Source organism: Phragmites australis, chromosome 23, assembly GCF_958298935.1.
Source record: "Phragmites australis chromosome 23, lpPhrAust1.1, whole genome shotgun sequence".
Classification (NCBI taxonomy): Eukaryota; Viridiplantae; Streptophyta; class Magnoliopsida; order Poales; family Poaceae; genus Phragmites; species Phragmites australis.
In genome coordinates, this window is record NC_084943.1 from 14,345,695 (window position 1) to 14,489,873 (window position 144,179).

The 144,179-nt window shown below is 43.6% G+C and overlaps 4 protein-coding genes, 1 long non-coding RNA gene and 1 pseudogene across 5 annotated transcripts; 4 read left to right on the forward strand and 2 right to left on the reverse strand.

Annotated features, from left to right (window-relative positions):
* Window positions 1-50,850: 50,850 nt before the first annotated feature.
* On the reverse strand, window positions 50,851-52,022 carry LOC133906419 (uncharacterized). The gene is made up of 4 exons (XR_009907772.1): window positions 51,954-52,022; window positions 51,659-51,724; window positions 51,154-51,222; window positions 50,851-51,054 (listed from the first exon to the last, which is right to left on the reverse strand). It is a non-coding gene; the product is annotated as an uncharacterized LOC133906419 (long non-coding RNA).
* Window positions 52,023-54,995: 2,973 nt separating this feature from the next.
* Window positions 54,996-57,636, forward strand: LOC133906639 (L-type lectin-domain containing receptor kinase IX.1-like). The gene is made up of 3 exons (XM_062348591.1): window positions 54,996-55,939; window positions 56,207-56,738; window positions 56,870-57,636. The coding sequence occupies exons 1-3, from the start codon at window positions 55,126-55,128 to the stop codon at window positions 57,558-57,560; spliced, it is 2,037 nt and encodes a 678-aa protein (XP_062204575.1). The 5' UTR covers window positions 54,996-55,125; the 3' UTR covers window positions 57,561-57,636.
* A 3,970-nt stretch (window positions 57,637-61,606) lies between these two features.
* LOC133905995 (glutathione S-transferase T3-like) lies at window positions 61,607-63,248 on the forward strand. The gene is made up of 2 exons (XM_062347808.1): window positions 61,607-62,490; window positions 62,628-63,248. Exons 1-2 carry the CDS (start codon window positions 62,062-62,064, stop codon window positions 63,246-63,248), a joined length of 1,050 nt encoding a protein of 349 aa, XP_062203792.1. The 5' UTR covers window positions 61,607-62,061.
* A 452-nt stretch (window positions 63,249-63,700) lies between these two features.
* LOC133905996 (uncharacterized) lies at window positions 63,701-65,050 on the reverse strand. Its single transcript, XM_062347809.1, has 3 exons — window positions 64,794-65,050; window positions 64,145-64,722; window positions 63,701-64,074 (listed from the first exon to the last, which is right to left on the reverse strand). Exons 1-3 carry the CDS (start codon window positions 65,048-65,050, stop codon window positions 63,701-63,703), a joined length of 1,209 nt encoding a protein of 402 aa, XP_062203793.1.
* A 12,299-nt stretch (window positions 65,051-77,349) lies between these two features.
* Window positions 77,350-78,100, forward strand: LOC133905997 (predicted GPI-anchored protein 58). Its single transcript, XM_062347810.1, has 2 exons — window positions 77,350-77,786; window positions 77,938-78,100. The coding sequence occupies exons 1-2, from the start codon at window positions 77,350-77,352 to the stop codon at window positions 78,098-78,100; spliced, it is 600 nt and encodes a 199-aa protein (XP_062203794.1).
* A 5,772-nt stretch (window positions 78,101-83,872) lies between these two features.
* Window positions 83,873-96,625, forward strand: LOC133905998 (L-type lectin-domain containing receptor kinase IX.1-like; annotated as a pseudogene).
* Window positions 96,626-144,179: the final 47,554 nt, after the last annotated feature.

A 144,179-nucleotide genomic window follows, 5' to 3' on the forward strand; every position in this document is an offset into this window, starting at 1 on the left:
CACCCATTGCACTCGGAGGAGCGAGACATAACGAGGCTCCTCAACACCTCCTTCCTTATTGGGCCTACTCACGAGACACGCCAGGGGCTCTTGACCTTCACAATATTTTGGCCTTTATCAAAGATTATAGTCTCCAGCCGGACTCAAGCCTCATCCAGAGCACTTGATCTTCTCCTGGTTCCCATTGCTCTTAACCCTCCGAGCAATAATCCCAACTTGGTTGGAAGAGAGGAAGGTCCAAGCCCCTTACCATTATCGGGGATATGTGGTAGTACGAGGGTGGCTTAGCATGATGGCATAATGATTCAGTTCTTAAGTGACCGGGGCAAGCATCTCCAAAACAACAATCCTCCCCAGAGAATTGTTCCCACCCTCCCCAAAGGACTACCACGCTCACCCGTCCCCCTGCCAAAACAAGTTTTTCTTACCATGTTTTCATTAACACCAAACCCATCATTTTTAACCACACGCCATCAAACTCCACACCACACTTCACACATTTGTAAAAGCAAGATTGATAATAAAAAAGTAATTGTGTTGTCTTTGAACCATCCTAAGCATATTAGTATCAAGGTGACATCCAAGCATTATTATAGTTAATGTTGGATTATCCTATGTTTAGCATGGCATGTGGCATTTCAATAATCAAGGTATGGCTTAACAATTAGGAATTAACTACCGCAAGTATTTAAAGTAAAGAATATAGCAGGCAAGCATAATAATCCATTTTTAAGGTTGTCATATTATTTCTTCAAAATCATTGGTTCAACATGATCAATGAGTTAGGACTTGCCTTGTCCAAAGTCTTCATCAAGGTACCCTTCTTGTCGACCTTTTCAATAGTCCAAGTTCTTCCTCGAACAGGTTCCGCCCTTTAGATCCTTTTACTCCAATGGCTTCTTCGAGCTTCTTCTAGATTACACAATCTATAGCTGTCAAACAAAGGAACAACTAAGGAACAAACCAACACAAAGCCAAAAGAAACCAAATAAACGCCAAAACAAAGAAGGAACACCGAGACTAACTAAACAGTTTAGGCATCAAATTCTATAGGGTACACTCTACTACTATCTACTACTATGTGAATCTTAAGTATGAAACTATGTGTTGGTTATCTGGCAAAAACCAGATAAAATTATTTTTTTACTTTATAATGTGAACCTTAAAAGAAAACCTATCAAATCATTATAACTAACTAGATTTGATCCTACTAGGTAAATAGGGTTGCAGGGGATACTAGGGTTCACTATGTGTCAGTATATTATTAAGAAACTAGGGTTAAACTTCCTAATTTGGGTTATCGACCTTAATTATCTAGTAGTTAAGATTAATTACTATGCAATTAAATACTAAACAAATTATTATTAAATCTACTAGGATAACATCTAAAGCCTAAACAAGATTATACAAATTAATTATCTTAAAGGTTATTAGAAAAATCCCTAGGGTTTAATTATGACTTATGACAAAACCAACTAAACAAAACTAATTCAAATGAAACAACAAATGAACTCCAAAAATTACCAAATTAGGACATATGGATAGATGATGATTTTAAATGATTTTAGAATCATTGGAATTGGAGTTGAAACAGAGGAAATATAGCCTTCGGAAGATCAATCAGAAAATCAAATCTAGAAAATAAAAAGGGGATAGAAAATTCTGGGAATATTCTTAGGGTTATTTAAAAGGATTTCTAATAGATTTAATGATTTTTTGGATTGGACAAAGAATAATGAGGTTGACTTGTTGGACTAGGTCCCACGATCAAGGTCAAATGTTAGCTTTGACCGGTCAATGGTCAGCAGGGTGATTGTTCTATGGATTGGGTTCACAGGGGCTATGCACCGAAGTCGATAATGGCTCATGGACTATGTTCATGGGATTATGGACCGAAGAGGGCCTTCCGTGAGTAGTCCATGGTGAACCGGCCACCATGGACCCTTGTTGACATGACTGAGCTTGGGCGGGCGGTAGTGCCACGTCGGATAAGGCAACCTATATGGCTGCCACTTAGGTGACCAGAAGAGGGGGCACAGAAAAAGTGCGTAGGAGCAGCTCTATGAAGGGTCCTTGCTGGAAAGCTTCACTGGTGACGGTGAAGCAAAGGAGAAGCTTTGTGGCGTGTCCTGCGGGTTCCCGAGATGCTTACTTAGGTGCTCGATAGGAGATCAAGATAGATAGAGAGAGAGAGAGAGAGAGAGAGAGAGAGAGAGAGAGGATGTCGGGAGGTAGGAGGTGAGGCCACAATAGCCTAGGCCCTACATGACGGCGAGAGGAGGTGTAACACCTTGATTTTCAATTTCTTAAAATTTTCTTAGAATTAATTAAGGATTCAACAAATAGAATAGGATAAAACCTATTTTCTAAAATAAAATCCCAATTTGACTTAGGATATATTTTGTTTGAATGCATTCATGCTGGAATAGGCATTTTAGGGTTTTATTTGATTCTTGTTGGCTTTTGTTAGAATTGGATTTGCTTAGGTTTGAACCAAAGGTTAGAAATACAAATAGAATAAAAAAAACACCTAAACCCTTCTCTCAGGCTGCCCCTCCCTCCTTTCGGCCCAACCACCTCGAGCCAACCCGTATCCCTAGCCCGGCACCCCTCTCCTCCCTTCCCTCCCCCGCATGGGCCGCACCCCGTCCCGGCCCAACCACGTGCCTGCTTTCCCACGCCAATCATGCCTGGACGCGCCCTGCCCGGTTCCCACCTTCACCCCCGTGCCCGCGCCCGTCTTCCTCCTCTCGGACGCCGCCTCCGCCCACCGTGTCTGAGACAAACTCAAGCCCCACCGCTTAGGAGTCTTGTGCGCTCCCGAGAGCCCCAAACCCACCTATATATATGCCCGCCCACTCCCCGATCAATCTCGAACCTAAGCCATCAAGATCTTGAGCCCTAGCCACCGGAAACCGAGCTCTCCGCCGCTATAGCCACCACCGACGTCTAAGCTCGCCGCCTCACCGCTTCCATGCCGCCTCCCCCTAGAAGCTTTGCCGCTACTTCCCGGAGCCCCTGCCACTGTCGGTTGGACCTCCTGACCGCCAGAGTTGCTGTCCCAATGTGTTCCCACGCTTCCCGAGCCTCTTTGCTGACTCCGCTGTCGCCGGTGCCCCTCTGGTGCCTCTCTGCTGACTCCGCCATCGCCGGCGCCCCTCTGGTGCCTCTCTGCCCTCGGTAAGGCCCAAAATGGAACCCCCTTGCTCTCCTTTTCAAGTTCCACCGCTTGCCATCACGCCCCGTGGCCGGCGATGAGGTCCGGCGACCCCTCCGATCGCCCGCTGCCGTGTCCCGCCTCGGCTCCGCCGTGCGCCCCTCCCTCCGGCTGCCCAATCTCTCCCAAGTCGTCGGATCCGAAGCCAACCACCCAGATTAGATCCCCCGCATACCCCTTCGGTAGTCAATCGCAAGCCACCACGTGTTGCCACTTAACCCAGTCAGCACCCCATGCCACGTCAGCCGCTATGTAGCCCTACCACATCACCCTCTTTGCCTACGTGTCATACCTAGTCAAGCCCAGTCAGCAAATCCATGTTTTCCAATACAAAAATAATTCGGTTAATTCCAGAATTAAGGTAATTTTACAGTTAGGCCCCTTAACTTCTGTATTTTTAGCAAAAATCCCCTATCTTTTTACACTTTAGCCCCTAAACTTTTCCATAATTACATTTAGGTCCCTCTACTTTTACAAATAAGTCCCTAAAACTTTCTGTTAATCTCGAATTAGTCCTTTTCTTTTATAAAATAAACCTTAAACTTGTTTTTAACATAACTTTTGCATCGTGCTCCGTTTTAAGCGATTATCACGCCGTTAGATTCGTTTCTCCGAGCTCTATCTTTCTAGATAGTTTTTGTCTTGTTGTTCCTTTGTTTTGAGCTTTGTTCTTAGTTTGTTTTGTTTGTGTGCTTTGCCGGTAATCGTGCGATTAGACGTCAACGCCCTGGATCAGTTTGAGGAGCATCAAGATCAAGAGCTAGAGTTCACTGAGCAACAACATGGAGAAGGCAAGTGTTCTTAATCATCTTCAACCTATGCTTTTAAATGCTTTTGTTTTACAAAACTGCATGCAATGCCTGTCAACTTGATAGGTAGTCACCTATGTTAGGGTTTACCTAGTTCTTCCTTTACATTCCTTGAAGACTAAGTGGTGGTTAATATGAGTCTTTTGGGTAGAATTGGTTAGCCATACTATCGGGATGTTGGGAAGTGTCATATAATTGATTAATGGACAGATGCAACTATGATGATAAACATGACGTAGCAACATGGAACTTAGGGCTTGGGCAAAGAGATGGCTTTGATAATATTGGTACTTGTGGTGGGCTTGTGGATACGTTCCAAGCATAATGATAGGTTTTGGATGTTCTTAACATTTGTCTAGGTTCTGGATGTCCTTTAACATTTCATGGTTATTACCCTGTTGGATAGTCTTTGCCCAAGTATAAAACAAGTGAAACATGTGAACTTGATTAAGGACCAATTCGTGGAGCGACAACCCAAGAAATATCGTTCAAACATGAGGCCGTTATGGGTAAGGCTTAGTATATTAATTAGACATCTAGCTGGTATTCGTTGGGGTACTAGGACCTAATTGATGGATCATGCTTCATAGTGATCTCCTGGCGGCACACCACTAACATGTGTTAAGTATCTTGCAAACACGACAACACGGATATCACGACTTGTGGCTACAAGTTGAACAACCTCTGCAGAGTGTAAAACTGTTATAACAGCCGTGTTCGCGGTTATGGGAGGTTTGGATCCTCACATGATTAGTTAGTTATGGGTTTGGTTTGGTGATGGTTAGTTGGTTATGGTTTGCAAGGTGGTTGTTCTCGGACAATAATGGTTTGAGTCATATGAGCATATTCACTTAATAACTGCTTAAAGATTTTCAATTACATTACTGTTTTCTTTACTTGCATTTGTGCAAATATACCTTGTGTCAGCCTACTCTTATTATAAGCCTGCATATCATTATTTTTCCCATACTTGCTGAGTACTCCATGTATTCACCCTTGCTATCTCCCGCAATACATATGCTGCTCAGTGGAAGACTTTGATGATTTCCAAGACGACAACCTGGTGTCTAGGAGCGTATCTTTCGGTCGATGACTGTGGAGTTGTGTGGTCGCCAATGCTTCTGTTCCGCTGCCATCGTTTAGTAGCTATAGTTTGGTTAGTAGAGTTTTTTAGGTGGAGTATTTGTGTAAGAGTTAAACGATTGTAAGTTAAAGTATTATTTTTATTACTTCACTTATGATGTCCTTATGTATGTTAAACTTTTCGAACACACATAAGTCGTACATGGTTTTGTTCATTAAAACCGGGCGTGACAGGAGGCGGTGGAGGTGGGCAAGTTGGGCCTCATAGGCTGATACGTGTGGAGAGAGGAAAAGCAGGCCGACCCAGTGGAAAGAAATGAAGGGGAGGAAGGGAAATGGGCCTTAGGGCTGAAAGAGAAGATAGGAAGGAAGGGGAATGCAAAATGAGATGGGCTGGCCCAACTTGGCTTGATTGAGTTGGCCTGATGAAAAAGAAAGGAAAAGGACAAGGAGAAGAGAGGTGGGCCAAAATGAGAAGGCACGGGATTTAGGCCTGAGGAGGATTTAAAAATATATTAGGATTTAGATAGGGTTTGATCAAGGGATTTAGAGGGGATGCTAGATTTAAATTTGAATAGGATTCAAATTTAAATCCAACAAACAAAGAGGAAAGCAAACTCGAATAAAAACCAGACTACAATATGAACCTATTTATGCATGGTTTAATTATGGAAGGTTTTAAATTTAAAGCATGTCAATTCACACAATTCATTTTAATCTAATCCAATTGCAAACTAGTTCTATTTAAATGTTGAAATTTTAGTGAATTTTACTATTATGAAAAGAATCAAAATTCAAGGTGTTACAATTGTCTAAATCAATTTGATATGAAGAGGAAGAGAAATCACTAATAGCATTGATAATCAGCTATGACCTGTAATTATAATATGTTTGGAAAGAAGTGTTTTATTGGGAGGAATTTTGCAGGATTGGATTATTATAGGAATTATTCTTATGAACCTTGTCCTTCACCATTTAGAGAAGTATAACAATTTATCAAACCTCACGTTTACAATTCTGTCCAAGACAACAAATCTCTTTATCTCTCATTTCTCTCAACTCTAATAGGTAAATTAACCATTACTGTGATTGCAAAAAAAATGTGTAATAAATAAATTCCAAGAAATTCCTTTAATAATAAAGAGAAAAATGAGAAATTAAGATGTGCGCTGCTTATTCTAGCAGGGCCTAACTATATTAGTTAGAGATTTACTTATAGTATTATAACAAAAATAAATGTATTCCTATTTGCAAGAAAATATAATGTATTTTAATCACATATATAGAATATCATAGCAAATAAAATTATAATTTCAATAATAGACCAATAATTAAATATCCCCTGCAGTTGCACGGGTTATCTACCTAGTTGGTTACTAATTCTAGTTCCCACACTCCCCAATTCCCAAATCAATGAAATGCAAATAGAGGAACAATACTAGGGAAGTGGAAGGCAATTCGCACCGATGACTTTATCAAAAACTACGGATGTTGTAATTATTGGGCTGGAAGGGAAGAGTAGCTAGAATGGGACCTTGGACTGGCGAACATTGTTTTTAGTCTAAAGCCACAAACACAAAAATGTAAGGATGGGGTCCCACACAATCCTAACTATTACTCTAGTCATCCTGAGGCCCCATTTGAATAGGTCGTGACTTTAGAGCTTCTAGCTAGCTGAAAAAGCGGTTGTAGCTGTTGAATTTTGGTTATTGGTTTTTACAATAAACTTTTAGCTTCTCAGCACATCAAAAGTCAAAAAAAATTCTCTGAGTCTACTTCTCAGCTTCTATTCATTTCAGCCACAACCGCTTCCTAAGTTAGCCAAAAACCATCAGAAATTGAGGCCAAAAGCTAACCCCTTAGATAACTTCTGATTTTTTTCAGAGAAAAGTCATAAAGAAACCTATTTAAATGGAGCCTTAGACGTAAACTAGGCAGAGATGAAAAATGAGGTCATAGACAAGAATACAATAATGCTGGCGGTGGATCAAGCAAATCACCTGGGTGATATCTATTGAAGGACTGAAAAATTTGTTGTCACTAGTACAAAAGTCTAGAACACAAGCTTCAGAATGGGATTGCCAAATACAAAAGTTGTGCTTGTACACCATAATTCCCAGCCTCTTGTATCTGGCAAGAGAAGGAAATCAAAATATTAAGAGAAACACAGTACTCAGTATAATACGATAATGCAATTCTTCTCTAACAACATAAATCTGATTTATTTGCTGCTAATATGGTTTTTCTTTGTCTATTTTTCCTCATCTTGCCCTTCTTACCAAGCCAGGTCCTTCTCCTCCATGTGTTTTGGCATCTCCATGTGTGCTTGTTCTTCTCTTGGAGGTGATCAGGAAAATGAGATCAAGCAAACTAGTACTACAGCGCCAACACTGAACGTCCTTTTTACCTCACGCAACATCTTCCTCTCGCGAAATTTGGGCCGCACATAAGGGACAAGGGACACCCCGTAAATAGCTACCAAGCAAGGTGGCATGAGCAGCGTCCGATACATGGACGGGAAATCAAGAGGGAAATTATGAAAACTGATATGGAAATTTAGAATGGAGTTGGGATATTTTCAATTTTAGGTGGAATTTTTTTAACTGAGGTGGGCATTATTCAAACCAAGGTGTGCATTCTGAATGGACTTGGACATTGGCACATTGCTCAAATCGAGGTGTGAATTTTTAATGGACTTGGACAGTATTCAAATGGAGGTGTATTCGAATGGACTTGGACATTATTCAAATGAAGGTCTTAATTTTAAATGGACTGTTACATTATTCAAATCGAGGTGTGAAATTTGAATGGACTTGGGTTATTATTCAAATTGAGGTGTGAACATTCAAATCGATATGGAATTTTTTAACTGAGGTGGATGTTAAAAAGGTGCTCATGTGCCGATGTGCACTCTATCTCTCTCTGCAAGACTGCAGCAAACCGAAATTTCTATTACGCGGGCGCGCGCTGCAGCGCTCCCTCACGCACCATTTGCTGCCCAAAAGTTTTGTGCCAAAACTTTTTTTGGAAATCTTTTCGTTTGAATTTTATGCGAAAAGTTTTTTTTGCAAAAGTTAAAAAAAAGGTTTGGAAAAAATTATGAAAAAAGTTTCTTACAATTATGTAAAAGACGTGGAAGAAAAAGAGGTGACTGTTGAAAAGGGGCGCGAGTTACTTAGCGCGTCGTATTAGCTGTGGTTTTAGCTGCAGTATGAAACCAATAGTGGACCATCAGACCATGTATCACCGACCGTGTATGTGAGTTGCTAGAACAGCAGGGCCAATTTGTAGATAGCCTAGTCTGATCCGTTGTTGAACCCATCGTGATATGGTCCGTGCCCTTAAATTGAGGCAAGAGCAAATATGTTACCTCTTTTTTCTAATTATAATATAATCAAATGTATATTCATGTGATTCGGGAGAGAGCAAACTTGAACATTTAACAGCAGCTCCGTACATACTTAAAATAATCTCTATCTCTATTTTTTTTACTTAAAATATATAGTAATTCTCGCATCTCAGGACATTCTGCCTCCCCTTTTCCCCTCCCCCTAATTCTATGTTGGCATATGGTCCCTCTACCCCTATCTCCGCGCACCATGCCATACCCTAATCCCACTCCTCTGCACAATCCATGAGTAAAAATTCAAAATTAGATAATATACATGAGCGTATTTGCTGAAATAGAAAACATGTTATCATATTTCAATTTTAGTATTCATATTTGGCACATCATTTACCGAAAATAGAATTTCGGTACACCATACGCCGAAAAACAGTGGGCCCGGTCATATTCGGCACAATGTGTGCAAAATATAGCACTGTAGCCCGTATTCGGCACACGGTATGCCAAATGGTGTGCCGAATGGTGTGCCGAATATGGGCTACAGTGTCATATTCGGCATACAGTGTGCCGAATACAGTCACTAATTCGACACACGGCCATATTCGGCACACAGTGTGCCAAATACAGCACTGTAGCCCGTATTCGGCACACCGTGTGCTGAATACGGTTGATATTCGGCTCATGGTGTGCCGAATATGGGCTACAGTGCCGTATTCGGCACATTTTGTGCCAAATATGGGGTTTTCAGCGTACGGTGTACCGAAAATCTATTTTCGGTAAATGATGCGCCGAATACAGATGCTAAATTTGTAGATACGATAACATGTTGTCTATTTCGATAAATACGCTAATGTATGTTGTCTAATTTTGAATTTTTGCCCAATTCACGCGCTCTGCAACCCTCTTTCGCCCTCCACCTCTCCCTTTGTCCCCTTTCCAATCCCTCGCGCAATCGCCCCAAGCCCGCCATCAGCTTGTGACCGGATGGCTGTCGTGACCAGGATGAGGAGAATAAGCGCACTTCGAGGATCATTAACACCAGGTCATGCCAAGTAGCGGATGGGGGGTGTGGCACCAACGGGGCCTCCACGCACGCCCAGCCGCACCAGCCACCGTGCTGCCCCACTCCACCACCATGCCGCACCAGTCCACCACCCTGCCTTCTGTGTGCCACCACCTCCGTTCGATCCGCCACCATGCCGCACCAGCAGTCGCGTCGCCTTCTGTGCGCTACCACCTCCGTTCGATTCAATGTGGTAAAGACCATGATGTGCAAGGGTTCAGTTTTAGTTTAGTAATCTGCATTTTAGTTTGTTTGCATGACCCAAAATGTTATTTACTTATCTGCCTTTTAGTTTGTGACACTCACACTTGAAGTCAATCCGTATGTTCTCAATCGTCGTCATTTCATCATTGTCAGATAAAAAACTTGAGACTACTTGCAGTAGGGAGCAGTTTTCTGACCCCAAGTCAAACAAAAAGATGGATCGGTGATCTTGAAAAAGATCAATGTTCTCAAATCAAACATAGAAAAGTAAATCAAACCTATGTTCATTGATGTAGAGTTGTTTAGAACGTGTCCTCAGAATCTCATATGCAAAGAACAAAACATGTGCATTTATCAATGTCATTCATATTCCCATATTATATGGTTACTTGAATATCGGAAGTATGAAGAGCCATGTGCCTTAACATTGTCCATAGGAGGAGTAACAAAACTACAATGATCTCGGTTGACCTATAGTACGAGATGCAGACTATATGTTACTTGTTATTTTTTGCCTGAATTTTAAGATGCAGGGATAATTATTTGTGCAACATGAAGAGCAAGAATTTCTGGATATTTTGTATTCTTACTGCAGAAAAAACAAAGCAAATATTTTAAGTTTGGAAGGAAAAGGGGATATCCCAGGTTTTGCTCTTTCTTTTCTTAAATATTTACTAGCACAAACAATGTAATTTACTATTAGCTGATGTTCTTTTATTTTTCATTGGTAGCACTGAGCTCTTTGTTTTTCCTTCAATTTTCCATGGCAATGGTTGGGTGCGGAGCTGCTGAAATTAAATTATGGAATGGTCCGATGATTCAGCACACTAATCCTTCCATGTTGTAAAGTAAGGCATGGATGTAAACTTGCATTTATATTGCTGCATTTAGATTTCAATTTTAGGAGCTTGGTGCATTTGGAAACTGAAGTATTTTTGCTGGTTGCATTTTTTTTTGTTTCAGTTTTTGACAGCCTCGATTTTAGTATAAGGGATGTTAGTTTCAGGACATTGCTCAGAAAATTCTCCAGCCAAATAAGTAACTGGCGTAAGCTAGCTTGCAAGAATTAGGTGTTATTCCCTTTAAGGAGTTTGAGAACCTGCTGTTTAATTTACATGAGAATTAAACTGATGGTTAGATCTGCAATAAGTGTGTACTGCTTTGTTTTTACTTTAAAAATTATTCTTAGCCAAATCTAATCTGACACTGAATATTTGTAGGTGGAGAAAATAGTCCAGCAAGCTACATTGCTTGGAGGATATTAGTACAGCAAATTTTTTGGTTGATTGTCAGGTTGCTTGGAGCACCTGAGAGACAATGTAAGGAGATATATATGCAAGTCCGATTTAAAATATTCATTCTTGTGTGCTTCATTGGGATGGTGAACTCTTGATAATAATGGTCAAGACCCAGATTGTAGTTCTCTTCTTTAGCCGTTTTGTGAATTTTAGTTAGAGATTTTGTTTCAGTGCTAATTGTACGAGATGCAAATTAATCCCAATTCGAAAAGTCTGCAGCGTGAGCTTGCTTGAACTAAAATTATGAAAACTATGGCAATACAAGATTGCATCCTGATCCTTTGCTGGTACTGTCAACATACACAGTAATTTGCATCTATTTTGTGAATTTTAGTTAGAAATTTTGTTTCAGTGCTAATTGTAATATATGCAAGTATAATGCACCTATGAACAATTACGACATTTATAGATTGAATCTATAAATTAATTTCGTATTAAAGGTTGGGTTGCCAGCGAGTTTTGAATGTGTAATTTACCCACGAAAATGGCATGGCAGTTGCTTGTTAGTTTCGTCACAAAGCTGATGGCAATGACAGTTATAGCGTGAAAATATTAGGGCCCCGTCGCAACCCACGGGCATATTACTAAAAAAGTTTGTCATGAGACAACTGAATTAAGGGTGAATAGAAAAGGCTAGAGCTTTGTATTGTACATTAAACGGACAGTAACTTCCTACGCCAGCAATGAGGTGCTCTTTGGTGCACATATCTTTTTTTTTTTTTGCTTTTAGTTCTACCTTGTAGATGTTGTTCCATGCATGAATATGTAAACGACAGTATCTCTAATCTGCTAAAATCCCTAACAAGCTACTTTCATAATTGATTGTTCATGTTAGAAATACCTGCACAATTAATTAAGATAATTAGTTGCTGGATAATTAGTTTGCATGGTCGACTGACCATGGATAATTAGTTTACTAGATAATTATTTTGCTGGCTAATTAGCTCACTCCTTTCATTTTTCTTCTTTTTTTTAGAATTCTGTAAAGTGAAGACGAACGAAATTTGATCAGCATCCACTACGCTAAAGAGGTGAGCCAAATTTTCTTTCTCCTTATTTATTTTATCCTTGCTTCTTGATTGTTTTTTCAATATGTAGCTTCAACTGAACGTTGTTCACTTTTTTGCTTTGATTAATATGAGCTCAAGAGGTGACCTAATTTTAGATGTAACCCTAAATTCAGGGTAGCAACTAACGAAACCCTAATAATAAGGAAATTTTCTAGAGTTCTTGATGTTTGTGATGGCATTTGCAATCCATGGCCCTTCGGGATGGTGTTTAGCAGCATGGATTCGATTGTGAATTTGCAATTGTAAAAGGTAAATTTACTTCTTTTTTTCTCTTGCAGAATTACTTAATTTGTTTTTTTCATTGCCGATAGTTATTTCCTCCTTAAGATGGCAGGAAAATTGTGGTAAGTCCAACCAAATAGTTAACTTGATATATTCTTTTGCCACATCTTATGTAACTTTTTCTTAAATTGCTTCACCAGATGGCTACTATTTTATTGTTGTTCACATTGTCTGCCATGTAAAAACATCAACTTATCTGGTACGTAAAATTCTGTCTTATGAATTAGTCGGTGCAATGGCAACTATATGTCTAACACATCTAAAATTGGCAACTAATATATTTAGCTCAAAAGTAATAACTATTAGTGTTGTTATTGACTTGTGCTTTATCGCCAAAACCAATATTGAATGAATAGCAGCATTGTTTTCAACAGACAACAACTAGGAAATGATTAGTGAATGCTCTTGTTGTTCTTCCTCACCTCCCTAGATTGTGGCCACAAAATCGCCACCGAGCATCTACCACGAAGGCCGAGGAGGAGCACATCGGTAGATGATGACTAGTTTTAGAGGAGTCAACAATGTTATCATGTGTAAATTTTTAGCTCGTGTTGCAATGTACGAACATTCAACTAGTAATGAAAAAAATGAATGGTCATCAAAACAACTATCTTGAAATGTGAGGATGCGCATTAAAAATTTGTTTGATGAATGCCTTTTCCATACCTGTGACAGCAAGTATGTATACGTATAGTGGGTAAAATAGCTCGTAGTAAATTCCCATACACAACTAATCTGGTTACTACTCCCCCAGTAAAAAAAGGGGGACTAGCACAGTCCCAAACAAACAACATTGTGACAACTGATTGTTACAAGAATATATTTTTGAAACTGAGTGAAATCATGTTCAAATAAGTTTCTTTTAGATGAATTGGTACATGACATTTTCATATCCAAGTATAGATACGTTCGACCACACTAATTTAAAGTTAATTGAGGGTATGTTTGTTTTTTATTATGATTCTAATATTTAGATTTTGATTCTCACAATCTAGAATCTAGATTAGAATTTAGATTGTACAATCTAAAAAAATAGCATCACATTATTAGAATCTCTCCTCTCTCTCCTTCCCTATAGACTCACTCTCTCTCTCGAGTGGCGGAGATGGTGTTCGCCCTCGAGCACGTGCACGACCTGATGAGGACATCACTCTTTCGGATACACACACCGAATATTCCTCCAACACTAAGTCCATTGACACGAGCTTGTGCACATCAACTAAATCATGAGGTGAGCTCGTTCCTTAGTGTTCCTTTATACTTTGATGAGGATGGGATGCTACTGAATAATTGTGATGTATTGCTACTTAGGAACACGTGAGAAGAACAACATGGGCGCCCAAGCCAAGGTGGAGGCCCAATCCAGTTCGAGTCCGTTTCGGAGTCCAGGACCAATCCGCACTAAAATCGTCGCCCAGGACGCATACGGACTCCGTTTTTGACGTTCTACACATGGTTGGAAAGCTAAGGAGATAAGATTTCCAACGGTACTGGTCCCATATCCAAATTCTTTCTGAGTCAACAGGAATCATCGAAACAAGGCGACGTCCAGAATCTGTCAGGGTGCTGCGCCACCATCTTTTGGGCCGTTGGGCCGTGTAACATGTTGGAGTCCATTAGGGACACGTCCAGGGATCCTTGGCCGACCCTAGTCTTTTATATACAGTAGCCACCGCCCTAATTAGGGTTGAATTTTGCTTAGATATTGATCTACACACAGTTGTGAGATTTTCGCTCTTGTTCCGGACCGACTAGGCCGCCGCAAGTGTTTGTGGAACCCCGACTTCGAGTGCTTGAATTTAATTCGCAATATTTCAGATTGCATCTTCTACGTTCTTGCTTGTGTTCTCGGTACGCTTGCAGGGATTGAGCCTTCTTGGCGAGGTCAACCGCGCGACACGGTTGATAACCAATCGGAGCTGTGGTATAGTGATTGCAAGGGAGACGATCTGTTCGGGTCGAAGCCTTTGGATCATCAACGTCGAGTTCTCCACCCACCGACTTATCGCTACCTATCGGAAGATCAGGCCAACATTACTCATCAACTGGTATCGGAAGATCAGGCCACCATTGAGAGGGATAGAGCACCAAATAGATTTGATCCCGGGAGCGACATTGCTAAACCGCGCTGCATATAGGACCAATCCGGAGGAGACTAAGGAAATTCAGCGACAAGTCCAAGACCTTTTGGACCGTGGGTACGTACGAGAGAGCCTTAGTCCTTGTGCTGTTCCTGTTCTTTTGGTTCCTAAGAAAGATGGCACATGGCGCTTGTGTGTTGATTGTAGAGCCATTAATAATATCACAATAAGGTATCGTCACCCTATTCCTAGGCTAGATGACATGCTTGATGAGTTGAGTGGTTCTATTATTTTCACGAAGATTGACTTGCGTAGTGGTTATCACCAAATAAGAATGAAATTGGGAGATGAATGGAAAACTGCTTTCAAAACTAAGTTCGGTCTATATGAGTGGTTAGTGATGCCTTTTGGTTTAACTAATGCATCTAGCACTTTCATGAGATTGATAAATGAGGTTTTACATGCTTTCATAGGAAGATTTGTGGTGGTGTACTTTGATGATATTTTGATCTATAGCAAGTCACATGAAGAACACATTGATCATCTACGTGCTATTTTTATTGCTTTGAGAGAGGCACGTTTGTTTGCTAACCTTGACAAGTGCACCTTTTGCACGAATAGAGTTGCTTTTCTTGGCTATGTTGTTACTCCACAGAGAATTGAAGTGGATGAAGCTAAAATTGAAGCCATCAAGAGCTGGCCGACCCCTGGAACTATCACACAGGTGAGAAGCTTTCATGGCCTTGCAGGGTTCTATCGGCGTTTTGTGAGAGATTTCAGCACCATTGCTGCCCCACTCAATGAGTTGACAAAGAAGGGCGTTCCGTTCCAATGGGGGTCAGCACAAGAACAAGCTTTTAATACGCTGAAAGATAAGCTTACGCATGCACCTCTACTCCAACTTCCGGACTTTGGTAAGACTTTTGAGTTAGAATGTGATGCTAGCGGCATTGGAATTGGAGGAGTGCTACTACAAGAAGGTAAACCCGTTGCTTATTTTAGTGAGAAATTGAATGGGCCATCTCTTAATTATTCGACTTATGATAAGGAGTTGTATGCTTTAGTACGAGTTTTAGAAACATGGCAATATTATCTTTGGCTCAAGGAGTTTATTATTCATTCTGATCATGAAGCTTTGAAACATATTAGAAGTCAAGCCAAACTGAACAAACGTCATGCTAAATGGGTTGAATTTATAGAGTCTTTTCCTTATATCATTAAACACAAGAAAGGTAAAGACAATGTCATTGCAGATGCGTTATCTAGACGTTATACCATGTTGTCCCAACTCGATCATAAGATTTTTGGTTTAGAAACAATTAAAGGATTATATACTACTGATTTGGACTTTAAAGATGCTTTCGAACATTGTAAAGAAAGAAGAACTTGGAATAAATATGTGCTGAATGATGGATTACTATACCGTGCTAACAGGCTATGCATCCCAGCTAGCTCTATTCGCCTATTGTTCTTGCAGGAAGCGCATGGAGGTGGTTTGATGGGACATTTTAGAGTGAAGAAGACCGAGGATGTACTGGCTACTCACTTCTTTTGGCCTAAGATGAGGCGCGACGTCGAGCGCTACGTGGCACGCTGCACTACTTGCAATAAAGCTAAGTCTCATTTGAACCCACATGGACTTTATATGCCTCTTCCTGTTCCTAGTGTGCCTTGGGAGGATATTTCTATGGATTTTGTTTTAGGATTGCCTAGGACCAAGAGGGGGAGGGATAGTATATTTGTCATTGTGGATCATTTTTCAAAAATGGCACATTTTATACCTTGTCACAAGAGCGATGATGCTACAAACATAGCTGATTTGTTTTTCAGGAAAATTATTCACTTGCATGGAGTGCCTAACACCATTGTTTCGGATCATGATGCAAATTTTTTGAGCCACTTTTGGAGGACACTTTGGAATAAACTTGGGACAAAGCTGCTGTTTTCGACGACATGTCACCCTCAAACCGACGGACAAACGGAGGTTGTGAACCGTACATTATCCACCATGTTGCGGGTTATTTTGAAGAAAAAATTGAGGATGTGGGAAGAGTGTCTACCCCATACTGAGTTCGCTTACAACAGATCAGTTCACTCCACCACCAAGGTAAGTCGTTTCAGGTAGTGTATGGTTTTAACCCCCGTGCCCCTATTGATTTACTTCCTTTACCAACATCCAAAAAATTGAATTTTGATGCTAAGACACGTGCTGATTTGATTTTGAAAATGCATGAGTTGACTAAGGAAAATATTGAAAAGATGAATGAGAAGTATAGAACTTATGGTAGCTGAGGTCGGAAACATATTACTTTTGAAATTGGTGATCTTGTGTGGTTACATTTGCGCAAAGATAGGTTTCCTGATTTGAGAAAGTCTAAATTGCTGCCTCAAGCTGATGGTCCTTTTACAATTGTGGAAAAGATCAATGATAATGCATATAAGCTTGAGTTGCCTGCAGATTATGGGGTTAGTCCCACATTTAACATTTCAGATTTAAAACCTTACTTGGGAGAAGAAGATGACATTGCATCGAGGACGACTCCAATTCAAGAGGGGGAGGATGATGAGGACATCACTCTTTCGGATACACACACACCGAATATTCCTCCAACACTAAGTCCATTGACACGAGCTCGTGCATGTCAACTAAATCATGAGGTGAGCTCGTTCCTTAGTGTTCCTTTATACTTTGATGAGAATGGGATGCTACTGAATAATTGTGATGTATTGCTACTTAGGAACATGGGAGAAGAACAGCATGGGCGCCCAAGCCAAGGTGGAGGCCCAATCCAGTTCGAGTCCGTTTCGAAGTCCAGGACCAGTCCGCACTAAAATCGTCGCCTAGGACTCATACGTACTCTGTTTTTGACGTTCTACACATGGTTGGAAAGCTAAGGAGATAATCTTTCCAACGGTACTGGTCCCATGTCCAAATTCTTTCTGAGTCAACAGGAATCATCAAAACAAGGTGACGTCCAGAATCTGTCAGGGTGCCGCGCCACCATTTTTTGGGCCGTTGGGTTGTGTAACGTGTTGTAGTCCATTAGGGACACATCCAGGGGTCCTTGGCCGACCCTAGTCTTTTATATACAGTAGCTGCCGCCCTAATTAGGGTTGGGTTTTGCTTAGATATTGATCTACACACAGTTGTGAGATTTTCGCTCTTGTTCCGGACCGATTAGGCCACCGCAAGTGTTTGTGGAACCCCGACTTCGAGTGCTTGAATTTAATTTGCAATATTTCAGATTGCATCTTCTACATTCTTGTGTTCTCGGTACGCTTGCAGGGATTGAGCCTTCTTGGCGAGGTCAACCGCGCGACACGGTTGATAACCAATCGGAGCTGTGGTGTAGTGATTACAAGGGAGACGATCTATTCAGGTCGAAGCCTTTGGATCATCAACGTCGAGTTCTCCACCCACCGACTTATCGCTACCTATCGGAAGATCAGGCCAACATTACTCATCACGACCTCAAGCTAGAGAAAGAGTTGGCAAGCCGACATTTCATCGTGCGTGCTCACCATGCCACCAAACCTGCACGCATGGCATCAAGCGGCACACCATCTTCCACAGCGTCGCTGGTTCAGCCAAAGGTTGTCAAGGAGGTGGGGTGTGAGAGGGAGACGACTGACGGTGAGGGAGCTCGTTGCAGCGATGCTCCGAAGGAGGGGCTAAGCCGACCCCTAAAACGGATCTTGAGCATCGAGGTGGTGCTGTAGATAAGCAGGGAGGAGAAGGGGCTCGCCGAGGAGGGAGATCAACGCGGTGGCGCTCGGAGGCAAAGATCGGGTGCTGCGACGATGGGCTTGATCGTCTGCGGTGGTGGCCATTCCATTGGTAGGCATGACAAGAAAGGGGTGCTGCGGCACCGCACAGACTTGAGGAAGCTATAGCTGGACTTGGCTTCGGCAGAGATGACAAAGAGAGGTGGGATGACAACAAGATGCAGCCGCCGACGAAGATGCTCGTCGTGGCGTTGCTGCGGTGGACAGAGGACGAAGGCGAGATCATGGGCATGTTCCTGGCAGCGGTGCGGTGCTCCAGCCATGAAGTCACGACGTGGGGCTCACCGTGAGTGGAGATCAGCGTGCGCAATGTCACGCCAGAGTTGGGGAAGAAAGGCGCGGGAGCGGCGACTTCGGGTTTGGAGGGACGACAAGAGCGGCGGCACCTTCGACGGAGAAAAAAATGAACCATTTTTTTATAATGACATGGTTGGTAAATATATGTTATAATCTGTTAGAAGCAGCTTTTTCTTGGATTGTAGATTATGGTACAATCTTATCTCAGATTGTGAATTATGGATTATAGAATTGTCATATTTATTTTAGATTCTGATTTTAGAAACTAAAATTTATAATCAGGATAAAAACAAACATGTTCTTTTTAAAGATGTCACTTTTTTGACTGGTTAGGTGGTTAGACTGTTGGTTTTGATCTCGGCTCCACTCTCCCTAACGTCTCCTAACTAACAACCGAAACCCATGGGAGCCGTTTCTCATATGCACCGTGATTGGGGGTGCAGCCAATGATTTTGGTTGTGGTCCAACCTCGTGTAGCACTATATAATAGACGTGAGGGGGTTCGGCTGGGACACGATCTAATTCACGAAGTCAGCCGCCTCTCAACCCTAATCCAATTCTTAGGTGTGCTGTCAACGAGGTGAAGGCCACTGCCGATGTCATCACCGAGCTCAGGTACTCATATCCACGCTTCCGTTTTAAGTTAGTGTTTGATTTAGGGCTAATGTTTCATTTGATTAAGGTTTGCTTAACTTACAATGGCATCAGAGCCATCTTTAGCCCTAATCAGACCCCTATTAGACTTAATTATGTTTATTGATGACCAATTAGTCCTGAATGATCATGTCTAAGTATAATTGATGTCAATTAGGTTCGGCTAATGTTAATTAGGGCCCTTTTTGATTAAGTTTTAGCACTGTTATTCTCAATTAAGCAAGTTTAGGCCTTGATTGCTTCTGTTTAAAGCTTAAATTATATGAATTAGTCCAAATTAGTCTCGGATTATACACTCATTCATGTTTTAAAGTTAAATTCTTCCGATTTGATCATGTTTATGTGCCTGCTTGTGTGTTTTGGAGCTTTGTTTGGGGCAAATAAATAGTTTTTGAGCTCGGGTAGCATTAAGAAGGAGGGGATTAGGAAAACTCTACCACACATCCTAATGAACATCCCCATTCCCCCCCAAATCCGACTCAAAATCTCCCCAAAATCCCGAACCCTAAGCCCATTTCTCAGAACTCAGAGCAATAGAAGGGGGAAGGGGGGGGGGGGAGGACTTACGGCTCCAGCGGTTTTCCGTCGCTGTTCATGCCCATCGGAGTTCTCCTCCGGCGGGATCTTCCTCGTGCGCGCGCGGTTCATCCGGCCGTCCTCACCTCCTCTGTGGGACGAGATCTCCTCTCTCCGCGCGCTCATCTCCCTCTCCTCCCGGGCTCCACCGCAAACCAACCGATGGAGGCGCGTGCGATCTCGGTCGCACGCGCGCTCCGGCAGTTTGGCTTACAGAGGTGCCCTTTGCCCTCTTCTCTCTCGTGCGTCCGGCGGCCGTAGTCGGCGCAATCTCTCTCTCTCTCTCTCTCTCTCTCTCTCTCTCTCTCTCTCTCTCTCTCGGCCGGGCCGGCGTTTTCCGTCGCCGGTAATCTCTCGAATCGGGCGGATTTTTCGGGGAGGAGAATGCTTTTTAGGGTTAGGGTTTCGGCCGACAACCTTATATACTAGGCGTTTTCATCGGCTTGCCGTCGATCGGGATGAACGGCTGAAAAGCTCTGTGTCGGCGCTCGTGCGAAGGCAGATTGGGCCGTTCGCGGTGGCTAGGCTGTGCCCTTGCTCGGGCCGGCGCACGCGCGAAAGCAATAATGGGCTGGGCACGGTGGCTGGGCCGTGCCCTCGGCCGGGCCGGCGCGTGCACGCGATAACTTTTGGGTCGGGCCGTGCTGATGGGCCTTTCGGCCTGGCTTGGCCTTTTGGGCTGCATTCAATAAAGCTTTGGACTTTTCTATTTATTTGGAATTTTCAGTGATTTCTAACGTTTTTTTCCATTTATGCACTGGAATATCTAATAAAAATAGCCCAAAGTTAATGATGATTAATGCATAAAATATTATTGTTAATTCTCTGGTTGAATTGGATCCAACGGGAAGATTTTTTTTTCGGAGAATTTTACGATGAATTTATATAGGTTCATAATTACTTTCTGACCAAAGTTGATTGTAATTATGTGCCATCTTTATGTGTTTATTTAAATTCTTTTCCGTTTTCTGCCCAACGGTGATGCGGATTGGAGTTTTATTTTTGCATGATTTTAATCAAACCAACGTAGGGTTATTTTCATGCAAATTATTTCCTTATAATAAATTTACTAATCTGACCCAATTCTTCTCTCCAGCTCTTAACGCTTCCTCTATTGCCGCCACTATTGACGGCATAGAGCAACTTACGGGCAATAATTTTCCTGCTTGGAAAGCTAAGGTGACTGTTGTCCTTGGTGTTTTGGACCTGGACTATGCACTCAGGGTTGATGCTCCCACAGCTCCCGCCATTGGCATGAAAAATTATGATGAATTAAAGAAAACTTATGATTCACTTTCTGAGAAGTGGGAGCGGTCCAACCGCATGTCTCTTATGATAATGAGGAACTCAATATCAGATGCTATAAGGGGAGCAATCCCAAACTCAGAAAAAGCTAAGACGTACTTGGCATCTGTGGAGGAGCCATTTAAAGGCACCTCCAAGGTTTATACCAGTACACTGATTCAGAAGCTCCTCAACACTAAGTATAATTATGGATCCGGTGGCATAAGAGAACACATCATGATGATGACAGATATGGCTGCCAAACTCAAGGGCATGGATATGGAAATCTCTGAAGGTTTTCTTGTCCATTTCATTATGACCTCTCTCCCTCCTGAGTTTACTCCTTTTAAGATAAATTACAACACACAGAAAGAGAAGTGGAGCATGAGCGACTTGATCGCAATGTGCGTCCAAGAGGAAGAGAGGGTGAGGGCTGAAAATAAAGATTTTGTGAATCAAATAAGCAGCCCCAAGAATAAAAGAAAATTCTAAGGGGATTTCAAGTCTAAGAAGAAGTTTCATTTCGTCGCTAAACACGACAAGGCAGCACAGAGGGCGCCCAAGGCATTTGCTCCTTCTGCTCCTGCCTCTCAAGAATCTAAAGATGACGGATGCCACTTCTGCCACAAGAAGGACCACTACCGAAAGGACTGTGTTGGTTTCCTGAAGTGGCTTGCAAAGAAGGGTAATAATTTCATAACATTCATTGATGAATCACTTTATGCTGATTTTTCCCTTAATTCATGGTGGATTGACTCAGGTGCCACTGTGCACGTTACCAACTCCTTACAGGGATTCCTTACCGCGAAAACATTAAGAAAGGGGGAGCGAAGTCTTAGAGTGGCAAATGGGAAGGAAGCTCAAGTTGAAGCTATCGGATCTCTTCCATTAGTTCTTAATAGTGGCTTCACTCTTAGATTAAATAATGTAGTTTATATCCCTTCTATGAGGAGGAATCTCATTTCAGTTTCGATGTTAGATGATGATGGTTTTCATTGTAATTTCGGAGACAATAAATGCATTCTTAAATTTAATTCAGATGTTATTGGTCTTGCCATTCGACAAGACAAACTTTATATGCTTCCTCTTAATGAATCCTCTGTGACGATGAATGTCTATGATGTAAGCCATAAGAGAAAGAGAAGTACAATTAATGAGACTTCTTCGAAACTGTGGCATTGTCGTCTGGGCCACATTTCGAGGGGGAGAATGGAGCGTCTCATTAAGGAAGAGATTCTCCAACCCTTAGACTTCTCCGACTCTGACCACTGCATAGATTGCATTAAAGGAAAATACGTTAAGCAAATAAAGAAAGGGGCCACTCGGAGCATAGGATTATTAGAATTAATTCACACGGACATATGTGGTCCTTTTCCTGTGACATCAATTGACGGTTTTGATTTTTTCATTACCTTCACTGATGATTTCTCCCGTTACGGCTATATCTACCCCATTAAAGATCGATCTGAATCTCTCGATAAATTTAAGATATTTAAGGCTGAAGTAGAAAATCAGCACAACCTGAAGATTAAAGTAGTGAGATCGGATCGCGGGGGAGAATATTATGAGAGGCATGCCACATATGGGCAAATCCCTAGTCCTTTTGCCAGATTCCTTCAGGAAAATGGTATAGTAGCCTAATATTCTACACCTGGTGAACCTCAGCAAAACGGGGTAGCTGAACGACGCAACCACACGCTTATGGACATGGTGCGAAGTATGCTCAGCTATTCTAGTTTACCAGTTGGATTATGGATGGAGGCACTTAAGACAGCCACACACATTCTTAATCGGGTTCCCAGTAAATCAGTTCCAAAAACACCATATGAATTATGGACTGGAAGAAAACCCTCTTTAAAGTATTTACGTGTGTGGAGCTGTGCAGCTGAAGCTAAAGTCTTTAATCCACATATTGGGAAATTATATCCTAAGATAGTTAGTTGTCACTTTATCGGGTATCCAGAAAGATCAAAGGGATATCGCTTTTACTGTCCAGATAGGATCACTAAGTTCGTAGAAACAAGACACGCTGTGTTTTTTGAGAACGGGGATATGGAGCCAAGGGAAGTTGATCTTGAAGAAAAACGGGTTTATGTTCCTACTCCACTGATACAAGAGTCACACATCCCTGTGACTCAGGTGGTTGCACCTTCAGTAGAAACTAACATCAGTACACCCCTTGTTGAGGTCTTTGAAATTCCTAATGATATACCTAACGATGAGCCTCAGTAGTCCCCTGCAGTACCCAGTCCTTGTTCTGCAGTGCATAATGAACCGATCAGGAGATCACAGCGTGACAGGAGACCTGCCATCTCAAACGATTATATTGTTTATATGAATGAGGATGTTAATGACATAGGGAAGACAGAAGATCCCAACTCATATAAAGAAGCCATGATGAGTAAGCATTCGTCTGAGTGGCTTAATGCCATGAATGACGAATTAAAATCTATGAGCGATAATGATGTGTGGGACCTAATAGAAATTCCTGACGGAGCCAAAACAGTAGGCTGTAAATGGGTCTACAAAACAAAACATGACTCTAACGGGAACATCGAAAGGTTCAAAGCAAGGCTCGTAGCTAAAGGCTTCTCGCAAAGAGAAGGAATCGATTATAATGAAACTTTCTCTCCTGTATCAAGTAAAGATTCTTTCAGAATAATTATGGCGCTCACAGCGTATTATGATTTAGAGCTGCATCAGATGGATGTAAAAACGGCATTCCTTAATGGTGACTTGGAAGAAAATGTTTACATGGCTCAGCCAGAAGGTTTTGTCATGAAAGACAACGAACATTTGGGATGTCGCCTTAAGAAATCAATTTATGGTCTAAAACAAGCGTCTAGACAGTGGTATCTCAAGTTTGACAAAGTCATCAGAAATTTTGGCTTTAAAGAAAATGAAGTTGATAACTGCATTTATATAAAGTTTAAAGGGAGAAAATTCACCATCTTAGTTCTTTATGTGGATGATATCTTATTGGCCAGCAGTGATAAGGATATGTTGTTTGAGACCAAGAGATTTCTTTCCTCTAATTTCGATATGAAGGATCTCGGTGAAGCCTCTTATGTTCTTGGCATTGAAATTCATCGAGATCGGTCCAAAGGAGCATTAGGTTTGTCTCAAAAGGCATACATCGACAGAGTACTAAAGAAATACAATATGCATAAGTGCTCTGCCACGCCTGCTCCTATTGTTAAGGGCGATAAGTTTGGGACATATCAGTGTCCAAGGAACCAATATGAAATTGATCAAATGAAGACGGTTCCTTATGCTTCAGCTGTCGGAAGCATCATATATGCTCAAGTATGTACACGCCCTGACTTAGCTTTTGTGACCGGGATGCTTGGCAGATATCAATCAAATCCAGGATTGGACCACTGGAAAGCCGTTAAGAAAGTCCTTCGCTATTTGCAAGGCACTAAGAACTACATGCTCACATTTAGAGAATCCGATAACCTTGAAGTCATTAGTTATTCAGATGCAGACTTTGCGGGGTGTGTAGACACTAAGACATCCACGTCAAGTTATATCTTCGCCCTCGTTGGAGGAGCTATCTCGTGGAAAAGCTCAAAACAGACACTTACGGCATCTTCAACGATGCAAGCTGATTTAGTGGCATGTATACTGCGATAATCAACCTGCAGTTTTCTATACGAGTAACAACAAGTCGAGTGGTGCTGCCAAGCACATCGATATTAAGTATCACGTTGTGAAAGATAGAATCCAGGATCAAACAATAAGTGTCAAGCATATAAGCACTAAGTCAATGCTTGCGGATCCGCTCACTAAAGGCTTACCACCTCATATTTTTTATGATCATGTTGCCGGCATGGGGATATTGGAAAGTCTATGATTCTGGATTAAGAGGACCATTAAACAAACCAACTCCCATTAAGTATAACGAATTTCCATTTCGAGATGGAATGGTACACTATAGGTATTTGGGTTTCAGTGGCATTTTATTGACCGCTGTAATACTTTGCCTTGGTATGCTGTTTTATTGAGAGTGGGCTTATGATGTTAGCCTTACGATCAAGGGGGAGAATGTTGGTTTTGATCTCGGCTCCACTCTCCCTAACGTCTCCTAACTAACAACCGAAACCCATAGGAGCCGTTTCTCATATGCACTGTGATTGGGGGTGCAGCCAATGATTTTGGTTGTGGTCCCACCTCGTGCAGCACTATATAACAGACGTGAGGGGGTTCAGCTGGGACACGATCTAATTCACGAAGTCAGCCGCCTCTCAACCCTAATCCAATTCTTAGGTGTGCTGTCAATGAGGTGAAGGCCACTGCCGATGTCATCACCGAGCTCAGGTACTCATATCCACGCTTCCGTTTTAAGTTAGTGTTTGATTTAGGGCTAATGTTTCATTTGATTAAGGTTTGCTTAACTTACATAGACTTGTCAGTCGTAACACTCAAATCGTCCTGCAGCTTTTCTACATAAAAGAACGAGTGTCGTGAGTGTTGGCTGACTTGCATGTGGCGAGATATTGCACTGAATCAGAAACCATGGCATTCTCATCGATCTACTTCGGCTGGCTTTGGAAATAAATGGGTGGGAATAATGAACTCATATATTGAAGGCATGAGTTACTTGAAGTGGCATCCATATTTTTTTTTAAAAAAAAAGTTGAGATGTTTTACGACCCATGATAATAACAAAGCCGTCAGTTCATTGCAAAATCAAACGGACCACGGTTAAACATATCTATGAAGAGGCACATAAATTGTAGCGATGAAGGAGTCATTTTGGTGGAGAGATAATCTCAAATTGTTTGATTTACACAAAGTGTTTGCACAATAATGTTCAACTGGGAACAGAAATAATTACTTTCTTTAATTTCAAAGGATATTTGGGACGGAAATCTCTTGTAGCTGCACAAACTGGAGCTTTTCACTGTTCAAGCTTATGAGCAACATCTTAAGCTAATGAACTGGTCAATGAGTGCTCCTTGTCATATTAAGAGGATTATATTTGGCGCTATATCTGGAATAAGCACGCACCTTTTTTCTGTTGGCTTTGGAAGAGTTGTTGGTAGAAAAAGCAAGCAGTTTCCTTCTGACTTCTTCTGTAGGATAGACTAAATACATGGAATCTCCTGCGGAGAAAGGATTGTTTCCATCCAACACATGTGTTTGTGCCAACGAACTAGAAGAAACAATGAATTAACTCATACTGGGGTGCAGGTTTTGCCAAGTCTTGTTGGAAGTTGGAACTTCCTGAGCCCAACAAAATAAGTATCTCTAACTTGTGGCATTTTGATCACTAGGGACAATAGGATTTTCCAAGGAAATGACCCTTATTTTGACTCTTGGTCTAAAGTTTTAAGCATGAGTTTGCTATGGTTGTCCATAACACTAGATAGTGTTCTTTAACTTCAAAAAAACTATTACATTCTATATCTTATTATTTATTTAATACACACAAAAAGGTAGGACCACAAAAAAAGGGAAATCAGAAAGTTAAGCATGCTATAGAGAAATTTGCCGATATAACATGGATGCCCAAAATAACTATTTAATTCACTCAATCTTTCAAAAGTGGTTGAAAGGTGTTTGAATATGCATATATGTTTGCACGTTCGTAGTGTTCATGCAAGTCAATACGTTATATGGCTGTTGGTTAAAATTTTGCATTAGCGCAGCAACACACACAGCACGCAGCACCAGAGCAGTCATGCCCTCCTCCAGTCCCCTTCTCAACAACCAGCAAGCAGCAGCACACGGCATCTGAGCAGCTCAGCGAACAGGACATCCTCTCCTCTCAACGCTCCTCCTACACAGGCTCCTGGGGCAACAGCTGCTCGTGTGTGTGCCCTCTCTGTTTGAACGAATCACAAGTTGAGGCGTAGAGACAAATAGCGCTCGTTCTCTCTCTCTCTCTCTCTGTGTACTGGTGGAGCAAAGCAGAACGTTCCACTGAAGCGGCATGGGATATTTCGCTTCATTGGAACGTCTTAGGAGGAGTTGCCGAGGCTAACTTTTGTACAACTGTGGTTTTAGCTGCAGTTCGAAAACAATATTGACCATGCAACATTTTAATAATAGATACGTATAGAAAAAAATATATTTGACAACTTTGAAAGATTAGCAACCACGCACGTTTGTGCACATATGTAAAATCAATAATATTACGAAGAGGGTCAAAAATTTTCATAGGAAAAAGAATTAAAAAATAAAAGGCTAATGATGCATCTCTAAAATTTTTCGACTTAAGATAGCGAAAACATATCTATTTTTTACACGAAAAAAGAAATGGCGTAGAAAAGAAAGGAAAGTGCTTGAGGTCAAGCTATCCTCTCACACGCGGCATGGTAAAGCAGGCTTAAAGTTGGATGCGATCGTGTAAGATATGGGAGGTGATCGTTGTTCTATCGGGGAGGGTATCAAGGAATTTGATTACGTTCTATAATTAGTGGTATCTAAGTATGAATTTAAGCTGTGTGTTCAAGACTCGTGGATGTAGATATCAAAAACTCATACATAACTTTTGCATCATATATCTAATTATTATAGAATATATAGATTGATTCTAGTTATTAGATACAGATAGAAGGAAATAATGGTGTATTAATACTTTTTAATATTGATAGCGTCTATTAATTACAAGTTTCCAATTGATTTGAAATTTCTATTCAATTGAGAGGGAAGAAGACGAGAACCAACTTTGATCATAGACTATTTGATCATAATATATATGATAAAAGTCGTTCGGATCTATCATAACTTATTTATTTTATATGAGTATAGATAACAAAGCGACATCATATACCTCGTGACAACTTGAAGCTCGCCACTGCACTTTGAGCTCAAGGCCCATTTGCCATTCAAGCCACTTCACTATAATCTCAAACAACACATTCGTGACAAACGTGTGTTCTGGAAAACTTTTGAATGTTCAAAAGTTTTTTTTTAATAGAGGGGGTTTTCCATTGCAAACATATGGTAATAGAGGGATATTTCGGAATATTAATTCACTTGTGGCGAGGATTTGTCACCGACACATTTGTTATCTTTTTTTCCTATCATTTTTGCAGCTGGTTTGCGTCCATCATGTGTGGTGCTTCAATTGAGACTTAGCTCGACTGGATCCCTCACTCTCTCCCTAAAACCAAAACCTTTCGCCTCTGTCTCTGTGGCATGCCGACCACGATATGGCTGGTCACCTCCCCGGCTCGGAAGCCTCTGGTGGCTCGGATCTGGTGGCGTCTGGCGCTGCCATCACCTCCCTAGCTCAGCGGAGCTAGAGACCCCGCTGGTCGATGAGGACCTCATCGCCGAGATCATGCTCCGCCTCCCGCCGCGGCCGTCCTCCTTCCCGCGCGCCTCGCTAGTCTGCAAGAAGTGGCGCCGCGTCATCTCCAAGCCTAGTTTCCTCCATAGCTTCCGCGCCCACCACTGGAAGCCATCCCTCCTCGGTATGTTCCTACACAAGGATGAACTTGCCCATACATCCGCTTCACTTTGGCGCTTCATCCTAGCCTTGCGCTTCTCCTTGCGGCTCGACGACCGCGGCCACTGTGACCTCTTTGCTTGCGGCCATGAGACTAAATATACTTATTTTTTAAAAAAACAAATTGAGCGTACATCTGTACACCCTTACTTGGACCTGCCCCTGTGACCATGTATCACCGAGTATGTGAGTTGCTAGAACAGCAGGGTCAATTTGTTGATAGCCTAGTCTGATCAGTTGTTGAACCCATCATGATATGGTCCGTGCCCTTATATTGAGGCAGGAGCAACTATGTTACTTCTTTTTTCTAACTATAATCAAATGAATATTCATGTAATTCAGGAGAGAACAAACTTAACATTTAACAGCAGCTCCATACATACTCTAAAATAATAATGAAAAAAATGAATGATCATCAGAAACAACTATCACGAAATGTGAGGATGTGCATTAAAATTTTATTTGAGTCGAAGTATACGGTTTACTCATTAATTATTATTAGATGATCATGTTACCATAACAGCGGACATCGATTTGTTAGATTCAGTTATCTGACCATAGTTGTTGTGGAGATTGGTATGTCTGCGTGCAGTAACACAATTTTAGGATTCAACTGCATCCCCAGACGACACATGGTCTTGATGCACTCCTCGATATGCTAAGAAAGCATTAACAAATGAAATCAAAGCTATGTATCCTCTGTCCTATACCATTGTGCAGGGTAGGCATTCCTTATTTGTTAGTCTGTAGAACTGGGAGACATTTGGAAGGCACTTTGGTTGTAGTCTCTGCTTTTAGCCTTTCACGGTGAGAAAGTATTTCACTGATATCTTAATATACGTCAAGTATATTTATTGTAGCTAGCAGTTAAAAAGTTTTGCATGACCAAATATTTCCATGTGTTTCTAGCATTGATACGCTACTTTGGATCCTTGTAGTTCATGTTCTCTGCACCTCCCATTGAAAACAAAATGTCGCAGCAGAGTCCCAGTGAACACCTCCCCATCCCCTCACTTTTGCCACCACGGCCGCCTCATCTCAATCAGATATTGCTGGACTAACTTGTTTAGTGTAATAAACCAATGTGGAGTATATGAGATACGTGTTTCTCCAAGGTCAATGCTTAGTTTGTAGAAAGAACAGTATACACGATATCGTACCTTGTGTAGTTCTGCTTGTTTATTGGGTTTTCCAGAGCTTAGAATTTGCTGCAGTCTGGCGACGATTGTAGCATCCATTACACCTTTGTGCAAAACGAAAGATCAAAGAGGCAAAAAGCAGCAGAATTGAGAGTGTAATAGGGAAGTCAATACATCTGGTTCACATGACCAGCTGCGGTGCATTCGTAATCCAAACACCACAATCCATCCACAACAAACACCGTATGTTCATCCCCTGGTACTTGAGGTCTACCAGAATGTTTTCTTGAGATGTAATATCAAATTACATCATCAGCAAGTGCTGGCAACATGCAGAAGCAGGGACACCTTAGATCATTTTCTTATTAGAGCGGCATCTTTCAAAGTATTGGGGGTATTGTAGTCTTATTCATCCAATTTTCTCGACAAACCAATGTGTCACAGCATCCAAATGCATAATTTTTCTGGTCAGTAATTAAAAAACATGTATATCCTTCTCAATCTGGCCGCTGCCCGCTGACTCTATAGTTAGCTGAGAAGGAACTGCATATTTAAGAAAATGGAGGTACTACTCCAAGCCTCTACACCAACTACGGATGCACAAATCCATAAAAGGCACTGAATATGACTTGGAGTAAGTCTTCTCCCAACTTGTTCAACTCCGTCGGCAGCCTGGGTTCATTTGGAGTTGTGGAAGATGTAAGTGAGAAGACCCACTGTCGCAGTCTTCCCATGAAAATGTTTGACAATATTTGCTCTTTTTTAAAAGGTAGGGAGAGATAATTCTCCTACCACATGTGGCCATGAGACTAAAGGTCTATCCAAACGCTAGAATCTGGCCATGAGACTAAAAGTCTATCCAAACGCTAGAATCTGATCCCATTTTTCTCGATATGAAATCAGAGATAAACTCTAAACGGTCGGACGCTGAGACGAGTGCGGCAGCCAGACGTCGAACGCCCGACGCGTACGCTCGCATCATCGAGCCAACCGCTGAGCCAACCACTCATTCCTATGACTTTTTTGGTCCTTAGTCGTGTCGGATGTGGTGTGAAGCCGACCGAATGACTTGGAGTCGCTAGGAATGCACCAATTCAAGCCTAAGCTTCTTCACGGTTTCTTCCATTGCACATTCATAATCCCTCTTGTCAAACTCTTCCTGGAAGGAATTAGACCAGGTTTGAAACTGTCTTAGTGCGAAAAAATGGGTATCAAACACAACATGAGCCCATAAATCATTGAAGCATACTCATGCTTCCTGGTTATGACATGTGTGCGACTATATTCAAAAGAAACTGAGACTCGATCTCTTCCAGGGTTTGAGAATCACTGGCCTCATGAACAGGTTCATGTATCTTTGTCATCTGCAAATTATGTTTATGAGATTTATCCAAATCGATTTTTCAGATTTACTGCAATTGTTCAATTTGTTTGCAGTTATCAGAAACAAGATGTATGAAATAATAATAATTTTGCGAACGGCTTTAAGTTTTCCTGTTCTGTCTCATTAGGCCATTGCCTGCACATGTCTAAATATGCTCTATCCTCCATCTCATCTCAATAGGCTCTCCAGAATAAACTAAGGGTCTTTTGTTTGTACTTCTGTTTTTACTTTTCTGATAAACTACTTTTAGATTTTAGCTGTTGATTTTTATAATAATTTTTTGATTTCTCAGCACACTACTTTTCAGAAAAACTACTCTCAGCTAGCTTCTCAGTTTCTAGTTTATTCCCTCGGAAATAGACTTCTGGCTTCTTAAAAATCACTTTTAGCAATCTCGTTTGTTTGTGCTTCTGACTTTTCTGATATCAAAAGTCAGAAGTAGAAGTCTAAACAAATAGACCCTAAGATCCCTTCAACATCCCCAAAGGTTCAACGTATCGCTTTCTATCTCATATTTGAACTATTTAGGCCTTGGTCCATATACTTCTAGCTACATGATATGTAAGAAAAGTAAATAAGAGTGCTTCAGAATATCCGATAACATGCTCAAGAAAACATGGCATTATATATATGCCACTATTACATCAGCGCTTGCATCTCTCCATGTTTCACTATATATGTCACTATTGCATTAACACTTGCTTCACACCATGTTTGGTGTGCAAGCATTACAGTGAGAAAAACAATTATAAATGTGCCTCTTGTGTGTTAACCTTGTTCTCTTGTTTCATCATGTTGATAGACATAGGATTGAGAGGCACCGGGAGGTACTTCTGGACAACCGTGTTACAAGGTGCAACAAGAAGTCAATACTGACCATGCAGCAGCACTTATCATGAATCTTCAGAATGACGCAGATGTGATCGTTGAAAGGAAAATAGCGGGGAAACCTCACTGTGATGTATGTATATATATATTAAAAAACACAAAAAGAAAACTATACAAGAGAAGAGAACAAGAGGAAAGAATAAGAGGGAGAAGAGGGGAGGAACCTATACAGGAGAGGGGAGCCAAATACTCGTGAATCCTATTTAACTGTAAAAGAAATTCAGAATTGAAGTAATCCTTAGAGATAGCGACGCTACCATCACCTCCCTAGCTCAGCAGCCCTAGAGACCCCGCTGGTGGATGAGGACCTCATCGCCGAGATCAAGCTCCACCTCTAGCCGCGGCCCGCCTGTGAAAACTTATTTCTACAGACGGTTCCTTAAGTGGACCGCATGTGATAATCGGTCCCCGAATTGATATTTTTTTGCCAAAAAAATATTATTTAGACCGACCAGACACCCCACAGTCGCGATATCGCAAGTCACAAGTCACGCGATTTTTCACGTTAAATACATACGCGTGTGGCTCTTGGAACTCAAACTCGGAACCTCTCGCGTGAACTCTCCTTACCATCCCACCAGAGAACTACTAGTGATACTACTAGCATATGCATTCTTTTTGATATCTTCTATCTGAAACTTCAAACCATTATTTAGGCATCTAAATGACTTCAAATGAAAAAAAAAATTCAACTACAAAATTGTGGATCTTGTCAAGGGTTATAATTTTCATATAAAATTTATCCTCATACGACTTTATATGAGAAAGTTATGATTTTTTAAGATAAATTGTCATCCATTTTCACAGTTGATTCACATAAGAAACTACCTGTGGAAATAACCATCCTCTACCAGAGACAGTTCAATAAGGAATCGCTTCTAGTATTAGATGATAGATTATCTTAAAAAATTATAACTTTTTCATCGAACTTGGATAGGGATAAACTTTATATGAAAATTATAGCACTCGACTAGATCTACAACTTTGTAGTTGATTTTTTTCATTTAAAGTCATTTAGATATCCAAATAATCGTTTGAAGTTTTAGATATAAAAAGGAGTGCATATGTTATTATTATCACTAATACTTCTATAAGCTAAGTCTTCAAATACTCCCGGGTTCCTTAGACTCAAAGTCGTTTTAGGAATCCAAATCTTCATAGTCCTTTATATTATCAATGAAATTTTTTAGCATCTAAATAGTTGGTCCCTCCCCTATTTTGCATGTCAACCCTATAGGCCACTACCTTGTCATCGATCTTTCTTCTTCTTGAGAAGATAGTGGGGGTCTTTGATCTTTTTCTCGTTGATCTTGTTGGAGATTTTAAAATTGGTAGTATCCTTTTTCTTATCTTTGTTCTTAAGTTGCTTGCATTAATAGGACTTGTAGTAACAATAGCATATGCACTTATTTTGATCTCTCTTATGTCTAAAATTTTAACTAATTATTTGGACACCTAAATGACTTCAAATTAAAAAAAAAATTCAACTACAAAGTTGTAAATCTCATCAATAGCTATAATATTTGTATAAAGATGTCACCATCAAACTTCATATGAAAAACTTATGAGTTTTTAAGATAAGCTGTAATTCATTTTCAAAGACGAATCATATAAGAAGTCGTATCTGAAAATGGATTGTCATTTTTCAGAGGTGACTCACATAAGGAACTGTCCAAATGACCATTATCATAGGTGGTTCATAGAGGCGGTTCATATAAGGAACCATATCTGGAAATAACCTTTAGACAACCAGTTCACATAAGGAACTGACTGTGGTAATCATCCCATTTCCAGAGATGGTTGTTGTAATAAACCGCTTGTGAAAATTTATTTCCACAGGTGTCCTAAAACCGTAGAGCGCTATCGCTGACTGCTCAGGTAGTTTTTCTCATGAACCGCTTGTGGAAAAGCATCCTGGGTGTCCCAAAAAATAGCTTTTGTAGAAGTGTAAGATTTTTTCTCTGCTTCCAAATGCTCTAGGTAGTGATAATGAAGTTCTCCATAAAGAAAGGCTTTTGTGAGTCATTTGTACCCTTCTATATTACCATGAAGAATTGAATATTGAGATCCCAATACAATTAGATAGAGGACCAACAGTTGACTACAAAGGGGCAAGCGAAGAAGAGGTAGAAGGTAGTTTCTTCAATGTTGCTAGAGCATAGGACACAATTGTAGGTGTTGCCTTCAATCTTAAGTCGCTTCCTTTTTAGAATGTTCCTTGTGTTTAACCTGTCCATTAAGAGTAGCCATGTAAACACCTTGAGTTTCCTGCTACATTAAGCCTTCTAGAGCCATCTAAAAGGGGGTGGAGGTTAGATGTTTCTAAAAGGCAAGTTGTAGAATTTCTTTGATGTGTATGCTCTATTGCCTTAGATATAGTGTCATTCATCGTTTTGGTCTGAGCAATTCTGGAATTGGTTTAGCTTTGTGTGTAGCACTGTGAACTCCTAGAAGTCCTGTTCTGAAAGAGGAATATGAAATTGCCTATGAATTGACAAGTTTTCTCCGAAAGCCGCCACTGAGGCATGTTCATTTTTGAAAAAGGAAAACCGCATGGGCAACTGATCCTTAAGAAAGTCATCATCCTAGAGATCCAACCAAAGAAGCACCTATCATCCTTTGCTAAGGCTGCATCGAGACATGCCCCAAAAGGGGTCAGCAAATTTGGGAATGTATCTCCACCAAAATGAGCACCTATCATTGGCAACATGGGTCACTGAGTGATTGGAATAATATGTATTCTAGATTAGCTAAACCCAAGGGAGGTCCAGGTTACTGTAGAATTTATGGAGATGCTTTAAGAGTATAGCCTCGTTCTGCAAATGCAGATTGACCACTCCCAATCCTCCATTTCCTTTTGGCCTACACACCTTTTCCCAGGCCACCAGAGGTTTCTTAGAAGTGTTAATATCAGAACCATGCCAAAGACATTATCTTCTAGCGCTGACTATACTTTAAATGACTCCAGAAGGAAATTTGAGGGTTCATATGGAATAGGTTGGGAGGGCTGATAAGACTGAATTCACTATTTCCAATCTACCCGTCATCGTAAGAAAGTTAGAAATAGCTGATAACCTTCTTTCCATATTATTCATAAGAGGATAATGGTCCTCAATTTTCGGACGGGTGGTCCCGAGAGGCAAGCCAAGGTATGTAAAGGGGAGCTTGCCAATGGAACAACCAAAAACACCATCCAATTGAGACGCTTTTCATGATCAATATTGATAGGAACTAAACATGATTTATCAAAGTTGACCTTGAGTCTGGTGGAGGCAGTGATGGAGTTCATGATAGCCTTCAAGGAGAAAAGCTCCTTTTGAGAGCCATTTAAGAACAACAGAGTACATCTGCATACTGGATAATTGGGAAATCTTGATCCACTGCCATCCAAATAGGCATAGAGAGAATACCATTGGAGTGAGGTTTATTGATAATACATTGCAGGAGGTCTGCTGTGAGCACAAAAAGAAAAGGTGAGAGGGGGTCTCCTTGCCTTACCCCTCTTCTGCATCTTAATGGTTTCCCTAGTGCCCCATTGAGAAGGACAACAGAGGAACCAGTGCTCATAATAATCTCCATCGAATTGTTCCACCATGAACTGAAGCCAAGCTACACAAGTATGAGGAGGATGACACTATGCACAATAGTGTCAAAAGTCTTTTCAAAATCAGGTTTCAGAATGACAATCTCCTTTTTTGAGTGATGGCATTGATGTAAGTAATCATAAACCTAGGACAAAAAGTCCTAAATAGTTCTTGATTTGATAAAAACTATATTGGTTCTTATTCATTAGAGGAATGATCACTCTCTGAAGCCTATTGGCCATAAACTTAGTGATCAACTTGAGACTGATGTTGAGCAAAGAGATAGGCCTATAGTCTTTCACTGCCACTGAGATGCTGTTTTTTGAGATAAGAATGATGAAAGAGCTATTAATGGCCTGCAGGTCAATGGAGCCATGGTAGAGTTCCTCGCAGAGCAAATAAAAGCCATCCTTGATAATAGGCCAACACTTCTTGAAGAAAAGGCAATTGAAGCCATCTGGTCCTAGTAATTTATCAGAGGGCATTTTCTTAATGACCAAATCAATTTCCAGCTTGGAAAAGGGATTTGAGAGGCTGTCAAGGTGATCATAGGACTGGACAAGATCATTTAGATTGAACCACATACTTGGACTACTTGAAAAGCCCATTCTTAACTTGAAAGCGTTATATAATACGACAGTCTTTTCTTCATAGTTACTAACAAGTCTAACCTCTTGAAATTCAAGAAATGTAATTGTGTTATTCCTGAACCGTTCAGTAGCTGCATTCATCACCAAATTTCACCCATCTGATGGTGCATCTTTTCCTCCAATATTCATTTTTGCAATGCAGAAGCTTTTGGATATGTTTTTTGATGATCAATCTGAAGTTTTTCTCTTGGGTGAAAAGGGGTCTGGTCTCTTCAATTTTGTCTAACACCATAAGAGTATCGTTGCACTCAGATATCAGAATGTTTAATTGATATATACTTTTACTTCATCTCTTGAGGACTCTCCTCAACAATTTAAACTTGGCTAACATCTTCTTTTCACTGTTAGTTTCCATAATGGGAACCATCCAGACATTGGCAATAATCTCCATGAAGCCCAGCTGATTTGCTCAGAACTTTTCAAACCTGAAAATATGGGCTCTTGGGATATTTGTTCCAATCTACACATAACAGGGAATATGATCCAAGGTGGGCTTTGAGAGAGGAAGGAGGAGGGTGTGAGGAAAGTCAATAATCTAGTTAGTGGATGTGAAGCACCAATTGAGCTACTGCAGGGTTATGTTGTATGTTACTCTAAGTGAACTTTCTCCCTTTCAAAGAGATTTCTAACAGGCCCAAATTGTCAATAACTTCGTTGAAAGCTTCAATGTTACTCAAGTTCCTCTAGCTTATTTCGGCCATCAAGGGATCTGTATAGATTGAAATCGCCTATAAGCCACCATTTTTTCTCATTCGCTAGTTCAAGCTTATTCAAAATGTGAGAAATTTTGCTCTCTCAGGGGCACTATAGGGACCATATATGTTCATGAGAAACTGATTTTCACCATTGAAGGTTGAAGTGAAAGCCACAATCAGTGCAAAATGAGCAGTGAAGATGACATTTCTAATAAAATGAGCCACAATCCATGCTACAAGGAGGCCTTCTGAAGCACCAATCAAGGGAACAAAGGCAAACTTATTGAATCTTTTATGGGCAAACTTCTTAAGGATTGAGAAAACAATTCAATCGATTTTAGTTTCTTGAATACAGAAGATGGAGCAGATACTTTTCTCAATTTTCTCTTTTCGTGCTAACCACTTGGATTCAGCATTTAGTCCTCTGATGTTCCAATAATATGAAGTGTTTCCAAATAAGGAATATGTCCTACAGGATGACCATTAGTTGAACCCATCAAACCTATGTTTTAGCCCTGCTAGTTCCCGAATATTTCACAAGTAAATTTTCATTAGTGAGCGGCAGCTGCATCTCCTCGGAATTCAATGTGTCCTTCAATGTTCTTAGAAACAAGCTTTTTTAGGTATCTTAAAGTTCTGGGTAACAAATATTCCCATTAGGGGGAAACTGCAGTGTAAAATTTGTGCTTAATCTTTAGGTTGCATTCCTCTGGAACCCAGCTAGTGAGCTATTCAATCGGCGATAGCTTTCCCTCTCAAAAAGAAAATCTTCAGTAGCTTTCTCATTAATAGCTAGCCAAAAAAGCAGCTTTGAGATATTCATTTATACTCGCCAGAATAAATAGGGAAGCGGTGCTATGCCACAGTTTGGCGCAAAATGCATGAGAAAAATTACAAAATTTATATGAATAATCATGTAACTCAGTACCGCTGCCGCCTCGGTCCGCCGCTGGCCTCCACCGATGTGCCGCCGCCCTATAGCCCCTTCCCCCCCCCCTCTCTCTCTCTCACCCCCTCTCGCTCCCTCCGTCGCGTCGGCCGGCTCTCCCTTTATCTCTCTCTCTCTCGGCTGACTAGCGGGCCCCACCAAGCCGAGCCGCCGCAGTTGAGCCGAGTCGAGCCGACCGATAAAAACCGAGACGAGCCGACCGACAAAACCAAGCCGAGCCGTTGAGCCGAGCCCCAAGCCGTTTCAAAACAAAATATTTCAGGAATATTCCCCCATTTTTCTTTTTCTGATTTTCTCCCTTGGCAAAACTTCCGAAGCTCGTTTCTCCTCCATCCTAACTACATTTTCAACGATTCTTTCACCGATATTCATCTAAATTTGAGATCTACCAAATCATATCAATTTCATAATTTTTTAAATTATTTAGTCTTTGTTTTAATTGTTGTTTGGTTATGTGTGCTTTTATCGTTGTTGCGATTGTTAGAGGAAGACACATTCGAGGAAGACCCCGAGGATCCGGAGTTTGAAGAAGGAGCGGACAAGGACTTCAATGAAGGCAAGTCCTACAACTGTTGATCATATTGATCCTATATTTTCAAATACAACCTGTAGAGCCAATATTTTAAACAATTGGGATATGCATAATTAAGATAATACCTATGATTTTAAAGATATGCTAGAATAGTTATAACCTAGCTTGTTTATACCATGCTTTGATATTGTTACTTTTATTCCGTTGAAACCCTAGAAGGTCCCCAACATCAACTATAATGATTGCTTGGATGAATGCTTGTTTACTAGCATGCTTAGGATTGCTTTGCTCAAAAGAAAGAACTAGATTATTTACATATGTTAATCATGCCTTTTTGAAAATATGAAGTGATGTGTGCTTAATGTGTGTCCGTGTAAAACTTGTGTTCTTGGAGAAAACTCTAGAGTATTGTTGACGAGGGTGAGTAAGGTACCCTACAAAGGTGGGAACTACCTTGGGCAAGGTTCGCCTATGTGGTGTTCTTGCTGGGAGACTCTTGCCTCGGTCGTATAAGGACCGATTTGCTGTGACATATTACCTACTATCCACTCGTACAACCACATGGCATAAATAGGCAGGACTTGACCTAACCCCTTCGACTTAGTTCGGTACCCACCCGGAGGCCGGTAGTGGCAATGGGGACCAAGAGAAGACTTGGGTGGTACGTAGCTCAAAGTCCGGCTGGTGATATTGTTAAGGCTATGTCAAAGCCTTGGGATTGCTAAGTGGTCCTTCTCGTGAATCTTCTAAGGCCCCTGGTATCTTAATGCCCCATGGGTGGATATTGTGACTACGTTGTGAGGTCGTTGCGCCTCGTTATGACAGCTCCACCAGTTGCTAAGGTGGGAGCTTGTGCATATCTTGTAGGTAAAGTGTACAACCTCTGCAGATTGTTAAACCTATCCGGATAGCCGTGTCCTCGGACAAAGACATACTATAGTTTGGTCACAATGATTAGCTTTTCAGCGTGAGTACCTCATTGGTGTGTGAGTGGCCAATGTGCCCGTGTTTTTGAAAAGAAAGGTTTGGCTTTGTGCCCTAAGCATCCTGGACTGTGTGTCTGCCGGCAAAAGACTTGTGGGAACTAGCGCGATGAAAGTATCTCCCCCAGGGTCATCAACCCTCATAAGCTCAACTTACGTGTTCTCTTCAGAAATGCTTTTTAAGGTAGTCTTTGCAAATTGAACTTTGTATCAAAAAAACTAACTTTCTGCAAAACCTAAAAGACTCTACAGCCTTATCCTTGATCTACCTATATACATCTAATATTCCCCTCTTGAGGTAGGACTTGTTGAGTACTTTATGTACTCACACTTACTAATTGTGGATCTAGAGGCCGATTTCGTTGAAAGTGAAGATGCAGAATAGAGAAGGCTGTTTTGTCTGCATTCAAGCTACTTGTAGGGCATGTGTCACTTTTGTGTTGTTTCCGTTGTGCTGTGAGGGTTTGTTTAATTATGCCTACGGGCCTTATTGTAATGAACTCTATGATTTACCCTATTATCGTATTTAATTGATGTATGTTTTTGATATCTATTTCTGTTGAATATTTGTGCATACCCGCTACTGATCCAGAGACTGGTATGAGTTACATAAGGTAACTTAAAGGAGAGGTTCGACAATGAAATTTGTGCTTAGTCTTTAGGTTGCATTCCTTTGGAACCCAGCTAGTGAGCTATTCAATGGGCGGTAGCTAATCTTCTGTAGCTTTCTCATTAATAGCTAGCAAAAAAAGCAGCTTTGAGATATTCATTTATACTCGCCAGAATAAATAGGGAAGCGGTGGTATGCTACAGTTTGGCACAAAATGCATGAGAAAAATTACAAAACTTAAATGAATAACTATGTAACTCAGGACAAGCTTTAATTTGATTAATGCCTTGTGCACACCTGTGACAGCAAGTACCATGGGTAAAATAGCTTGTAGTCATTCCCATACATAATTAAAGCTAGATATTGTAAGTAAAAATAATGGTGATGCTTTCAGCATGGACATGGTCCCAAAGCACATGAAACTTTGACCACTGATTTTGTTAGAACATATTTTAAAACTAGATGAAATTATGACGTGAAGGAAACATTTTTTTCGAGATGAATTTCAACATACCATTTGCATATCCCAAATGTAAATACAAATGATCAATTGTATGTTTAATTACAAACTTATTAACTACATCCTCTCCAAATTGTCACTTTAATGCAACTGGTTGGATTTAGAAGCCATAAGATATACTACACTCAAATCATCCTGCAGCCATTAAAACCAAAAAGATAAAGCATCTCTGTGTTGGGTGATTTTCATGTGGCTAAATTATTGCATCGAATCAAAAAAACAGGGGATCCGCATGAATGGGCTGTACTTTGGATTTTGATACATTCAACTGTACTTAGGATTTTGAAATTTGTTGTGCATTTAGGACAAATGAATGGGCTGGACGTTACCTGTTCTTTTAAGGTGATCTGCATGCATGCTTAAATTTCTTAGACCAGCATGCATGCTTAAATTTAGGAAGAATTAGCATGTTCATAAGTATTTCTCTTTTAGATGATTTATACTAATTGGAAGGTGCACATATAATTTGTATTGGACAAAATAAATCATTATTAATCAATGGTCAGGGTTTATTATAACTCTTACCGCTCAAGAGGTAAGAGGGAGCACCTTAAAAAGAGCCCTTCAATTTATGGAGTTATGTGTTGGCAACTCATATACTGTTGATCATCCTCTTCACATGAGATTCAACGATTCAACTTATTCTATCATTGCAACCAAAGAATTCACTCCCAAGGCGCTGCTATGAAAATTTGGTATCTATAGACTAATGTTCTTACTTTCAGACTATCGTTTGCACTGAGGAATAAGGACCTAAGCATCAGTGTAGCTAAGTTATTGATGAGTTCAGTTGTATCGATTCATTTTCAATATATATCTAAGTTGTGGATAGGAGAACTAAAGTTGGACTTCCAGGGTACCATACCTGAAAACATCAGGATACCAACGCGGATAGCTGCTCTCTCTACGGGGACAGTCCAGTACCACCCGTAGGGATACGAATAAAAGAAAAAGGAGACATTTAGCTATATATACAACTTCTAGCCCCACTCCACCCCACTCTTTCGAATGCAAATAACCTCAAAATTACTCACAAAACCAGTTCTCAATTTTGCACTATCTTTGTATAGGCAAGTATCTTTTTTGCGAAAAGGTTGGATTATATTACTGATTATTGTTGTGTGTGCATCCACAAACTTATAGAGGCCCCTGAGAAACATAAAAGTTACAAACAGGAATACACAGGCCCACTTCATACTGTTCTCCGACTCCAATCGAAGGTATCTGGAGTATCTGTGTACTGCACGATGAAATTTCCTATCTGATTATTCTCTGCATGAACTTTTCCTATCTTAATATGGTGAGGGCATTAGCAACGTGTCATCGACGGATTGCCTGATCTTGCTTTTTAATTGGATTATCTAGATTCTGTCTACTCATTGGTGAAGCATGACCACTACTCGTGAATAGGCGTTGTAGCAAAACAGCAGAATTGGCATTGATTTGAAAACATGTACATACGCAGTTTTGATAGGCTACATTGGATCCTTGCACTCCATGTACTCTGCACCTCCCATCGAAGCAAAAACATAGCAGAAGAAGGCGTGCACAAGAAATTATGGGACATACCATCCCGGAGGATCTCCAAATGTTTATTCATAGAGGTTAGCCGAATGGTCTGGGTCTGAACATCCACGGAAAACTCCAGAGGCCAAATACTGGAAAGTAGAGACTGGGAAAAGCTAAAATCAGCTGGCAGATCAGCAGAAGCAGAAAGTGCCTCTGTTTATAAATATGACAAATTAATATCGACAACACTGTAAATAAACCGTTGTAGAGCACATGAGATTTGTCCAAGGTAAAGGCTAACTTTGTGGGAAGTTTATATGAAATTATGTACCTCTATTAGTTCTGCTTGTTCACAGCGTGTTTTCCGGTGTAGAGCTGTAATACCCAAAAAATCGAAATTCAGAAATTGACCCTGGGACCCACGAGGGGTGCAAAATTTAACCTTTTGATTTGTTGCTTAGATGGATGATCAAAGACCGCAGGTGCGTAGATCTCATCAAGACGATTCTATTTTGTTATCGAAGGTCCAATTTGGACACTCAATGAAGCTATAGTGAGCTCAATAAATCTGGACCATTGGATGAAAAAAAAAGATAAGATCAGTGGATCAGTCACCACCCCGGTCTTCACCATTCTACTCGACAGCCCCGACACCTCACCCTCCTACGCCAAACCCTAGTAGCCCAGCTGGCCGCCGTCGTCGATCGTCTCCCGCGTTGTCGCCCCGATCGAGCTTGCCGCCCAGCCACGTCTGCCACCCCGCCATGCCCGCCGCGCCGCCCTGGCTACCACCACCTAGTTGTGTTGGTGGAGACCGCCGACTGGGGAGGGGAGGGCTGAGCAGAGGAGGCGTTGGCCAAAGGAGAGAAGAAGAAAAGAAAGAAAGAAGAAAGAAGATAGGGAGGGAGAAAGAAGAAGAGGAGGAAGAGGTAAGAGAAGGATGAAGAAGAAGAAAAGAAAGGAAGAAATAAGAAAGAAGATAGGTAAGGAGAAAGAAGAAGAGGAGGAGGAGGAAGAGGGAAGGGAAGGATGAAGAAGAAGAAAAGAGAAGAAGGGGGTTTTGTGAGTTAGCTGGATTTCGCTATTGATTTGTGATCTCGCTCCAAAGATGACTTCTTCGTAGTCCTTAGTTGCTTGTAGATAGTGAAGATCGGTCATATTTTCATCATCGGATTATTGTTTTTGTCGATCCGTCGCGTACATCAATCTAATTTGAAAAATGAGGTTTAACTAGTGTCGAATTCAACCATAAGCCTAAAATAGAAGTCGTAGGTCTCATTGTTATCGTTTCTATGGTGCTAGTCTTGTTCGTGTTGGATGAGCAAATTATGAGTAATTGGTAAAATAGTGTGTTGCCTGTTATGCTTTAGCTCGGGCTTTTGTTTCGGTACTTCAGTCCTTGATCTAGCTACAAGAGAATCCCACCCATCGTTGTGCTAGTCATGCGGTACATGTTTCTCTGTCATTTTTGTTATCAACTTGTATGCGGGGTTTCTAGGTGTAGAAGTGTGTCTCCGTTTTCTTAGTTATTGCAGCATTTTGGTGCTAATTTATGAGTTTGTACAAGTAGTGCCACTTCGGGATGCATCTAGTACCCGTCTTCATTGCTGGCTAAGGCTAGTGGATGCAGTGGTTAGCTACGCTTTACATTGTTATTTGGTTATTTTCATCTTTTAATTGCCGCACTTACTAATAACTTATTAAATTAAATGTGAGCATGTAACTTACTTTCTGCCTTTGGAAGATTTTATGTTTTCCCTGGATTGAGGTAAATGAAGTGGGATATGTCTTCTTTTTTACAATATTCCTCATAAGCGAAGCATGGCGTATATAACTATGTTGGAAGTTATGTCTTACATTTATGCATGAGCTTGTTGTCTTAATATTTATTTTTCAGAGTTTACTTGAATTTTGAATTAAGAAGTGAAGGAAGTGAGATGCTCGCTTTGTAGTTGTTCTTTATCATAAGTATGAAATTCTTGAATTATTATGCATATCTTAGGAAGTTGTGTTATTAAATATGCATGAAGCATGACACACATATGCATCTCGTGCATTGAAAATTTTGTCACCGTCTTATGACCGCGGTCGTACCAGTACAGTGCCGTATGTTATCCATGGAGGGGTATGATGCATACCCTTACGTTTCCCATGGAGGGGAAAGGGTGAGTATGAGGAACGACGACGTCCTAAGAGGGGGGTGAATTAAGACACTTAGAAACTAATGGCTCCAAAAACTTCACAAGATCAACTTATCTCAATTTCAATCTAAATATGCTCTAGGTTTATCTAGTGTGTCTACTCTACCGCTCACGAGGATTACAACCTACTCTAACAAGGTAAATTGCAAGTATGTAAGTATACAAATGTCAATAAGGTAGAGAGACAAACTTGACATAAGAGATTTTTATCCCGTGGTATTGGTGGCACACAAGCCATCCCTAGTCCACGTTGGAACTCTACAAAGGATATGCTCTCGGTCGCTAAGTCTCTTTCGATCATAGCTCTTGAGATACCAAATCACTAAGACAAGACCTCAAGCATAATGAGCCACCAAGCCACTAAGGCGAGGTCTCACCACTAACCTCTCTTCTAGTCACTTGTGCGCTGTCTTCACTTCGGAGCTTCAGTTATAAAGACAGGGGCCTATATGTCCTCGCACAATTTTCTTGCCACTGTTGCACACCAAGTCAGAGGGTCAACAAATTGCCGATGAGTCACCAAGATTCTAAGGCGCCGGCGTACTTCTAGGTACATGGTTGGATCATTTTTTGATGCACTCTCTAGGTTGTCGCATCTAGCAACACTTCTCTCAGGACTATAAGCACTAATCACTCTCTAATATTATACTTAATCATCTTGGATGAACACTTTAAGCACTTTGATGGCTTGGATATCTTTTTAGATGTGTATGAGGTGCTCTAGACTCAAGCATCTTCAAGCCTCAAACCGGCCAACTAGTCATTGCTCCAATGGCTCAACTTTACTGTGAACACCGGATGGTGCGATGTAGAAAATTTATACTCACCGAACCATCCGGTGTGTACACCATCACAAACTAACCGTTAGAACTCCACTCAGATACATTCTGAATAATGGATTGTCCGGTGTATCCTTCACTTCCATCATCGAACTATCCGGTGTGTCTTGCGTCAAGCCGAGCCACTTCTTCTCTGTGCAATTAGTCTGGTATGTAAACTCTTCAATCATCGGACCTTTTAGTGTGTTAACCTTCATCTACTTTGACATCTTCCTGGAAAACACTCCGGTGTGTTGGCTTCTTTATCACCGGACCATCCGGTGTGTTGAAATATTTCCTTCCCTCATTTGCACAGATTCTATCAAATACTCTGATGTAGGCATCCAGTGTGTACTCTGATCACCAGACCATCCGATGAGGTCTTTATTTTCCTCTTCTGAGTGAAAACACTAAGGTGTGTATAGCCTTCTGAGCATCAGACCATCCAATGAATATAACACACCCAGGAGGAATACTCCAGTGTGTACAAAGTCCTAAGCACCAAACCATCCGGTATAGTTATTTTTCCTGGGACTTGTCCAATTCAGTCCAAATTTTATCCTGACTTCGGTGGCTTCTTCATGTATTGCATCCATAAGATCTACTAACATATATTCTTGATAAACATGATAGTCTCAATTATACTATTATTAATCACCAAAATCATAATCATAACCTAATGTGGTCATTTTCACTACAATCTCCCTCTTTTTAGTGATTGATGACAACACAACCAAAGCAATAGGTAAATGGTACAAATAAGAAAATATATGATTTCAAAAGTTCACAAGGTCATACCTCTTTGCTTAGATCCATGGTAAGAACAAATTCTGATACCAATTGTAAGGACAACCATATTCTTACCAACATTATATCTCCCTTTTTGTTTTGCTTGCCATGTATATAGTCTTCCTTTTTCTCCATTGTCATTATCTCCCTTGATCGACCCATGCAAGAGTTTTTTTACTTTTGTCAACTCGAGATGCATCCCCCTTCATCAACAATCTATCCGAAATAGTTCTTGCATCTTTCTTGCTTCTTCTTACATCTTGGTTTTGTCTCAAAATTCTCTCTATTTGTCAACAATCTCAAAAAGGCTGTAAACATATGTTGAACTAAAGGAAAAATATTAGAGCATTTGGGAGAGAGCTTTATAAAATATGATCCATATCAATGATACCACTTATAAAGAATTATGAGGAATTGATACAGATTGAAAAGATATACCAATTGTAAGGATATGAGGAATTAATATCAATTAAAAAAATAAAAAATGATCATAATTTATGAAACTCACATGATATAATCTAAACACCCTCTATATGTGTGCATACATATAATGAGACCCACTTGTAGAAATATAGCAATATATACACAACTAGACAATAAGTAAAGGTAGAAAGTTTAAGCCATATCATGCATGGAGGTAGCTTAAAAGTATAAATGAATTGACAATGATATCAATTGAAGCTTTTAAGCATTGCATACCTCAAGGGACCTGTTAATCACTCCATAAGACTACAAAATATATAACTTGAAACACATGTTAGTCTCAAAATCATAACCTATAGGATATACCCCCCTAAATGTGTGGATACAAATGTTAAATACTTGCGAGAGATATGCACTTGTTATTGATAACAATAGGGAGGGTACCCTATAGATTGGTTTATGGCACATAAAGGATACCAAATGTAAAGATAGTGCCATGTAAGGAACCTATAAATAATAAATCATATAGGTTACTCATAAGAAAAAACGAAACACAAGCAACCTGCTATATAAAAATCTACACTAGGCATGCAATAAATTGAATTGAGAGCATGCAATCCTAGACAAGGAAAGTACAAATTGAAAGGATTTTGCATTTAGTACCTTTCACATTTGGATGAGGATTTGGGTATATGATGATCATGATCATCATCAATGCGCTCAATCTTGTACACTTGGCTTCTATGCTTAAACCTTCACTTCATCTTGTGAGCCAAGTCTCCAAATCCTTAAGCCATGTGGACTTCAAGTTTTCTTTAGAACCCAAACCGATTGGGACCCTTCATATTGGTGATGACTTCCTCAGACACCCAAATGGGTTGGTTCCATCACTGGTCCTTTGGTCTTGATCTTGTAGTTAGGCTTGGTGTAGATGTTGGAGGTCTTGTTAGAGAGATTCATTGCCTTCTTATTCTCCTTGATCTCCTTCTTGACTTGCTTGTATTGGAAGGACTTGTCATCTTCTTGATGTCATTTGAAACATGTTACAGTGGACCCCTTCGCAAGCTTGTTTACCATACTATCATGATTATCTTAAAGACGTTGAACATGTCCTTTGCCCTTTAATCTGGCCAAGTCTTCCTTGAGCTTCTTCACTTCTTGCTTGAGCTCATCATTCTCTTGTGCAATGAGTTCATTAGATGGTTATATAAAAATATTCTCAACACATATCTCATTGCAAAAGGGTAAGCTAGATGTAACAATTAAATCATCACAAGAAATAGAAATATCTACCTTAAAATTTAGATTAAAGAGAGAGGTAGATTACTTCACAGGGACCTTAGTTTGAGATCCAATTCACTCAAGTTTAGCCTTAAGCTCTTCATGCTCCTTGTTTAGTAATTTAAATTTGCTCAACAATTATTTATAATTAGAACAAAGATAGCATAAATGTCATTAAGTGCATTGAATTTCTTAAACTTTTTTGATTGTTTCTTTAAAGCCCTTTGTTGCTCATGGATCAAATCAAGAAGTTTTTCATGGGAGGGAGAATCCTCATTAGATTCATCATCACTTATATCACTTTCCATACCTTTAGCCATAAGACACTTAAGAGATGATAGCTTGCGTGATGACGACTTGTGTGGTGATGATCTTGAGAAAGAGTTTCTCTTGGAGGAGTGGATGGTGAGACTCTCGTCGCTTGAGCTTGAATTTTTATCTTCACTAACCCATCTTTCAAATGATTTGCTTCTTCCTCTTATCCCCCTCTTGTTCTTAATCTTTTTTTTTCTTGATATAATCAATTGTTTTGACCAAGTTTTTAGTGCAGATTGAATGATCAATTTTGGCATTGATCCTCTTTATATTCTTCTCTAATTTTAAGAAGAGCTTGGAGATCTTGAGATTAATTTCTTTATCACTTGATGTGCTTTGATCATCCTCTTTATTACTCTCTTCATCTTGATCACTATCATCTTCACTTGAGCTTAACTCTTTCTCTTGTCTTCTCATCTTTACCTTCATGTGTGCGCATGGTGCTTGCTTGCTTATGAGGGCAAGGTTCTTGACATCGAATGAGATAGAACTTTTAACTCTTATGTTCATAGTCATCTCATGGACGGTGATCTTACCGAGAACTTGGCTTGAAGTCATCTTACTCATATCGTGATTGTTGTAGATGATGGAAACAATTAACTTGTACTTCAGAAGAAGAACTTGAAGTATTCTTCTCACCACTTGAGCATCTTCAATTTACGTCAAACCTAGCATATTGATCTCATTAACAAGAATTCAAACATGAGTACATGTCATTAGCATTTTTACGAGCAAATTATTTGATGTTATTGAGCTTGGAGACTAGCACATGATATTTCTCATTGCGCATATTCTTTGTGTCTTCATGTATTTCAATGAGAATAGTCCAAATATCATGTGCACTGATGAGAGAATAAACATGATTAAATGCATCAACGCATAAAGATGATAAAATGATACTCTTTACTAATGCGTCTAATTGCCTTTCTTTGCTTGTGACACGTGATCTCATCCCTTCTTTGGTGACTCTCTAAATATTTAAACCTTTAGCTTGCAAATAATAAGTCATTAGAATTTTCTAACGGAGAAATTAGTGTCATCGAAATATGGGGCACTATGGGTATCTATCCCAACCCCAGATGTCACAACTCTAGAATGTTAAGCTTATCAAGAGCACTAGGCTTTAATACTAATTATGAAGAATAGTGATATCTTAAGAGGGGGTTAAATTAGGACACTTAGAAATTAATAGCTTCAAAAACTTTACAATATAAATCTATCTCAATTTCTATCTAAATATTCTCTAAGTTTATCTATTGTATCTACTCTACCGCTCAAGAGGATTGCAACCTACTCTAGCAAGGTAAATTACAAGTATGTAAATGCAAAAATATAAATAAGGTAGAGAGACAAACTCGAGACAAGGAATTTTTATCTCGTGATATCTGTGGCACACAAGACACCCATAATCCACGTTGGAGTCTTGAGATACCAAGTCATCAAGATAAGGCCTCAAGCACGATGAGCCACCAACCCAGCAATGCGAGGTCTCACCACTAACCTCTCTTTCGGTCACTTGTGCGCCGTATTCACTTCTAAACTTTAGTCACAAAGACAAGGGTCTCTGCATCCCCGCACGATCTTCTTACCACCGCTCCACACCAAGTTGAAGGGTCAACAAGTTACCAACGAGTCACCAAAACTCTGAGACGCCAGTGTACATCTCGGTACATGGTGGGATCACTCCTTGATCCACTCTCTAGGTTGCAGCACCTAGCAACACTTCTCTCTAGACATATTAGCACTAATCACTCTCTAATCTTGTGCTTTTATCACCTTTAATGAACACTTTAAGCACTTTGATGGCTTAGACTCTTCTTAGGTGTGTATGAGGTTTTCTGGACTCCAGCACCTTCAAATGACCAAGTAGTTGGGTATTTATAGCCTCAAACCTGCCAACTAGCCGCTACTCCAATAGCTCAACTTTACTGTGAACACCGGATGATCCGGTGTAGACAGTTTATACTCACTGGATCATCCAGAGTTACACCATCACAAACTAGTTGTTGCAACTCCACTCAGATGCATTCTGAACGTTGGATTGTCTAGTGTATCCTTCATTTCCATCATCGAACTATCTGGTGTGTTTTTTTGCGCCAAGCCAAGCCACTTTTTCTCTATGCAGTTAGTCCGATGTGTAAACCTTCTGATCATGGTACCTTTCAGTGTGTTGACCTTCATTTGCTTTGACATCTTCCTGGAAAACACACCAATGTGTTGGCTTCTTCATCACCGGACCATCCGAGGAAAACACACCAATGTGAAAGTTCATTCGAGGAATGTTTGTCATTTGCTAAGATGTTAGATTATGTTAGTGTGATGATAATATCTATTTATAACTAAATGTGTTTGTCTGCTTTCGTTATATCCGTTTTTGTGGAAGATACTGTCGAAATGTTTTTGCTCAGTGGACCTTTAGGTAAGTTAGTAACGCTCCGGGCTTATGGTGATCTCAAGGTGTTACAAGAGCATTTTCTGTTGGCTAACAATGATTACAGCAACTATGAAGTCTTCGGGGAAAACAAAATGTCAACAGCAAGATAAACAGCTGCAGGACTTACTAGTGTAATAGGGGAGTAAATGCATCTAGTTCAAATAGCTGTGGTGCATTTGTAATTCAAAAGACAAAACTCATTGAAAACACCCAAGACTCAGACCATTTTTGGTACTTCTACCAAAATGTTTCAGTGAGATGTGCGGATGTGAATTATGCCTACAGATGGCATCTTCGTCGTGTTTTGCAACTTGCAGCCGTACAACCTCCGCTTTTGCTGATCGGAGCATTTATCAAAGTTCACCAATCTAGTACAATTTATCCAATTATCACAACAAACATAAGTAGAACAGCATCCATATGCACTTCGACTCAGTAACTTAAATAGCTATATTTCCTTTTTTTTACTGCCACTATATAAATTGCAGGCATGAAAGACTGACGATAACTCTACCTACTCTTTTAGCTTTGTGGCAGACGTGGGTGCATTTGGAGTTGTGCGAGGTGTGAGTGAGAAGACCCACTGTCCCAGTCTTCACATGAAACCGTTTCACAATATATGCTCTTCTGTGGACGACAAGGGACCTGCCAGGAATGCACGAAAATTTTTCAAGCCTCCCCACCTTTGGCCAAATCAAGATCAGAGTTTCTTCACTGTTTCTTCCATCGCACGTTCATAGTACTTCATTCGTTGTGTAGCTTCCACTGCACGGTCAAAATCCCTCTTGTCGAACGCTTCCTGGAAGGAATTGGACCAGGTTTCGAGCTTTCTCTTGATCTGAAAAAGGTATCGAACAAGGTGTAAGCCCAGAAATCATTGTAACATAATTATTCTCCCTGGTTATGACGTGTAATTATGTTCAGAAATCAGAAGAACCTGAGACTGGATCTTCTCCAGGGTTTGAGAGTCACTGGCATCATTAACAGCTTCAGGTATCTCCATCATCTGCAAATTATGTGCAGCACTTTAGCCAGATTGATTTTTTATTGATTTATAAAGAACATTGCAATTCTACATATTGCTTGCAGTTATTGGAATCAGATTTATAAAAATTTGATTATGTTGGATGCTATAGAGAACCGAGCGATAGCTCGGTTGGTAAAGCCTCCAGTTAAGGGGCCACCCACCCAAGATCAAACCTGGGTGCTCACAGGTCGGGTTGGAACTAGTTTTAGCGAGTTTCCTGGCTAGCTAGGTGTACTCCCTAGCTTTAGAACAAAGCCAGGGGGATGTCTCTCTTCCCGTGATCAAGTTTTCTTTTGGATGATATATTCAGATTTATTTAGAATATGTTTGCAATTATTCGGAACAAGATATATGAAAACAAAGAATGATTGTTATGGCCTACTGAAAAACATGTAAGCCAACATGCAAAAATTACCTCCATAAGAAGTTCAGGATCACTGATTGTCTTTTCTTCATCAACATGTATGCCCTCGAGTAGAAGCTGCCAAATAGTAGAGTTGAGAAGCTATTTAAGAGATGAGTTAAATGCTTATAGGATCAGACAGTATAACGCTGTTTTTTAGTTCTTTTCCTCCTTTCCAAGTAGATGTGGGGAAGGGTCAGGCACATATCATCACTTCAAATAGATTAAAAAAAGGTGCAATCTAAGGATGTATGGTTGCACGCTTCCACACTACTAAAACTTTTGAAGCACGAATGGAGGAACTCACCAAGTATAATGCCCTTGATAATGGTCTGCTGAGCGTGCGGTATGCATCAATTACATGTGCTGACTGCTCTAGAATTTACGTATTTTTTCAGAAACCACAGGGTCTAATTTGCAAAATCAAAGCCTCTGGATAATTTTCAGAATGACCAGGGGCCTAAACGCAAAAATTCTGATTTTTCCGCCCTCCCTTTTTTTTCTAGTTTTTCACCTTATTGGGTCGGCCTGCTTATCCTTTGGGCCGGCCCGGCCCAATTGCCCACCCACCTGCTCTATATATGGGGGCGGCTAGGGTTTCCAAACCCTAGCCGCCTCTCAGTCTGGTGGCAGCACGTCCGAGCGGCACACATGCAGGGGCGGGAGCGGCGGAAGCTAGCGGCGGCGGCGCGGTTCGGGCGGCGCTCGTGTAGGAGCAGCGCTCGTGCGGGAGTGGCGGAGTGGCGGAGTGGCGGCAGCGCTCGTGCGGGAGTGGCGGAGCCGACGGCGTGGTTGACCGACGGGCTGCAGCGGCGCGCCACTTCGGGCGGAGGTCAGACGGGCCGGCGTCGAAGCACGGCACGGCAGAGCCGACGGCGGACGGCGCGGCGCTCGTGCGGGAGCGGCGGGGCCGGCCGCGGACGATGCTCCGGTGTGGATGCGCTTTCGGCGCAGCCAAGCGACGGAGGCGGGAAGCCCGACGTCTCTACACGGGCTGCGGCGACCCGACGCCTTCGGGCGTACGGCGAGAGACTGGTTGCAGTCAGCCGGCGCGGCACCGTTTTCTTTTCTTTCCTTCATGATGTGTGGCGGTGGCCTTCGAGCCACCGCGGTTTCTTGCAGGGGAAAAGCTGCTGGTTTGCCGGCCAGCGGCGTGGTGGTCGGCAGCTACGGGCCCCACGATTTTGCCGTGCAGATTTGTTCATGTAATGTTACTATTCACACCGGGATGCTGTACAGATTCAACTCGCTTTGTTGCTGTTCATCATGCTAGTTACGGTTCATAATTCGATTCTACACAGCGACGATTCATATGGTACTCGCTACTATTCATGCAAATTTACTACTGTTCATGCGATTCAGATCTATTTTGACGCAAGTAAACAGCAGCAACGAGTATACGTACCGAGTAGATCGTACTTTTCAATCCTTGCGAATGATTCGTGCCGTGTAGGTATATAGGCTAGGCCAAAGACCTGTCCGCTTGATGTTGATACTGATGCAGTGCAGATCGGTCGTAGGTAGATTTGTTCTGCTAGCTTGATCTCCGGCAGAGCTTCATACTGATAACGTGTTGAGAAACCGCTGCTACCGGTTGTAGTCTAGCGATCTCTCTAGAACAATTGCAAAAAGAGACACAAGCGTAGGAGAAAAGTTATCTATTCTTTATTCATCTGTGTTTACAATAAGGGGTGCTACTCCGTATATATAGTACCAAAAACCTCTAAGAGATAGAATCGAATCTTTCAAGAGATCGAGGCGGACCCACATTCAGTTGTGAAACTCCAGGTTTCCTAACACAATCAAGGCCATGATAGCCGCCTTCACCACTTCAACGTTGGCTGCTGCCCGAAAAGTTAAACAAAAGTACATAAATGTGGCGATGTATCAAAGACTGTTAAATAACTATTATCACCGGGCGTATTCCCCGCAGTTGAGAACAGGGTGACGAAGGACATCTTTGGCTAAAGGAGCTAGCATGTCACTGAGCATCCATTCGTTGCTGGGGGGCTAGACTTCGGCAGTGCAAGAACTCCTAAACAAGGTCACGTATCCCCATCTTAGGAGAAACTATCGCCAGGACCTTAACCTTCTCGACCATGGTCGACATCAATAAATCATGTGGCCTCCGAAGATAAAGAATCTCTTCGGCGACCGATTGAATGGGGCACTCCTCCGAAATCTTGTGGTGGAACTAGTACTCCGTCCAATCGGTGCTCCACCGGTTGAGATAAACCTTCACAGGGGTCTTTGAAGTTCCATATGGGACAAAAGAAAAATTATCGACGGAAACCACATGGTTGACGCCGTTGACCGTCACCCCCTTCGGTTGGCAGTGGGCATAGTGCAACGAAGAAAAAGTGATCGTGGAGGGGATTACTCCTTCGGCTCTCCAGGCCCAGACGAAGGCGGCAAGGTGGACAAAGGTGTTCGGGGTCAATGACTGGATTTTCAGTTTGTAACGCTCCATCCCCGCCGTGAAGAATTCGACGAAGACCACAATTTCATCATCATTCGTGGTGGGTCTCTTCGAGCTGACAAAGCCAACATCGCTCCACGAGTGAGGCACGGGTGTCCTCGGTGAATCGCAAAGGCACATAGAGTGGGGTCGAAGGGAGTTTGTCACTGGCCCATTGGGGATTGGCTTTCACCATGGTTTTTTTTCGTAAGGATTTTCAATGTAAAATCAGGGTCCCCTGTTCATGAATATATTTGTTATTTCTCAATCAACTTCTAACATTAGCTTTTAGCTAGATTGAAAATCAGCAAAGCTGTTTTAATCAGTATTGAATTGTTTTTGTCGTGGGGAAAGAAGAACAAACCTGTGGCACCTCAGTTGAATTTTCACAATAATCCAGGCCTTGAAAAGAGATATCTATCCCCGGAGTTGGCACGTCCTTTCTCCGTTCCTGGTTCCAGATTGGCATAGACGTTCATCTCTTTCGTATTAATGCCGTAGCTCTCGGTCAATTTTCAGAGAAGATGCCGTCGCTGCTATTTTCAACATTTGTAAGTTTCCTCGCACTAGCAAATCTATACTTTTCCTTCCCCAATGCGGCTTTCGAAGCAGTGGTAAGGCCATTCCAAGGGAGTCTTTTTCAGATGAGAAAGGGGTTTTGTTTCTTTTTACGGTTCTTATCATGAAAGAATTTTCAGGACTATTCCCTTCAATACGGGATTTATCTTCTTTCCCTTCACGAATTCTTTCGAAAGAAAATTATTAAAGATGAAAAAAATAAAATGAACGAGGATGAAAAGGAGAATCAGGAAAGAAACGGAACGAAGAGAATATGATTAGGAATGATATAAAACTAATGATAGCGTAGTCCTATCACTGTTGTTGTTTAAGTGGAGAGAAGAAGTGAAGGACACCAGGTTGAAGTTAAGCTTGAGTCCATGACGGAACGATGAAAGGCTAAGACACGTACGTACGTGCTACATAAGTACCTAGCTATCCTACTGCTCCGTCGCCATTAACCATGGCACCGCGGCGCATCCTCCTCCTCGCTGTCGTCTTGTTATTCTGCGGAACAGCAGTAGTGGTAGTTGGCGAGCGCTACCTTCCGGGGGCGAAAGTATGCTCGACCACGGGCAACTTCACCATCTACGGCCAGTACCAGGTGAACCTCGGGGACCTCATGGGCGACCTCCCGCCTCGGGCCATCGCCAACCGCGGCTTCTTCGACAGCACGATCGGCAGCGCACCTGACACTATATTCGGCCTCACCATGTGTTACGCCGACCGTAACTGGGCCGAGTGCCAGAGCTGCCTCCAAGTCGCGGCCGCAGGGGTGCAGCATGTGTGCCCGTTAAGCCGGCAGGTTAAGGCCTGCTACGACGCCTGCGTCCTCCGCTACTCCAACGAGTCCTTCCTGTCCGTCGCCGACCTCGACATGGCGTGGTACGTGTTGTCGCCCAACTCCTTCGTCACCGATATGGCCAGCATGAACGCCACACGGTGGAGTCTGATGACCGGGCTCGTGGCCGAGGCCGCCAGCTCCTCGCTGCGGTTCGCCAATGATAGCAAGGGGTACACGGACTCGCGAGGCGACTCGCAGGTGATTTACGGGCTGACGCAGTGCACGAGGGACCTGAACGCCAGCGAGTGCACCAGGTGCCTCACGTACTTCATCCCGGAGCTGTCGCGCTTGCTACCTAACTACACCTACGGCACAGTCAAGGGCTACAGCTGCTATTTGGCGTACCAGATCGGGAAAGACCTTGGCATAACCATTCCGCCTGAAATAGCAGCGCCGCCACTGCCGCCTCCGTCGACGACTCTGCTGCCACCAAGTTAGTATCCATTGAACTAGTTTTTTATGGTCACTAATTTGCACATCATAAGATGTCCACACCGTACATCGGCGATTTTCGGTTCTATCGGCCACCCCCAATATTTGGTTTACCGGCCAAAATATTCAAATTTGACCCAAATTTGATCCGAAATCAGACTGAAAATTTCCGATTTTCAGAAATATCGGTCTTACCGGTGTTCTCCGATTTTTTTTAAAAAATCTGAAAGCCTGAACCCTGGTGGTATGTACAATTTATGTGTTATAGATCCATCGCCTCCCCCTGGCCCATCGGCGACGCTGGTGGCCGGCGTGACTGTTGGTTCCGTGGCGTTCATCATCTGCACTGGTATCATGGTTTGGTTCCTGTTGCGTCACCGCAGGCGAAAGGCAAGAGAGCACGAACTAGCTGTGTTCCAAGACGAGCCATTGGAAGACGAGTTCGCGGATGGGATAGGACCGAGGCGATTCCTCTTCAGCGAGCTAGCCGTCGCAACCAGCTCCTTCTCTACTGAGGAGAAACTTGGTGAAGGAGGCTTCGGGTCGGTGTACCACGGGTACTTGAAGGATTTGAACCTTCATGTTGCCATAAAAAGAGTGTCCAAGAGCTCCCACCAGGGGAGGAAGGAGTACATTTCTGAGGTGAATATTATAAGCCGGCTGAGGCATCGAAACCTCGTGCAGCTCATCGGCTGGTGCCATGGCGGCAGCGAGCTCTTGCTTGTCTACGAGCTCATGCCCAACGGGAGCCTTGACACTCATATCCACAACCAGAACAATATGTTGTCATGGCCGCTAAGGTACTAAACTACTATATACATGCTTTTTTTTAGCTCTTCTTCTATTTGTGCTCCTCATTTTTCTAGCTGATATGCGATACATTTTTAGAATTATAAATGCTTCAACTTACAGTGTTATGGACTGTACATAGGAATGAGATCGTGCTCGGAATCGGCTCCGCACTTCTGTACCTTCATCAGGAGTGGGAGCAGTGCGTTCTGCACCGTGACATCAAGCCGAGCAACGTTATGCTGGACGCCTTCTTCAACGCCAAGCTCGGTGACTTCGGACTCGCGAGGCTTGTCGACCACAACCGAGAGTCGCACACGACGGCGCTCGCCGGCACGATGGGGTACATGGATCCTGAATGCATGGTCACCGGGACGGCCAGCACCACGTCCGACGTGTACAGCTTCGGAGTTGTCGTCCTCGAGATTGCTTGTGGCAGGCGGCCAATCGTGGATGTTCGAGAAACCGAAGAACCCACCATCAAGCACCTGGTGCAATGGGTCTGGGAATTTTACGGCCGTGGAAGGATCCTTGACGCAGCCGATTCGCGGCTGAACGGCGAATTCGACAGTGAAGAGATGGAGCGAGTGATGGTCACCGCGCTGTGGTGCGCGCACCCTGATCGTGCCATGAGGCCCTCCATCAGGCAGGCGGTCAACGTGCTGCGGCTCGAGGCGCCATCGCCGAGCCTCCCTGCGAAGATGCCCATCGCGACGTTCCTGCCACCGGGCAATCACTTCCTGTCTGAATCTGGGGGTGTGACCGGCAGCAGCGGCAGCGCAGGCACCACTCGTTCAAGCATTGGTACGGAGGCTTCTTCTTTGTTGAGATGACATTTGTACGGATCGTGATCAAATAATGTTGATTTCTGGTGTGTATCACACTTTTTCTATGCGAATATTTGCACTCTGTAAAGCGGTTTGTTTCTTTTGAACACTCTATTGCTCGTTACACTACTACAAAATTAATTATAAGTATCGCTCATCAATGTCGGGTGGGACAAAATCAACACTAATAGAGTATCAGTACTGGTTCGTAGCGAAACTACCACCCATTCATTCAGGTAAAAACTGACACCGTTACTACTCTAGACCTGAGATTTTATTTTATTTATTTCATTGCAGTTTTGGCTTTGGTCACGTCCGCCTGCTCTCTTCCTTATCTCTTCGCTCTCTCTGTCGGCTCTATTCAACCACAACCACTCATTTATCTCTCGGCCTCTCTTCCTCTCACTTCCCATCCTACCTCCACAGCCATGGAGCCCCGGACGGAGCCAGAGCGCGCCAGGAGCCAGGGGCTCCAAGCCTGGCTGCTGCAATATTGTTTATGCCATCGAGTGCGATGTTGTTTATGCCATTTGTTTATGCAATCGAATGCTGCAATACTCAGCTTGTTTATGCCATCGAGTGCGTCTCAATATTGAAGCCATGAATTTAGACCGTCAGCCCTGTAGTCTCATGCCATTTGTTTATGTGCTATCCCGTAATCTATATTTGAGTTAATTTGTTCTTTGTTAGTGTATGGTTGAGATAGTTGTTTTGATTGTGTTTTTGTGTTTGAGATGAGTATATAGATGAGATGAGTTGATTTATGCTTGTATTCGTATGGATGAGGTTAGTCGATTTGTGCTCGTACGGGAGAGGTTGACGGAGGAGCGGCAGAGCAAAGGAGAGAGGAGAGCAGGTGCTCATTGAGGATGGACGGCGCGTGGCCGAGCTACTGCTGCTTCTGGTGGCGGTCGTGTGATGCGGCGGCGGAGCACGCTAGCGTACCGGTAGCCGAGCCGGCTCGGCTCTTTTTTTGGCTCGTGATCCACCTATCACTGCTGGTTCGTAGCTCGAACCGGTAGTGATAGTGAGTTTTGTGTTAGTTCCTCAACTGGCATTGATACTCAGTTAGTAAAGAATGTCGGTTGAAAAATCGATATTGAAGCTGTTTTTCAACCGGCACTAAAGCCGTTTTTCAACCGGCACTCTTGTGTCTTTTTACAGTAGTGTTAAAATTATTTCTGTGTTGGATGAATTCTTCGCATAAGAAAATTTGTGGATTCCGGTTGTGACTTAACATGAGTCATCATGACTATGGGCCTCACATGCTAGTCAAGTAAGCGTGACCTGTAGAGAGAGGTGCCCAAGAAGTGATTTCTGGAACCAGCGTCGATCTCGTCGTCTCCTATCCTCCGACGGCTTCTCCGACCCCAGAGGAGGAGGGGGTCGGCTAGATCGGCGTCCGGCGTAGTTGGTAGGGTAGGTTGTGATTCTTAGGTTTAGTTTTAGATGCTTTAGGTCTCCGTAGGTCAGTAGTTCTAGTTTCCTATATGGAGTAGTCGATGGAGGCTCCCTGCTGGCTTTTGGTCCTCCGCGGTGTGTCCAGCGAGGTTGTTAGTGTCTTCGGTAGTTGTTTCGGGAGGTATGTGTGTGATAGTTTATTGTTTGTGAAAGGAGGAAGGGGGATTTTGTCGATCCCCTTTTTTGTGTGTGCATCTGGGGTCGCCAGGTTCCGATTCGGTGATGCCTGGGTTGGGGTCTGGGCCTCCATCTTCGATGGCATTGGAGATGGCGGTGCCTTGTGTGGTTGCTTCCTTTGTTTCTTTCATCTGGGAGATGGCTGATTGGCTTTCATCGGTTTAGATGCGTCTTGGAAGTTCTAGGGTGTTGGATGTTACGTTTTTACCCAGGTTTGGAGCTCCCTTCGATGGAGCAAGAGGATTGGGCTCGGTTTGCTTCTGTGCAACGGAAGGAATAGGAGTCAGCGAAGAAGATAAAAAGGATCCACAGGGGCTTTTCTGTAATTTTACTTTTCTCCAGGGTCCTTTATGTTTTTGGATGTTCTGGGCTGACAATTTAATATAATCCCCTTTCGCAAAAAAAAAAGTAAGCGTGACCTGGCAACTTTTGCTGCTGGAGATTTTTTTCGTGTTGCTTGAAGGACAATTTTGATGACCGTACACAAACGTGTTCAGGACTACTATTTTTGCTACCTAAGACCATCTCCAGCGGCGCCCGTATCCCAGCCGCAAAGAACTGTTGGTCCAGAAAAATCCCCCGAGGCCGGCCGCATCCATCTCCAGCGGGTACCGCATCCGGGTGAACAGGGAAGCGGGGCGGCTCTTCGCGTCGGCAAAACTGCGGGGAGATGCGGGCGCCGCATCACTGTGCGCGAGCGGATTCCCGCAGCGGCCGTTGTTCCCGCGGAGAGGAGGAAGGTGAACTGGCGAGTGGTTGCAGCGACGAGGCGGGGACGGTAGGGGGCCATCACAAGCGTGCTGCCTCCGGCGACCCGGGCGACGACGCGGCATCGGCGGCTTCCACACCTTCGGTCTGCTCGGCCGCCGGCGCCCTAGCGACACCGTGGTCGGCCCCCAACCTGTGGTAAGCCTCAAACGCCGAGATCCATGGGTAGTTGTCGCGGTTGGGCTAGTGCTGCGGTGGGCTGCCGTGGGCAATGGCGGGGATAGGCGGATGTAGCCGGTGTAGGGATTCTTCCTCCGATGTGCAATTCTTCCTCCGAGTTGGTACAAAATCCTGCGGTGTAGGTGAAGTTCCTGCGATTTGCAATGGTGTAGGGATTCTTCCTCGGTGGATTTCTCAAATTGGTTGGGGAGGTGAACGGATCTGGGGGGTGGCACTTGGAAAAAGCTGATGTAGCAAGCAATTTCTTTCTGTGCATTGAAACCGAACTGAAGATTTGCCGAAAAATGGGAGGGTGGAAGGATTTTGTACCAACTCGGGTTGCATCTTTAGAGTGAATAGAGTTCATTTGCTGTTTGTAGCGTTTATGGGGTGCTCTGATATGGTTTGGCAATGCCAAATCCCATTTGTTCATGGTTTGTATGTGCCTAGGATTTGTGTACCTGCACTTGTTGGTTCATAGTGGTGTGGTGTTGTATGTTTGAGGTCTGTTGGCTGCTGCCGTGAGGAAATACAAATTCAAGTTCACCCAAAATTTGGTGGTGGAATGTAGGACCCTAGAGTGCAAATGAAGGAGAAGCATCAGGTAGTGATCCTGCAAATGAGGTGACAAATTGGTACCTGCAGGTTGGTGGGTTTGTTACAATTGTTTGGGTCTATAGGCAGTGCTGGGAGTTGTACATTTGAAGTAGCTGAACTCTGTGTAAATGGAATGGTGCCAAATTGATAACCTAATTCAGTGGAAGTGCATCTCACTTAAATACATACAAATTTAGTGGAAGTGCATCTCACTTAAATAATTGGAATTTTTTTGGTTTGAGGTACTGGTAGCAAAACCTGGTAGTAAAGTTTGAGTTCATGTATGCATAATGTGAAATAAGGGGTCATTTGACAGGGGAGGCATGAAACCTTGTTCAAGTCTTTGTTATGAATGGACAATCATGCTGACAATGCTGTGTTCATACTCGGTAGCAGTGTCCAATGTTGATGCACCTCATGCTTCATACTTGTAGGATGTTCTGTTTGTCGGCTAACCACCTCATGCTCCATGCTTCAATGAAAGTGCAATTCACTGAGACATTGGCATTGAGGGTGATGCAAATGAAATAATAGGTTCTGCTGACTTAACTGCAATTAATGTGTTGAAGTCTTGATGGTAGTGAGAGCTTTACCCAAGGGGGGACAGTACTGAAAGTGAACCATAGACTAGAAGTATGTTGTGTTTATGTATCCTACCTTCATGACATTTGTAGTTTGTCGCTTTAGTCTTCGCTCTCATTGGTTGTAGATGGACACCGCCGAGCTAGCCGATCTTGTGACGAAGATGCAAGGCCGTGTGCAGGTGGCGGCTGATGCTTTGCAGAAGGTGGTTAGCGATAACCTAAGCCCGGACAGCACCCCTGGTGCCGTGGACCTGAACATGGCACTGCTTCAGGTCGACACCATTGTGGCGGACCTTCAACAACTTGGGTTCGAAGTAGAAGATGCACTGAACCGTGTTGGGCACGACGACAATGGGACCGACAACTCGGTGCAGGAAGGTTCTGCATCATTGGACGTTGACGACGATGACGTGGTTCCCGTTGACTGGAGCCCGGATGAGTTACTTTGTTCGGATGATAGCATGCCCTACGAATCCGATCGTTCTGGTAGCATTTAGTCGGGGATGGTTTGCAAAGTATGTGGTCCAATAGTAATGTGTTATGCATGTGTGATTGCCCTAGGCTAAACAATTTGTGTGTGAACTCATGAGCTACGTTATGTGTCCATGTACCAATTTGTCTGTGAACTCCTTATGGCAGCTTGAACTTTGTTGCTTCATGTGCTACGTTTTGTGACAATGTACCTTTGGAGATCTGTTGGACCATACTGATTTCGTTACAATGCATCTCCATTTGCTATTGTTGTTGTGTGCAGGGAAGCGATGGAGTATGCCGGGTTCCTTCGTGGCGACAGCGAAGACATGAATTGGGCCGATGTTACGCCGCTAACCCAAGACAGCATATTCGGTAGCCAGATCCCCGCGGCGGATGACCATAGTGGGGAGCCTACTGGAGATGTCGCTCCTGGGGGTGGCCGTGGAGCCAGTTACAGGATTGAGGAGGACCTTCTACTGGTGGGGGCATGGCTGCAAGTGAGCATGGATCCCGTGGTAGGGAGCAACCAGACTTTGGGTGCTTTCTGGCAGCGGGTGGAGACTTTCTACCACGAGAACAAAAAATTCTCGTCCACCCGTAATCGGAAGTCGCTTCAGGGCAGATGGACTTTCATCAATGGTATGGTGCAGAAGTTCTGCGGCCATTATGCTAGGGCGCAGCGCAACAGGAGGAGCGGAACAACCGAGGCGGAGATGGTACGTCGTTATGAGTTCTGTATTTGTTTTCATTCAGCAATGTCTTGCAAATACAGTGTCGATTGTACGACCATGCAATACTTCGGTTTGACACATACTTCGTAATCTGATGGCTGCTGTTTTTTTGCACATTGTAGGTCGTGGAGGCGTGCACGATGTTTCAAGCCGCCGAGCACAAGGAGTTCACCTTGCTGCCATGTTGGAGGGAGTTGAGGGATCATCCGAAGTGGCAGGTAGAAAGCTCACGCAAAAGGCAGAAGGTCTCCGCCGCGGGAAGCCCCTCCTCGACACCCAATGTAGGCTCGTCCGCCGGCTTCAATGGAGCAGAGGATGTGGATGCAACTCCATCCAATGCCGGTGAACGTGGCAAACGGCCACCAGGTCGGACTCGGTCGAAGGAAGCCCGCGGTAATTCGTCTTCGAGTTCAGCCTCGGGGCCCATGACGGACTTATTCGATCGGCAGTTGGCAATGAAAGACAAGATTGAAAAGGAAAGAGCTGAGAGGTTTGCAGAGTTGATGGATGTTGAGCGGCAACGGCTAAGGCTCGAGGAGGAACGAATGAAAATGGAACTTGAAAAGGAGCAGCAGAGGCTAAGGCTCGAGGCGGAGCGTATGCAAATGGAGAAGGAAAAGGAGGAGAGGCACATAATGAGCATGGACCTTTCTCAAACGGACGAGGACCAGCAGGCCTACTACAAGAGCCTCAGGCAGAGCATCATTGCCGCTAGGCGCGTCACCGGAGGCCCATCGTTGTGATCTCCTTATGGCCGAATTTCAGTTTATGATTACATTATTCTCTTGTTTGTGGTGTGTCATGTGAACTATGGTTACATTGTTCTTCATTGTTCCTTCCGGTTCGGACTTGTTCATGCTATTGCCATAAGGTACAAATGTTGGTTGATTTTCAGATGGCTTTGATGCCTGTGCTTGTGTAAAGTATGGTGGTGTACAACTGTATGAATTAGGTAGTGTAATGGCAATGCTGTGGTTGATATGATCGTTGCAGTTCCAGCCACTCTTCACTATGAGGATGCACATTGGTGCCAAGTGCCTAAGGGCATGGCAGTTTTTATTGCAAATAATACGCAGTACCCTCACAGTACGAGCCACAGGACGGGTTACAAATTACAAAAACATACTACGGAATACCAAAGTACACAGGATCAATTATTTAACGTAATACTGACTACCAAAGGACACGTGACAAATTACTCGACTCCGTGGAACTGCCACAGATGCTCGACAAGATCCTCACGGAGCTGGTGATGCCCCTGCCTGCTAGTTATCATCCCATACCTTTGGGCAAATGCTTGAAGTGTCGCGGATGGGGTGTGTGATGGCTCCACTGGAACACCGGCACCCTCGTACACGTGCTCGACGTCCCCATCAGGTCTCTCATCCTCGATTATCATGTTATGCATGACAATGCAGGCGGTCATGATGTTGTGAAGTGTTTCCTCGTCCCATAGCCTCGTTGCTCCCCTGACTATGGGAAACCGAGATTGCAGGACCCCGAAGGCCCTTTCGACATCCTTCCGTAACGCCGCCTGCTGAACGATGAAGTGCTGCCGCTTCCTCCCAACTGGACAAGGAATTGTCCCATTCCGGATAGATACCATCTGCCAGGAAATACCCCATGGTGTAATCGTGACCGTTAACGGAGTAATGTACCTGGGGACCCACGCCAGCGGCAAGATTGTCGAGGAGATGGGAGCGGTGCAGAACGTTGATGTCGTTTAGCGAACCAGGCATGCCGAAGAAAGCATGCCAAATCCATAAGTCCTGCGACGCCACTGCCTCTAGGATGATCGTCGGAGAGTTCACATGTCCCGTGTAGGAACCGGCCCACGCTGTGGGACAGTTCTTCCACCTCCAGTGCATACAATCGATGCTTCCGAGCATCCCGGGGAACCCTCTTCGCTCGTTTGTAGCAATCAAGCGTGCGGTGTCCTCCTCGTTCGGAGCGCGGAGGTACTGGTCGCCAAACACCCCGACGACGGCTCGCACAAACCGCCTCATACTCTCAATGATAGTGGCCTCCCCTAGCCGGAGGCACTCATCGAGAGAATCGGCGGGAGCATCGTACGCGAGCATGCGAAACGCCGCTGTTACTTTTTGCAACGGCGACAGGCCGAGCTCTCCTGCAGCATTCCTCCGCTGCTGGAACCACGGATCGTGGTCCGCAACTGCCTGAACAATCTTGAGGTACAGGTCACGTTTCATCCTAAACCTGCAGGAGTGCCGAGCATAAGACGTCTCATCATAATACTGCGACAACACACTTCCTTTTAATAACATTACCTGCGACGGAAGATGTAATCTGGGTACACCGGGTGATCGGCGAAGTAGTCATTAAACAACCTATGATGACCCTCCAGGCGATTCCGCTCGATACGCCGACGGCCTGGCACTGAACCACCCCAAGGTCCCCGCTGTGATGCCTCCGACTCATGCAAGGCGCTCACAGTGGCAAGGAACAAATTATCTTCCTCATCGGAAGAGTCATTTCCGAAACACAACTCCCTCACGGTCTCCTTCCAAGCTTCACGACGATCCATTTGTTGGTGGCTTGCCAATTGTGAGGACCTCACCCGTGTATATATAGGGACCTTCACGACGATCCTTCTGACGGAAGACACCGCCCCTCCTTCCCCGACAAGCCACTTCTCATGAGCCTTCTAGGGGAAGCCTCGCCACAAGCTTCCAGGATACATTGCACCAGGTCACGTTCCAATGCTCACGTGCAGGTGCAGCGATACAGATTTATCCCTCAAAATTTAATGGAAATATATTGTCCCCGAATTTATTTTCTAACAAATTATAATTCGACACACTAATTTTTAACGTGCGTTTCAATGCCTGCTGCAACGGGATCATGCGACAAAACATTGCCCCTCAGACGGTTATGGCGGTTGGGAAATAATAATTTTAATAGAGGGGAGAGAAGATAGTGGATGAGATATAGAGTATCTGCTGGAGATGGATATATTGAGGGATGCTGTAATAGTGATAGGGGAGGCTGTAATAGTGTTTTTGGGGATGAAATTTTGAGGTAGCTGCTGGAGATGGTCTAACCCGGAGGAGGCTCAGCATAATTTCTCAGGAAGAAAGGTCAACTCTGGGACACCGGGTCATGGTTTTGGCGGGAGTTAAAACAAGCGGGCTAGCTGATTGGGCTTTCTCCATGTCTCCGAGCACCGGTGGCCGGCCTTCATCCCCTCCTCCTGCCTCCGCAAAAGGAAGAGTTTTTTTTTACATTTTCTAACTTAAATAATTAAATAAATAAACTTCAGATAAAAAAATTTATAATAATAAGCGTCTGCTGTCATCTGAGATGCCCTCTCAGAAGATGGTAAGCATAGCATAGTGGCATGATTAGGTCTTACCGCCCTCTTATTACTACGCGTGCGAGGGGAAGTCATAGGTTACAGGCCCATGGAACTTTGATTGAAAAACAGTTTGAAAAGTGGCATGGTTTATGGGCATATGTGATGTCCCCTGTATTAGAATGGCTCTGATGAAAAAATATATATTTTTGACTTTTTTTATCCAAAAATATGAAAAATATTCATAAATTCTAAGTGACGAGGTACTATTACGACCTGTCATATATGACATTATAAATGATGGCTTACAGTTATGATCCATCATCTATAACCTTTTAAGTGACGAATCGTATCCTATTACTTATGATGATTCATCAATAATGCGTTTGGGATGATGGATGTGTAATCTATCACTAATACTGGTTATCACGCGTCACTTAAACACTTTTTTCACGTAGTGTCTATGCCTATGTGGCACACTTAAACGTGCTGATCTTGGTGCCTAATCATGCTAATGAGGGAGATTTGGACCTCAAATGGCACACCTAATAAGTTTAGGGACTTAAAACTGCATTTTAAATGCTTATGGATTGTGTACGACAAGTTTAAAGATAGCTGGTGTATTTTACTCGTATAACAATATTGAAAGACGAGTTGAATACTGACGCCATGCAGAAACCGCTCACCAATGCAAATTCGTTAATGAATTAAGTCTTCAGGGACCAACAGTGTTTAATCACATGTCAATGTCTTCAGGAACTGATGAAATTGGTGTGAGAGGATACAAACCGGATGCGGAGACACTTCGCATCACACTGACCATGCTATTTTAACCTCTATCACACCGAACAACCCATTTCCCTTTATTGATTTTGGAATTGAGGAGATTTAGAACTGGAAATCTGGAATTAGGAACCAACAAATTCATGCAAGATATGAAATATGTGTTTATGACTTAAGCGTTAAGCATTATAACGTACACCCTTTGGTACAACTTTCTAGATCCTTTTTTGGTGAAGTCCTTTTCAAGCATTTTCTTTTGTGATATGGCCGCTTCGCCCAGAAACGTACTCGACTAACTTTTTCACATATTAGAAAATTCTTTTCAAAACTTCTTTATTGCTGTCAAATAAGTAAAAAATTATAAGAACTAACTTGTACTTCTAGATAACAGCAAAGATCATGGAAATCTCGGAACCGGTTACTCTGACGGCAGGGAGAAAAGTCATGAATAAACAGTGAAAGGGACAGTATTATATGAGAGGGTGTACATTAAATGCAGCAAAACACTGTAGCACGACTACTGTTCATGAAAATAACTTAGGAAATCCCCGTCTTCTTCGTCATGAGGCTGCCAATGAAGAGGACCTGTGTCGCCACTGTTGCCATGAGTCCATGACCACGACCTCCTTCCTCCGTGCTAATACTAACGGGTAGCGAAGAACTAAATCGAAGACCACTTGGTGTGGACGATGGCATTGACCTTGTCTTGGGATTGCATTGCAAGACAACAAGGGGGCTCATGATATGGTTTGGGGAGAAGTGAAGGGTAAGATCATCTTCAATAAAAATTTTGAAAATTTACCTTTTATAACACTATTATAGTATCTATTATCACTATTACAATATACTCTATTTTTTCTATCTCCAACGGACATCCTATTTCTACCTTTCATTTCTCTCCTCTTTCCTCTGAACCCACACGCATACTTAGAGAACAGTAATAAAGCCTCCTTTTCTACGGTAGATTTGCCGCTGCCGATTCTCCCTCTCTCCATTCCCGTATCACTGTAGGTGTCGTTGCCGTCTCTGTTGGAGAGCCTCCCGACACAAAGCGAGCTGCAAATCTACCGCTACAATATTTTACCGAGCCGATGGCTTCTCCGTTGGAGAAGGCCTAAAGGGGTCAGTTGGCATGGATGCCCATCTCTTTGGTAATTGGTGCTGTAGCTGTCGTCCAATTTTAAGAGAAGATGGCATTGCTGTTTTTTTCAATAATTTTAAATTTCCTTGCACTTGCGAATCGCCTTTTTTCCTTCGCCAATGCGACCATAGAAGCAGTCCTGCATGCTCCTTTAGGCAGCTCCAATAGTTCTCTTTAATTGCTATTTTTTATTTCTCTCAACATACTCTTCAAATAATTCTATTCTTAATTCTTTATACTCATAATACTTAGAGCTATTTTTTATTTTCTCTTATTTAAAAACTAGCTCTTTAAAATTTCTCTCTATATAAACAAAATTTCCCTCCACATTAATTTTATCTCTACTTCCACTAACTTCTTTTCTCTATATATATCACAACAATAAAAATTAGATGCTATCTATAACTAATTATCATAAATAAAGCAAATGACAGTGAACTCCCGTCACTGTCGTCCCGTCGTTCAAGTTGACTTGGACACCGTGTTGAACAGCTCAAACCTGTTGGAACGCAGGTATTGAAGTTTACTACCTGCCTACCTATGTACCCAGCTAAGCCACAGCTCCTTCATCGTTAGCTATGGCTCCACGGCGCTTCCTCCTCCTCACCGTCGTCTTGTGGTTCGCCGGAGCCGCAGTACTTGTGATTGGCCAGCCCTACGTGCCATTAGGGCCCTACTGCTCGACCACGGGCAACTTCACCACCGCGAGCCACTACGTACCAGGTGAACCTAGTAAAGCTCACGGGCGACCTCCCGTCGGGAGCCATCGCCAACCGTGGCTTTGACAACGGCACGTCTGGCGAGTTGCCCGATAAAGTATTTGGCCTCACCATGTGCTACGCCGACCGTAACTGGCCGCAGGAGTGCATCCGATCTGCCCGTTCAGCCGGGAGGTGAAGACCTCGCTACTAAAAAACAGATAGAACAATATCAGTTTTAAAATCTTATCAGTGTCAATTTTAATCTGATACTGATTATTCAGTACTGGTAGTTCGTGACTACCAATACAGTATATGAAACCGGCATTGAAAATAACTATCAGTGCGGTTTGTGAATTAAATTGGAATTAATAGTACACATATCATTGCTAGTTTATTTTACCAACCAGCACTGATAGGTATTTTCCGCTATTTTTAAAATGTGGTGATTGCCGCTAATTTCGTGGCATTTTCAAATTTTGACGGTTGCCGGCAATAGTATACAGTATATTTATGGACACACGCATAAATTTAATTTACGAGACGTCGAGTTTTATCGCAGCATATATACATAAGCACATATAAGTTTTATTTCTAAAATATCAAGTCTCGTCACAGTATATATACATCGCATACATATGAGGTTTCATTAGAAAATGAAAAAGAGTTTAAAGTTTTTTGCTAATCGAAGGTTCTGAACTCTGTTTTTTCTGGTTGGATGAAGGTAACGAGAGAGGAGCCAAATTCATGGAACTCACCAGTTGGACTGATGACTTGGTCATTGATGAACCCGACAAATTGTTTTTGAAGTGCGATGGTTTCAATAGCCATGAGTCGATCTTTGGACAGCGCGAGGAGCTGCAATTTCAACAATTGAAGAAATCAATCCTTATAAACAGTGTTGGACCTGAAAATTAGTCAGCAAGATGTATGTCGTATACCTTAACATCGACCACGTGGTACGACGCGTCTCCGTTGAATCCGTGCATGAATTCCATTATATAAAAACCACATAAATTATTACCTAGGCTCTGCTTCCTTAAAAAAAAGTCATGTCGAATAATCTATTCTTTCGCGAATGGCCGATGTCTGACACTCTTCTTAATGTATCATAGGTATATTCTGCATGTGTGTGATTATTACTGTAAGTAGATTTAGATTCAATGTAATAAAATATTATAAGAGTAATAACGAAATAGTCGGGTTTTACCTTTATAGCAAGTCAATGACGAGTTGGTAGGTTTCTTTTGGATATTCTGTGAGTCGAAAACAACGATCTTGCTAATGTCTGGCTGGATGAAAAGAAGGATCCAGTGATAAATGTACATAGGTCATCATAGGTTAGTTGATCCTAATTTTTAACTATGTAATGCTCAAAAAGAGTACAACATTCATAAAGAGAAACACATACCCAAAGTGGTAGGGTAAAAATATGTATTTCTTCAATTGTAGTTCCAGAATACACTTCAATGCATAGTCCTTGGTTCCTTTTGGATCGGATTGCATCATTGTCGGATTTACATGATGTGGGTCGATGAATCCCACATGGTTGATGCCCTCTGTCCTGCATCTTTGTACCTCCATTCTACGTAAGGAATAAGTTAAGACATTCAATCCAATGATACATGAATGTATACTATGAATTATATGTATACGGCATTTACAGAGTCCAACAACTCAAGATAGATATATCGAGGGTATCTTGCTGGTACAGTCGATATATTTTCTCAAATAATATATAAATAGAGTCGTCCCCGTGGAGAAAATCTCGATCCTTGTATCTAGCCTCGAACATTTCTCTACCATCCCGCGACTCCTTCATGTACCACGTATGGAATTTCCGAAGTTGAAAGGTCAATTTGTCCCACACGTTTGGCGCGACCAAGAGTTCTCCCAACTTAAATTGCCATCTCTCGACTGATTTTGGTGCTAGGGACTCGCCTAGAAATTGCTCTTTTGTCATTTTAGCATCTTCAAGAAATCTTTCTAAATTTTGTTCTTGTCATATCTGGTCAATAGAAGACTCTTTCAAGTATTTCTTGCTTTTGATGCACACATAGTCTCATTTACTCTTATGCTCAACAGGTTTGGCCATCTTCAAGAAAAACTTCTGTGTTTCTGCACAAATTGGTTTTTTCTTCTCAGGCTTTGGCTTCTGAAAGAATTTCTTGACACTGGCGTCCACTATCGCTCTGATTTCTTCTGGTGTTTGTTCATAAGGCAACTTCTCAGGTGCTGCCTTCTTAGGTGCCCTTTGCTTCTAGAATGAAGCCGACTTCTAAGATGAACTCAAATTCTTAGACTATGCAGCTATTGTCAATTTCGGAGGGGGAGGAGTTGCCTCTCTTGGTGGCACTGGTGCTGACTTCTGAGAGGGAGGAGTTGGCTCCCTTGGTAGCAACTTCGGAGTGGGAGGAGTTGTCTCTATTCTGGGTGGCGGTGGTGGCGACCGTGGAGGAGTCAGAGAAATTTTGTGTGGTGGGTTCGACTCCACATCAGACAACTTGTCAGTCTCATCTTCAAACACTATGTAGCGCTTAGGTCACAGAACGAAGCCACTCACATTTGATCCGAGCCTCTTGGAACCCATCTCTCTGGGGTAATCCATGTCAATCTTACGGTACAGCCTTAGCACGGAGTCCACGTGGACCTTGGAGTATCCCCAAGGTATCGAAAGATCGTTGAAGAGAGCTCCTTCCACACATTGGTTGACCTACCCCATAGCCACCGTGGTAGTAATGTTCAAGGTGGACACGACAAGCTTGCACACTTTGCTTTCTGTGATGTCACCCACAGGGTAATGGGCCAATTCTTTTTCTGCAAACCCCGCAGACGTGCAGCTGCTCCGACGACCACCAAGGCTCACAACATTTTCTTCACCTTGCTGCTGCCTATTGGATCCTTCAGGGTATTCAAACTTTGCCACCAACTTGCCCCACATAAGATCCTTGATGTTATCGGGAACCACCCACATGTCATCTCGTTTGCCTCTCCAGCTTCTATATGTGATTGCAACATGGTCCCTCACTAGACACCTGATTGCTGTTTTGAACGGCCCTAGAACAACTTTAGGTCTCGTGGGCTCCCCGACTGAATTGACCTCCGTGATGATTGTCACGTCCCAAATTCTTAATCATGTAATTAACCATAATCATGCTTTTTAAGTATTATGTTTAATTTTACGTAATTATAATTCAGAATACTAATGCAATTCATTGAAATAATTTGGATGAGGGAAAGAAATCCAGAAGAGAAAAGGATTGAATTCGCAGCGAACATGGACCCTTTTCACTTACCTGTGGGCCCCACATGTGGCCCCACCCTCCAACTACTCAAATGGGTAGCCCACCTGCCCTCTCTCTCTCTCCCACCTGCTCCCTCACTCCCACACGTGCAGCAGCAACTACAGCTCCCCCTCCCACTCAAGCTCTCACTCCCTCTCTCCATTTTCTTCCAAAATCCGAAGGATTGAAGGTATGCATGTAGTACCATTGCATTCTAGAGCTCATAAGCTACTCATCCATCCAATTCATTTTTGTTTTCTAGAAAGATTCGAGCTGGATTTGATGTCTTTTGGTGTTCTTGGTTGAAGCACAAGGAACACCAGAGTTCTTCGATTTCCCTCCATTTCCTCCACTCCTTAACGGTTACCCAACTCCACAAGCATCTTGAGTAAGTCTCTTAGGCTCCCAATGGTAAGAATTCGTGGTTTGGTTGATCGATTTCGAGTTTTAGCAAAGTTCATAAGTTTTTGAGGTTTTGGACCAAAATGAAGATTTAGATGAGTTTTGAGCTAGGAATCAAGTTACTAGGTTGATGAATGAATTCTAGACTCCATAAACTATCTCAAACATGTTCCTCTTTAGTTTGGAAAAGATCACATTTTGATTTGGCAAGTTTTTCCCAAAATCAGGAGAGTTTTGAGAAGTGCGGAGTATACGCATAAAAGTGCGGATAGTACGCACATGTGCAGAGGTTCCGCACCAAAGTGTGGAGGGTCCACACTTTCTGGAAAAATGGTATTTTGAATTGTATTCAAGATTTTCTTAGGGTTAAGCTACAAAGTTAGTCTAGAACATTTGGTACAGTATATGAGCAGGTGTATGTAGCATAGATTCAAGTTTGGAGTTGAATCAATCGACGAATCGTCGAAAAACACATTTTCAGCCAGGTCTGGAGTGTCCGGACAAAAGTCCAGAGGGTCCGCACATGTTCGGAGTATCCGGAGAAAAGTCCGGATAGTCCGGAGTTTGCTTGAGTTGTGCAAATATCTGGATGTTCTGCATAATTTTGCGCATAGTCCGCATATGTCCGGAGGTTCCACACTTTCAGCCACTTTTCAAATTGGTTTGAGTCCCAATTTTGTTCTAGCTCGCATGTTTGCACTTTTAACTTGTTTTGCGCATCCTATGGCATGCATTGTTGCATTTCATCCATATTCGTGGTATTGCACGCGTTATTCTTTTTAGAGAACGTGGAGCCGGTGTTCCAGGAGAGCGAAGGAGATTTTGGGCATTCACCTAAATAGCAAGGCAAGCAACTAAGCATATTGATCCCTCTTATGTAATTGGATAAGTCTAAAATTGATGAAATGTGCTTATGTATGTATGCATGTTTAGTGACTCAGTGTCGGGTACCAATGGGTAGAACCTATGCCGATTGCATTCTTCTACTTTGAATACTTGTGTATTTACATTCCTTGTAGCCTTGAGGTGTTGTCAATGTCTAGACATGAGTTCGACTTATATGCTTAGCCATGCTTAGGTCATTCAGTAGAAGTCGAACGATGGCGCGTTCCGTTGTTCATGAGCATAGGATCTTCTTATGGTTACATACACTTGTTGAGGTTGAGATGGTTGTATAAGTGGTGAGTATGAGACGAGATGTGGGCGGTGCTAGGATGGTATTTTGTCCTGCCCAGATAGACGAAGACCGGACACCATAGACCGCTTGCATCGTTTAAGACTGATCGTCAGAGTAGTTGGCTTTAGCACTTACCTTACTCACCACATGGAAATCTAATGGTAAGGCGAGCCGAATACCTTCATAGCTATGGCTTTGTGAGGCTTGAACATCGACGGTGTGAGCGGGCGGCTTATGAATTTTCCTGTCAGTATGCATAATTTGCTATATTATACCCCTAAGTATAACGTATGTGGTTGTGATGCTTGATGGGGTGAGATGCATTTGAGAAAGATACGTGTAGTTCAAAAGCGAGCATACTTTAATGTTCATTGCTCATTTTGCATCATGCCTTTGGACATGTATTTTCATCAATATATAATATACGGATCCAAGTAAGCGAGATCAACATAGCAAAATAGTATTAGATGGAGTTCGATTTTTCACCTATGTCAGGAATTAACCTTCGCTTCTCTTTCTTCTCATCGTCACAACAGGATGAGAACCCGTGGCAGTTTGGGAGATCTTCCCAAGGGTTTTAATGAGGACAACCTTCCGCCACCTCCACCGCCGAGCATGGCGGAAGTGCTCATGCGAATTGAGCAAAACCACCAGACAAATCAGGCGCTCCTTGAGGCCCTCGTGCGCAACACGGCCCCTCATGGAGGATGTGGAGCCGGGCGCCGAGATGATTTCTCAGATTTCCTGAGGACTCAGCCGCCAGTTTTCTCGTGGGCTGAGGATCCTCTGGACGCTGACCACTGGCTCCAGACGATCGAGCAGAAGCTCGCCCTCCTTAGATGCGAAGACCACGAGAGGACGCTCTTCGCCACTCATCAGCTTTAAGGTCCGGCGGGCGCGTGGTGGTCCAACTACTTGGCCATGAACCCCGCCAATCATCAGGTGTCTTGGGCGGAGTTCTGCCAGGCATTCCAGGATTTCCACATTCCCAAGGGTCTTGTGGAGATCAAGCAATGGGAGTTCATGGACCTTAAGCAGGGAGGCCGATCGGTGATGGAATATGTGCATGTGTTCAACCACCTTGCACAATATGCTCAAGATGAAGTGAGCACCGATGAGATGAAACAATACAGCTTCGTTAACGGTCTCAATTCGAAGATGCAAGACTGGTTGTTGGCACACGAGTTTGCCGATTTCAACAAACTTGTGAGCACCTCGCTGTCGGAGGATGAACTCCACAAGCGAGGATCCGGAGGGATCCCCTTTGAGATTCGGCCAGGGGGATGGTTCTGAATCTACCTCGTACGTGAAATAAATGGGAGTAAATGAGATGCAGGTGGGATGGATGATCGGATGCAGGAGAAAATAAATGCTCAGGGGATTTTAGACAGGTTCGGGCCACACGGAGCGTAATACCCTACTCCTGTGTGCATGCTACAAATGCTCAGGGAATGCCTCTCTGAGGATATGTTGTGTTACAAGGATGCCTGTCTTAGTCTAGAGCTTCATTAGCTTGTCTTGGTCTTGAAGAAACCCTTCTCGAAGAACTTGATCCGCAGCGAGCTCGATCTCCTTTTCTCTGGGGAGCCCGCCCCTCCTTTATACCCCGTCGGGGCGGCTTAGCGTGCCCAGAAAGGATGGCGTGAGTTACAAGGCGCTATAAATGGAAAGCAACCATCATGGGCTGTAGTTTGATGTTACGGGGGGTTGAAAATGCGCCCCCGTTCGGTCATGTCGTCATCATCCCGCTTTTCAGCGGGTGCAGTGGGGAGGGCCCAAATGGGAAGCCACTGAGCAACCCCGCGTGCCCGCCCGGTCAGAGCAAGCCCGACACATCAGAGCGGTAGGCGATATGCCTCGAGCCCTACAACGTTATCCCGAGGCATGCCGGATGACACGGGATGGGATCCGCCGCATTAAATGCTTCCACACCTCCCTGCCAGGTAGTGGTAGGGACTGATAGCAGGCGTGGGGGGAGTGGTTGGAAGTGACAGGCCACGCTCCCTCTTAAATGCAGCATCTGACCTCTCACCAATTGACACCTCACCGCTAAGCCCTTGTGGGGTCCACCGGCAAGGGGCTTCTCTGGTCCTCGGGGAAGTGTGAGTGCTCAGGGACTACTGCTCATAGCCCCGAGCACTCTCTCCCAGATATGCCATTCCTCGATTCTCGGGGAAATTGGGTACTCAGGGACCACTGTTCGTGGCCCCGAGCGCTCTCTCCCAGAACTGTGTCTGCTCGGGTCATCGGGGAACTCGGGTGCTCGGAGACCACTGTTCATGGCCTCGAGTGCCCTCTCCCGGAACTTGTACTTCTTGGGTCCTCGGGGAACTTGGGTCCTCGGGGACCACTATTCATGGCCCCGAGTGCCCTCTCCCGGAACTTGTACTTTTTGGGTCCTCGGGGAACTCGGGTACTTGGAGACCACTATTCATGGCCCCGAGCGCCCTCTCCCGGAACTTGGTCTTCTCGGGTCCTCAGGGAACTCAGGTACTCGGGGACCACTGTTCATGGCCCCGAGTGCCCTCTCCCGGAACTTGGTCTGCTCGGACCTCGGGGAGACAATCCCCGAGGGAGGGCGTCACATGGCACTCTGCAGTCCTGGCCTTGGTACTCGGGGACCCCTAGTTCCCATGTCGCCGACAGCAGCCCCCGGGCCCATTGGCAGGCAATAGCCCAGAGACTGTGGATGGGGTCCTTATTTCTTCGAGGCCGATCCATGCATTGATGCCATGTGGCCTATTCTTAGGCGCTGGAGTTTTGCGGTCTTGGCAGTCTTTTCGGCTCAGGCTTTTTGGTACAGCCCAGGCAGGGAACCGAAAGGGCGCATGTCCTTTTGAGTTCCGAGGAGAGTGATAACGAGGCAGGAGGCGCGCGTGGCAACCGCGCGGATCAAGGGTAGTGCGCTTGGCAACCGCACAGATAGAGGGAGATTCGCCTGGCGTCCGTGCCGATCGAGGGGAGCGTGCTTCACAGAATGCGCCGCAGAAAGTGCCGTTTGAAATCCCCAGGATATAAAAAGGAGAGGGGGAGTGAACTGTCGCCCCTTACGCCATTCTTGTGATCGCCACCTCTATCTTCTTCTTCTTCCTTGCGCACCGGGAGCTCTCGCCCTCTTCAGCTCGCAGCGCACCCTTCTTCTCAACTCCTCCAACACACTCCCCACCCCCAAAAAATGCTAAGGGCAGGAAGCAGCCGCCAGGACACGTCGAGCTCCAACAGCGTTCTGCCGAAGTCCTGCCTTGTGAACGAGGAGAGGGCGGAGAAGGTCCGCAAGCTGATGGTGCCCCCCGGCCAGCGGGAGGCGTCGGTGGTGACACTGGTGAACTTTCCGTCCTCCACGCGCCGGGCTGGTGTCGCCGTTCTCGACATTCTTCCTCCAAGTGCTAGACACATTTGGCATCCAGCTGTCGCACCTGAGCCCGAACTCGGTGGTGATTCTGGTGATCTTCGCACATTTCTGCGAGATGTTCGTGGGAGTGTTGCTGTCGGTCAACCTGTTTCGGCACTTCTTTGTCCTCCGAGCAGCTGGGAAGAAGAAAGGATCTGATGGGGTGGAGGTGGTCGGCTACTGCAACTTCCGCCTGCGGGAGGGGCTCGGCGAACTCTATATTCCTCAAGTGCTGTGCAGCAAATGGGAGGACTAGCTCCGGGACTGGGTCTACGTCGACGTCAGCCCCCATGACTGCCTCACGCTGCCCCAAACGTCGACGGAACCCCACAGGCCGACATGGGAGGTGGCCCCCGCAGAGAATGAGTGCCTGCGCCCGGTGCTGAACCGCATCGATGACCTGCGCCGGGTGGGGCTAACTTCTTTGATAGTGGTCGCCGACTACCTGCGTTGCCGTCTGGCTCCCTTGTGGGGGCGTGCCCACACGTCCTGGATGTACACTAGCTTGGGTGACATCACGAGGACCCACGACGAGGGGGCGCCAGCGACCCTGTTGAAGGTGGTGATCGGCGTCGACGACCTCGCCCGGGCGGTCCTGCCCTGAGAGGAGCTGGCGCTCTGCGCGGATCCGGGCCGGGCGGCACTGCAAGCATCTATGCCGGAGTTCGACGCCCAAGGACTGGTGGATCGTCCAAGACGCCAGAACCCCGGGACCATACAGATCCCCGGGGTGGATGACAACATAGGGCGGGGCGCTGCTGCCGAAAGTAGCAGGCCAGCGGCCCGAGGAGAGAAGGGGAAGCATCCCCGGGCATACGTCCCTCAGCCGTCTTCATCGTCGTCGCCGTCACCTCTGCGACAACATCTGGCGGTGGGCAGTCTGACGGAGGGTGGCCGAGGTGGCCAATCTTCGGGAGCGGAGTCCGAGATGGAGGCCAGATCTAGGGTGTGGGAGCCCGAGGGCCAGGGCCCGGCTGGCGGCGCAATGGCTAGCAGCCAGGCCAACCAGCCGCTGGAGAAAGGCTCCGGGGCGGCCACTGGGGTGGCCCACAACGGCCTGAGGGCCAGAGCCCTCCCCCGAAGAGGAGGAAGGCAAAGCCCAGACCGAAGCCGCAGGGCCCTGACTTCTGGATCCCGAAGTCCCGGTGGCAGTACCGCGGGCCAAAGACCATGTAAGCTCCCTTTCTGTCTTGAGCATATCTACCCAGATGTTAGTTTGTCACTAACCTTTTTTTGTTTTTAGGCCGCCCAAGGACCCCGCAGGAGGCCAAAGGCAACCAGAGGAGCCGAGGCAAGTCCCTGCTCCGGGGCCAAGCACGCCTATTCCAGAGCCGAGCGTGCCAGCGGACCCGGAGCCGAGGGGACCAGCCAGCACTGAGCCGAGGGCCCTGGCCGGTCCCGAGTAGCAGGCGCCGACCGATCCTGCCTTGAGCACTCCGAGGACGGAGCGAGTGGCCACGGGGGAGGTGGTCGCAACGAGGGCGGCACAGACGCGGCGGCCGTCAGGGACCCCAAGCGCCTCTGCCGAGAGGGCCTGCAGGGGACCCAGCCACGACCACCTTCTGACCAGGCCCTGGAACCCCTCCCGGAGGTGCTGGGAAGCACCCGGGAGGTCATCGAGCGGCTCGAAGTGGTCGTGGTGGTGGAGCGGGCCGAGCTCGACAAAGAGCTCGCCGCTCTGGTGTAAGAGAGGGGCCGGCTGGAAGAGGTCGGGAAACTTTTGGAGACCTGTATCGCCTCGGCCCGCGCATCTTATGAGAAGTCAATGCGCGAGGTGGTCGAGGAGCGGGAAGTGCTGGAGGAGACATGCGACAAGGCCATCGCCGCGTTGGAGAAGGCCAGCCGCATGGAGCGGCTCGTGACCGAGTGCGACCAAGCATCCTGGAGGAGGGCCACGGAGCTGCTTGCTCGGGAGCGGCAGCTGCTGTCTCGAGAGGAGGCGGCCGGCAAAAGGGAGGAGGCTGTGCGGTTTTCTCAGGCGAACTTGGCCCGCCAGAACGACGAGCTCGAGCATGGCCGCGCTGAAGTCCTCTGCCGGGAGGAGGAGGTCGCGGTACGTGAGACATACATCGAAATAACAGCGGTGGCCCTTGATGCCCGGGAGGAGCAGATTATGCGGCGCGAGGAGGAAGGTGCCTCGGCATTGTCGGCTCTCGCCGCCCGAGAGGAGCTGGTCGCGAAGCGGGAGGGCGATGTGGCTGCCCAAGAGCGGGCCGTCGAGGCCCGGGCCAAGCAGGTGGAGCGAGCCCAAGCCGAGAACCAGCCCGCGAGGGGCGTCCCGATCAGCGCAGCCGACGGCACCAGCCTCAAAGACCTGTTGTGGAGTGCAAAGGACGAGCTCGAGATTGTCATTGCCGGGTGGACTAACGTGAAGATGATGATGCGGGACATCCTCCAGCGGGCATGGAACTCCGTGAAGGCAGCTGGGCTCGGGCACGTGCACATGGGCGAGAAGGGGCTGGACAAGGGGACGATCGGCCACCTCGCCCTCGTCTTTGCGGAGATCGCCCAGCGCCTCGAGGCTCTTCCAAATGTTGTGCAGGAGCTGGCGTCCCAGGAGGGGCGTGCTGTGGCCCAATCGGTGGCCAAGCACGTTCTCGCCTGCTATCGCAGCTGAGACCCCGCCTTCCCGCTGAAGCCGGTCCGGCAGGGCGTGGTCGAGGTCGAGGAATCCGCCGCCCGGGAAGCCATCCGCAACGTCGCTGCTGAGGTGGCGGCGTGTTTTATGCAGGAGCCAGAGCCGGAACTGAGCAGCGGCGGCAGCAGCGACATGTCTTTGCGTCCTCCAGAGCCTGCAGATAGTTAGGTTTTTTGTTTTTGGAACATTGTAAATGTGGGAGTGATCCCCTCCAGAACAATTTCTTTGAATATAGTAGAAGGCTTTCTTTAGGATCGAAACTCCACTGTGTTTGTCTTTATATTGTTGTCTTTTTGCTTGATCTCCCGAGATGCACTGGCCAGACAGAGCCCGGCCTTCTTCCCCAGAGAATTGAGTTGCCCCGACCACTCATCGTACGAGTAGTGGGACCACCTGAGTGCCCAACCCCCGAGGTCTCGCAAGTCTGCAGCTGCTAAGTCAGAGACATAGACACGAACTTCTTTGCTCGAGAGACAAGTCCATCCAGCACGGTGCACGCCGTGACCAGTGAACACTTTCCACCTTGCGACCTCTCAGGCGAGCAGACCGGAGACACGTGTGGGCGTAAGCATGACCAAGAGTTCCCACGGTTTGGTGGTGTCCAGGGTAGGACTGACCAGACCGAGCACCGACAGCCCGCCCCTGGAGTCTAGGTGGTCCCGACCACTCTTTGCTCAAGCGGTAGGATTACCCGAGAATCCCAGAGACTCAGTAGTGCTCGGGGTACTGCCAACCCGGCCGAACACCACGGCCACCATAAAGGACCTCGGTCAGACATCGCCACCTGTACGGTACATTGACTACTATTTGTTTTTGTTGTTCCAGGAAAGCGGGCATGCGGGCAGGGTTTTGCGTGCGAGGAGACCGTCTCACCGAACAGATTAGCATGCGAGGGTCTCGAGGACAACTTGGGAACAATAATTTGGTGCGTATGTATGAAACAAAATTCATATAACTTTTAGTTACTCACTGGACAGCTGTCAGCCTTCCGGCCGACCGATCCAGGAGGGGGTAAATGCCCCAACCTCAGGGCGCCCGGGAACGTTTGTTTCATCGTACGGAGCGCCCGAGTTGTGGAAGGCAGGTGAGAGAACCAGGGGCTAGGCGGTCCCGACCACTCATGTTCGAGCGGTAGGATTACCCGAGGACCCCGTAGGTTCGAGCAGCGCCCTGGGCACTGAGGCCCTCGGGGTCGGGCTGCTTGGTTTTTGTTTGTTGATCTGTAAACTTAAGAAATAGGCAACGACTCTTTGTTTGGTGCTGCGGTACTCATTATAGACTGCTCTCATTTTTTACCCGAGATCTCTCGAATACCCGAACCGGCAAAGTTTACAGACAGAGGTATAACCAAGAGGTCCAATGGTTTGGTGGTGCCTAGGGTAGGAATGACCGATAGCTCGCCCCTGGGGTCTAGGCAGTCCCGACCACTCTTTGCTCAAGAAGTAGGATTACCCGAGAACCCTAGAGGCTCGGTAGTGCTTGGGGTACTACCGAGCAACTAGGCATCACAACCTACCATGATAGACTTAAGTCAGCCGCTACTACCTGCGCGCATACTGACCGGGATCCATTTTTATCAATGGGAAAAATGAGAAAGCATGTTTTCTCGCACAAATCGAGCATCTCACCAAACAGATTAAACATATGGATTACAGAGAGAAAACTTGGAATAAGAGTGTATATTGACAATTTGTATAGAAGTGGTAACTTACATGGTTGGTGGTAGCCCCCGGCCAACTTGGGCAGGGGGGACCCCTGGCCTAGTTGGCCCGAGCACGAACATGTCTACTTAGGGATAAAATTTGCATAGATGCTCGATATTCCATGCGTTTGGGAGCGGCTGCCTGTCCTCTCTGGCCAGCCGAAATGAGCCTTGTCGCGGGGCACCGGTCACGATGAAGGGGCCTTCCCACATGGGGGAGAGTTTATTCTTTCCTTCGCGCGTTTGGGCGCGTCGGAGAACTGGATCCCCAACCTCGAGTGACTGGGCCCGGATGTGACGCTCATGATAGCACCGCAGGCTCTGTTGGTATCGGGCTGCTCGGACGGTGGCTCGCCGCCGACGCTCCTCCAAGTACTCGACGTCGTCGCATATTTGCTGTTCCTGTTCACCTTCTGAGTAAGCATTCACCCAAGGGGAGCCAAGAGTGAGCTCGGAGGGAAGGACCGCCTCAGCGCCATACACGAGCAAGAACGGAGTCTCCCTGGTGGTGCGGCTGGGCGTGGTCCGGTTGGCCCACAACACAGCAGGTAGCTCGTCGATCCACCCTTTCCCATGCTTTGCGAGCACGTCGTAGGTTCGGGTTTTGAGCCCCTTTAGTATCTCAGCATTCGCACACTCGACCTGCCCATTGCTCCGAGGATGAGCGACAGAGGCGCATCAGAGCTTGATGTCAAGGTCCTCGCAGTAGTCCCCGAACAGGGTACTTGTGAACTGGGTGCCATTGTCGGTGATGATTCTATTCGGGACGCCGAAGCAACTTGTGATACCACGGATGAATTGAAGCGCCGTGTTCTTGGTAACCTCGATAACTGGGACCGCCTCCGGCCACTTGGTAAACTTGTCGATGGCGACGTAGAGGTACTCATAGCCCCCGATTGCTCGGGGGAATGGACCCAGGATGTCCAGCCCCCAGACCGCGAAGGGCCATGACAGGGGGATGGTATGGAGAGCCTGAGCTGGCTGGTGAATCTGCTTTGCGTGGAACTGGCATGCCTTGCAGCGTCGAACCAACTTGGAAGTGTCCTGGAGAGTTGTAGGCTAGTAGAAGCCTTGCCGAAAGACCTTCCCGACCAGCATGTGGAACGATGCATGGCCACCACACTCGCCCTCGTGGATCTCAGTGAGGAGCTCACCGTCTTCTGCCCGGGTGATGCATTTCAGGAGGACAGCGTCCGTGCCGCGCCTGTAGAGATCCCCATCTACTATGGCATAGCGTTTCAACTGCCGTGCAATCCTCTCCGTAGAGGCATCATCCCCGGGAAGGATGTTTTCTTTTAAGTACCCTCGGACAGTTGCCGAGCAACCCCATGTGCCCGCCCGGTCAGAGCGAGCTTGACACAGCAGAGCGGTAGGGGATATGCCTCGAGCCCTGCAACGTTATACCGAGGCGCGCCAGATGACGCGCGATGGGACCCGCCGCATTAAATGCTCCCACGCCTCCCTGCCAGGCAGTGGCAGGGACTGACAACAGGCGTGGGGGGAGTGGTTGGAAGTGACAGGCCATGCTCCCTCTTAAATGCCGCATCGGGCCTCTCACCAATTGACACCTCACCGCTGAGCCCTTGTGGGGTCCACCAGCAAGGGGCTTCTCAGGTCCTCGGTGAACTGTGAGTGCTCGGGGACTACTGCTCATAGCCCTGAGCACTCTCTCTCGAATATGCCATTCCACGATTATCGGGGAAATCGGGTGCTTGGGGACCACTGTTCGTGGCCCCGAGCGCCCTCTTCCGGAACTGTGTCTGCTCGGGTCATCGGGGAACTCGGGTGCTCAGTGACCACTGTTCATGGCCCCGAGCGCCCTCTCCCAGAACTTGTACTTCTCAAGTCCTCGGGGAACGCGAGTACTCGGGGACCACTATTCATGACCCCGAGCGCCCTCTTCCAGAACTTGTACTTCTCGGGTCCTCAGGGAACTCGGGTACTCGGGGACCACTGTTCATGGCCCCGAGCGCCCTCTCCCAAAATTTGGTCTTCTCGGGTCCTTGGGGACCACTGTTCATAGCCCCGAGTGTCCTCTCCCAGAACTTGGTCTTCTCGGACCTCGGAGAGACAATCCCCAATAGAGGGCGCCACGTGGCACTCTGCTGTCCTGGACTCGGGACTCGGGGACCCCTGGTTCCCATGTCGTCGACACTCGCTCACGCTAGAGTTCAAGCTCAAGAACCACTAGGAGGAGAAGAAGCGCAAGAGGGGTCCCTCGCCTTCCATGAGTGGGAGCACTCAACGTGCCTCCACTGAGAGTCAACCTCCACCATCTCACGTGTTAGCATCGACTGCTCTATGATTGATGTGGTTAGTGCAGCATCCGTCCTTCTCCGCTCCACAAGGACAACCTACAAGACCTGTCCGCTCCCAAGTGAGCGTGACAGGTGGTCCCGGTGGCCTGTACTACAATTGAGGCCGTGTTGGCCACTACGCTCGGGATTACCCCTAACTGAGGCCAGGAGCGGCGGTGATAGCCCCAAGGCCACCACCGGCTCAGTTTGCGCCACAGTCCTCTCAGGCGACCCACGTCCCCAAGCTTGGCTGAGCACGCCACACCAACATCGACGAGGTTCAGGAGGGTGATACCGTCCTGATGGGTACGTTGAGTATAAGTTTCAATTCTATCATTATTCCTACATTGGTTCTGTTTGATTCCGGGGCCTCTCACTCCTTCATAGCTACGAGATATACCTGGCGGCATGGGCTGAAAGTCAGTGCCACCACTTCACCGTATGTCATGATGCACCCGGGGCCAAGATTCTAGTGAGTCAATGTGTGCCCAGAGCCTCGGTCATTATCAATGAGACGCATTTTGGTGCAAACTTACTGGTGATGGACTCAAAGGGGATAGATGTCATTTTGGGAATGAACTGGCTCACCAAAAATGAAGCTATTATGGATTGTGCCCAGTGGAAAGTTACTCTAAGTGGTTCGTCCAGCACCCGAATTCAATTGAAGCTTGAGGGTGTCAAATATTGTCTCTTCGCCCTGAAGGTTGTCCCCATCGTAGACATGATGAGTATTTCTGTGGTGTGGGAATTCCCGGATGTCTTTCTGGATGAGTTGCCAAGAATGTCGCCCGATCGAGTAGTCGAGTTCTCTATTGATCTCATGCCCGGAACAACGCCAGTCTCGAAGAGGTCGTATCGGATGCCACCTAATGAATTAGCGAAACTGAAGAAGTAGTTGAAGGAGTTGCTGGAGAAGGGGTTCATTCGTCCGAGCTCCTCACCTTGGGGATGCTCGGCACTTTTTGTAAAGAAGAAGGATGGTACCCTGCGGATGTGTGTTGATTACCGTCCGTTGAATGAGGTCACTATCAAGAACAAATATCCTCTCTCTAGGATTGATATTCTGTTTGATCAATTGACTGAAGCCCGAGTTTTCTCGAAGATTGACTTAAGACTGGGCTATCATCAGATCAAAGTCCGACCGAAGGATATTTCGAAGACGGCTTTCTTGACTCGCTATGGCCTGTATGAATTCACCCTCATGTCCTTTGGATTGATGAATGCGCCAGCATTCTTCGTGTACTTGATGAACATGATGTTCATGGATGAATTGGATAAGTTTGTCATGGTTTTCATTGATGACATTCTTATATACTCCAAGACTGATGCAGAGCATGTAGAGCACCTCCATATTGTTCTTGGCCAGCTTAGAGACCATCAACTTTATGCCAAGTTCAGCAAATGCGAGTTTTGGCTTAGGGAGGTGGCTTTTCTAGGTCATGTTTTGTCAGAGAATAGTGTTGCAGTTGACCCAAGCAAGGTGCATGATGTGCTCAATTGGGTGCAACCCAAGAATGTCACTAACATTTGGAGTTTTCTCGGACTTACGAGCTATTACCGCCGATTCATCGAGAACTTCTCCAAAATTGCCAAGCCAATGACCGAATTGGTGAAGTAGGGCAACCAGTTCGAGTGGTCAAGTGAGTGTGAGTTCGCCGTTCAAACCTTGAAGATGCTGCTTATGACCACTTCCGTTCTCGCTCAGCCTGATGTGGACAAGGGCTTTGACGTCTATTGTGATGCTTCTCGCATGGGCCTCGGCTGCGTTCTTATGCAAGAAGGCCAGGTCGTAGTTTATGCCTCACGTCAATTGAAGCATCATGAGGAGAATTATCCGACGCATGACTTAGAGCTTGCTGCTGTCATGCACGCTCTGAAGATTTGGCGTCATTACTTGCTGGGAAACTTGTGCCGTATCTACACGGATCACAAAAGCCTCAAGTACATCTTCACACAGGCGGATCTGAATATGAGGCAGCGAAGGTGGCTCGAACTGATCAAGGATTATGAGCTAGAGGTGCACTACCATCCCGGCAAGGCGAATGTTGTCGCTGATGCCTTGAGCCAGAAAGCTCATTGCCATTGTCTTAGGGTCGAGCCCGGAAATTCCACACTTTGTGATGAGTTCCACTGGCTTGGGCTCGAGATGGTCACAGATGGATTCATTGCCAACCTAGAGATCAGTCCACTCTTCTAGATGAGATCAAGGTAGCTCAGAAGGAGGACAAAGGCATGGCCCTAATCAGAGAGAAGATGAAGATCGATCAGGCCTTATGCTATTTTGAAGATGAGTAGGGCATTCTGTGGTTTGGGAACCGTCTCATGGTTCCGAAGGTTGAGGCTTTGAGGAAGAAGATTCTTGATGAGGCTCATGATTCATTGCTCTCTATTCATCCAGGAATCACAAAAATATATCAAGACCTCAAGCTAAGATTTTGGTGGACTTGCAAGAAGCGAGAAATCACTCGGTATGTCTCCGAGTGTGATGTCTGCCGAAGGGTAAAGGCCGAGCACCTCAAGCCAACCGGTATGCTTCAGCCTTTGCCCATTCCTTCCTGAAAGTGGGAGGAAATTGGAATGGATTTCATTACCAGCTTGTCGAAGACCTCTAATGGGTACGACTCTATATGGGTGATTGTGGACCGATTGACGAAGTCCGCTCATTTCTTGCCCATCAATACCACATTTTCGGCCAAGCAATATGCGGAGTTGTACCTCACCAGGATAGTTTGCCTTCATGGTATTCCAAAAAAGATTGTCTCCGATCGAGGCATGTAGTTCACTTCTTATTTCTAGAGGAGCTTCGAAGAGGCTATGGAAATCGAGCTTTTTCACAGCACGATATTTCATCCTCAGACAGACGGTCAAACTGAGCGGGTGAATCAGATTCTTGAAGATATGCTCCGTGCATGTGTTCTCACTTATGGGAAGAAGTGGGACCTATGCTTTCCATTCGCGGAATTCTCCTACAACAATAGCTTTCAAGCGAGCATCGAGATGTTACCGTTTGAAGCTCTCTATGGCCGAAGATGCTGAACGCCGTTGAAGTGGTCTGAATCTGGTGAATGGGCTTTTCTAGGTTCAGATTTGGTCAAGGAGGCGGAAGATCATGTTCTGAATATCCGTAAGAGTCTTCTCACGGCTCAATCCCGATAAAAGAGCTATGCGGATCGTCGTCACCGAGACCTCGAGTTCGCAATTGGAGATCATGTGTATCTCAAGGTTTCACCGCTCAAGGGTGTTCGCCGATTCCAAGTCCAAGGCAAGTTAGCGCCTCAATACGTGGGACCATTCCAGATTGTGGCTCAACATGGAGAGGTGGCATATCAACTGGACTTGCCTCCGTCCCTCTCCGCTATGCATAACGTCTTCCATGTGTCACAACTGAAGAAATGCCTCCGAGTTCCAACCGAGGTCATTGATATTGCACCTCAGGAGTTTCAGCCGGATTTGTCGTATTGCGAGCGACCGATAAGGATTTTTGGGTGAAGCCGAGCGCAAGACGCGGCGAAGTTCCATCAAATTCATCAAAGTCCAATGGAGCAACCACTCGGAAGACGAGGCAACTTGGGAGTGTGAGGATAAGATCCACTCCAAGTATCCCGAGCTCTTTGAAGACTTGGAAAAGCCGTTGTAAATTTTGCACAGTTGGAACATTTCGCATGTATGTGTTCATTGCCTTGTTGAATGGAAATATGCATTGGATTCTATCTCTCACAGCGTGGTTCCTAGACTCATCGCGTTCTTCCCCGACTCGTGCCGAATCTTGGGGCGAGATTCCTTTTAGGGGGGGGGGGAGGTTTGTCACGTCCCAAATTCTTAATCACGCAATTAAGCATAATCATGCTTTTTAAGTATTATGTTTAATTTTGCATAATTATAATTCAAAATACTAATGCAATTCATTGAAATCATTTGGATGAGGGAAAGAAATCCAGAAGAGAAAATGATTGAATTCGCAGCGAAAATGGACCATTTTCACTTACCTATGGGCCCCACATGTGGCCCCACCCTCCAACTACTCAAATGGTCAGCCCACCTGCCCTCTCTCTCTCTCTCCCACCTGCTCCCTCACTCCCACACGTGCAGTAGTAGCTGCAGCTCCCCCTCCCACTCAAGCTCTTACTCCCTCTCTCCATTTTCTTCCAAAATCCGAGCTCTAGAGAAGGATTGAAGGTATGCATGTGGTACCATTATATTCTAGAGCTCATAAGCTACTCATCCATCCAATTCATTTTTGTTTTCTCTAAATATTCAAGTCAAATTTGATGTCTTTTGGTGTTCTTGGTTGAAGCACAAGGAACACCGGAGTTCTTCGATTTCCCTCCATTTCCTCCACTCCTCAACGGTCACCCAACTCCAAAAGCATCTTGAGTAAGTCTCTTAGGCTCCCCATGACAAGAATTCATGGTTTCGTTGATCGATTTCAAGTTTTAGCAAAGTTCATGAGTTTTTGAGGTTTTGGGTGAAAATGAAGATTTAGATGAGTTTTGAGCTAAGAATCGAGTTACTAGGTTGATGAATGAATTCTAGACTCCATAAACCATCCCAAACATGTTCCTCTTTAGTTTGAACAAGATCACATTTCGATTTGGCAAGTTTTTCCCCAAATCAGGAGAGTTTTGGGAAGTGCGGAGTATCCGCATAAAAGTGCGGATAGTCCGCACCAAAGTGTGGAGGGTCCGCACTTTCTGGAAAAATGGTATTTTGAATTGTGTTCAAGATTTCCTTAGGGTTAACCTGCAAAGTTAGTCTAAAACGTTTGGTATGGTATATGCACAGGTGTATGTAGCATAGATTCTAGTTTGGAGTTGAATCGATCGGCGAATCATCAAAAACACATTTTTAGCCAGGTTCAGAGTGTTCGGATAAAAGTTCGGAGGGTCCGCACATGTACGGAGTAACCAGAGAAAAGTCCAGATAGTCCAGAGTTTGCCTAAGTTGCGCAAATCCGGATGTTCTGCATAATTTTGCGGATAGTCCGCATATGTCCGGAGGTTCCGCATTTTCAGCCACTTTTCAAATTGGTTTGAGTCCCAATTTTGTTCTAGCTCGCATGTTTGCTCTTTTAACATGTTTTGGGCATCCTATGGCATGCATTGTTACATTTCATCCACACTCATGGTATTGCACACGTTATTCTTTTTAGAGAACATCAAGCCGGTGTTCCAAGAGAGCGAAGGAGATTTTGAGCAGCCACCTAAACAGCAAGGCAAGCAACTAAGCATATTGATCCCTCTTGTGTAATTAGATAAGTCTAAAATTGATGAAATGTGCTTATGTATGTATGCATGTTTAGTGACTCAGTGTCGGGTACCAATGGTTAGAACCTATGCTGATTGCATTCTTCTACTTTGAATACTTATGTATTTACATTCCTTGTAGCCTTGAGGTGTTGTCAATGTCTAGACACGAGTTCGACTTATATGCTTAGCCATGCTTAGGTCATTCGGTAGAAGTCGAACGATGACGCGTTTCGTTGTTCGCGAGCATATGACCTTCTTATGGTTACACACACTTGTTGAGGTTGAGATGGTTGTGTAAGTGGTGAGTATGAGACAAGATGTGGGTGGTGCTAGGATGGTGTTTTGTCCTGCCCAGATGTGGAGTTCCCCTGAGTAGGCCGGTAGAGGAAGACCGGATACCGTAGACCGCTTGCATCGTTTAAGGCCTATCATCGGGGTAGTTGGCTTTAGCACTTACCTTTCTCACCACATGCCGATCTAATGGTATGGCGAGCCGAATACCTTTGCAGTTGTGGCATTGTGGGGCCTGAACATCGGCGGTGTGAGCAGGTGTGCTTGTAAGTGGTACTAGTTTTCTCCGTGAGTAGTTCTAGTACCGCTGGGCCGAGCGATGCATGCAGCACACGGTTGGGGCTGGTTGGGAAATGTTGACACGGATACCCCCTTGTGTGCACTTTAGCGGGTGGGACAAGCCGTATGGTCCCCGAGTCATGTGGGTCCAGGAGTATCCCCTGCAGGGTGTATAAACAGTTTGAACTGTCGTGCTCTCGGTTATGAGCATGCTATTCTTTCATTTGCACCTGGTCGTAGAGTTTTGAGTATGGTTTGTGGTTCAGGATGTGGGAGATGGTGATGTGAGCACTTGTTACTTATTGATATACATTTTGTTAAAGTTCGAACCGGCACTGATGCACGTATCAGTGCCGGTTCTCAGCACTAATATTTTGAGTATCAGTACCGGTTACTACTTAGAACCAGCACTGATAAATATTTTTTCCCTTGAAATATTCTTCTATGGTTAAATTCGGCTGAAAACTTGAAAAATTCATAGAAAAATTATTAGAGTTGAGAAAATATGAAACCAAATTTGTTGAGTTTGTATTACTGTCGCTTACATGATAAAAATACTTTCATACATGAAATGTTCATTGAATTAATTTATTAATTCCGTAATGAAATTATAAAATATCCGTATAAAAAACCTGTGAAACCAATTATGTTAAACTTAATTTTTCTTTCTCTTTACATGAAAATTAACGTTAACCACTGATTCTTGGTTACCTTTGTGAGTTTTTGCTCTTCATTTGATTTTCTCCTTTTAATCCAATTTGAATTCTAACCAATTCATATTTGTAATATTAGTGTCATAGTTGATTTTGTATATTTTAAATTTGTAATATTAATGAATACTTGCTTGCATGAAATGTGCACAATATAACGGAAATTAGGTTTTGTGTGAAATTGATGCACAATACTTGTAGTGTCCAAGTACATACAAAAAGTAATGAATACTTGCATGTATGGAAAGTGCACTAAATTTGAATTTTAACCAAATCAAACATACACAAACTTAATAGTTTAGATTTCCAACAAGAGAAAAGTGTGGTGTCACATAAGCCCGATCGCCTGGTTCGACACTCAGATCTGAACTTTCAAAAAGTTACTCCTTATTACGGTCACCAAATACATGAAAGCTGCTTTCATTAAACGATTAATGCTTTATTATGGTCACGACGTATGTAGGTAGCTTCCTCAGTGTCATCAATGAGAGGAAGTTCGTCATTCTCTCCAAAAGGAGGCAGGTCATCAAATTTGTCGTAGTCTTCTTCATCAATAACATCCTCAACACTAACAATCTTTTGTTTTCCTTGAAGAACCACGTGACACTCCTCCTTGTTAGCTGGGTCCGGGTCCTTTACATAGAAGACTTGTGCAACATCTTTGTCAAGCACAAATGGTTGTTCTCTGTATCCGACGAGTTTGAGGTCTACGGTAATCATACCATACTTGTCGACCTTGACTCCCCCTGGGAGTCTGACCCATTGGCACCGAAATAGAGGGACCATCAACTTGCCATATTCAAGCTCCCAAATCTACTCTATGAATCCATAGTAGGTCTCCCTGTTGCCAGCGCGGTCGTAGGCATCAATACGGACACTGCTATTTTGATTAGTGCTCTTGCTGTCTTGTGCTCTCGTATAAAATGTATAGCCATTGATCTCGTATGCTTGGAATGTGCGAATCGTAGTTGACGGCCCATTAGCCAGTAGTTCCAACAGAGCATCTCCAGTATCCTTACCCATCATGTGTTGACGTAACCAATTACCAAAATTATCTCTGTGCTCTTTTGCAATCCAATCATCTGACTTCGTTGGATTTGTGGAGCGTAGTATGCTCACGTGCATATTAACATACGGGCTCACTACATGTGATTGTTGCAGAACTGCAAAGTGTGCTTTAGTGAATGAAACACGATTTTTGATATGGATTGAAGTATGACCTATCGTCTCTTTCCCTTTTAGCCTTCCCTCATAGCGAGATATAGGCATATCAATCGCGTTCAGTTTCATATAGTCAATGCAAAACTCAATGACCTCCTCTGTACTCCACCCTTGAGCAATGCAACCTTCTGGGCGACCTCGGTTACGAACATATTTCTTCAGTACCCCCCCATAAACCTTTCGAAAGGATACATCTGATGCAGAAACACGGGACCAAGGCTCTTTATCTCACCCACAATGTGAACAATTAGATGAGGCATTATATCAAGAAATATCGGAGGGAAAATAGTCTCAAACTGACATATAGTATGGACCACGTGTTCCTGCAGCTTTGCCAGTTTGTTCGGATTAATGACCTTCTGTGAAATTGCGTTGAAGAACGAACACAACTTTATGATTGAGTCTCGGATCTTATCCAACAGAATACCTCTAATTGCAACTGGAACCATCTGTGTCATCATCATGTGACAATCATGAGACTTCATGCCAACTAACTTCTTATCTTTCATGTTTACTAAGCTCCTGATGTTGGACGAGTAATTAGTCAGAACTTTGACATCACGCTGGCAACCACACAGATGGATCTTCTCTTCCTTGCTCATAGTGTAGCAAGCTGTGAGAAGTTTCTTTTTACTGTTCTCTAATTGTATGTAATGTAGGTCCTTCCTGAGGTTCATTTCTTCCAGGTCCAATCGTGCATTTAATGTATCTTTTGTTTTGCCGGATATGTCGAATAAGGTACCAATCAAGCTATCAAACACATTCTTCTCCATGTGCATGACATCAATTGCGTGTCGGACCATAAGATACTTCTATTAAGGCAGCAACCAAAACATTGATAACTTTTTCCATATAGGAGCATGTTGTCTAGCTGGGATTTTTTAACTGCCTGGCCCCTTTTCAAGTACAACTCTAAGTGTCTTTACCATCTTAAATACCTGTTCTTCAGTGCGAATCTTTGGAACTTGACGATGCTCCACTGTCCCGTCAAAAGCTCTTTTATTCTTGCGGTATGGGTGATTTGGACGAAGGAACCTACGGTGACCCATGAAGATCATTTTTCGATTGTTCGTCAGCCACTGCCCCCTCCCCCCTGTTTCCTCCAAGCACTGAACACATTTGTTGTACCATTTTACAGTTTGCCCTGATAGGTTACCAAGAGCGGGCAATCTGAGATCGTTACGAATAGCATTGCGTGCAGGGTGAAATTCTCACGTTTGTACTCATTCCATACCCGTACGCCATCTTTTCACAATACAAGAAGATCTTCAAATAATAGTTTGAGGTACACATCAATATCGTTGCCTGGTTGATTCAGCCCACTAATTAGCAAAGGCATCATAAGCTACTTCTGGTTCAAGCACATCCAAAGTGGAAGGTTGTCCATATAGAGAATCATGGGCCAAGTGCTATGAGTACTTCTCGTGTCGCCGAAAGAATTTATCCCATCCGTACTTAATCCGAACCTTATATTCCTCATGTTATCTCTGAATTCCTTGTATTTTGAATCGAATCTCCTCAATTGCATGTCATCAGCAGGGTGTCTAAGCATTCCATCTTTCTTGCGCTGTTCAGCGTGCCATCGCATCAACTCAGCATTCGCCCTGTTAGCAAACAATCATTTCAAACGGGGGATTATAGGGAAATGCCAAACCACCTTAGCAGGGGGTCTTTTCTTCTTTCTCTTCACCCCCACACCATCGCTCTCGATGTCATCAACGTTGCGCTTGTACCGTGGTACATTGCAAACGCAACATGATTCCAAGTCTGCATCCTCGCCGCGAAACCACATGCAGTCGTTTCCACATGCATGTATTTTCTCTACTTCCAATCCCAACAGGCAGACAACCTGCTTGGTATGGTACGTATTTTCGGGCAACATGTTCCCCCTTAGAAGCAATTCCCTCAAGAATTCTAATAATTCATTGAAGCCATTATTGGCCCAACTATTGCTAGCCTTCATTTGCATCAGTGTCAGCACCACATGCAACTTGCTGTGCTCATCTTTACAGTTAGAGTAAACTAGTGTTTTAGAGTCCTCTACCATGCGCTGGAACTTTTGATGTTGTCTTTCCCTGGTGAAGTCCCCCTCCCAATCGCGCAACATTTGCTCTTAGCCGTCTTCATTATTGCCAACAAAAGTGTCCCCTCCATCATTTTCGAAAAAAAAGTATCTTCAAATACCGATATATTGAAGTCTTTGTTAGCTTTCATATCATTGCTTATGTCTTCTTCGACTGTTGATTGCCCTTCACGTCCAACATCATCAAGTTTACCGTGCTTAGTACAACGGATATAGCAAGCCTTGAAACCTATGTGAATCAAGTGTTCACGGATCTGCTCTATGTTTAAAAACTGCTTCTCGTTCTTGCAGTCGACACACAGACAACATATGTAGTGATCGTCACGCTTCCTTTTTGACTTCTTATACACTGCCGTAGCCCTCAGAAAATCCTCAACGCCAACAAAGAACTATGGCCCTCGATCCTTGTATATCCATGACCAGTTCATCTACAAATCATTATAATTAAACACATTCAACTTATAATTATTAAACATTTGAAAATCTAGAATAAATTTATTGAATTACCTCGCATCTTGATTGGTCCCTATTTGAGGGCTCATCTCCTTCCGGTACTTGGGTCGGGTCAGGGGACCCGCCTTCCAAAGGCTGCCACGTTCGATTGCGACCCGTGGGTGGACGTGTATCCCTACAACACAGTATTATATCAATTGTGTTAAATTGACTACGTTAATTAATAAACAGAGAAAATCCACTGGATTATTATTTAAATTCAAAATATTGAAAATATACGCAAGCCACATATAAAAAATTGGAGCTAGATTCTAGGGGCATTTTGCAAATACCTCCTTGATTTTTTATTCTTTGTAAGGATGGCAATCGAATGATAGTTCTAGTGGTTTTTTGCAATTTTTTAATGGCAATAACGGTTCTAGTAGTGATAAATTTACAATTGTTCATAGATTTTAATGTATGCACCCACATATATTTACATGTGACTATTAATTTACTCCTTAAGTCATCTATAATGACAAAATATCGATCTTTTTCTAATTTATATCATAATAGAGCTCTTGCTAATTCCAAAATTTAACACCAAAGAACGACCATCTAAATTCAAATCTAGAGAAATATAGCAACTAAATCCAACTAAAAATTAAATGTAGATCATCTCTATATATCTAACAATGACAAAGTTGTAAACTTTTCATAAATTAGATCTCAATTACATCTCTAAACCAGAAACCATAGAACAAACAGCAGGCATCAACCCTAGAGCAATCTACCAAGTAAATCTATCTAAAAAATAAATATAGAAGATTATATTAAACTTAGAGTACTTGACTCGTCTAAATTTTGATTCCTTCAACAGTAGATATGGCAAAAAGGACGAACGACATTGTTCTGTGGACTTGCAGCGGCTCTGATCGTGCTTGGGGGAGAAGGCGAGCTTTATGCTGTAGGACCACATCAATGTCGGTTAGTATACGAAACTGGTACTGATAGTGTCTATCGGTATCGGTTCTCAACTCCTCAGTGGCTATTCACACGCATGAGTTTAAGAACCGGTACTGATATGTCAACAGTACCTGTTACTGTTGAATAGACACTGATGAATCAGCGGTGTGTGTGTGTATATATATATATATATATATACACACACATATATGATGTTTTATATAGTGCCCGCTACAACGCCTGCGTCCTCCAATACTCCAACGAGTCCTTCCTCTCCGTTGCCGACCTCACCGTGGGGACGCCTTCGTCAACGACATGGCCATCATGAACGCCACGCGGTGGAGGCTGATGACCCGGCTCGCGGGGCAGGCCGCCAGCGCCCCGCTGCGGCTGGCGAACGGGAGCGAGACGTACACAGAATCTCAGGGAAGCTCGCAGGTGATGTACGGGCTGGCGCAGTGCACGAGGGACCTGAACGCCATAGAGTGCACCAAGTGCCTCACGAAGTTCGTCGCGGAGCTGTCGAGCTCGCGCCCGAACAACACCTACGGCACCGTCAAGGGCTACAGTGCTATGTGGCGTACAAGATCGGGGAAGACCTCGGCATCACCATTCCGCCTGCAATAGCAGCGCCGCCGCTGCCGCCGCCCGCTACGAATCTGCAGCCACCGTCTACCCCACCGCCTTCCCCAGGCCGGCCGGTGGCGCTGGTGGCCGGCGTCTCTATCGGTTCCGTGACCTTCGTCATCTGCGTCGGCCTCTCAGTATGGTTCCTGCTTCGCCGCCGCAGGCAGAAGGCAAGAGAGCATGAACTAGATGTGTCTGAGGACGAGCCGTTGGAAGAAGAGTTCAAGAACGGGATAGGGCCCAGGAGATTCCGCTATAACGACCTGGCAGTCGCCACCAGCTTCTTCTCCGACGGGGAGAAGCTCGGCGAAGGAGGCTTCGGGTCGGTCTACCAGGGGTACTTGAAGGATATGAACCTTCACGTCGCCATAAAAAAGGTGTCCAAGAGCTCCAAGCAGGGGGAGGAAGGAGTACGTTTCCGAGGTGAAGATCATAAGCCGTCTGAGGCATCGGAATCTCGTGCAGCTCATCGGCTGGTGCTATGGTGGCGGCGAGCTCTTGCTTGTCTACGAGTTCATGCCCAACGGGAGCCTTGACACTCGTATCGACAACCAGAACAACATACTGTCATGGCCGCTCAGGTACTACACTACTCCCGTGCTCTGTTTTCTACCTGATCTGCCATCGTCCCTTGCTTCAATTTACAGTGATAAGTACAGTGTTTAGGCATAAGATCGTGCTCGGAATCGGTTCTGCACTTCTGTACCTACATCAGGACTGGGAGCAGTGCGTTCTGCACCGCGATATCAAGCAACGTTATGCTTGACGCCTCCTTCAACGCCAAGCTCGGCCACTTCGGGCTCGCGAGGCTCGTCGGCCACGAACGGGAGTCACACACCACGGCGCTCGCCGGCACGATGGGGGTACATGGACCCAGAGTGCTTGGTCACCGGAGCGGCCAGCATTACATCCGACGTCTACAGCTTCGGCGTCGTCGTCCTCGAGATTGCGTGCGGCCGGCGGCCAATCGTGGTGGTACAAGACACCGAAGAATACGCCACCATGCACCTGGTGCAATGGGTCTGGGAATTTTACGGCCGTGGGTTGATCCTTGACGCTGCGGACGCGAGGTTGAACGGCGAATTCGACAGTGAAGAGATGGAGCGCGTGATGGTCACCGCGCTGTGGTGCGCGCACCCTGATCGTGCCATGAGGCCCTCCATCAGGCAGGCGGTCAACGTGCTGCGGCTCGAGGCGCCATTGCCGAGCCTCCCTGCGAGGATGCTTATCGCGACGTTCACGCCACCGGTCGATCGCTTCCTGTCTGCATCTGGGGGCGTGACGGGCAGCAGCGGACACCACACGGTCAAGCATCGCGACGGAGGCTTCGTCCTTATTGAGATGAAAAATGTACAGGAATTAAAAAAACGTTGATTATTTCTCGTATAGTTTTTAGATAATGGAAAGATTTCTAGTATACTAGTTTATTTGTTGTAAACATTTATTACTCGTTAAAACTATTTTTATCGTGTTGGATGCATTATTATATTGGTATAAGATAAATCGCGCAATCCGTCGCCATGACAAGTCTTTACCACTATGAGCCCCACTAACAAGTCAAGTCAGCGTGGCATGGAAACTTTTTGCTGCGACTGCGAGAGATTTTTCGGCGAGCATGGAGGAGAATTTTGATGATCAAAATCTCTATTTCTACTATTTAAATTCTTTTAATAAATTCCATTCCACTCTGAGTCCCAAAGTCTCCCGTCCACTCATCCTCTCTCTCATATAAGATCATCTCTAACTATATTCCCTTTACTTCGTTTTCTTTCCAATTCTCTTCCCCGTTTTTATTTCTTTTATTTTCTCTCATCTCTAACAGCTTCTTTTCGAGGGGAATCGTGACGGGAAAAGAGAGAAAATCTCATCCTAAAGGGAATGACTTTGAAAATTCCTTCGTGACAGAAACCGTGAAGGAAAACTGTTGGAGCGCTGAAGGGAGCATGAGATTTTTGCCCCGACGGGAACCTTGGACATAGTCTAACAGAGCCGCGCCACAGGTGAGCCCCTTGTGCAATCACGTCTCCTCCCCCGCTCTCCCTCCGCCCCCCCTTCCCCGACCCCACCCGCGCCTCTACCCTCCAGACTCCCGAGCTACCGCCTCCTCCTCCTCCTTCCCGAGCTGCGCCAGCGACACCACCCTCGCTATCCCTCTGCTCCCCCCTTCCCCGAGCAATCAAACGCATCTGACCATCTCCCCAGCGGCCAACACCCTACCCCCTGCATGTGCCCTCGGCCCCCAGCACGCACCATGTAGCACCTGCATCTGAGCATCTCCGTCGTCGGCCCTCCGCCGTCCGTCGAGGGGCCAACCCGCCGTCACCAGGTCGCCTCATAAAATGGATCTAGATCCAAGAGGTAGGTCTGTCGCTTGCACCCGAGGACGGAGCTCTCCGTCGGTGTCAAGCGTGGCTGCATGCCCTCATGGGGCATCTCCGCGTCGGTTCATCCCCGTCCACTGTCCTGCATGACGCGGGGTCAGTGCGTCACCAACGCCCAATGCCAATCTCCCGTCCCCGTCCAGCTGTGAGGGCCGTCCGCCATCCTCCACCTCCACGGCTCCACTTCTCCTGTTTTTCTGGACATAGTTGTGGCTATCCAATGTTGCAGAACATCCTACTCTCTTCTCCAAATAGCAATGCGATCCTCAAGATATCTGATTTTGGCCTCACAAGGTGCAATTGTAACCACATTAGGCATCTACTAATTGACACATGTTAAATACTCTGCAAATCAAGTGTATCAACAATGATAGCAAAAATTGACAACAATGTGGAACTTCTGGCGTGGATACATTGTGATAGTCGTAAAAGTATAAGGCAATTAGGGTTTTGAACAAGGAGAGATTCAGATATGAGATATGTTGTTACTTGCTGTTTTAACAGGCAGGGGCGGACCCACATGGAAAGCAGGGGGTGCACAGGACACCGGTAGTTTTTGTTTTGTAAGTATCTATTATGTATATGAGGTGTATCAGACACCCTCTACCTCAGCATACAGGACACCTGGCCAAAAAAAAATACATGACACTCGGACCAGACCACACCCCATAGTAGCCCACGAAACAACTCATAGCAAGCCGCTGGCTCAGCTGGCCAATCGGCCCAGCCGATAGCCCATGCCCACCAAGGCACCACCCTCTGCCTTGTGCCTTCCTCAGTAGCCAATTAGCAATCGCCCAATCCTCGATTATCTTGTCTCCTGCCTTCTGGCCGGTTGCGTGCCTACGTCGCCTACTCGTCAGCACGTAGCGCGCCCCCTCGACACCTGGGTAGCTCGGCGGACTGCGGACGACTACGCGCGCCCTCGGCGGAAGGTGCCCTCACCCCTCGGCGAGTCGATAGACGGCTGCAGCGCTGCGTGTCTCCCATCGGCCTCCCACCGTCCGCTCATCCCCTGTGGTCTCCGCCTCTCCGGTGGTCCGGCCTGGCCTCCTGGGCCTGAGCGCCTGCCTGGCTGGCCATCTGGCTCTGGCGGCAGGCAGTCTGGTGAGTGGACAGAGACATAGAGTAGGCGCTTGCGCTTCAGTGATTTGCTTGCTACAAACAAACTGGTCGGGTCGTCGGGAGACTTCAGAATTGAGACAAATTGAGTTTGAATTTGACAAACCAGTGGCACAAACTGAGATATAGAAACGATGTCAAGTGAGTAATAATCCTTGCAATTCGAATTAATTGCATTATAGTTGTAGGTTATTACTACTCTTTGATTCTTTCTACAAATTGGGAAATGCAGGACAATTAAATATGGAGAGGTTTCTAAAAAGGAAAACACCACCACAAGAAGATAATAATCCCCCATCACATGATCAGAATGTCGGTTTACCTCAAGGTTCTAATCTCACATCACAATATCAGAATGTTGCGCCACCTCAAGGTCCTAATCCCCCATCAAATGATCAGAATGATGCTCCACCTGAAGGTACAAATCCCTTATCACATGATCAGAATGCCACTAGAAATTCACCTCCCAAAGAGATAAATTGGGAAGAGGAGATTGAGTTTGATCCTGAAAAAAGGAGAAGAATAGAGGAGTACCCTCCTAATAAAAAAGAATTGGTAAGAAGAAAGTATTTAGATAGAGGGCCTAGCCAACCTCGCACTTCTGATTTTCCAATTACATTTATTGGTGGTAAAGGTAGAAAGTTTAATGTTAAATGGTTTGATGAGTTTGGTAGCTGGCTCGAGTATAGTGAGTCCAAAGACAAAGGATATTGTTTTTGTTGTTTCCTGTTTAGGGATCTAAACAACAAAGGAGCTAAGTATAATGCATTTGTTACAACCAGTTGGTCTAGTTGGAACAAAAAATTCAAATTAAAAGAGCATGTAGGGGATTTCAATAGTGTTCACAACCAAGCAAAGGGAGATTGTGATGCCTTGTTAAATTGAGAACAACACATTTATGTTACACTTAATAGATAAAGTGATGCTGAAAAGATTGCTTATTATACTCATCTAAATGGATCAGTTGATACTGCCAGAGTGTTATTGAAGCAAGGGTTCGCTTTTAGAGGTCATGATGAGTCTGAGGATTCCTTAAACAAAGGAAATTTCAAGGAATTTGTTGCGTATACAGCACAACAAAATCTAGCACTAGGTAAGGTTGTGGCCCACAATGCTCCAGGTAATAATATGGTGGTTTCTCCAAAGATTCAAAAAGACATAGTTCATTGTTTTGCAATGGAAATATTGGACTCTATTCTTGAAGAAATTGGGAATGATGTGTTTTGCTTGCTAGTTGATGAGTCAAGGGATGTGTCCGGTAAAGAACAAATGGTGGTGGTTTTGCGATACGTAGATAAATATGGAATTGTCAAAGAAAGGTTTGTTGGTCTTGTCCATGTGAAAGAGACAACTTTAGCATCCCTCAAGTCTTACATTGATGCTTTATTTGTGAAATATAATCTTAGCTTGAAGCAACTTAGAGACCAAGGATATGATGGTGTAAGCAACATGCGAGGTGAGTTTAATGGCTTACAATCATTGATTATGAGAGAAAACAACTCAGCATACTATGTTCATTGTTTTGCCCACAAGCTTCAATTGGTTGTTGTAAGGAAGCATACAGGCATTGGTAATTTTTTTGATATGATTTCTGTCTTGTTGAATGTGGTGGGTGCATCTTCCAAAAGAAAGAACATGATTCGAGATATCAATCAAGAACATGTAAGAAAGGCCTTAGGTTGTGGTCAGCTTAAAACTGGGACAGGTTTAAATCAAGAACTAAGTCTTCAAAGACATGGTGACACTCGTTGGAGTTCGCACTACAAGACTCTTAAGAGCTTGGTTGATTTGTTCCCAACAATTATCAAGGTGCTAGAATATGTGGAAAAAGAAGACAAGGATGATAAAAATAGAAGGCAAGCATTTGGTCTGCTAGTTTATTTCCAATCATTTGATTTTGTCTTCTATTTGCATCTTATGTTGACAGTTTTAACAATCACAAAATCCTTGTCGTTAATTCTACAACGGAAAGATCAAGATATTGTAAATGCCATTGCATGTGTCAACTCAACTAACAGTCTTTTGGGTGAACTTAGGAGAGATGGTTGGGAATCTGTGTTAGGTGAAGTTTACGCCTTTTGTGATAAGTATGACCTTTCCAAATTGGAAATGGGAGATGATTATGTGAATCCAAAGAAGCCATGTCAAAAAATTGGAATTACCAACCAACATCATTATGAAGTGGATTGTTTCAATGATGTCCTTGATTCGCTACTACAAGAGTTAAATACTCGCTTCAATGAGAAAACATCTAAGTTGCTTGTCTACACTGCTGCTTTGAGTCCAAGAGAATCATTTAGTGAATTTAATTTGGAGCATTTGATGAGTCTTGCTAAACTTTATCCTAATGATTTTAATGATGGGGAATTGAGGGACCTTCAACATCATCTTCGCCTCTACGTTGCCGATGTGCAAGCCGATGCAAGATTCTCTCACATAGAGTCTATTGGTGTGTTTTCTCAAAAAATAGTGGAAACAATGAAACATATTTGATATCCTTTGGTTTATCGGCTATTGAAGCTTGTATTAGTTTTACCTGTGGCAGCTGCTACAGTAGAGAGATGTTTTTCAGCCATGAAAATTGTGAAATCACATTTGCGCAATCGCATTGGTGATGAATACTTGAGTGAAAGTCTTATTTGTTATGTGGAGAAACGCGGATTGGAGAGAGTTACCAATTATGTTCTAATCACTCGCTTCCAAAATTACAAAAAGCATAGAGTCGAAGACTAAAATGTAATGTTTTGTTTTCCTAACTTGAATTCCTTAGTTGTTATAGACATGGAATGTTTACTAACTAATTTATTCATTTTTTTAGGATATTATGGCTGGATGTTATTTTTTTGCTAATGGAGATCATCTAGTGTATGCATTTTGGAACTTGATCTATCAACTGAATTCTGAAATTTTGTTGGATTCATATATCAAGGTTTCAGTGGTCGAACCGGGAGTGGGATGCATGATGACAGGCTTTGGCAGCCACAAGGCCCTGGGCATTGATACTTGATACTGCAGTGCAGTCATTTACTGATAGAATGAAAAGGGTGTATAGTTGTCGTATGCTTGTGCCAAAGCACAATCTGCAGTTATTGACTGTTTTGCAATCAATGCCTTACAGATTGTATAAAGTTTTTGGAAGGCCTTGTATTCTTGTTACGGATGGGGAATGTTGAACTGCGAACACTTTATGATTCAGTTGAGTGAATTCAAAGCTTGAAGACTATCATCCGTTCACTTTGCTACAATTATTACTTGTGGAATTTTTGGTTTATGTAAGCACTTTTACCGCTACATATTATTATCAAATACAATATTACCTAATAATTAGAGTATTAGACATTTTATTATGCATAGTGATATATATGTGACACCTGGTTATTTTCATTCTGGGTCCGCCACTGTTAACAGGGTTCTTCGTCCCGGGGAGTATGCAGACACAGCTTATGGTTTTGTTTGTACATGGCCCCAGAAGTCATGCTATTTCAGAAGTACAATGAAAAGGTATGATGACAAATGCTCTCACATGACTAACTTTCTTTCTACTGCAAATAGGAGAAATCTGAGCATCTGTTGTGCACAGGTAGATATGTGGAGTATCGGCACTATCCTGTTTGAGCTCTCGAATGGCTATCCACCATTTCGTGGTTGAAGCAATGTACAGGTGGCTACTTTTCGCTTGTCAAATTTGTTTGTTTTATCTGAATTCGCAGCAATCCTCATTAGCAACTCTCTTTATTCAGTTGCTTCAATGCATAAACAGAAGCACATCTCTTCCATTGTCGAAATCCTTGGTGTCCAGCTTGCATCCTGATTCTGTTGATATATGCACCAGACTATTGTGCACCAATCCAGGTCTGTCACTGGTTATGTTAACAATCTAACACATGCTTTTAGTGAGAAGACTGTCCTTCCAAGAATTCTTCAACCACAGCTTCAGAGTATGTGTTAGGAAATAAACCATCAGCGGAAGCAACGGATGGATCTACCAAGATGATGCACACGATCACAGACGACACCAAAGGCACGATATTTGTTAACGAGGTTCAGCCAAAGCCTACATCTTCGGAGCATGATTACGGGTGCTCCTCCCCAACTAGCAACACCGGTCAGTTCCCGGGGTTCCCGCAGACTTGCTACCCCCTGCGAACCTGTCGCTATGCCGTCATGGTTACAAACAGCGACCCTCCTCTCATATTTATGAGAAGGCCTGGAGACAGGAGTCCTACTAGGATTCAACTAGAATCATACTAGGATTCCACCATGTACCGCTAATACAACTCTAAATCATATACGTAACCAACTCCGTACAATTATTCGACATATATTCAACAAACTCCACCTTGGCGAATAATTTGCCATCTTGAAGCCGTCATGTGTGAACCTCCATGTACACCGGACTTGAGTTGTTGCCTTTGCCGCTCAACAAGAGCTGCCCGATGAGTTTTACTCAGACTCACCGTCTTACAGAGATACTGCTATCTCTGCAACTTCATACACCATGACTTTAACCACCGTTGTCGCTGCTCCATCTTGAGCAAACAACAACCGCTCCGATCTAGATTAACCGCCGCCTTGTCCGCGACGTCTTCCAGTCGAACCTGACCGTCACGTCTGACCGACCCCTATCGAACAGCAACCACCAGCCACAATCAACCCGATCTCCACGCCTGGACAGATCCCCGTTGATGCAGCCCATCGGACGGTTCAAGCCGCCGGGCTCGAAGTGTCCGAATCCACCGACCGAATCGTCGATCGAAGCCATGCTCCACCTTGCGCCGTATCCGCCCGCACCGTCCGTGCATTGCATGACGTCATGTAGAAGCATAATCCCCGTACCTCTACGTGATCTTCCATGCACCGTCTCTAGATCCAATCCAACCTTGGCTCTGATACCACTTGTTATGAAATTAGCCATCAGCGGAAGCAACGGATAGATCTACCGAGATGATACACACGATCACAGATGACACCAAAGGCACGATATTTGTTAACGAGGTTCAGCCGAAATCTACATCCCCGGGACATGATTACGGGCGCTCCTCCCCAACTAGCAACACCGGTCGCTTCCCGGGGTTCCCGCAGACTTGCTGCCCCCTGCGAACCTGTTGCTATACCGTCATGGTTATAAACAGCGATCCTCCTCTTATATTTATGAGGAGACCTGGAGACAGAAGTCCTACTAGAATTCAACTAGAATTATACTAGGATTTCACCATGTACCGCTAATACACCTCTAAATCCTATACGTAACCAACTCCGTACAATTATTTGACATATATTCAACAGTATGAATGCCATACTGAGGGAGGCACGGGAGCTCAGCAATATCATCTGAAGCTCACTTTGGTTGAATTTGTTTGTTATACTTGAGTGCTGATTAACCTGTCTGTAAAGCTTCAAATACTGTTTCTTAGGAAACATGGCTAATCCCTTTCTGTACACAAAATGTGAAGGAATATATATGTGCATTTTCGTGCACACTTCCCTATGTTTTGAACTGCCCAGTGCTCGTCTTGGTTATCTGCGTTTTGAACTCGAAGATATCTTACGGCATGTTCAGGTAGATTCTCCCTAGCTATATTTCAGCTATGCAATGGTGCAAAATGGCTCCTATAATTGGTAATTGCTTTTTATACAGCCTGCCTGAATTTTTCTTGTCCCGAAGGAATAAGGATTCTGTTAAGAGCTGCTTGGCTGTAAGAATTGCAAATCGAGGAATAAGGATTTGACTATGGTGTCTGTTGAAATGTGACAGTACTGGTGCTATTTCATTCTTTTATACATTTGCAGATAGCATGTGTTGTAAGTTTAGTAGCAAAATGATCACGTGAATTAAGTGGAAACGTGATAATACTGCAGTCAATAATTTTGCACTACACAACAGATTGTCATATTGTTATCTCTTATTCGTGTGGCTCATCTAAATCGTTGCCAGCATGCAAGAAACAATCTTCCGAGATGATTCTAAAGGCTCATCTTGTTTACCATGTCTTTGCAGGTACAAATATCATAAGGATCATTGATTACAGGTTTCAGAAGGGCCGAGGCTGAGCTCCATTGCTTGGCTGCCACATTTCTAAAGATAAACAGGAATACCGGTAAAATAGAATTCTAGTTCATATTAGATTGAAATTTTTTCATCTATATCAATATTCATTTCGATTTTATATAATTTAATCCATCCTCAGGTGGCATGGCGACCACCTATGAGAGCCATCTTGTTTTCCAGCCTATTATTGCCCAAGCGATGGAGCTAGAGGGTGAGGAATCATGTCATTCACGGGACTCGATCTATAATGTGTGATTCTCTAATTTTTTCTGTAAATGTGTCATTGCAGATCTACATGAGATTTTGATTAACAGGCAGCAGGTGTCGAGGCAGATTCGTCATCAAGTTCAATTGATGTTGGCGAACAGAGCAAATGGAACTAGCAAACCAACATGTTCAAATTATGAACCAGTAGTCAGAATTGTTAGTGTTGGGTGCACTAGCAAGAAAAAGTTTTACTTATTTAGCATTTTGCATCACTGATTGCAGTCAGATATAGAGATGCTTCTACCGATGACAGTAGGAGCCTACACAGACTTCTTTTGTTCTGTGCACCATGCAAGGAATTGTGGGTTTATCTTCCGTGGGCCACAGACTCCAGTTAATCCAAATTGGTAATTTTTTTTCTTTGACAGTGTGTTGGCTTGCAAACAAGTGTGTTAATCAGTTGAGCTTGGGTATAGATCGCAGGAGACCTGTTCTTTTATAATGTAGTGTAAGCAATTAGCTTGGGTGAAATATGATCCAGCTAAGCAAGTCCTGTGTTGTGAATGTGCTGTGATAAGACTAAAATCTTAACATCCATAACATGGGTTGTTAGTATACTCAATGCTTTGCTGCATGGTGCTGCTTACTGCATTTCAGTTTTCAGCACTACGCAGATGAGACCTCATGTAACTAACCTGCAATGCACATTTGGTTCACTCATGTTTCATCTTCCTATAGGTTACAATGGACGTGCATCATCTGTAGCTGTGTCTGGAACAGATGTTTATTAGACCTAGGTGTGTATCCCAGAGTGTCCTGATAAGTCTGAGGTTTATGTGTTTAGAAATGCCCAAACAAAATAGTGACAGTGAAGAAATGTATCTTTTATGCAGCGCATCCTTTTCATAGGAAGGGGCCATCTGTCTTCATCACTTGTCACTTGCCTGTATATTAGTTTGTCACACTGACACTAAGATACATGGTGGATTCTAGTGGTCAATTCTCATAATGTGAGTTGATATTTACATCTTAGGGCAGAAGACGGGGTTGGGACGTGGCAGCAGCAACCCTCCACCATCATAGTAAATAGGCTCTTTCCTTCCCAGGCTTTTAATGTTGAGGAGGATACCAGGTTGCGTGGGAGTTTAACGGTGCGGAATTCAATTCCCCAAATAGAGTCTGCCTTGGAGCTAAACGAGTGCTCTTTTATAGTTTAGATACCCTTTGAACATTGTCAGATATGATCATCTGTTTACCTTTGGCCGGTTTTAGTTTATTGAGGAATTGTTCTTAGTGTAATCGTATTTGTTACTTACACACTCGATACAATTAGTGTATGAGCAGTTGTTATTATTGAACTCAGGTTCTGAGAAGACAACAAGAATTGAGCTTCGGTTACAATTTTACCTATCAATTCCTTGATTTGTGGGGTGAAGCTGTTTGAAATCGACTGAGGATTATGTATGTGTCTTTGTCATCTGGCGGTTATGTTGTCTGTTGTAGAGATGATGAGGACTTATGGTTCCTCTTGTATGCTTGCTAGCTGCTGCAGTTTCTTGGCATTGAAAAATTGAATAGTATTTTCCTTCAGTTGAGTTGCTGCATGTCATGTTCTAATTAGTGGCCTTACTGATTTATGTTATGAAGCTTGCACTTTGTTTCATCTGTAGTGAAGCTTTTAATAAATGGTACATTGTAGCATGTGTAATCAGATAGTGGATGAACTGAAATATGGATGTCGTGAGATATCCAGCTTTGAAATATGAGGTGTTAATGATTCTTTTTTTTTTCAGTTTCTATACATAGTTGTAAATGTTACTGTTACATGGATTCAGCTAAACGAGTGTTCTGAGAATCAGTGGAGTATTATTACATAGTAATATTTGCATGTTATGCCTATCTTTTACTTAATTTGTCCGTTGGATCTTTCATCTGTCTAGGAAATCAAATGGAGATTTTGCACATCTATGATGGTGACGGCGGGGTGCCCAGTTGCGGGCGGCAATGGGGCCGTACTCCACTTGCGGGCGCTAGACTTAGGACATGGTGGTGGACTCCATGATAGGCACCTCTTCCAGGAGCGCTCGCAGGCTTCTAGGCATCCCTGAGGTTGATGAAGATGACGTTGTCCAGGCAATGTATTCAACGTCGTGTGGGAAATACAAGGGGTACAGATACTTGTATGAAAGCTGCACAAATCTCAAAAGGGATCAATGAGGTAGGGTGAGTGATCATCAGCCTATGTGCTCACCTTGTATATTGAGCTTTTCGAAAGGATAATTCTTTTAGCATGCTATTGTAACAGTACAAATACGTTCAAATAAGAATGCCGTTGCAACGCACGAGCACCTTACTAGTGTATCAAAAAGAAAATATCTCCCCTCTCTCTTTTCTCCTGTTGCACCTGCCATCCTCCGCAGCCATTGTCGACAAGGTCGCCAGAGTATGGAGCCGTCGCTATTGTCCTGCACCACCTCAGGTTATTGCTGCTGAAGGCCGCTGGCTGCCTTGGGTCACCGCTGCTAAAGAGCACAGTAACACCTGCTAGGAGGGGCAACACGGAGGGCCTGTTGCTATTTGCTGCTACTTGGCAATTGAGGAATGAGGAGGAAGGAGGGGAAGAGCAAAGATAGAAAGAAGGGTTGTTGATATCGAATGCACTAGGTAATGACCAAAATTGAACCCTGCTGTTTAATTGTTAGATTTGAGCAAGGATCTGATGATCAGGGATAGCTAGAAATTGGAGGCCGGGTTTCAATTAATTTGAAGCTTATTCTTGAGTCTGGAATTCAGGGGTGTTAATGAGCTTTTCGTGACTCAGGTGCTAGAAAAAACTTTGTAGATTACATTGTTATGCTTCGATGGAGTACTTAAACACGAATTTTGGTTGGATAGATTGAAAGTTGTGACCTTTGCGAGACTCTTCTCGTGAGAATTGTTGCGGTTTAAATACTGTCGTGGTACCTGTTAGATTAAATGGGTAAATAGCCGGTTTTGATCCTTGTAAAAAAAAAGGTCACTGTCTAAGCTTTCCATAGAGTGTTAGAAAGTTAATTTTGGTTGGGTCGTCTGTGAGGTATGCATGTTTTAGTTGTGCTGTCCAGAATTTCAGAAAGGACTGTTCTTTTCCGCCTCTAGAGCGAAGCACTGTTCTCTCAAGGATGCACTGCTCATGCTTCCTTAGGTTGCTGACATGGCCAATCTCCAACACACTACCCGAGATCACATTACCCAGTTCATTTGGCTATGGGGAGCCGGACGCCACCACTTGGAATGATTCGCAAGAACCCTATACGGCTTCCTCGGTTCCTTGATGTTCAATGGCTCCATCCCAACAAACTACACTCAGCTAATCTAGAAGACGTATACACCGCTAAAATACAAATTCTTCACCTGGCCAGTGGTCTAAAATATGCTATGGACTGCGAATCGTCTTACCCACATGAAGTGGCCTTGCAACCCCATTTGCCCCCTCTGTGAGCAGATCAACGAATCGTGCTTCCACCTTGTCGCCGAGTGCTCCTTTTCCAGACATGTATGGTGTATCCTTGGCTCCAAGCTCAAACAGCTGGCCATTCGATCTGTGGCGTGGCCGCAATGCTACTCGGTTCATGAATGGTGGACCTCGCTAGCTTTCACCATTCCCTCTTCCAAGAAAGCTCTCAAATCGTTTGTCATCCTTGCTAGGGGGAAATCTGAAAAGAGAGGAATAGACGCATTTTTGAGAAGACAAAAAAGCTGGTGGCTTTTGTTGTGGATCAGATTTTTGATGCAGCTGAGACTTGGGCCTTCGCACGGGCGCACCATTTAGGGTGCTTCATGCTGCGAGATTAGTTTTTTTGGTTTCATTTTTGTCCCCGGTTCTTTGGGGTGCAGCTGTTGTTTCCTCGCCTTGTTTCGTTTTTCTTATTTTTGTGCTTGGCCTTATCCTTTTGTTTCCCTTGTTGGGAAACTCCTCTAATTAATACAAATTTGGCAGCTCTCCTGCCGGTCTCGTTTAAAAAAAATAAAAATAAATTCAAAGCCACCCAAGACATCCGTATTCATGTGCAAATTAGGGTTTCTAATAGCCGAATGAAATTATCATTACTATAAAGTTGTATAAATTTTTCTGTGAGTTGCAGAACTGGTATTATTTCTCTTTGTTCTATGTTGTATAAATAATAAATAAAGACATAAAAAGATGAAACATGCTGCCCAGTTTTAAGAGAGTGCTGAAACAGGAAGCTAAATGCCATATTGGTAAAATAGTGACAACTAGGCTATTGTGAGGAAATTTATGTTGATTTCAGAGAACCAATCTTTGGTTGTGTTCAGATTCTTCTAATAAGTTCTGTTGTGGTTTAACTGTTAGGCCAGCAAGAGGATTTTTCTCCGTAATGTTGGGTTTTAACCTCGGTGATGCACACAGGAGTGATGCATGTAATGTATGGCATGTTTTTTGGGACTTAGGGATGATTGTTTTTGGGTTTTGTGCGGCAAATTCTGAGATAGTGTCGGCTAAGCAATGTTCTCCTCTCAATAGGTTAAAAGGCAAGTGGATGGTGGAACCGTAATTATTAGAGTATCAAAAGGCTAGATTGACAACAACATGTTACCGTAATTATAAAAGTATCAATAAGATAACCCATGGCAACATGTGTTCGAAAATTGCAAATTATATGTCTAAATCATTTTTGTGTTTATTAATTTTTTGCAATTAGTGTTGTCAGTCCCGATTTTAGGCTCCCCTAAGCCTTTTGTATAAAACCTTGGATGAGTAGTTGATACACATAGATTACAACAGAATAATATTAAAATCATACATTCGATTACATTATCTCCATAGAGATTAAGTCTTATAAGGGACTTACATTAATATATTACAATAATGGCCGACAGGCCATAAGAGAAAACTAAATAGCGGAAGGAACATTATAGCCCATCTCATGGAGGCAAATTGGGTATGGAGGCGGCTTTTGTCTATTTTTTTTTCTCAAACACGCAGTAGAGCTATGCATCTTTGTATTAAAGAAAGAAAGGATAAGTCCTAATACGCAAACTCTACCGAAAGATAGAGCATCAACACATTCACACACCCATTTTGAGATTACAACGACCACTCTAGCTAGGATCTAACCCGGTTAAAAGGTAATCAGCTCTTTTGCCCCAGCTAAACACCATAGCCGAGCCGCATCAACTATGTCACGGAGAACTTCTTAAGCTCATGGTGAGGCTCCATTGAAAACACAAGCGTTACGATGTTTTCATATCCACCAAGCTCCAAGGACCACGAGAGAGTTGAATCATTTTCTTCACTGTTTATTGATCCTTTGATGAGCTTGATGCCACTAGTCCTTAAACACCAGATGATGGGGTTCAGGTGCAAAGTTCTGCAACCCAACACGCCCTAATAGCTGAAACCACACCTCCTAAGCAAAGACACAATTGGTGAGGAGATGTTGCACTGTCTCATCATTTTCATCACACATGGGACAAAATGTTGAATGAGGTAAGCCACGCCTCGTCAATCGGTTAGCTATCCAACAACGGTTACGAATCGCCAGCCAAATGAAAAAAATTACACTTGTAGAGGCGCCCAGGTTCTCCATACACGTTTCCATGGCTTGAAGCCAATAGCACCAGTGAATAATGCTATGTAGGCTGATTTGAAAGAAAAATCTCCCAATCCTATCCATGTCCAGATGTGTAAATCTTGTAATTCTGGTTGTGGTGTGATCCCTTCAATGTTGTCCCACAGATGCAAGTACTCAACCAAAACATCAACAGATAGGCATCCCCTTATGTCCCGCACCCACTACCGGGTTTGTAAGGCTTGTGCTACTGTCAGTTGCTTCATGACATGTCACGCCCCGAACACAGGCCCACACAACAGCCATCACATAATTATAGATTAAAAACCCATAACCATGTTAAGGCAAAAATACTCAAATAAAATCAGTGGTTTACAGAGCAACTAGCGGAAGCTTTATTTATATGAGAAGTCACAGTTTACATGGTTAAGTGTCTGATTATACAACTTATTTTGATTTAAATAAAATATTAAACACTATACTATTGATATATCCTAAAATTTCCTACGCATAGCACCTAGTTGTTGATATCTTGATCATGAGCTTGAGATTCTGCATTTAACACCCAAGACAAGTATGAGTATAAAATACTCAGCAAGATAAAGACATTGCATGTATAAATAAACTTGAATTATTATGATATCCAAACTTCATTATTTAATATATCTGCAGAGATTGTCTAATCACTAATATCACGTCGTGTTTTGTACCATGACAGAGCCTAAGCTTTTCCTATAGGCAGTCCTAAATGATACTTTCAATGCACGTGCCACACCATACAGGTGAATAAGATAGTCTCGGCTACATGACTAGATCTTTCATTAGGCACTCTCGGTAACTCAAAATGTATCAACTGTCCATGTCAGTATCCACTCTACCATTAGTGATCGACACATATGTATTTCTACTCTAGAAATACAAGCATAACTTAAAATGTAACATTGAACTACAATATTAATGGATAATAATGCGTAATAACAGGAAATATAATATTAAAATATAAACAGACAATAATTCTGATATAAATATGTTACTCTAAGAGGGTGTGAACGCAACTTGCTAATAAAGTCACAATAGTAATAGAGTAGGGTGTCAACGTAGCTTGCAGATAAAAGCATAATGTAAATAAGACAGGTGTTAACACAACTTACAGATAAAAGCATAATAATAATAGAGTATGGTGCCAACGCAGCTCACCTGGGTTATGCCGAAATCTCAAAGAAATAGTTGCCTCCCCCTGTATAGCTCTAGCTTGATATTATCAATACTTCAATAGAGATCGGTCTAATAGCTTGTTGAAAGCCAGAATAACAAATATAGCAGAACTAGAAATCCGAGAATACCACTAATTATCTTGCCCTCAAAGTATCCACTAGAGCTTATGTGTGAGACTGTCTCAAGAATGAGGAGAGGAGGTATGATGAATGGAGAACTACCATGGTCCTATTTATAGTGTTCAATTTCTTGAGAGCCAAGTTATCTTGTTCTTATCTCTATTATTTTCCTTAGGCAAGAAGAAGAGTTTCCTTAGCTATCAAGAATGGGTTACTTGGCTATCAAGCAAGGTTTACTTAGACATTAAGAAATCTTGCCTTAGTCACTAAGAATGTTTCTTGGAGTGCAAGTCGAGGCAAACTTTTATAGATAAAGTCAACACATGGGTCCCACATGTAGGTCTATATTCTTAATATATTCTTATTTATTTTCAATTAAAGATTAAGATTAGATTAGTAAAGGATTATTTTAGACTAATTATAATACTTAAAAAAATAGAGTTATTTTGATAATGCAAGCTGCTATTATTCTTAAGCAGCGAACTTATTCATGGACCAATTCAATTCTTAAATTAATTAGTTAGCCAAACCTCTAATTATCTTATAATTAATTAATTGTTTCCTCACATCCTACCCCCTTAAAAGGAATTTCGTCCCGGAATTTTACTCACCGCTATCCGTAAAAAGATAGGAAAAATCTCTATGGATATCCTCTTCTTTTTCTCAGGTAGCTTCTTCCTCACTGTGGTTACTCCATTGTATTTTAACAAACAGAATAGTTCATTGTCGTGATTTACGATTGATTGATCCTAAAATACGGATAGGATATTCCTGATATGTTAGGTTATTCTGAGGTGTAATAATGATGTCTCGACCTTATCTGTTGGCTCCAGCAAGCATTTTCGCAGCAATGAGATATGTAAGGTATTATGTAATCCTTTTAGAGGTTGTGGCAATTCTATATGGCAGGCAACTTTTACAACTTTATGTGTTACTCGGTATGGTCTAATATACCTTGGATTTAATTTTCCACATATGTCAAATCTTTTGATTCCTTTTATTGGTGAGACTTTCAAATATACCCAATCATCTACTTGAAATTATAGATCTCATCTATGATGATCAGCATAACTTTTCTATCTATTTTGGGCCATATGCATTTGATTTCTTATAACCTTAATCTTCTCCTCTGTTTCTTGTACTATGTCCAACCCAAGAAATTTCTTCTCTCCAACAAATTGGTGTTCTGCATTTTTCTTCCATACAATGCCTCATGGTGCCAGCTGAATACTTAATTGGTAGCTATTATTGTAGGTAAATTCTACCAAAGGTATATTTTTATCCCATGATCCTCCGAAATCATGCTCTTAGCATGATTTGATTGATTCTTTCTGTTTGTCTAACTATATGTGGGTGGTATGCTGCACTGAAGTTTAGTTTTGTTACCATAGCTTCATATAGACTTTTCCAAAACTTAGATACAAAACAAGGATCTCTATCAGAAACCATAGCTAATGGTGCACCATGTAGTGCTACTATTTCCTTGATATATGTATATTTCAGCTAGTCTCTTTAGTAAGTAGGTTTGCTTCATAGGAACAAAATGTGACGTTTTTGTCAATCTATCAACAATTACTCAAATGGAGTCATATCCAGTTGATATACGAGGAAGTCCAATGATAAAATCCATATCAATTTGTTCCCATCCAAAGTGGTATTTCTAAAGGATGTAAATAACTTTCTGGTTTCTGATGCTCAGCTTTTACGTGTTGACATACATCACATTCAGAAATGAATTTGGCAATATCTCTTTACAAGTTATTTGACATATCCCATTTAAATCTTTGTATTTTTTTTAGTACTCCCAGGGTGAATAGTATAAGGGGTAGAGTGTGCTTCTTCTAGTATTTTTTTGGTCATCTGGAACACATAAGCGATTGCGAAACTAAAATGATCCATCTTCATGGATTTTAAACTCAAGTGGTTTCCCGATTTCTAGTCCTTTATCTTTTGTAGGAACTCATCATGTTCTTGTTTTGCCTTTATCTTTTCTTATAAGATTTGCTGAAGTTATAGGGCATAGAGTTGGATTTTTGGATCATTTTCTTGTAACCATGATTTCCAAATTTTCCAAATCTTTCAGTATTTCTACTTGATTGGAGGGTATAATAGCCATGTTACATGATGCTTTCCTACTTAGAGCGTCAGCAACAACATTGGCTTTTTAAGGATAATAATTTATTTCAATATAATCTTTAATTAATTCAAGTCAACGTCTTTGTCTCATATTTAGCTTCTTCTGAGTAAATATGTATTCGAGGCTCTTATGGTCAGTGTATATTTCACAATATTCTCCAAAGAGATCATGATGGCAAATATTGAGTGCAAATACTACAACTGCTAATTCCAAGTTCATGGGTAGGTTAGTTCGTTTCAATGGGTCTCAATTGACGGGATGCATATGCGATAAATTTATCTTCTTGCATTAGCACACATCCTAAGCCCACTTTTGATGCATCACAATAGATCACATATCCAATTTCACTTCTTGGTAAAGTGAGTATTGGAGCAGATACTAGTTTCTTCTTAAGTTCTTTGAAACATTTGTCACATTGCTCATTCCATTCAAACTTTGCTCCTTTTCGCGTTAACTTTGTTAATGGTGATGATAAATGAGAAAAACCTTCAATAAATCTCCTATAATATCCTGCTAATCCAAGAAAATTTCTTATCTCTGTTACTGTCGTTGGTTTCTTCCAGTCTACTACAGCTTGTACTTTTGTAGGATCCACTGAAATTCCATCACCGGATATTACATGTCCCAAAAATGATACTTTGTCAAGAGAAAACTCACATTTCTTTAGTTTTCCATATAACTTATTTTCTCTCAATATTTCAAGAACTATCCATAGTTGTTTTGCATGTTTTGCTTCATTCTTTGAGTATGTTAAGATGTCATTAATGAATATGATAACAAAAAAAATCCAAGTATGGTTTGAAAAATCGATTCATTAGATCCATAAAAGTTGGTGGAGCATTTGTTAACCCAAAAGGCATAACCAAATACTCATAATGTCCATATCTTGCTCGAAATACAGTTTTGGGAACATCTTCCATTCTAATCTTCAGTTGGTGATAACCAGATTGCAAATCTATCTTGGAAAATACCTTTGTTCCTTGAAGTTGATCGGATAAGTCATTGATTCTTGGCAATGGTTATTTATTTTTAATGGTCACTTTGTTCAATTCCCGATAGTCCACACAAAGTCTTAGGCTACCATCTTTCTTCTTTACAAAGAGCACAAGAGCACCCCATGGAGACATACTAGACTATATAAAACCTTTGTTTTCCAAATCTCCAAGCTGTTTTCGTAGCTCTTGCATTTCAACTGGAGCCATCCGATAAGGTAGTTTAGCGATAGGACTAGTACCAGGAATTAGATTAACACAAAATTCTATTTGTCGGTCAAGTATAATTCTTGATAATTCCTCTAGAAAAATATTTACATATTCATTCACTACAGGAATATCCTTTATACTTTTCCTTTTGACTTCAATATTAAGAGTTTTGAGGCTTGCTACCCTTTTATTTTCTTGATACATTACTTCATGATTGTTTGGTAATTTAAATATTACAGTTTTATGGCAATCAATGAATGCCAATTTTTTTTATAATCAATCCAAGTCCAAGATAACATCAAACTCCACCATTTCTACTACCACTAGATTGGCCTAAAATTTCTTTCCTGGTATTTCTATTGGGCACAAATCACATATGTACCTTGAACTCACCTTTCTTACTGGGATTACAACTTTGATTCCAACAGGAAGTAATTTACGGTACATAGCATGCTTATCAACAAATTTCTCTGATATTAAAGAATGTGATGCCCCTGAATCAAAAAGTACTATTCTGTAGTGAAGGCAATGGAAAGTATGTCTATACCCACGTTGCTAAAAAAAAGTATGAAAAGGATGATCTGATGGTTGTGAGGAACCGTCCAAACAGTATTTGAATTAATCATTAAGTCGATCATTTACATAATCACGACTTCAACGATTAACCCGAATACCGCTCCGATAGTCCCGGCATGTGTTTTGTGCCCAAGATTGGAACACATACCTTTCAACGTATTACATCACAACATAGCTTAATAAAGAGCGAGTAATTAACATTATATTACAAGTTCTTTAAACATGCAATGGTTTCCAACTATTTACAGCAAAAGGGAAACAACAACTACGCAGTGGAAGAAACCTATACAACAAAAGAGAGAGCGGTGCCACATGCCCTTAGGCACCACCCCAAAAGCACGACCTAGAGTAGGATGAACTATTCTTGCCTGCTACCCTGATCAGCAGGCACGAAGTAGCCAAATACAACCTCTTTCTCGGCAGCAGTAATACTTGCAAGCGCAGGCATGAGTACGAAGGTACTCGCAAGACTTAAACCATGTAGAGCACATATACATAGCTCAACTCCAAGGATTATACATTGAGCCATTAGCAAGGAAAAGCCACATGATTAAGTTAAACATAAACGGTAAGCAAACTAGACATATATGTGTGAGCAACTAACTTAACCAACAACAACATAAATCTACCTTGCTATAACCAACTGAACATAAATAACTGGAACCATTATGAACATACATGTAACAAAGACCAACTCAACCATCTTCCACATATCCAACCATCAACCACAAGCGAAAACTCTACGACCGATGCAGATGGACAGAAGCAGGCTCATGACCGAGAGCGCGGTATTTCAAAATATTTTTACACCCTGCGGGGGATACTCCTGAACCCACATTACACGAGGACCATACGGCTTGTGCCACCCGCTAAAGTGCACACAAGGGGGTACTCGTGACAACCTTTCCCAAACAGCCCCAACCGTTTGGATCATGCATCGCTCGGTGTGGCAGTACTAGAACTACTCCCGAAGCAAACTAGTACCGCTACAAGCCCACCTGCTCACACCGTCGATATCCACGGCCAAAAAGCTACAACTGTGAAGGTATTCGGCTCGCCTTACCATTAGACCGGCATGTGGTGAGTAAGGTAAGTGCTAAAGCCAACAACACCGACGATCGGTGCTTAACCGGCGCAAAGAAGTCTACGGTGTCTAGTTTCCTCTACTAGCCTACCCAGGGGAACTCCACATCCGGACAGGGCAAAACACCTCCTAGCACTGCCCACACCTCGTCTCATACTCACCACTCATACAACCATCTCAACCTCACCAAGTGTATAAAATCATAAGAAGGTCATATGCTCACGAACAACCGGATGCACCGTCGTTCAACTTCTACCGAATGACCTAAGCATGGATAAGCATATAAGTCGAACTCATACCTAGACATTGACAACATCTCAAGGCTACAAGGAAAGTAAAAGAATGCAATTGGCATAAGTTCTACCCATTGGTACCCGACATTGACTTACTAAACATGCATACATAGATAAGCATATTTCATCAATTTTAGACTTATCCAATTACACAAGATGGATCAATATGCTTAGTTGCTTGCCTTGATGCACTGGCTCAATTAGGTGGGGTGCGTCGGGATTGTCCTGGGCCTCCGGGATCGATGGATCGGCGTTCTCTAAAAAGGATCAATGTGTGCAATGCAATGAGTATGAATGAAGTGCAAAAATATGCCACAATGCTCAACAACATGCTAGAAGTATAAGATATGCGAATCAATGCAATACTAAACGATCTAAATGAAATCTGGAAATAGCAGTCATCCGGAGTATCCGGGTTGGTTCAGAGTATCCAGGTTCGGACCATCCGGGTGAACCTCTGGAAGAGACGCTTGTTTACCGCCTTTTGCTTGTTTGACCCGGAGTATCCGGGTGAATCTGGAATATTTGGGTTCCGGAGCCTCCGGGCCATCTTGCGGTGAAGGCTCTCGGTTAGTGTCACACCCGGTTTTAACAGCCAAAATCAGATGCGGCTTATGTGTGCCCAGGATGTTCAACACACATAAGGACGTCACAGGTGAAGTAACAAAAATAATACTTCTATTAAATAAACGTTAAACTCTTACAGCAATTGACATATATTATCTTCTATGAAGATATTTGCAGTGGAACAGAAGCACTGGTGCCCAACAACACCACAGACAACCGACCGGGAGACACGCGCCTAGAACGTCACAACCTCATCTTGATAGTCTTCAATATCTTCACTCACTGAGCAGCAGCACACATGTCACATGGTATGGGGAAAATAGCAAGTGTGAGCACATGACACGCTCAGCAAGTGTGAAAAAAATAATGATATGCATGCTTATATCAAGAATACACTAACACAAGGTATATTTGCATAAATACGAGTAATTAAAACATATTTGGACTCAAAAGCATTAAGCAATTATTAAGTGAATGTAACCCATACAGTCCAACATGCAGCATACAAGGCTCCCCACCTTGCACACCATAACCGTCTAGTACTCCCTGTACTATAACCAAAACCACAACCATCTAGTACTCCCTGTACCAAAACTATAACCACAACCAAACTCATAACCACAACCCACTAATCATGTGAGGATCCAAGTCTCTCATAACCGTGAGCACGGCTGTTATAACAGTTTTACACTCTGCAGAGGTTGTCCAGCTTTCCCCACGAGTCAGTGAATTCCATATTGCAGTGTTGCGTAAACACTTAACACACGCCAGTGGTGTGCCGCCAAGAATCACTGCATGACATTTGCCACAAACCAGAGACTAATCCAATATGTGTCTGCCCACTAGGTTTCACCACCAGGTTTTATGCAAATTCAACTCCTACCTAGAAGCCCCTTTTGCGCTGACACAACACACACTGGATAGACTCTAATCAGTATGTTACGTCTTACCCATATCAGCCTCGTGGTTGGTACGTTACTTCTTGGGTTGTCGCTCCACGAACCGGTCCTTACTTAGATTACTTGAGCAAACACTAAACCAACATCATAACCATGATAACCATCAAAATCACTTTGCTCAAGGCCTAAGGTTCTATGTTGCTAGACTATTAACATATTAACGATCATTATTGCATATGTTCATTAGTCAAGATTATGACACTTCCCAGTATCCCAAAAGCATAGCTAAGCAATCTACTCATAAAAGACACATAACCATAAACCATCTAGGTTCCAAGGGATGATAAGGGAAAATCTAGGAAAATCCTAACATAGGTGACTACCCATCATATTGACACTGCATGCAATTTGGTAAAACAAAACATTTTAAAACATAGGTTCAAGATGATTAAGGACACTTGCCTTTTACCCAATGCTGCTCAGTGTTGTCAAAATCTTGGTCTTGAAATCCCTCGAACTGCTCTGGAATGTTATCGACTAATCGCGAGAACTACCGACAAACAACATAAAGGAAAACACTAAGAATAATATACCAAACATCATTAAAACACTTTAAAAACACTATAGTTGGATATGTAAGATTTTAGAAACATTTAGACACAAGAATCGCCTAAATTAGAGTTAAGATGAAAAGAGAACAGCTTTCGAGAGATGGATTAGGCTGAAAAGGAAATGCTGAATTTCCGGAACTATTTTCCTATGGGAAAGGCTTTATTGCACAATCACTGTATCAGGCTTGATAACATTATTGCGCAAGATTCAAGAAGTGTAGGGCAGACTAGATTTCACTGACTAGCCTAAGGAGAATGATGTGGTGCTTACTTGGCATGCTATGCAAGTACCATCTTAGATTAAAGAAGGGATACGCGGAGATCTAGTCTCGACCACCTATGATGGATCAAAAAGGCTAAAGTTTGCGCTTCTAGGTTAAGGATAATACTGGTGACTCTATGTGGTGGTGGTGGTTCGGGTTTCGTCGGAGATGGTGATCGGGGCACGTGGCCACAAACATCGATGTCGGCTTCAGTGGTGTTTTAGTGAAACGAGAGAACCATGGTGTAGAACGAGGAAAGACTAACTCAGTGGTATGGTTGGTTTTGGAAGGGGTCATCCGAGATAGCGTCAAAACAGCGATGACTGCTTCTAGGTTTGGTGGTGACCGCGAACAGATGCGGGAACGAAGACGCTCGCGTTCCCAGAGATTGGCTATGAAATTTAAGAAACCGTTTGAATAGAGATGTTCATATATCCTGGGAACACAATGCTATGTTATAGTTTTGGGTAGATCATCCACAGAGAAAAAGAACGATCAGCAGAGATGAGATGGCTGATGGCTGCGATGTGTTGTGGTTGGCAATGATGTCCTAGTTGTGTCGCTGCACAAACGGGGATGGGCTCCTAGGGTCACATAGGAGATTCCATGGGACACGTCGTGACATAGTTGGTGCATCCATACAGCTTTCGGATTAACGGGGAACGCGAATGCAAATCCGGTGCGCGCGCAGAACGTGTCTAGAAACCGGACAGCGGGTATGTCGACCTTGATTTCTTTAGTTTGGCTGCTCTACTAGCTGAACTGGTTGGTGAGAGTGTAGGGAACATCATGGGACATGTGCTGGTGCAAGAGAATGGCAAACGGTGCACTAGTTAGCCGGGAACGTCGATGCCAATTGGCTACAGCGCGGCTGTCCTCGATGGCGACGACCGTGGCGGCAGAGATCAGGCTTTGGCCGGGGCTAGAGCTTGGCTAGGAACTTAGTATGATGCTAAAATAGTATTAAGGGAGGAGAAGAAGGGGTCCTCACCTTGCTTTGATGGTCGAGGAAGGAGGAGTCACGGAGAAGACGACGTAGCACATTACGAACGGCGGTGGCGCTCCGGCGACGCACGGATATGGCAGCAACAACTTCTAAGGCTTGGGGGTGTGGAATAGGGGTACACGAGGGCGTGCAACTCATATTTATAGGGCTAAGGGTGGCTGGTTGAGGCGGAGTCCAAACCGAACACGAATCGGATTCGAGTTCGAGTCGGTTACGGTTTCCTTTTTCGCAGCTCTCTATTCCGATGATGATATCTCTATCGTTCGTACTCCAAATTGGACGTTTCTTGATTCTAAATTGTAGTAATAAAAAAGATATACAACTTTGATATTAATTGGAACTTCTGAAAACGCCATCTTGATTTCCAAAAATGCATCACATGATAAACTGTTTGAACTCGGACTTATCTGCGCAGTACTGATTTCGGGGGCAATAACTCCTAGCTCCATTATCCAAAAGAGGACTTCCATAGGTTCACATCAAAGCTCTCGACGAGACCTACAACTTTGGTTTTGAAAAGATTTGCATTTGAGGCCGTTTTGAACTCCGACATGTCATCCGAAGATGAGGCTGTCCGGGACTCCGCGAAAATTTACATAGTTCGTGGATCCTTTGTTGGGCCATCTAGAAGACTTGGCTAAGGGTTTGGACTTGAGCAAGATTGAGCCCAAAGACACTTTAGGAATATCTAGGGTTTAGAAAAGAAACTTTTGTAGAGAAATTTGAATAGGGTTTGAATTTGAATTTAGCTTGAAGTGAATTTGAGAGAAACCAAAATATAAGGTTGACCAAGAATAGGAGTAGATGAGGAATTTGAATTTGGATTTGGGTAGAATTTGAGAAAGAGAAGAGATTGAGTTTAAACATGGATTTGGATAATATTTGAATTAAATTAGAAAAGGATCAGATATGATCAAAAATTGAATAGATGATAAATTCAAAGATTTTGAATTCCAACCATTAAGATCCTTAACTTATTCACTACTGAGTTTTGTGAAAACCTTTTTAAAATTTTTTTCACTCAAAACACCAAAGAGAAAGAAAAAGAACTCTAATACATTTACCTAGCTCATAACAAAACTCAGCATGCAATGCACACAAAATAATAACCTATATTGATTGATTGATTAAAAAAATAGGTTTTAAACCTACTCTATTAATGAAGCTATTCAATAATCTTGGAAAATTTTAAAAAGTTGTAATTCTGAAAATCAGGGTATTACAGTTAGCCACTATTCTAACTTAACCCGGAACCTCCGAGTTGGTCCGGACTATTCGGGATGTGCTGGACACTTCGAGTGAGGCTCCGGGAGAGACTCTCGGTTATTCGTTAACGCAGCTACTCAGAGTTTCCGAGCTTACCCGGATTATCCGGGTGACACAGACTTGGGTTCTCCCACAACTTTTTCCTTGGGTGATTCGACTCACTTTACAAATCTATGCTACACAAACGTGTATATACTCTATCTAAGGGATTCTAAACCCATCTTGTATTCTAAACCCTAACCAATTTTGAACACAATTCAACAGACGATTTCTGCTGAACCCGGAGTATCCGGGTGAGGCCGGAATATCCGGTTCAACCTAGAAAACTTCTCTCGAGTGAATTTTTGGTTGATTCGAGTTGCGATCTCTTCCAAGCCTAAAGGGAACATGTTAGGGGTAGTCTAAGGGTCCTGAAACTTACTCATCAACTAGCAACACGACTCTAGAGCTCATATTCGCCCAAAACTCTATTTTTGCTCCAAAAAGCTCAAGAACGCCAAGAACTTCAAGAACTACTCGAATATTCCACGAAAATGAAAATGAATTGGATTCATGAGCTAGAGAATGCAATGGTACAACATGCATACCTTGATCTTTCTCCTAGAGAGAGAAATCCAAGGAGAAAGAGAGAGCTTGAGGGAGAGGGGGTGCTCCCTTGTGCTTGGCCGGTTTGGAGCTCGGGAGGTGCACGGTGGGAGTGAGGAGGAGAGAGAGGGAGTAGGTGGTGCTGCCCCTTTTGTTGGTTGGGATGGTGGGGTCACTTATGGGGTCCACGTGTTGGAGAAAAGGGTATTTCCAATGCGATTTTTATTCTTGTCTCTCCCAATTTTCTTTCTCTTATCCAAATGATTTTAAACGAATTGCTTTATAATTACACAGCAAAATCACGCAAAATTAAACATAATGCTTAAGAAGCATATTTATGCTTAGTTATGCAATTACGGATTTTGGGACGTGACAAACCTCCCCCCTTAAGAAGAATCTCGTACTAAGATTTGGTACGAGTCGGGGAGAGGACGATGAGTCTAGGAACCACGCTGTGAGAGATATCACACGGTGAGATACGGAACCTAATGCAATACTTTTATTCAACATAGTGATGAGCATAGACATGCAAGAGATTTCAATTGTGCAAAATTTACACAACGCTTACAAGTTCTCAAAAAACTTGAGATACTCGAAGCAGATTTTATCCTCACGCTCCCAAGCTGCCTCATCTTCGGAGTGGTTGCTCCACCAGACTTTGATGAATTTAATGGAACTTAGCCATGTTTTGCGCTCGACTTCACCCAAAATCCTTATTGGCCGCTCACAATACGACAAATCCGGCTGCAACTCCAGAGGTGCAACATCAATGACCTCGGTTGGAACTCGGAGGCATTTCTTTAGTTGTAACACATGGAAGACGTTATGAACGGCGGAGAGAGACGGAGGCAAGTCCAGTTGATATGCCACCTCTCCACGTCAAGCAACAATTTGGAATGGTCCCACGTATCGAGGTGCTAACTTGCCTCAGACTTGGAATTGGTGAACACCCTTGAGCGGCGAAACCTTGAGGTACACATGATCTCCAATTGCGAACTCGAGGTCTCGGCGGTGACGATCCGCATAGCTCTTTTACCGAGATTATGCCTTGAGAAGACTCTTGCGGATATTTAGAACATGATCTTCTGCCTCCTTGACCACATATGGACCTAGGAAAGCCCGTTCACCGTATTCGGATCAATTTAGCGGCATTCGGCACCTTCGACCATATAGAGCTTCAAACAGTGATATCTCCATACTCGCTTGGAAGCTATTGTTGTATGAGAACTCCGCGAAGGGCAAGCATATGTCCCACCTCTTCCCATAAGTGAGAACACAAGCTCAAAGCATGTCTTCCAAAATCTGATTTACCCTCTCGGTTTGGCCGTCGGTCTGAGGATGGTATGCCATGCTATGAAAGAGCTCGGTTTTGCATAGCCTCTTGAAAGCTCCTCTAGAAGTGAGAAGTAAATTGTGTACCTCGATAAAAAATGATCTACTTTGGAACCCCATGTAAGCACACAATCCAGGTGAGATACAACTCCGCATACTACTTTGCAATGTATTGGGTCTTCACAGGAAGAAAATGTGCTGACTTCGTGAGTCGGTCCACAATGACCCATATGGAGTCTTACCCATTCGAGGTCTTCGGCAGGCCGGTAATGAAATCCATCCCAATTTCCTCCCACTTCCAGGAACGAATGGGCAAAGGCTGAAGTGTACTGGCTGGCTTGAGGTGCTTGGCCTTCACTCTTCGGCAGACATCACACTCAGCTACATATCAAGCGATCTCTCGCTTCATGCGAGTTCACCAAAACCGTGGCTTGAGATCTTGATACATTTTCATGCTCCCTGGATGAATAGATAGCAAAGAGTCATGAGCCTCATCAAGAATCTTCTTCCTCGGTGCTTTGACCCTTGGAACCACTAGTCAGTTCCCAAACCACAGAACACCTTGATCATCTTCAAAAAAGCATACGGCCTTGCCGATCTTCATCTTCTCCTGGATTCAGGCCATGCCCTTATCATCTTTTTGAGCTACTTTGATATCGTCCAGGATAGTGGATTTGATCTCCAAATTGGCAAGGAAGCCATCCGGAACCATTTTGAGCCCAAGCCGGCGAAAATCATCACAAAGTGTGGCATTCCCGGGCTCGACTCTAAGGCAATGATAATGAGCCTTCCGGCTTAGTGCATCGGCAACCACATTCGCTTTGCCTGGATGATAATGAACTTCCAGTTTGTAATCTTTGATCAACTCGAGCTATCTTTGCTGCCTCATATTCAGATCGGCTTGAGTGAAAATGTACTTCAAACTCTTGTGATCCGTATAGATACGACACAAGTTCCCCATCTAATAATGGTGTCACATCTTCAGAGCGTGCATGACTGCAGCCAGCTCAAGTCATGTGTTGGATAATTCTCCTCGTGGAGCTTCAACTGTCGTGAGGTGTAAGCGACAGCCCTGCCTTCTTGCATAAGGACACATCCAAGGCCCATGCGAGAAGCGTCGCAATAGACATCGAAACCCTTGCTCATATCTAGATGAGTGAGAACTGGAGCGGTTGTGAGCAACTTCTTCAAATTCTGGAAAGCGGACTCACACTTACTTGACCACTCGAGCTTGTTGCCTTGCTTCAGTAACTCGGTCATTGGCTTGGCAACCTTGGAGAAATTCTCGATGAACCGGTGGTAATAGCCCGCAAGTTCGAGAAAACTCCGGATGTCCGTGACATTCTTAGGTTGTACCCATTTAAGCACATCTTGCACCTTACTTGGGTCAACTGCAACACCATTTTTTGACAGAACATGACCCAGAAAAGCTACCTCCCTAAGCCAGAACTCACACTTGCTGAACTTAGCATAAAGCTGACGATCTCTGAGTCGGCCAAGAACAATACGAAGGTGCTCTACATGCTCTGCATCAGTCTTGGAGTATATGAGAATGTCGTCGATGAAAACCACGACAAACTTATCCAATTCCTCCATGAACACCATGTTCATCAAATACATGAAAAATACTAGCGCATTCATCAATCTGAAGGACATGACGGTGAATTCATATAGCCTGTAGTGGGTCGAGAAAGTCATCTTTGGAATATCCTCCGGTCGGACCTTGATTTGATGATAGCCCAATCTCAAGTCGATCTTCGAGAAGACTCGGGCTCCGGTCAGTTGATCAAACAGAATATCAATCCTGGGAAGAGGATATTTGTTCTTGATTGTGACCTCATTCAACAGATGGTAATCAACACACATCCTCAGAGTGTCATCCTACTTCTTCACAAAGAGTGCCGAGCATCCCTAAGGTGAGGAGCTTGGGCGAATGAACCCCTTCTCTAGTAACTCATTTAACTGCTTCTTCAGTTCTGCCAATTCATTTGGTGGCATCCTATAAGACCTTTTTGATATTTGTGCCGCTCCGGGCATGAGATCAATAGATAACTCCACTGCTCGATCTGGTGGCATTCCTGGCAATTCATCCGAAAAAACATCCAGGAATTCCCACACCACAGGAATACTTAACAGTTCTATGGTGGGGACAGCCTTCAAAGCAAAGAGACAATACTCAACACCGTCAAGCTTCAATTGAATACGGGTGCCGGACGGACCATTTAGAGTAACTATCCGCTGAGCATAATCTAAGACCGCCTTATTCTTGGTGAGCTAGTTCATCCCTAATATGATGTATATCCCCTTTGACTCCAGCACTAACAAATTCACACCAAAAGACATCCCATTGATGATTACCGAGGCATTGGACACGCATTGCTTAATAAGGACCTTAGCTCCAGGTGCATCCATAAGATAGGGCGTAGGGGTGGTGCTGACTGTCAACCCATGACGCCGAGTATAACTTGCCACTATGAAGTAATGAGAAGCTCTAGAATCAAATATAACAACTGCAGAAATGATGACAGAATTAAAACTCATATTTAACGTACCCATCAGTACGTTGTCACCCTCGTGAACTCCTTCAGCGGTGGTGTGACGCGCTCGGGCACCCTTGGGGACGTGCGTAGCCTGAGAAGACTGCGGTGTAGACTGAGCAGGTGGTGGCCTTGGAGCGGTCACCACAGCTCCCGGCTTCGGATATGGGCAATCCCGAGCATAGTGGCCGACACGACCTCTGTTGTAGCACGGGTCGCCGGGGCCACCTGTCACGCTCACTTGAGAGCCAATGGGTCATGCAAGCTGCCCTTGTGAAGCGGAGAAAGGTGGGCGCCGCACCATCCACATTGGTCGTGGAGCTGTCGAGGCCAACATGTGAGATGGTGGAGATGGATCCTCCGTGCCGTGCGGACGCGTTGAGAGCTCCCGCTCATGAAAGGCGACGGACCCCTCTTGCGCTTCTTTTTCTCTTGGTGATTCTTGAGCTTGAACTCCACCGTGAGGGATGTGCTCACCAACTTGTTGAAGTCAGTGAACTCATGTGCGGACAGCCGGTCCTACATCTTCGAGTTGAGGCCATTGACAAAGCGGTATTGCTTCCGCTTGTCGGTGTCGACCTCATCCTGAGCATATTGCGCAAGGTGGTTGAACACCTGCACGTACTTCATCACTGATTTACCTCCTTACTTGAGGTCCATGAATTCCCTTCTTTTGATCTCCATAAGACTCTTAGGAATGTGGAAGTCACGGAATTCCTGGCGAAACTCTGCTCAAGACACCCGATGATTGGCGGGGTGCATGGTCAAATAGTTGGACCACCACGCTCCCGCCGCACCCTGAAATTGATGGGCGGCGAAAAACACCCTCCCGTGGTCTTCACATCTGAGGAAGGCGAGCTTCTGCTCTATAGTCCAGAGCCAGTAGTTAGCATCCAGAGGATCCTCAGCCCACGTGAAGGTAGGCAGTTGAGTCCTATGAAAATCCGAGAAGTCATCTTGGTGTCCGGCCCCACCTCCTCTTTAAGGGGCCATGTTGCGCACGAGAGCCTCAAGGAGCACCCTATGAGCATGACGGTTTTGCCCGATTTGCATAAGCACCTCCGCCATGCTCGGTGGTGGAGGTGGGTTATTCTCATTAGAACCTTCAGGAAGATCACCCAAACTGCCACGGGTTCTCATCCTATTGTGACGATGAAAAGAAAGAGAGGTGAAAGGTGAAACTTCGACATAAGTGAAGAATCAAACTCCAACTAATGCTACTTTACTATGTCGCACCTTGCTTACTTGGATCTGTATTCTACATACTGACAAAAATGCATGTTCAAGGGCATGATGTAAAATGAGCAATGAAACATGAAAGCATGCTTGCTTGTGAACTACACATATCTTTCTCAAATGCATCTCACCCTATCAAGCATCACAACCACATACATTACACTTAGGGGCATAATATAGCAAGTTCATATATACTAATCATGAGGGGGCATAAAAGAAACTTTAGTGGGTTGCTTAGTGAAGTTGACCACTTACTAAACAATGTTCTAATTATTATGTTTAGGCTACTTAATTAAACCAAGCTCTGATACCATGCTATGAGGAACCATCCAAATAGTATTTGAATTAATCATTAAGTCGATCATTTACATAATCACGACTTCAACGATTAACTCAAATACCGCTCCGGTAGTCCCGGCACATGTTTTGTGCCCAAGATCGGAACACATGCCTTTCAATGTAATACATCACAATATAGCTTAATAAAGAGCGAGTAATTAACATTATATTACACGTTATTTAAACATGCAACAGTTTCCAACTATTTACAGCAAAGGAAACAACAACTACACAGTAGAAGAAACTTATACAACAAAAGAGAGAGCGGTGCCACATGCCCTTAGGCACCAACCCAAAAGCACGACCTAGAGTAGGATGAACTACTCTTGCCTGCCACCCTGATCGGCAGGCACGAAGTAGCCAAATATAGCCTCTTTCTCGGCAGCAGCAATACCTGCAAGCGCAGGCATGAGTACGAAGGTAATCGCAAGACTTAAACCATATAGAGCACATATACATAGCTCGACTCTAAGGATTATGCATTGAGCCATTAGCAAGGAAAAGTCACATGATTAAGTTAAACATAAGCGGTAAGCAAACTAGATATATATATGTGAGCAACTAACCTAACCAACAATAACATAAATCTACCCTGATATAACCAACTAAACATAAATAACTGGAACCATTATGACCATACATGTAACAAAGACCAACTCAACCATCTCCCACATATCCAACCACCAACCACAAGCGAAAACTCTACGACCGATGCAGATGGACAAAAGCATGCTCATGACCGAGAGCACGGTATTTTAAAATATTTTTACACCCTACAGGGGGATACTCCTAGACCCACATGATGCGAGGACCATACGGCTTGTGCCACCCGTTAAAGTGCACACAAGGGGGTACTCATGACAACTTTTCCCAACCAGCCCCAACCGTTTGGATCATTCATCGCTCGGCGTGGCAGTACTAGAACTACTCCCGAAGCAAACTAATACAGCTACAAGCCCACCTGCTCACACCGTCGATATCCACGGCCAAAAAGCTACAACTGTGAAGGTATTCGGCTCGCCTTACCATTAGATCGGCATGTGGTGAGTAAGGTAAGTGCTAAAGCTAACAACACCGATGATCGGTGCTTAACCGACGCAAAGCAGTCTACGGTGTCCGGTTTCCTCTACGGACCTACCCAAGGGAACTCCACATCCGGGCAGGGTAAAACACCTCCTAGCACCACCCACACATTGTCTCATACTCACCACTCATACAACCATCTGAAACTCAACAAGTGTATGACAGCATAAAAATATCCTATGCTCGTGAACAACAGGATGCGCCGTCATTCAACTACTACCGAATGACCTAAGCATGGCTAAGCATATAAATCGAACTCATACCTAGACATTGACAACATCTCAAGGCTATAAGGAATATAAATACACAAGTATTCAAAGTAAAAGAATGCAATTGTTATAGGTTCTACCTATTAGTACCCGACACTGACTCACTAAATATGCATACATACATAAGCATATTTTATCAATTTTAGACTTACCCAATTACATAAGATGGATCAATATGCTTAGTTGCTTGCCTTGATGCACTGGCTCAATTAGGTGGGGCGCGTCGGGATCGTCCTCAGCCTCTGGGATCGACGGATTGGCGTTCTCTAAAAAGGATCAACGCGTGCAATGCAATGAGTATGAATGAAGTGCAAAAATATGCCACAATGCTCAACGACATGCTAGAAGTATAAGATATGCGAATTAATGCAATACTAAACGATCTAAACGAAATCTGGAAATAGCAGTCATCCGGAGTATCCGGGTTGGTTCGGAGTATCCGGGTTCGGACCCTCCTGGTGAACCTCTGGAAGATGCGCTCGGTTACTGCCTTTTGCTTGTCTCGCCCGGAGTATCCAGGTGAATCCAGAATATCTGGGTTCCGGAGCCTCCGGGCCATCCACCAGTGAAGGCTCTCAGTTAGCCACTATTCTAACTTGACCCGGAACCTCTAGGCTGATCCGGACTATCCGGGATGTGCCAGACACTCCGGGTGAGGCTCTGGGAGAGGCTCTCGGTTATTCGTTAACACAGCTACCCAGAGTCTCCGGGCTTATCCGGATTATCCGGGTGAAATAGACTTGGGTTCTGCCACAACTTTTCTCTTCGGTGATTCGACTCACTTTACAAATCTATGCTACACAAACGTGCATATGCTATATCCAAGGGATTCTAAACCCATCTTGCATTCTAAACCCTAGCCAATTTTGAACACAATTTGACGGATAATTTCTGCTGAACCCGGAGTATTTGGGTGAGGTCGGAATATCCGGGTCAGCCTAGAAAACTGCTCTTGAGTGGATTTTTGGTTGATTCGAGTTGCGATCTGATGAGTAATGTTGGCCTGATCTTCCGATAGGTAGTGATAAGTCGGTGGGTGGAGAACTCGATGTTGATGATCCAAAGACTTCGACCCGAACAGATCATCTCCCTTGCAATCACTACATCACAGCTCCGATGGTTATCAACCGTGTCGCGCGGTTGACCTCGCCAAGAAGGCTCAATCCCTGCAAGCGTACCGAGAACACAAGCAAGAACGTAGAAGATTCAATCTAAAATATTATGAATAGAATTCAAGCACTCGAAGTCGGGGTTCCACAAACACTTGCGGCGGCCTAGTAGGTCCGGAACAAGAGCGAAAATCTCACAACTGTGTGTAGATCAATATCTAAGCAAAACTCAACCCTAATTAGGGTGGCGACTACTGTATATAAAAGACTAGGGTTGGCCAAGGACCCCTGGACGTGTCCCTAATGGACTCCAACACGTTACACGGCCCAATGGCCCAAAAGATGGTGGCGCAGCACCCTGACAGATTCTGGATGTCACCTTGTTTTGATGATTCCTATTGACTCAGAAAGAATTTGGACATGGGACTAGTTCCGTTGGAAATCTTATCTCCTTAGCTTTCCAACCATGTGTAGAACGTCGAAAACGGAGTCCGTATGCGTCCTGGGCGATGATTTTAGTGCAGACTGGTGTTGGACTCCGAAACGGACTCGAACTGGATTGGACCTCCACCTTGGCTTGGGCGCCCTTGCTGTTCTTCTCCCGTGTTCCTAAGTAACAATACATCACAATTATTCAGTAGCATCCCATCCTCATCAAAATATAAAGGAACACTAAGGAATGAGCTCACCTCATGATTTAGTTGACGTGCACGAGCTTGTGTCAATGGACCTATTGTTGGAGGAATACTCGGTGTGTGTGTATCTGAAAGAGTGATGTCCTCATCATCCTCCCCCTCTTGAATTGGAGTCGTCCTCGATGCAATGTCATCTTCTTCTCCCAAGTAAGACTTTAAATCTGAAATGTTAAATGTGGGACTAACCCCATAATCTGCAGGCAACTCAAGCTTATATGTATTATCATTAATTTTTTTCACAATTTTAAAAGGACCATCAGCTCGAGGCAGCAATTTAGACTTTCTCAAATCAGGAAACCTATATTTGCGCAAATGTAACCACACAAGATCACCAATTTCAAAAGTAATATGTTTCCGACCTTGGCTACCATAAGTTCTATACTTCTCATTCATCTTTTCAATATTTTGCTTAGTCAACTCATGCATTTTTAGAATCAAATCAGCACGTGTCTTAGCATCAAAATTCAATTTCTCGGATGTTGGTAAAGGAAGTAAATCAATAGGGGCACGGGGGTTAAAACCATACACTACCTAAAACGGACTTACATTGGTGGTGGAGTGAACTGATCTGTTGTAAGCGAACTCAATATGGGGTAGACACTCTTCCCACATCCTCAAATTTTTCTTCAAAACAGCCCACAACATAGTGGATAATGTGCGGTTCACAACCTCCGTTTGTCCGTCGGTTTGAGGGTGACATGTCATCGAAAATAGCAGCTTTGTCCCAAGTTTATTCCAAAGTGTCCTCCAAAAGTGGCTCAAAAATTTTGCATCACGATCCGAAACAATGGTGTTAGGCACTCCATGAAAGCGAATGATTTCCCTGAAAAACAAATCAGCTATGTTTGTAGCATCATCGCTCTTGTGACAAGATATAAAATGTGCCATTTTTGAAAAACGATCCACAACGACAAATATACTATCCCTCCCCCTCTTGGTCCTAGGCAATCCTAAAACAAAATCCATAGAAATATCCTCCCAAGGCACACTAGGAACAGGAAGAGGCATATAAAGTCCATGTGGGTTCAAGCGAGACTTAGCTTTATTGCAAGTAGTGCAGCGTGCCACGTAGCGCTCGACGTCGCGCCTCATCTTAGGCCAAAAGAAGTGAGTAGCCAGTACATCCTCGGTCTTTTTCACTCCAAAATGTCCCATCAAACCACCTCCATGCGCTTCCTGCAAGAACAATAGGCGAATAGAGCTAGCTGGGATGCATAGCCTGTTAGCACGGTATAGTAATCCATCATTCAGCACATATTTATTCCAAGTTCTTCCTTCTTTACAATGTTCGAAAGCATCTTTAAAGTCCAAATCAGTAGTATATAATCCTTTAATTGTTTCTAAACCAAAAATCTTATGATCGAGTTGGGACAACATGGTATAACGTCTAGATAACGCATCTGCAATGACATTGTCTTTACCTTTCTTGTGTTTAATGATATAAGGAAAAGACTCTATAAATTCAACCCATTTAGCATGACGTTTGTTCAGTTTGGCTTGGCTTCTAATATGTTTCAAAGCTTCATGATCAGAATGAATAATAAACTCCTTGGGCCAAAGATAATGTTGCCATGTTTCTAAAACTCGCACTAAAGCATACAACTCCTTATCATAAGTCGAATAATTAAGAGATGGCCCATTCAATTTCTCACTAAAATAAGCAACGGGTTTACCTCCTTGTAGTAGCACTCCTCCAATTCTAATACCGCTAGCATCACATTCTAACTCAAAAGTCTTACCAAAGTCCGGAAGTTGGAATAGAGGTGCATGCGTAAGCTTATCTTTCAGCGTATTAAAAGCTTGTTCTTGTGCTGGCCCCCATTGGAACGGAACGCCCTTCTTTGTCAACTCATTGAGTGGGGCAGCAATGGTGCTGAAATCTCTCACAAAACGCCGATAGAACCCTGCAAGGCCATGAAAGCTTCTCACCTGTGTGATAGTCCCAGGGGTCGGCCAGCTCTTGATGGCTTCAATTTTAGCTTCATCCACTTCAATTCCCTGTGGAGTAACAACATAGCCAAGAAAAGCAACTCTATTCGTGCAAAAGGTGCACTTGTCAAGGTTAGCAAACAAACGTGCCTCTCTCAAAGCAGTAAAAACAGCACGTAGATGATCAATGTGTTATTCATGTGAGTTGCTATAGATCAAAATATCATCAAAGTACACCACCACAAATCTTCCTATGAAAGCACGTAAAACCTCATTCATCAATCTCATGAAAGTGCTAGGTGCATTAGTTAAACCAAAAGGCATCACTAACCACTCATATAGACCAAACTTAGTTTTGAAAGCAGTTTTCCATTCATCTCCCAATTTCATTCTTATTTGGTGGTAACCACTACGCAAGTCAATCTTTGTGAAAATAATAGAACCACTCAACTCATCAAGCATGTCGTCTAGCCTAGGAATAGGGTGACGATACCTTATTATGATATTATTAATGGCTCTACAATCAACACACATGCGCCATGTACCATCTTTCTTAGGAACCAAAAGAACAGGAACAGCACAAGGACTAAGGCTCTCTCGTACGTACCCACGGTCCAAAAGGTCTTGGACTTATCGCTGAATTTCCTTAGTCTCCTCCGGATTGGTCCTATATGCAGCGCGGTTTGGCTTCCGGGATCAAATCTATTTGGTGCTCTATCCCTGTCAATGGTGGTAGCCCCAGGGGTATCTCAGCTGGAAAGACATCCTTATACTCCTGGAAAAGGTTAGTGACAGCAGCAGGCAAAGAGCTAGGTATATCATCAATTGAAAATAAAACCTCTTTGCATACGAAAGCATAGCACAAAGTATCATTATCTTGAATTTCAGCAAGGTCAGATTTAGTAGCAAGTATAACACCACCCTTTAACTTAATGCCTTTGGACCTAGGTGTGTTCTTCTCTTTCTTAGGTGGAAAAACAGATTGAGCTACTTGCTGATTTTCAGATTCCAAAACATGTTCTTTCTTTTCTTTTTCAGCTAAAGCTTTATCACATTGCACAATTTTAGCAGGTGTCAAAGGAAGCAAAGAGATTTTATTTCCCTTGTGCATGAGAGAGTATTTATTACTTCTACTATAGTGTGTAGCATCGGTATCAAATTCCCAAGGACGGCCTAACAAAAGTGAACATGCTTGCATAGGCACTACATCAAAATCAGCATAATCATGGTAGGAACCAATAGAAAAATGTACTCTCGCAGATTGTGTTACCTTAACCTTACCGCTGTTATTGAACCACTGAATATAGTATGGATGAGGATGTGCACATGTTGGCAAGGAAAGATTCTTCACAAGATCAGAGCTCAAGAGGTTGTTGCAACTCCCGCCATCAATTATGATACGAACACGTGCATCTTTGACAATAAGGAATGTCTGGAATAGATTATGGCGTTGTAGCTGCTCCGCTTGCCCCATTTGAGAACTCAAAACTCGCTTCACAATGAAGGTGCGTGCTGCATAACTCTCCGTGGCAGCGGTACCACTAATCTCCTCCCCCTCACTATCCATGTCATGATCGGCTGCAAGATTAGCTTCAAATGCATATTCTTCCTCGATATCACTATGACTAACATATCCACCATCTGCTGTTGCGGAGTATGCTCGCTGGCTTGGGCAATCCTTCATGACGTGACCAATACCTTGGCAGCGACGGCACACAATGCCCGTTGTACGACCCGTGGTAGCTGCACCTGAAGAAGAGCGTGGCATTGGATCCTGCGAAACAGTAGATTTACTCACCTCATGTGATGGTTGTGGTGCTCCTGCTGAACGCGCCCGAGTGTTGGAGGAGGGGGCAGCAGATCGTGTAGATGTAGAAGGGAATGTTGTTGCTTGTCCCGGTGGTACTCGTGAAGTAGATGTACTCCCAAAATTGTTCCGTAATTTCTGCACCTGTTGTCGACCCTGCAGTTCTTTTTCTGCCAAGATAGCAAAATGGAACAACCTATTGGTAGTATTGTAATCTTTATAATCAACAAGGTCCTGAATTTCACGTCTCAACCCGGAGTAAAAACGAATCATGGTATCCTCATCATCCTCTTGTATACTACAACGAAGCATAGCAATTTGAAGCTCTTGATAGTAATCATGGACAGATTTAGAACCTTGATTTAAGCGCTGCAATTTCTTTTTCAATTCATGTGTATAATCAGGAGGAATAAATCTATTGCGCATGGCACGCTTTATTCTAGGCCATGATTCAGGTTCTAAGCCACTAGAAACTAGACCATTCCACCAAATAATAGCATAATTCGTGAACTCACAAGTGGCTAGTCTAACTCTATACATTTCAGGAACCATATGAGAACTATACTTTTGATCAACCGTCATTTCCCAATTCAAATAAGCATCAGTATCATATGCACCATCAAAAGGAGGCATTGAAAACTTAATCTTAGAATAAGGATCATCGCGACCGTTGCGATTAACATTATTACCTCAATTACCTTGACGACGTTGTTGTTGGCCACGACGTAATTGTTCAGCATGAGGACGTTGCTCAGCACGCGCATCTTGCCCAACAAAAACCTCACCATCTTCTTGGTCACCATTATTAGTATCATCATCATCATCATGTGAATGGTCATCATCCTGTGGTGGCTGTCGCAACTCAAGGTCGTTGACTCGCGTGACGAAGTTAGCAATGCTTGTTCTAATGTCTGTCAATAGCCTAGTATGGTCCAACAAGGCTTTGTTGAGTTCTTTCTTGGACACACAATCCTTAAAATTCGATAGAGAGCCATCACCTGACATGGTTAGTAGAAAACAAAGGACAACAAATATTATCCCTATCACCTACTAGGTTGTGGAAGGTGGAATCACACACACTCAAGCGTCTTACCACGCTCTTACAAATGTTCTTACCAACGCAGCAAGGAGGAACAACCGTGGAAGCGTGGGATGATTGCAAGAGTGAACTTGTTCGGATCAAAGGAGGTGGAGCTTGGAAGGCACAATATGGTAGCAAGGATTAGCAATAACTATAATCAGATGAGCAAAGCTAAATAAGTGTCCAAAGTGTGAATCACAGTTGTTGGTCTATCACGTGTCCCTAGTCCTAGCACAACAGCTGAAACAAAGCTAAAAAGGATGATCAGAGAAAGACACAGCAAATAGCATAATGATCTGGGTGTTCTCTATGTACTCCTCTTTTTTGTCTTTTAGCACTAGTAGGAATCACGAAAAAAAAATTTCGTATTTTTCTGATATTTTTTTTTTTTGAACTAGGAGCACACAAGCAACAACCACAGAAATTTTCAGCTCAAACGGATGCAAAATGTGGCCTATAGAAAATCAAGCACATTCTCTGAAAAGCGTGCGGAAACTTCGCGGCTCGAATACTCAATCTTCCGAGCCGAATTTGGGAAAAAAATTTCGGTAGAACCCAGCGAAGTGGGGAGCAACGGATGTAACTTTTTCTGTAGATGTCCGTAAAAAAAAATTTTGCCTGATTCCGAGTCCGTATGAGAAAGTTATGGCCGTTTTACTGAACCCCTGTCGAGTTAGGGTTTTTTTTCAAGCAACTCTTGCAGAAATTGACCTCTTTAAGGTATTGCAAGCAATAGGATTGCGAGATGAACAAGGATGGCAGCAGTGGCAGGGCAATTGATACAAGGCGGCTTGCGACCTATCTAGGGTTGGCGTGGCGGAAAGTAACACAAGGCGGCTCGCGGTGGCAAATCGAGTAATGTGGTGGCTCGACTTGTTGGAGGGGATGGTGGCGATGGGATAGCGGCGTGATGAAAACAGCACGGAGCGTTGACTAAAAATCAAAAACACGACTCTAAAACCAGCAACAAGACTCGACCACGGACACAAACTCAACAACGCGCAACTGAAAACAAAAATTGCAAAGGCACAAAGGGTTCTAGGGAAGCGGAAATTGACAGAATTTTTTTGGCTTTTTCTGGACTCTAGGTAATGAAAAACAGACTAATCTATAGGGGAAGACGAAATTACCTAACGGGCAACCTGAAAATCTGATACCAGTTGATGAGTGATGTTGGCCTGATCTTCCGATAGGTAGCGATAAGTCGGTGGGTGGAGAACTCGACGTTGATGATCCAAAGGCTTCGACCCGAACAGATCGTCTCCCTTACAATCACTACACCACAGCTCCGATGGTTATCAACCTTGTCGCGCTGTTGACCTCGCCAAGAAGGCTCAATCCCTGCAAGCGTACCGAGAACACAAGCAAGAACGTAGAAGATGCAATCTGAAATATTGCGAATAGAATTCAAGCACTCGAAGTCGGGGTTCCACAAACACTTGCGGCGGCCTAGTAGGTCCGGAACAAGAGCGAAAATCTCACAACTGTGTGTAGATCAATATCTAAGCAGAACCCAACCCTAATTAGGGTGGCGGCTACTGTATATAAAAGACTAGGGTCGGCCAAGGACCCCTGGACGTGTCCCTAATGGACTCCAACACGTTACACGGCCCAACGGCCCAAAAGATGGTGGCGCAGTACCCTGACAGATTCTGGACGTCGCCTTGTTTTGATAATTCCTGTTGACTCAGAAAGAATTTGGACATGGGACCAGTTCCGTTGGAAAGCTTATCTCCTTAGCTTTCCAACCATGTGTAGAACGTCGAAAACGGAGTCCGTATGCGTCCTGGGCAACGATTTTAGTGCAGACTGATCCTGGACTCCGAAACGGACTCGAACTGGATTGGACCTCCACCTTGGCTTGGGCGCCCTTGCTGTTCTTCTCCCGTGTTCCTAAGTAACAATACATCACAATTATTCAGTAGCATCCCATCCTCATCAAAATATAAAGGAACACTAAGGAACGAGCTCACCTCATGATTTAGTTGACGTGCACGAGCTCGTGTCAATGGACCTATTATTGGAGGAATACTCGGTGTGTGTGTGTATCCGAAAGAGTGATGTCCTCATCACGATCTCTTCCAAGCCTAAAGGGAACATGTTAGGGAGAGGGGGTGCTCCATTGTGCTTGGCCGGTTTGGAGCTCGGGAGGGGCACGGTGGGAGTGAGGAGGAGAGAGAGGGAGTAGGTGGTGCTGCCCCTTTTGGTGGTTGGGATGGTGGGGCCACTTGTGGGGCCCACGTGTTGGAGAAAACTGTATTTTCAATACGATTTTTATTCTTTTATCTCCCAATTTTCTCTCTCTTATCCAAATAATTTTAAATAAATTGCTTTATAGTTACATAGCAAAATCACGTAAAATTAAATATAATGCTTAAGAAGCATATTTATGCTCAATTATGCAATTATAGATTTTGGGACGTGACAATGGTCCATTTCTTGGCCTATACTGGACATAAACAAAATCTCTAAACACTTCTTTGTCTTAAGTATAGCCAAAATATGGAGCTGGGAAGCCAAAGTCAGCAGTGATAGTGTTAATGAACTCTTTAAAATCAATTTTATATATTTTTCCGCCTTCCATCCTCTGCAAGGAATTACAATTGAACAATATCGAGAACTTCTTACATAAAAGCACACTAAAAAAAAGGCATCTTAATTCCAAAGTTAAGATACAAACAATTTTAAAAATGTATCGTTCAACTAACTCAGTATTTCCCAACCGCGTGACCTAAGGCTCTGGTATCATTGTAATTGTCACGCCCCGAACACGGGCCCACACGACAGCTGCCACATAATTATGGATCAAAAACCTATAACCATGTTAAGGCAAAAATATTCAAATAAAATCAGTGGTTTACAAATTAACTAGCGGAAGCTTTATTTATATGAGAAGTCATAATTTACATGGTTAAGTGTTTGCTTATACAACTTATTTTGATGTAAATTAAATATTAAACACTACACTATTGATATATCCCAAAAATTCCTATGCACAGCACTTAGTTGTCGATATCTTGATCATGAGCTTGAGATTCTGTGTTTAACACCCAAGACAAGTATGAGTATAAAATGCTCAGTAAAATAAAGACATCGCATGTATAAATAAACTTGAATTATGCTGATATCCAAACTTCATTTATTTAATATCTCTGCAGAGATTATCTAATCACTAATATCACGTTGTGTTTTGTACCACGACGGGGTCTGAGCTTTTCCTATAGACAATCCCAAATGATACTTTCAATGCACGTGCCACACCATACAAGTGAATAAGATAGTCTCAGCTACATGACTAGATCTTTCACCAGGCCTACATGACTAGATCTTTCACCAAGCACTCTCAGTAACTCAAAATGTATCGACTGTCCACGTCAGTATCTACTCTACCATTACTGATCGACAGCGTATGTATTTCTAGAGTAGAAATACAAGCATAACTTAAAATGTAACATCAAATTGCAATATTAATGGATAATAATGCTTAATAACGGGAAATACAATATCAAAATATAAACAGACAATAATTCTGATATAAATATGTTACTCTAAGAGACTGTGAACGTAGTTTGCTAATGAAGTCACAATAGTAATAGAGTAGGGTATCAACGTAGCTTGCAGATAAAAGCATAATGTAAATAAGATGGGTGTTAATGCAGCTTGCAGATAAAAGCATAATAATAATAGAGTATGGTGCCAACGCAGCTTGACCGGGTTATGCTAAAATCTCAAAGAAATAGTTGGCCCCCTGTATAGCTCTAGCTTGATATTATCAATACTTCAATAGAGATCGGTCTAATAGCTTGTTGAAAACCAGAATACCAGATGTAGTAGAACTAGAAATCCGAGAATAGCACTAATTATCTTGCCCTCAAAGTATCCACTAGAGCTTATGTGTGAGACTGTCTCAAGAATGAGGAGCGGAGGTATGATGAATGGAGAACTACCATGGTCCTATTTATAGTGTTCAATTTCGTGAGAGCCAAGTTATCTTGTTCTTATCTCTATCATTTTTCTTAGGCAAGAAGAAGAGTTTCCTTAGCTATCAAGAATGGGTTACTTGGCTATCAAGAAAGATTTACTTAGATATTAAGAAATCTTGCCTTGGTCACTAAGAATGTTTCTTGGAGTGCAAGTCAAGGCAAACTTTTAGGGATAAAGTCAACATGTGGGTCCCACATGTAAGTCTATATTCTTATTTTATTGTTAATTAAAGATTAAGATTAGATTAGTAAAGGATTATTTTAGACTAATTACAATACTTAAAAAATAGAGTTATTTTGATAATGCAAGCTGCTATTATTCTTAAGCATTAAACTTACTTATGGACCAATTCAATTCTTAAATTAATTAGTTAGCCAAACCTCTAATTATCTTATAATTAATTAACCAGTTCCTCACAGAGCGTGTCTCAGAACTGTAGTGATCACGGATGGCGCAATTTCCGCAATGGAATGTCCATGGAGCCACCGGTCTGTCCAAAATAGCATCGTCTCGCCGTTACCAACTTGAGTAGTTATTGAGAGTGGAAACAGAGCTACAGTATTGTTGTGCACTGGCAATTGAAGTCCTACCCAAGGACGGTCTGGCTGGGTCTTCTTCAACCATAACCATCGCATGTGAAGCGCCCATCCAAGAATTTTCAGATTACGAATGCCAAGTCCACCAAGCTCAAGTGGTCTGCATACCTTGCTCCAAGCCACAAGACAGTTCCCACCATTGACTTGCTCTCACCCTTTCCAAAGAAAAGCCCGACGCCTCTTGTCAATTGCTTCAATTACCCACTTGGGGAGGTCCATGGCAATCAATTGGTATATGGGGATGGTGGTGAGGACAACTTTAACCACTATCAACCTTCTAAATTTATCCATAAGAGTAGCCTTCCAACCAGACAACTTGTCTACCACTTTGTCGATCTATGGCAGCAGGCTAGCCTTAGTTAGCTTCTTAATTGAGAGCAGAAGTCCTAGGTAATTGCATGAGAAATCCATTACTACACACGGTAATTCTGCTTGGACAACCTGCTAATCAATTTCTTGGCAATGGATGGGGGTCGTCGAGCACTTCTGCAAATTGGTTCTAAGACTGGATGCATCCCTAAAAAGAGCAAGTATTTCTTTGATCAAGTTCAGCTCACAAGGGACATGACGTAGGAAGAGGATGACATCATCTGCATATAACGACACCTGGTGTCCTATGGAGTGAGTGGTCAAAGGCTGTAACAACCCCTTTGCGCTTGCCTTGATGATTAGCACATTTAGCACATTCATGATAAGGATAAATAGCATGGGAGACAAAGAGTCCCCTTGGCGTAGCCCTTGGAGCCCCATCCAGGTGACTCCACCTTGTCTACTGATCTTCATCCTAGGTGGAGTCATGCTCCGACTCTTTATCACAAAGTAATAAGAATAAGTATGGAAGGTACTTAGTAAGTCCTAATACTATTTAAGGTTTTGATATATGCATAAGGGGAGTAAATAAGGAGTCAAGCCATAGGGCTATAGTTTCAGCAGAAAGCATTATATGCAAGGTGAATTTAGGTGTAACTGCAGCTCAAAATAGCTGAATGAAACTAGTTGATCAAATTAAAAGAGGGTTGTTGGCACTGGGGGAATCTATCCTTTCCACACAATATCTATGCGTTTAATCTGGTGGACTCCCAGTCCAAGCTAGTTCAATGACTCTATGCCGGTGTGCTTCCAAAACACGGGGTCACATAGCTCACTCACATATCAAGGGATACATGCGCGCGCATGCCCAAGCTAATCATTGCATGGCCAAGACTACGCATGTCCATGACCACAAACATAGATATTCAAATAAATTGACTTTCTACAAAGGTGTATAACTTTACCCACAAGATATGCTCAATCTCCACCGATTGCACTCGGAGGAGCAATACATAACGAGGCTCCTCAACTCCTCCTTCCTCATTGGGTCTACTCATGGGACATGCCAAGGGCTCCTGACCTTCACAACATTTTGGCTTTATCAAAGATTGTAGTCTCCAGCCGGACTCAAGCCTCACCCCAGAGCACTTGATCTTCTCCTAGTTCCCATTGCTCTTAGCCCACCGAGCAATAATCCCAACTTGGTCAGAAGAGAGGAAGGTCCAAGCCCCTTGCCATTATCGAGGACATGTGGTAGTACGAGGGTGGCTTAGTATGATGGCACAATGATTTGGTTCTTAAGTGACCGGGGCAAGCATCTCCAAAAGAACAATTCTCCCCAGAGAATTGTTCCCACCCTCCCCACAGGACTATCATGCTCATCCGGCCCCTTGCCAAAATAGGTTTTTCTTACCATGTTTTCATTAACACCAAACCCATCATTTTTAACCACACGCCATCAAACTTCACACCACACTTCACACATTTCTAAAAGCATGATTGATAATAAAAAAAGTAATTGTGTAGTCTCTGAACCATCCTGAGCATATTAGTATCAAGGTGACATCCAAGCATTATTATAGTTAATGTTGGATTATCCTATGTTTAGCATGGCATGTGGCATTTCAATAATCAAGGTATGGCTTAACAATTAGGAATTAACTACTGCAAGTAATTAAAGTAAAGAATATAGTAGGCAAGCATAATAATCCATTTTAAGGTTGTCATATTAATTCTTCAAAATCATTGGTTCAACATGATCAATGAGTTAGGACTTGCCTTGTCCAAAGTCTCTGTCAAGGTATCCTTCTTGTTGACCTTTTCAGTAATCCAAGTTCTTCCTCGAACAAATTCTGCCCTTTAGATCCTTTTACTCCAATGGCTTCTTCGAGCTTCTTCTAGATTACACAATCTATCATTGTCAAACAAAGGAACAACTAAGGAACAAACCAACACAAAGCCAAAAGAAACCAAATAAACACCAAAACAAAGAAGGAACACCGAGACTAACTAAACAGTCCAGGCATCAGATTCTACCGGGTAGACTCTACTACTATCTACTACTATGTGAATCTTAAGTATGAAACTAGGTGTTGGTTATCTAGTGAAAACCAGATCAAATTATTTTTTTACACTACAATGTGAACCTTAAAAGAAAAATTGATCAAATCATTATAACTAACTATATTTGATCCTATTAGGTAAACAAGGTTGCGGGGGATACGAGGGTTCACTATGTGTTAGTATATTATTAAGAAACTAGGATTAAACTTCCTACTTTGGGTTGTCGACCTTAATTATCTAGTAGTTAAGCTTAATTACTATGCAATTAAATACTAAAAAATATTATTAAATCTACTAGGATAACATCTAAATCCTAAACAAGATTAAACAAATTAATTATCCTAAAGGTTATTAGAAAAAAACCCTAGGGTTTAATTATGACTTACGACAAAACCTACTAAACAAAATTAATTCAAATGAAAAAACAAATGAACTCTAAAAATTACCAAATTAGGACATATGGATAGCTGATGATTTTAAATGATTTTAGAATCATTGGAACTGGAGTTCAAACAGAGGAATTATAGCCTCCGGAAGATCAATCGGGAAATCAAATCTAGAAAATAAAAAGGGGATAGAAAATTCCTGGAATATTCTCAGGGTTATTTAAAAGGATTTCTAATAGATTTAATGATTTTCTGGATTGGAAAAAGAATAATGAGGCTAACTTGTTGGACTAGGGCCCACGATCAAGGTCAAAGGTTAGCTTTGATCGATCAACGGTCAACAGGGTGATTGTTCTATGGATTGGGTTCACATGGGCCATGCACCGGGTTCATTGACTCAGTCTATGGCTCATGGACTGTGTTCATGGGATTATGGACCGAAGAGGGCCTTCAATGAGTAGTCCATTGTGAACTGGTCACCATGGACCCTGGTCAACAGGGTGATTGTTCTATGGATTGGGTTCACAGGGGTTGTGCACCAGGTTCATCAACTCGGTCCATGGCTCATGGACTATGTTCATGTGATTATGGACCGAAGAGGGCCTTCAATGAGTAGTCCATGGTGAACCGGCCACCATGGACCCTCGCTGACATGGCTAAGCTTGGGCGGGTGGTAGTGCGACGTCAGATAAGGCAGCCTACATGGCTGCCACTTAGGCAACCAAAAGAGGGGGCACCAAAAAAGTGCGTAGGAGTGGCTTTATGGAGGGTCCTCGCCTGAAAGCTTCATTGGCGATAGTGAAACAAAGGAGGAGCTTTTGTGGCGCGTCCTGTGGGTTCCTGAGATGATTACTTGGGTCCTTGATAGGAGATCAAGATTGAGAGAGAGAGAGAGAGAGAGAGAGAGAGAGAGAGAGAGAGAGAGAGAGAGAGAGAGAGAGAGAGAGAGCAGACGTCGGGAGGTAGGGGGTGAGGCCACAGTAGCCTAGGTCCCACATGGTGGCGAGAGGAGGCTGTGAAGGTGTGTAGGTTGGGCCTCATAAGCCGATACGTGTGGAGAGAGGAAAGGCAGGCCGACCCAG

Coding starts and splice junctions, on each gene's coding strand:
- LOC133905997 (XM_062347810.1), top strand. CDS start 77,350: ATGCCGGAGTTCGACGCCCAAGGACTGGTGGATCGTCCAAGACGCCAG. Junction 77,787..77,937: donor CTCCCCCGAAGAGGAGGAAG/GCAAAGCCCAGA, acceptor TTTTGTTTTTAG/GCCGCCCAAGGACCCCGCAG.
- LOC133906639 (XM_062348591.1), top strand. CDS start 55,126: ATGGCACCGCGGCGCATCCTCCTCCTCGCTGTCGTCTTGTTATTCTGC. Junction 55,940..56,206: donor GACGACTCTGCTGCCACCAA/GTTAGTATCCAT, acceptor TATGTGTTATAG/ATCCATCGCCTCCCCCTGGC. Junction 56,739..56,869: donor ATGTTGTCATGGCCGCTAAG/GTACTAAACTAC, acceptor GACTGTACATAG/GAATGAGATCGTGCTCGGAA.
- LOC133905995 (XM_062347808.1), top strand. CDS start 62,062: ATGGAGTATGCCGGGTTCCTTCGTGGCGACAGCGAAGACATGAATTGG. Junction 62,491..62,627: donor GAACAACCGAGGCGGAGATG/GTACGTCGTTAT, acceptor TGCACATTGTAG/GTCGTGGAGGCGTGCACGAT.
- LOC133905996 (XM_062347809.1), bottom strand. CDS start 65,050: ATGGATCGTCGTGAAGCTTGGAAGGAGACCGTGAGGGAGTTGTGTTTC. Junction 64,723..64,793: donor GATTACATCTTCCGTCGCAG/GTAATGTTATTA, acceptor GCACTCCTGCAG/GTTTAGGATGAAACGTGACC. Junction 64,075..64,144: donor GGTACATTACTCCGTTAACG/GTCACGATTACA, acceptor TTCCTTGTCCAG/TTGGGAGGAAGCGGCAGCAC.